The sequence below is a fragment of the Notothenia rossii genome (genome assembly GCF_949606895.1).
Source record: "Notothenia rossii genome assembly, chromosome: 6".
NCBI lineage: Eukaryota > Metazoa > Chordata > Actinopteri > Perciformes > Nototheniidae > Notothenia > Notothenia rossii.
Genome location: NC_136909.1, coordinates 25312481 through 25456659, shown reverse-complemented (window position 1 = coordinate 25456659; position 144179 = coordinate 25312481). Strand labels below are relative to the sequence as shown.

The 144179-nt window shown below is 40.4% G+C and overlaps 6 protein-coding genes across 10 annotated transcripts; 2 read left to right on the top strand and 4 right to left on the bottom strand.

Annotated features, from left to right (window-relative positions):
* Positions 1-34317: 34317 nt before the first annotated feature.
* pi4kab (phosphatidylinositol 4-kinase, catalytic, alpha b) lies at positions 34318-65030 on the bottom strand. 2 transcript variants are annotated; one of them, XM_079686448.1, is made up of 54 exons: positions 64842-65027; positions 61610-61726; positions 60963-61056; positions 60623-60711; positions 60463-60535; positions 60119-60381; positions 59960-60026; positions 59590-59735; positions 59412-59477; positions 59215-59311; positions 58916-59107; positions 58698-58798; positions 58341-58470; positions 57634-57763; positions 57435-57530; positions 57134-57317; positions 56083-56186; positions 55678-55846; positions 54695-54745; positions 50923-51031; positions 50236-50372; positions 49995-50128; positions 49820-49902; positions 49660-49730; positions 49449-49573; positions 49291-49372; positions 48922-49005; positions 48541-48630; positions 48034-48153; positions 47040-47132; positions 46299-46455; positions 46059-46186; positions 45788-45946; positions 45433-45584; positions 45041-45148; positions 44804-44931; positions 44545-44703; positions 44227-44306; positions 43891-44090; positions 43135-43225; positions 42042-42209; positions 39763-39816; positions 39534-39654; positions 39103-39232; positions 37958-38101; positions 37777-37847; positions 37578-37684; positions 37371-37475; positions 37157-37282; positions 36932-37052; positions 35826-35985; positions 35654-35743; positions 35459-35542; positions 34318-35356 (listed from the first exon to the last, which is right to left on the bottom strand). In XM_079686448.1, exons 1-54 carry the CDS (start codon positions 64938-64940, stop codon positions 35305-35307), a joined length of 6291 nt encoding a protein of 2096 aa, XP_079542574.1. In that variant the 5' UTR covers positions 64941-65027; the 3' UTR covers positions 34318-35304. The 2 variants fall into 2 exon arrangements, with proteins under 2 accessions (XP_079542574.1, XP_079542573.1); XM_079686447.1 differs by having other exon boundaries at positions 60119-60535; positions 64842-65030.
* On the top strand, positions 51278-54850 carry serpind1 (serpin peptidase inhibitor, clade D (heparin cofactor), member 1). The gene is made up of 7 exons (XM_079686449.1): positions 51278-51415; positions 51590-51860; positions 52180-52823; positions 52934-53082; positions 53188-53312; positions 53453-53597; positions 53710-54850. Exons 2-7 carry the CDS (start codon positions 51598-51600, stop codon positions 53899-53901), a joined length of 1518 nt encoding a protein of 505 aa, XP_079542575.1. The 5' UTR covers positions 51278-51415; positions 51590-51597; the 3' UTR covers positions 53902-54850.
* A 125-nt stretch (positions 65031-65155) lies between the features above and the next one.
* On the top strand, positions 65156-71518 carry snap29 (synaptosome associated protein 29). The gene is made up of 6 exons (XM_079686450.1): positions 65156-65290; positions 66741-66977; positions 67115-67311; positions 68516-68601; positions 70025-70129; positions 70361-71518. The coding sequence occupies exons 2-6, from the start codon at positions 66741-66743 to the stop codon at positions 70519-70521; spliced, it is 786 nt and encodes a 261-aa protein (XP_079542576.1). The 5' UTR covers positions 65156-65290; the 3' UTR covers positions 70522-71518.
* Positions 71519-74801: 3283 nt separating this feature from the next.
* On the bottom strand, positions 74802-88289 carry LOC307044514 (somatomedin-B and thrombospondin type-1 domain-containing protein). 2 transcript variants are annotated; one of them, XM_079689822.1, is made up of 5 exons: positions 87817-88289; positions 79886-80071; positions 79357-79447; positions 77097-77255; positions 74802-76198 (listed from the first exon to the last, which is right to left on the bottom strand). In XM_079689822.1, the coding sequence occupies exons 1-5, from the start codon at positions 88064-88066 to the stop codon at positions 76093-76095; spliced, it is 792 nt and encodes a 263-aa protein (XP_079545948.1). In that variant the 5' UTR covers positions 88067-88289; the 3' UTR covers positions 74802-76092. The 2 variants fall into 2 exon arrangements, with proteins under 2 accessions (XP_079545948.1, XP_079545949.1); XM_079689823.1 differs by having other exon boundaries at positions 79886-80068.
* A 3549-nt stretch (positions 88290-91838) lies between these two features.
* LOC307044800 (tricarboxylate transport protein B, mitochondrial) lies at positions 91839-112501 on the bottom strand. Its single transcript, XM_079690191.1, has 9 exons — positions 111708-112501; positions 101507-101614; positions 100565-100664; positions 97536-97674; positions 96797-96881; positions 96529-96633; positions 95584-95699; positions 95376-95449; positions 91839-93778 (listed from the first exon to the last, which is right to left on the bottom strand). The coding sequence occupies exons 1-9, from the start codon at positions 111817-111819 to the stop codon at positions 93664-93666; spliced, it is 954 nt and encodes a 317-aa protein (XP_079546317.1). The 5' UTR covers positions 111820-112501; the 3' UTR covers positions 91839-93663.
* A 317-nt stretch (positions 112502-112818) lies between these two features.
* On the bottom strand, positions 112819-140391 carry cltcl1 (clathrin, heavy chain-like 1). 3 transcript variants are annotated; one of them, XM_079690189.1, is made up of 32 exons: positions 140089-140390; positions 133247-133454; positions 130415-130683; positions 128907-129068; positions 128574-128687; positions 128313-128486; positions 127976-128173; positions 127420-127620; positions 127181-127333; positions 126816-126938; positions 126242-126379; positions 125982-126146; positions 125665-125845; positions 125369-125532; positions 125127-125252; positions 124892-125034; positions 123804-124038; positions 123593-123715; positions 123356-123501; positions 123080-123263; positions 122459-122651; positions 122221-122378; positions 121947-122111; positions 121153-121428; positions 120431-120580; positions 120195-120326; positions 119973-120083; positions 119240-119410; positions 118744-118965; positions 118094-118120; positions 115280-115355; positions 112819-114289 (listed from the first exon to the last, which is right to left on the bottom strand). In XM_079690189.1, exons 1-32 carry the CDS (start codon positions 140128-140130, stop codon positions 114165-114167), a joined length of 5055 nt encoding a protein of 1684 aa, XP_079546315.1. In that variant the 5' UTR covers positions 140131-140390; the 3' UTR covers positions 112819-114164. The 3 variants fall into 3 exon arrangements, 2 of the variants coding, with proteins under 2 accessions (XP_079546315.1, XP_079546316.1); XM_079690190.1 differs by lacking the exon at positions 118094-118120 and having other exon boundaries at positions 140089-140389; XR_013809692.1 differs by lacking the exons at positions 112819-114289; positions 118094-118120 and adding an exon at positions 117951-118027 and having other exon boundaries at positions 115298-115355; positions 140089-140391.
* Positions 140392-144179: the final 3788 nt, after the last annotated feature.

Here is a 144179-nt window from a genome sequence, read left to right as displayed (position 1 = left end):
GGTCTCTGCTTTTGTTTTTTGTTGGTCAGAGTGAGGTCCCTTATTTTGTCAGCTGATGCTGTGGTTTTCTTTAAGAGCAATCGGTTTCCTTTGAGAAATTATTTTGTAAGCTTTAAAAAGGTATGCATTTCCAAGGACATGTACAACGACTACTCTCAACACCTATATTGAAAGGTCTATGATATATTCATGTATACTTACTTATGTCTTTATTTCCGAGTGATCATTGAATTTTTAACACATGCATATATATATATATAAAGAAAGTAGTGTTTATGCCACAGTGAATGCTTTTTTCAGCATTTTTTGAGGGCACAATCCAATCTAATCCAACATTATTTATAAAGCACTTTAAAACCTCCAGACCAAAGTGCTGTACAGAGAAATACAGATTCACACAGCGCTGCCAAAATGCAAAATGCTGAGGAAAAGAGGTGGGCTTTAAGACGAGATGTAAAAACGGACAGTGTAGGAGCCTGTCTAATGTGGAGGAGAAGAACGGTCCACAGTTTAGATCTATAATCACAATCGTGATTATAGATCTAAACAGTCAGAATTCGAACACTTAAATAAACTGATGTAAAAGTTTACTACATTCATTAGGGAGTGATGCTGTCACATTGACAAGCTTTCTCAGCAGTTGCAGCATACAGATGTTTAATTATTGTCGATTTATTTTTCCTTGGTTCCGCAGCAGTTTACAAAACAATTTAAAACAAGTACTCAGAAAATACATTTATAACAAGGGTCATTCTCTGCTGATGAGGATCAGTTGTATATAAGCAATACAGAATAGCAGAGCTTAACATAACCTGAGTTGGGATTTTTGTTTTGAATATTGAAAATCTATTAATTATTAAATCAAGGGCGAAATTAATAAACAACAATTCTGCCAAATATGCTCTGGCTCCTGCTTGTAAAATGTGAGAATGTTTTGCTTTTCTCTGTTTTATATAATGCAAAAATTAAAATCTGTGTCGCTCTTATTCAGACTCAACCATTAAATTGAAGTTATGACACGAAGATTTTGAATATTGTGAACTCTATTTTTGCATTTAATCAATTAATTTAAAAAAAGACTTCAAAGCAACTGAAGTCACATTTATGGGAAACATTCAGCCCCTCCACAACACAAAGTCCTGTCCTTTAAATGTGAGGTCATTCCGTTTCTTATTCATGTGTCCTCCATAACGAGCCATGTAGAACAATCAGGTCATAAACAGTGGCAGGATATCATGAGGGGAAAGGTATTTGTCTCGGAGTAATCAGCGTCATGGCGTATGGGTAAACTCATTTGGTCTCTAATCTCCTCCCCTTTGTACTAATTTGTTGATCTCTTTCCCTGTGTGTCTGTGTGTGTGGTTGGTTGTTTTTTTAATTGTAATTCCCTTTGTTGTTGAGTGAATTAAAACTTGCCTAATTTATCATTCACTGGCTGACGTTGTGTTAATCAGTGTGCATATTAACACACACACAGTCACACACAGTCACACACAGATAAGCTTGTGTGGAGACCATAAGAATGCAATTACTGGCTTTTATAACATGCTGCTGAATTTTACCACAAAAATCATTCAAATGCAGATATGTGCATTCACAATAGGGTTTTCTTATAAAAAAAACTAGGATGTATTACTTTATTTCATGTCAGCTTAAAAGCTTTCCTTATTCTCCAATGATCAGTCCTTCCTGACCAAATGTACAAGTCAAAGCAGTGTATGTGAACAACATGTAAAAAAACATGTAATTTCAGAGGAGAATAATTTAAATGGAGTAACGGTGTTGGCATGAAAGAGTCTTTGAATATCTGTCGCTGTTAGAAGATCAGTGAGTGAGTCTGTGAAGCGCCACGTGTTTCAATTTCAGAAGAATTCCTTTTGTTTCCTTTTTGATCCTCATTAAAGGCCCAGATGAGAAGCTTTTATAGGGGCTTTACATGGAAAGATAATAATCATTCTGTTGATTAAAAGGAGACATAACACACTTTGCATGTTGATTTGGAGTTATTACATCATGACTTTTGGTCTTTAAAATCAGCTTTTAGTTGTTGGTTTGTTGCAAGATGGTGTGTGTTCCAGTTTTCACTATAGCCCATCAAAACATCAATATGTTCATATAGTTCAAGTGTTAAGCTTGTGCTTGTAAATGAAGCAACATATTTTTCTCTTTCTTTTAATTTATTTACTTTCTTTACCTATCTTTTTAGTTACACGGAACGTAATAGCACATAATACACTTTCTTTATATATATATATATATATATAAAAAAAAAGAAGCTTATTAATGAATTTACCTGCCTTCTTTTTAGTATTTACGACATTATAGCTTAATTTTTTGTCTCTGGCTTATATTCAGCGTGCAAATACAGGCCAAGTGACACGGCGGTTCTCCCATTGGATCTAATGTTGGATACATTTTAATAATTATTTCTTTATAATTCTGAATAACTCTATGTTCAACACCCTCCTCTCCTCTCCTCTGTCCTGTTACATTAGTTTAGTAGGGGATACTTCCTCCTTCCTTTGACCGTTTCACTTTACGCCTGAGCTCCTTCTGTAATTGGACAGAATTTGAGCTGCTTCACTTTCTTTTCCTTTCTTTTGTCTTTTTTCTTATTTTCCCTTTTTGGTTACTTCTCTGTCTTGCTCTCTTTTCCCATAATTCAGTCTATTCATTTAAAAACCTTTGTTAATTCTCTCTGTTGCTCGCTATTGCCCTTCCCTCTTCCACTCTCTTTTGTGTCTTCACTTTGTGTTCAAAGACAGAGGAAGACCAGGGAAGAGAAGGAGAGTGTAATAGAATAAAGGTAATGGCTATGTTTTAACTGCAGGAGGAAAGCTCCCTTGCGGCACAGAGCTACACCCTTTACCCTGAAGCCACCACAGTGCATTGTGGGAGGCCGGTCAGTGGCAGCCTCACCCCAGGGAGGAACAGTGATTAAGCAGTTTGCACAGCTCCTCACAACAAAATGGCATGAAATCTAAACAGCCATGTATTAGGGACATCAGGCTGTTCTGTGACTGATAATAATCTGCACCATCCCATTTAGGAAAAGTGCATTTAGCCTTTTCATTCAACGCATCCCATCAATGGAATTCAATACCACAATCTATAAGAGAGTCCTCATCCTACTACTCATTCAAGCACAGTGTTAAAAAGTGGCTCATTGATAACCAACAGTGTCAGCACTGATGTGTGAGTGCATATTGTGAATGTTTTCTTTATTATTATGACTTGCTCCTTACCTGTATTCAGTGATGTTGTCTATTGTAAATATATACATTTTTTTGTATAACAATATAGAGGCGTTTTTATTCTTGTTTTGAATATTTTTGATTAATGTACACTGTCCCTTGTTTTAAAGAAATCAATTCAATTCAACTAGTGACTGGAACCAAATGACACAAACGACATGTTGAATATCATATTGCTGGCCTCTATGATGAAGCTCTTGATTTATGGTATACAGGACTGTCTCAGAAAATTAGAATATTGTGATAAAGTTCTTTATTTTCTGTAATGCAATTAAAAAAACAAAAATGTCATACATTCTGGATTCATTACAAATCAACTGAAATATTGCACGCCTTTTATTATTTTAATATTGCTGATTATGGCATACAGCTTAAGAAAACTCAAAAATCCTATCTCAAAAAATTAGAATAGTTCCTCAGACCAAGTAAAAAAACAAGATTTATAACAGCAAAACACAATCAAACATTTGAAAATGTCCATTAATGCACTCAGTACTTGGTTGGGAATCATTTTGCACGGATTACTGCATCAATGCGGCGTGGCATGGAGGCAATCAGCCTGTGGCATTGCTGAGGTGTTATGGATGCCCAGGATGCTTCAATAGCGGCCTTTAGCTCATTAGCATTGTTGGGTCTGGTGTCTTTCAGCTTCTTCTTCACAATACCCCACATATTCTCTATGGGGTTCAGGTCAGGGGAATTTGCAGGCCAATCGAGGACAGTAATGCCATGGTCAGTACACCAGTTACTGGTGGTTTTGGCACTGTGGGCAGGTGCCAGATCATGCTGGAAAATGAATTCCTCATCTCCATAGAGCTTTTCAGCAGACGGAAGCATGTAGTGCTCTAAAATCTCTTGGTACACAACTGCATTTACTCTGGGCTTGATGAAACACAGTGGACCAACACCAGCAGCTGACATGGCTCCCCAAACCATCGCTGACTGTGGGAACTTCACACTGGATTTCAAGCAACTTGGATTTTGCTCCTCTCCAGCCTTTCTCCAGACTCTGGCGCCTTGACTTCCAAATGAAATACAAAACTTGCTTTCGTCTGAAAAGAGGACTTTGGACCACTGTGCAACTGTCCAGTGCTTCTTTTCCTTAGCCCAAGTCAGACGCCTCTTCCGTTGTCTTGAGTTCAGAAGTGGCTTGACCATGGGAATACGGCTATTGTAGCCCATTTCCCGGACACGTCTGTGAACAGTGACTTTTGATACCTGGACTCCAGCTTCAGTCCACTGTCTTTGAAGCTCCCCCAAATTCTGGAAGCGACTCTTCTTCACAATGCTGTTAAGGCTGTGGTCATCTCTCTTGGTTGTGCAGCGTTTCCTGCCACATTTCCCCCTTCCAACAGACTTTTTGTGGATGTGCTTTGAAACTGCACTCTGTGAACAGCTTGCTCTTTGAGAAATTTCTTTTTGTGTCTTACCCTCCTGATGGAGGGTGTCAATGACGGTCCTCTGGACAGCAGTCAGATCAGCAGTCTTCCCCATACTTGTGATTTAGTTTACTGAACCAAGCTGAGTGTTTTTCAAGGCTCAGGAAACCCTTGCAGGTGTTTCGAGTTAATTAGACGATTCAAGTGATTCGTTGAACACCCTACTAGTATACTTTTTCATGATATTCTAATATTTAGAGATAGGATATTTGAGTTTTCTTAAGCTGTATGCCATAATCAGCAATATTAAAATAATAAAAGGCTTGCAATATTTCAGTTGATTTGTAATGAATCCAGAATGTATGACATTTTTGTTTTTTTAATTGCATTACAGAAAATAAAGAACTTTATCACAATATTCTAATTTTCTGAGACAGTCCTGTATATCGACCAATAGGGTTGTACACTAAGGTCTGTTTTAAAGGGGCACTCCAACAATTATATACATGAAGTATAGCCTACTTTAATGTATACAGACCTAACCCTTTTTAAATACACTCCAATGATTTTATAATAAAATACTGATCATGGTAGAAAATATACAACTTTTAGAATGAAAAGGTGTACTGAGGTTTGTGAATGTTCATTCCTTACGTCCTTATTTGCACGTACAGTACATTGTCTTTTAAAATGGATCCCTATGGAAGCTTTTCTGCTTCCTCCACACAGAAATTCAATAAGGTCCGCCTGATGCTGATTCAACCCAGCCTGACCTAAAAATCCTAGCCAATTGTTTTTTTATTTTCTAATGTGCTTTAAGCCATTTGGAAAGTTGGACGGCATTTTACTGTCGCTCACTTCATTTTTTAATGAAGGCAAGGACCCTTATCTGTTCCTGCTAAAAACCTTTGCACATACAAAAATGTGTTGCCACAGTACGCCTGCTTTACGTGCAGTTACATCTATGACATGAATAATATCAGTGAGCCCTTTTAAAAGATGTCCCATAGGATGATCCTGCAGCCACAGTTGAACAGGATAATCTTTTGATTTAAGGCACGAGGAGTGGGTCTAATAACCTAAGAGCTGTTCCTCGCCCTGTATTCAACACACCATTACTATGTTAATGCTTGCACAGCAATTGTGGCAGTATTGTTCAGTGACGGCTTCCTCAAGCATGCTTGTATATGTGCACTAAAGAGGGATAGGCTGAGGGAAGTTGCTATATGTAATGAGTGTACGTGTGTACGTGTCTATGTGTGTGTGCGTGTGTGCGTGTGTGTGTGTGTGTGTGTGTGTGTGTGAGTGTGCACACAATTCAGTTTGTGCCTGCAGTGGAATCAGATACTTCCGTGTGTGATACCTTCCAGGAGATAATGGAGCCCACAGTGAATGAGTGAGTGGCAGCTTCTTGCCGAGCCCAAGGATTCATCAGCTCTTTCTTCACTCCCAAGTTTCTCCGTGCCCTCCCCCAAGCCTCCTCTCCTCATTCTCGGCTTATGCTGATTGGCTGGGTGCATGAGAGGATGTTATGGTGTATGAATAATTGAGGGGAAGGAGAGGAAGAGAGACGGAGAGATGTGTAAACTGACCCTTAGCTGTCCTCCTCACCCATAGCCAGGCTTGCACAGGAATCCACGTTCAACTGTACACAACCCAGGTAACAACCAGCCACCTATTGGAAAGGGTTAAAGAAGACAGATCCAGTTGAATGGCGATGCTGGATTCCCCTTTGAAGCATTGTGCTTGAATCTGTCTTTAGTTGAGTGTGTGCGCGTGTGTGTACATGTGTGTATGTGTGTGTGCACGAATGCATGCACCTTCAATCAACCAAGGGTCAGTTTGAGGTTGCATTGCACTTACCCTCCATTCCGACGAGACCACCACATTCTGCAGCTCTCCATGTGTGTGTGACTGTGTGTGACTGTGTGTGACTGTGTGTGACTGTGTGACTGTGTGTGCGTGTGCGTGTGCGAGAGTGGGTGGGTGAGTGAGGCAGTGAGTTTTATGCCCTCCTGGTTTCTTTTAAGCATCCCAGAGCGCCACAAAGGAAGAAGAGATTGTTGCCATGCAGGCTTGACCCTATTCAGCTCCTGAAAGACATGGAGTTGGTCCAGTGAGGGTCGGTGCAGTTAGTGAAAGTGTGTGAGGCTGATGGGCACTGGAAATCCTTGAAGGCAAATAAACACACCACACACACACACACACTCCCACTATACCTAGGTTGCCATGGTTTCTGGGGAATGTCGTTGGGCAAGTTGAAGCACATCTCTAGTAATTCCACCTTGCCTGGCAGCCATACTGTGTGTGTGTGTGTGTGTGTGTGTGTGTGTGTGTGTGTGTGTGTGTGTGTGTGTGTGTGTGTGTGTGTGTGTGTGTGTGTGTGTGTGTGTGTGTGTGTGTGTGTGTGTGTGTGTGTGTGTGTGTGTGTGTGTGTGTGTGTGTGTGTGTGTGTGTGTGTGTGTGTGTGTGTGTGTGTGTGTGTGAGGCAGGCAGGCAGGCAGGCAGGCAGGCAGGCAGGCAGGCAGGCAGGCAGGCAGGCAGGCAGGCAGTAGGACGGAGGGTAAATATGCTGTGGCTTGCAACATAGGAGTGGATTGCAGATTTCACATGAGCGAAAGATGAGGAGCTTATCTATTTAATGTCCATTTGTGCTTCCGCAGCTATATCAATTTTCTTTAGATGAGCACAAAAGAAGTGTGGATGATCTATGTCTAGAAATGCATTAATACAACGAGTCATAAGAAGGCCTCCGTGAAATCGATTACAGAAAACATTTCAGATTTTCTTTTGTGTGATTGTGTTGTGCTTTGAACATGTTACGTATGTAATTAACATGAAATAGTTACAGTGTTAATGATTATTGATTTGCTGTGGCAGTAAGGCTGTTGATCACAAGGCCGGCCTCCACTGTGGCATTTCTTCATGTCGTGTCTTCATCTGTCTTTTTTATTTGAAGGCCCCTGATGGCTCTCATTCAGGACAACAGATACTTTCCCTGCCATACATTGATCTTTATAAAGCATATTTCCAGTAATCCGATAATGCAGTTTTGCTCAATGATTCCACTTCAAATCATAACATTTGTTTTGCACACTTTAGCCTATTTCCAAAAAATACCATTTATTTTACATTAAAAAGCTAAACCATGCTGTTGTATGTATTTCTAACATCTTATTCAGCTAGTTTCATCAATTTAAAATCTCCATTACTATTGTCAATGTTACAAATCAATTATCCAACCAAATATCCAATCTCACTTAACCTATTGTATCTAGACAAGTACTGTAGATATTTTATTGTATTCTTGTCTTTTTGGCCACCACTTCAATGCGATGAAAATAACTTTTAACTGAACATGAGAGAGGTCGTGCCAAGAACTCACTTTCAATGGTTTTGACATGAACATATTTGTTGTTCATTGTAATTATTGTAACATAAAAGTTTTGTTTGTCTGAGAATTCATGTTTATAAAGACAAATGTGTATGAAAAACAATGGCTTACAGTAAAACTAGAAAATATATAATAAAAACATGTAAAAACCCTTCACATATGAAAAGTAATCATAATAGTTATAGGTAGATTAGACCTATTAGCAAAAACACCTGTGTGGTCCTTTAAGTCAATTGTTTGCCTGCAAGCCTTGTGCCAAATATGAAAGCAGTATCCACAAACACTCACACACACACAAAAACACACACCTATGCATAAAAAGCTGTGTCCTGCAGCTCGGAAGTGGCCTTTTGACTTAGACAGTTAAAACAATAAAAGGCCACTTCATTACGGTCTCACCCACGGCGATTGGACGGTTACACTGTGGCAATAAGTCGACGGGCAATAAAATCATGAACTACCTCAAGGGGACAGAAGAACACACACACAAATGGATTTAATAATCTTCACTCAGGGTCTTCACACACACACACACACACACACACACACACACACACACACACACACACACACACACACACACACACACACACACACACACACACACACACACACACACACACACACACACACACACACACACACACACACACACACACACCATTGGACTAAATGTAAACTCAGCATTTTTTTTGTGCTTTCCGCACTAAAGCACATTTTCTTTTTGTGTTTCCTTTTTGAGTGTCTTCCCCTCAAGACTAGACTTCACAACCCCAAACATACTGACAGCTACTTCCTCCAGGCTTCCTGTTTAGCCTTTTTCTTCGAGTGTTCAAAAGGAATCAAGCTCTGTATCTGTGACTGACACTTTAAACATCAGCTGTGCACGCGCTAAAACTCCCAACCACTGCACCAAATGTTACAGTGACATACAAATTGTCATTTCCTGGTAAGTGTCCTCTATAAGGAGAGTATTCTCATGTGTTTTGCTTTGCAGGAGGAAATGGGGGGAGAATATTTGCCTGTAATGGCTTTTCTTGGCCCACCTCAGCAGATCTCTCTCTTGCTGGGGTCTCAGTGGCCCTGTCCCCTTCTTCGCTTTCCAATCCAAATCACCCACCCTTCCCTTCCCATAGTGACCCAGCCCACCTTGAGCCTATATGGTTTAGCATACTCAGCAAAACTGTGGTAATCAGTAATCAGCCTATGGGTCTAAGCCTCTCCTCACACTAACAGCTCCTCAGTCATCACATCCCAATCAGAGGCATATGAGCGTAGCATCCCTACGCCTTCCTATAGCTCACACAGGAAAAAGCTATTGTCTTTTTTTTTATCAATGGAAAATAACTGCAATGATTGGCTGTGAAGAATTGCAAATAAAATGATCAACTTTTTTAATGGCAGAAAGACTAGTCATAGTATTGCTGCCCGCAGGTAAACTGAGAACTCATAGCGACAGCATAGTGTTTGCAGATTGACACCAGGGCAGACACACAGTGAGACACGTCTGCGTAAACACAGATAATTCAGCTAAATAAAAGTATTTACTCGGCTCATAAGAACGTTTCAGTTTAGAGAAGTTGACCTGACATTAACTGGGTTTCATTCAGACACACTCTGTAAGACTTTTTAAAGATTGGTTATCCAATATAGTGTGCTAATGGTTTTCTCTTTATAGTTGTACACACTCTGCAATCAGACAACGAGAACATGCTCCATTAAAAAATTGACAATTCTATGTGTTTGGCAGTGATCACAAATCTTAACTGTGAGAACACAAGTCTCTTGAAACATCAACCACACATACACACCTGGTTAATGGTTTGCATTACCAACCTATGCAGCAGCAATTACATAGTATCTTGAGGAAAGGACCAGCACACATTGATAGGGGTGGGGGGGTGTCATTAGGGTTACCACAGCAACCTCCATCACCCCCCTCCCTCCAAATTTTATGAATGTCCCCCTCTAATACAGCCCAGATACATGGTAGCGGTAGTAAATGATTTATTAACATGCTGATGGAATTATTTCTGATCATCATTCATGAACATTAATTGTCAAAGTGCTCAATTGTGACATTGTACATACATTAATTTGCAATATAAATAGGCATTTACTGGTTGGCCATTCACAGGGGTCATCATTATCATCTTACCTTGGTTCGCTTTCATTTGACACAGAATATAGAAGCACAACATCTGCAGCGCTATCAGAGTTTATAATCGTGTCATCATTGTTTCACTCAAGGCTGCCTGCAGCGACGTTGAAAGCTTCACCGTTCAGTCTGTGTGCTTCAAGGCTGTTCAGAAGATAGAATAACCCACTCCCATCCTCCATTCACCTGCGGAGTGAAACATTCCTGCAGTTCTTTATTATGACCATGAATCGTTTCATTGTGCACATAGGAAGTACACTACATGTGTTAGAGGAAAGTATGTATAAACAGTAAGTGTTGACGCAGAAAATGAGAAAGTAGCCTAAAGTAGATTGATAGGTTTCATCTTTCATCAACATACACCATAACTCTCCACTCTCAGCAGGTCAACTCATTGGGAACACATAAAGCCTGTTGGTCCTCCAACACACAAATATACATATAAAACACACTTCAGCATGTAGTAGAAAGGTTCATCTTATATGTGCCAAGCTCTTTTCATAATACACTGTAAAATATGCTGAAAAAACATATGTGATGCTTTGAAGCTGCTCTCCCATGTGATTAGAGTTGTAGAAAGAGTGAATCCTCTGTACCAAGGAGAATAGAGAAATGAAACATGATAGAGAATCAATCCACTGTTGTGCCCCAATTCAGTTATTACGGCAAATTGCACTCTATTGTTGAGATGACTAAAAGGATAATTTCATTCGCTCTACAGTTATAGAGTGTCTCCACTCCCACAACACAGACTTACATTTTCAGAGTCAATATTTGTTTACATTATTAGCTTATTTGTGCCCCCCTTATATGCAGGGCAGGCATTGTGAGGCTTTGTTCTCCCTGCTGTCATAATAAAACCTGATCGCTATAAGATCTGATGGCTGACTATGTGAAATTACATCCCCTCTGATCGCCCCCTTCTTTGCTGTCCCCCTTCACTTCATTCCCTTATTAATATCCTTCCTAGTATCTTGCAATCTCTCTCTTATTCCGCCTCTCTCATAACCACCCCCTCTCTCTTACTCAACCCGCTCTTTTCTCTTTCTCTGCTTTCTGGCATGTTCATTAGTCTGACAGGAGAGTGCTGTTAATCGTGGCGAGCAGAGGAGGGAGGTGAGAGAGCCCCGGGTACATAATGGGAACCAGCATGGTGCATATGGTACATAAACACATCAATGCTGCCACCTCAGACGCCCTGCAGAAAGGGAACGGAGTACTGTGTGCACATCGCCTGCAAAACATAATTATCATGACCATTACAGGTATGTGGTACACTAAGAGCTGGTCTGGATATCTGGAGAACAAATAGTGTTCAACGCTTTCCCTAACACTCATTACAACGGTACAGGTCTTTACTTAAAGGGGCTGTTCCTTACATCATTGTCAGCTACACATTACATCCCGCTGGATAATCACCTCAAATACATGCTGTAGCTAGCCATGGTGGTATCAAGGTCCCATCACTCTACAAAGCTCAATATTCACAGACCCTAGAAATCTAAGACCACCCATATGCAATGTAGCAGTCTATTTAGGAAATCATAATGACACAAAATAACTAGTAGCCATTCAAAAAGCCTTTCGAATTGTTATTGGTATTCTTTCTCACAGAGGTGTATTCAGAGTGCAATACTTCTAATTATTGACAAAAACCTGAGTTGTTAGGTGGTATTTGTCCGTGTACATCAAGTGTGTTTATGATTCAGTTTGGACAAAGAATATTTCAATAACTTCCCAAAGGCATTTCTTTGCGTCAATTCACTAGAGTGAATCTGCATCCGCTTGCATAATTACATTGACTTGTGTAATTGTGCAGCCTCTAAACATCCCTTGGCAATCAGTCAATCAAAATACAATGCAAATTAAACACATGCATTCAGAGGGCACATATCTGGCAAAGATGTTCAATTCAGACTTTAAATGCAGAAGGCCCAATCACATGTCATAATCACCTTAACTTTTCACCAAACTCTTTTTTTTAATGTTTTTTTTCAAAAATATTTGCTGACACATTCATTTGGTATAGGTAAAGATGAACTCTTTTGCTCTTGCCAGTCCGTCTCTGGGAATGTTACAATGAGAGCCCAAGGAGAAATCATGAATAACCTTTCTTATGAAACCTTCATTAGGATCTGTCTGGGCTGTTTGATTAACATTAATGGGACCAGCCCCCATTTCTCAAATCGTTCTTACTGCTTGCCCTCTCCCCTGTTGTTCCTCCCTCCTCTTTTCTATTTCTGTCCGATCACTGCATGCTCCGTGGTCCAGGCGCATCTTTTAACCCACTATTCTTTCCTCTCTCACTTTATTTTCTTTTGCTTCACAGACGTCATTCTCTTGTCTGATGATGATGATCTCTTCCATCCTCACCTCCAATGCAGATGGCCTCCCTCCAGTCTAGTCCAACACCTGCACCCTCCCCCATCTGGTTTCTCATGTTATAGTCTCACCTCCCTCTCTCCTTTTTCTCCTCACCCCTACAGTCTCTCCTCTCTCCCTGCATTTTTCTCTCCTCACCTACATGTTCTCCTTCTCTTTCTCTCCTTTTTATGCAGATAACTCCCACCGCGCTCTGATCTCTGGACCCCTCGTTGCTGGAAGCCGTGTGGTCCAGCTCCATTCATCTCTGTCAGCCTTCATTAGTGGCGCACACACACACACACACACACACTCACACACACACACACACTCACACACACACACACACACACACACACACACACACACACACACACACACACACACACACACACACACACACACACACACACACACACACACACACACACACACACACACACACACACACACACACACACACTCACACACACACACACACACACACACACACATACACACACACACACACACACACACACACACACACACACACACACACACACACACACACAAGCCAGGTCCCTGGTCTGGTCGGCCATGGGGGGGTGGGGAGGCCGTGACAGCAGGCCTCTACAAAGCTGGCCAATGAATATAGATCACCTACCTATTCTCAGCCATAGAGGCCCTGAGACCCTCGCTGGCCCTCTGGGACTCTGGGCCTTTAGACCGGGTCAGACCTGCTCCGTGTGCACATGCAGATAGAGCCTCCACCAACACAGCACCAGCACCCTTAATGTGTGATGTATGAACGATTTGAACAGGCAATGTTGCAGTATATACAGTATGCGATGTTATTCAGCACACTCCAATTTGATTTCTTTGAAAGGAAACTGAAGTGTTGTAGCTCTGCTAGGAAACAACAGTCTTGGGAATAATAGAGGGAATCACAGCCAACAGCTCTGTGTTTACTTTTCCCTCAGCAGAGCAGATGGGGGTGGAACACATGAGACATTTTCTGTCACAGTTTAAATGAATACTTGTGCTCATAATATAGACAGAGATGTTGCTACGGCTGCAGGTTTTTGTGAGAGTGTATGGAAATCTTGCATCTAGGAAGTTTACTTTTTATATCTAAAACCTCACACATGGTATGTGTATTTTAAGACTCAATACATTTGAAGTTTACTATTTTACAGCCAGTAAAGATCAATAACAGATTACGTTTTTCCTCACCGGGATTCAAATCACTGTGGAGGAGGCTTTACAAATAATTTAAACTGGTTAGAGGGTAAAGAAAGACATTTGGACCTATGGCTATAAAAATAAACTAATATCACATTAAAATCTCCTATTGCTTCTGTTTTTATGATTTTCTGACACCACATCCTTGTGATGATGTTTTTTTTTATGAGAAGAGATACTATAACAGTCTGAGTAAAGAAACATCAGTTTAAGTAAAGGAGTTCCTGATGTAATAATTGCAGTTATTGCAGACTGGTGTATTTCTTTTTACAAGGTTTATATATTTAATTAAGCCCCACCGGTACATTTGATCTATAAACTAAGACTCAGAGTCTTAGAGGAACACACATATGTATTCACTCAATATGTAAAACATTCTAATATTGTAAAGAAAACACATTTAAACATGTATTCGAAAGTCATATTGAGAAATAATACATGCCAAATGCTCAGGTGCGTACAGACCAGCATGCATTGCAGCCACAGGACTATTTGGTTTGAATGTATGCTGTGCTTCTCCCACTCTAAACTATATATTACTCTTTCTCCTTTATGCCTCTCTACAACCTACAGCTGAATAAATCACCTGAGGATTGCTTACAGGAAATCATAAAAGAGATGTATAGCAGGTTTTAAAAATATGGTCACACAAATATAAAGCAACTTACTGAATGCACCATTCAAACCAAAGTTTCCCTCTTTAAATAAACATTACACACCAGAGGAGATTATCTCTGAGTTTCAATGTGGGCGCTCATGTAATTGTTTTTGTTGATAATACTATGTATTGTTTAGAATGCAATATGACCTCTGTACAAACAGAAGAGATCAGCCCCAGATGATCAGGCTCAAATGCTTGAGTGCATGGTATGTGGACCTGTGTGTTCATGTTGGTGTGTGTACTTGTATGTATGCTTTAGTGTGTTGCAACATGCATGTGCAGCATAGCTGGAAATAGTTGCATCATGTGTGTTTATGAATGCCTGTGTTATATTATATGTAAGAGTATAAGAGGGAGAATATGAACAGTATTAAGTCTTTCCTGTAGCTCTGTTCGGCCGTGTGCCACTGTGGAGGTAATCTGTCTTGCTGTATTGTTGGACCTGTGTGCTTGTGTCCCCAATCCCCTGCAAGCATGCAGTAGGCATCCTAATCTGCTTGGAGAATTACTAAACCAGCTCTAAGCTCAATAATGCTGTTTCTTGAAAAGCAGCGTAAGAAAAAGAAGGGACAAGTGTTTTGGACCTTTTTTAAGACCCAATTGTCTATTTGCAGTCATTTATTTAAAGCAGCAGTATTTTTTTAAGCTATATGGGTTCTTTCATCACATTGTATCATAAGTCTAAAACAAATGTATGATTTAAGATACTAACTACTAAATAGCTCAGGAAATAGTGTTGTATTTATGTGTGGTTGGAGGGATCTCAAGCTCAAAGCATTGGGTCCCCTTCCTTGATCTCATTAGGTGCAAGTGAACCAGTTGGTTTAAGCAGATTGCCGAAGAGTGGACCGCTCTGAGCGCTAAATGGCACCAGTGCCTTATGAGGACAACATATGAGTCAGAATAATGGATAACCACAAAATGATTGCACTTTTGCTCCTTTGTTCAACAATTTGATATTCTATACATGTTTGATCCTCCTGTTTTTAAATTCAACTGAAGGTCATCATTTAAGAAAATCAGGACTATATATCGGAAGTGCATGATGCAACCTGGTTCAAACCTACTCCACTTTGAATCACATCTTACATACGGTGTGCTAAAGACTCAAGCCAAACTGAAAAATGTTTATAAGATGTCAAACTTAAACATTTGGATCAGTTTAAATCCATTCTTTGTTCTGCTCTGTTACACAAGTTTTAACTTTTCATTCACGTAATTTCTGAAATGAAGCCACAAGCTTCCTCTCTCTCCTTCACTAACTGCAGGCTGACTCCTCGCCCACTCCCCCCTCTCTTCAGCTATGTGCAGTCTTCTAGTTGACTATCTTTCTCACACAGGTCTGTGGTGTTTGTCCTTATTTGATTACCATCACATTGTCACTCCCCTGTTCACTGCCATGGCAACTTATGGTTGGAACCTTTCCCCACACACACAACTCTGTATCTCGCCAAGTTTGTGGTATGCACATTTGTTTTCATTCTTCTGATCCACTACACCAATATTGTAAAACATATTGACACCATGTGAAGCTGCAGTGTTTTCCCTGTGCACATGTTGAATCTGTGCTTAGTGGCCCTTCACTTATGTGTGTGTATTTCAGGCCTGTGTGTATGTAATTGGTAAAAAATGATAACAACAATTTAATTTCCCCCACATAAAGGAAGGGTTTCTTTCTTTCGCCCATCATCCTTTGTTTTCAACGTAGATTAAACATTATATACAAATATTAAACATTGTTGAATGTTGCTAATATAACTGTTCTTGCGTCTTTTTCATTATTTGTATTTCTTATCATTTAAAGACTTGTAGAGCAGAAAGGCAACCAGTGAGAAAAACACATTTACTGTAGCCTATGTTGATTATAGAAAACGTTTTATGTTTCTGGTTAAAAGTTACAAAAAGGCATGCAGTTTGAGAAAACACTTGAGTTGCCTCTATGAGTCACATCATGTACTCATCCAGTAAGCCACATGTGTCACAGCAGGAGCTGTCCCCTCACATGTTTGACACTAAATCATAATAAATGTGATTAGTTATGAATACATTATGTTCAATTACATTACAACTAATAAAAACCTCACAGCAGTCTATTGAATATAATTTACAACAACAATTGTGTAACTTGTTTTATGCCTGCACATTTACCTCCAGGGTAGAAAGTCATGCTGGTCAAATTAGAGTAATGGTGCTGTGTGCAGGTGTATGTTTCAATATGTAATTCTATTTTCTTTTTTTAATCCGTATGTGTCTGTCTCACATGTCCAATGTAAATGTCCTTCTCATTTCGGCACATGTTTGCTCACAAACACTTATAGACACATACAAATACCCGTAAAACCTTTTGTATTTTACACACATATATTGAGAGGAACCAGTAGATGAGGGGCCATTGGTCATGCAGCAGTCAATAAAAACACACCAAAGTCAGTTACCACAATCATGAATGATACCTTCTGAATGCTGTAAAGTTGCAATTGTGTTTGGACAGTCCCAAAAGGTAGTCAGTGTCACAGTCGAAGATGTTTTATCATTTCTCCCAAGAAGCAGAATTGCCATCCAGTGATGAGTGTATCCCTGGGCTATTTGAGATTCAAACAGACAGTTCAACTGCTCACACATCCACTCCTATAGTACGCAAATAAAGGCAATGGCCCGCAGGCCCTCGGGGGGAAGTGCAGAGGGTAGCAATTAGAGACCAAGAAAAAAGAATAACAGATTACAGAGAGACAACAGACTGATCGTGACAGAGAACAGGTTACTTTCCTCCATGCCAGGGCAATATTTGCTGCAAAGAAATTAACTTCCTTACAATACCTGTCAATGTGAGCATCGTAAAGCTGTGCATTAAAACCTGTGATACAGGTTGCCCTGCTGAGAGCTGTCAATAACATGCTTCTGCTGACTAAAACAGCCCGAGATTATCTGCACGCTGTAATGCAATCAATATATGTGCACGCAGTGTCATAACTGTTTGTCCATCAGCCTTCAAACAAACAAGGACAGTTAAAAAACATCAAATATATCCACTTTTTTGTTGGCGACACATTCAGGGACAGCCGTTTAGTTCAGGATTCTTCCTACATGTGGCAAATGGGGCAAATATCAGCCGGCTAAGTGAAGCCATGTTCGAGATGGGAGTAAGGGATATATATCGAACAAGGTCTTCAAAAATATGAATACCAAATCGCTCAACACAACAATATTACAAGTCAGCACATTTATCTATAAACTGTAATTACTTTTAGCCATGCAAAAACACATTCTGAGTTAAAAAAAATTACTAGAACAAATGTCATCTCTTTGGAGAAAAACTTTAAGTTATTGCTCCAAATGTTGATAGTGATCCCGTACTTCACCAACTGAGCCGGTAAACTCTGATTGATGTTGGGGTCATCATTTCTACAGTTTGGCTGCCCTGATGCTTTCTGTGAAACCTAAATGATCATGTGCCTGCTTTTGGTTCCTACCCCGTCAGACTTTTTCAGCTTTATCGCCACAATTCTGTGCAGAAAGCTAGACTCTGACGATGGCTAACATCAGAGGTTTTCAAAGTGAAAGACTGGTCTCCCCAGGGGGGCTCCAAAAGGTTTCATGAAAATAATATGGAATATCCTTAATGAGTGTGATTTAGTTAAGGAGATGGTTCAGGTTGCAGTCTAACAAAACAAAAACAATTTGTCTCGATCGTGTGTGTGTGTGTGTTTGTGTGTGTGTGTGTGTGTGTGTGTGTGTGTGTTTGTGTGTGTGTGTGTGTGTGTGTGTGTGTGTGTGTGCATGTGTGTGTGTGCGTGTGTGTGTGTGTGTGTGTGTGTGTGTGTGTGTGTGTTGGAAGTGAAAGAGAGAGAAAGTTGTTGCCTGCTCCCTGACCCCTCTCATGTAAACACGGACACACTCCGGCGAGGTGCTGAATGGCACTGATTATGAGAGAGCTTCAACTCAACACACACACACACACACACACACACACACACACACACACACACACACACACACACACACACACACACACACACACACACACACACACACACACACACACACACACACACACACACACACACACACACACACACACACACACACACACACACACACACACACACACACACTGGGACCGCTGCCAAGGAGGGAAGACCTACAGAGCAAGGCTTCCCCTGGCCCGCTGCCAACACTCCATTAACAAGCAGAGGAGGAGAGGGAGAGCAGGAGGGACAGAGGAGGGAGTGGGAAAAAGAGGAGGAGGAAGGAAGAAAAAGGGAGGGAAAAGCAGAGGCAGAGGGGAAGGGAAGGGAAGCGGAAAGAGTTGACAGTGTGGGGAAATGGAGGAAAGAATAAAGTACTCAGTGACAGTGGATTCCTTTTATAATCTCAGGATTAGAGCTGGGTTGATAGCATAAGAAGGTATAAATGACTCTCACTAGATTAAATTAAATCTAGAAACTTGTCTTCAAACTGTAATTGTATGCAATTATATTTTTTAAGTTGAAAGACAGTGATTTAGAAGCGGAAGTATAATTGTTCTCAATTAAATAAACTGTAGAAAATGTCTGTAGTTTAAACAAAACTTTAATGGATTATGAGAGAAATGTTAACCAAAAGTAAATGAACAAATCCAACAGATTCACTATGTTTTAATGTTCCAGAAAAATTGCTTTCAATAATTTGAATCTGATTGTTGACTGAAGCTTAATGGAGTTTTATTTTATTCACTATGGTCGCTGACTAGTGTTTGTCTTTTATATAAAATATATTTAATAAGAATAATAACAATCCTTACAATAATATTTTTTGTGATTGGACAGATGAAAGAAAAATGAAAAATCATAGTGTCAAGGCAAGTAACAAAGCATTAATAAGGACCAAAACACGTTTAAAATTCATCATAACATCCCGGTTTTAGAAACTCAAGTCTCTTAAGGAAGCAGTGCTCTACAGGTCCCTTCAAATCAATAATTAATCTCTGGAGCATTAGCTTCACTGACAGAGAAGTGCTTGGTTGAAAAAGCTGATTTAGCACACATCTGAGGAGTGTCAGAAAAAGCAAACAATTATAAAAGCAACAAACAAGAACAAATAGACACAGATATCTCTCTAGGTCTTGTGTTGTTTACCGAGTCATGCTTTTCCTGTCCTTTGCCCGTCTGGCCTGTTATCAGAGACTATCTCGGCCCGTCAGCTGACCACAGATGACTATGTGTTGAACTCCAATCAAATCACAGCTCCATTTGCTCCAGAGCTGCATGCTGATCTCCAACAGAAGAGGACTTTATGAATCCTTCAAAAAAAAAAGCTGAGCTCATGTCAAAGCACTTAAGATGAGACCTCTGACTTGGAGGCACTTCGCACTTTACCTCACGCTCTTATCAAGAGACAGTAAATAACTGACAGGAAATGTGAGAGATGATTTGGTTTTACACTCAGCTCTATCCTTTTGTGGCTACTTCGGGGCCAGATAAGTATTTCAAAATATTTCCCTTTAATGTGATGGTATTTAGTTTCACACCAGCAATATCCGATTGACATGAGTCACATTAAGTCTCAAGTCAGCTTCCATTAAGATGACCTGAACAATGTTGATAGTATAGAAAAGTTGGGTTTGACATTATGTACTTGAATTGCTATAACTCAAAAGAGTAATACAGTTGTACACATACAGTCATACTTAAAGATCTTTATCAGCTTTACTTCCTGTTAGTTTTTATGATAGAACTGTATTTCTCTAACCTGACTCTCAAAGCAGAAGGAATGTCCATCTTCCCCGATGAGGCTGTGTCATGAGAAGCGCCTTATTATGAATGAAATAAAAGGTTAGTGCTGTATGAGGGATTGTCGGAACACATTTTATCATGTTAAATTGTAACTCTAGCCTCTTGTACATTTTGATATAAAGTCACTGCAGTCCAGCACTTATCAAAACGATATGTGGTGACTGTGGCTCAGTGAATAGTGTGCTGGACTTCGAATCATGGGGTAGCAAGTTTGAGTCCCACTGCAGTCAGCATGTCGTTCTGCCCTGGGCAAAACACTTGTGTGCTCCTGTGGGGATTGTCCACAGTACGCTTTGGATAAAAGCGTCTAACATGTAATGTAATATGTCTTGTCTGCAGTTTCTTTGGGTGCCTGTTATTTTGGAGATGCTGTGTGCAGCTGTGGGAGTTGCTTGATTTTTTTGATTCATGTTGCACTGGACGGTTTACTAAATCCAACTAGGAATACAAATCAAAATCTAGTGTATTGTCTTGCAGCTGCACTGATCTACCACAACTTAATGGAGTGGCTTGTTGGAGCAGCAAACAAGTGGACATGTATCCCTTTCCTGTCACGATCTGTCTGTGTTGTGTTTTGTCTTGTCTTTTTCTGTCTTTGGTTTCATGTTTTATTTTGAAAAGTCTTCACCCCCTGTCTTGCCTGTCGCTTTCTGTCTGTTTTCCCTCCTACCTGATTACCCGATTGTGTTCACCTGGTGCCCCTGTGTTTTCTCCTCCCTCCTCACCTGTGTCTTCTTTGTGTGATTAGTCTTGTGTGAATTTATGTTCTGGTTTTTCTGTCTGTCATTGTTGGTTCATTGCTTGTCTATGTTCACGGGGTAGTGTTCTGTTTGTTCTAGTTTAGCCTTAAAATAAAGGTATTATCTGTGAAATGTGCATTTGGGTCTTGCCTGCTTCACTCACCCTGACATTTCCTCCATCATCACATCTGATCTAATCTCACATGAGGGTATTCGTGTCACAAGCAAACCGCTACTGATACAGCAAACACTGTACATGACCAAGTCTGCAGGGGGAACGGAGCACATCACTTGCCGGAGGGAAATTAATTTAATGCATGTGTGGGGTTTTATAGTAGAGAGGAACAACACAGGAAATCTCACATATGTAACAAAAGACACAACAGTGCACTACTGCGTCTGGGTCCAGAGTCAACTTTTCTTGACTGATTTTTCAAACATTTCAAACACTGCTGCAATTGCGGAAGATGAAATGTATCCCTCGCTTTTATGACCGGGTTAAGGGGACACCTTAAGCTACTTCTCAGTCCTCACAATCCCATGATCCACCATGTACCGGGGACTATTTGAATAATTTCCTTATGAAGTATGGAACACAAATGGGAAAATAAACATGGACTACAGAATGAGCTATTTTATTTAGGAGCATGATAAATTCCCCCCGAGATGCCACAATAAAAGCTCTGTTATTCTTTTACTGTAATGCATCCTGATAGACCAGCTAACAACGTCACAACACTAGCTGTTCAATGGCGTGTCCAAGCAATCCTCCTAATCCTGTAAAGTTGGTAAACATGACATAACTTAAAGTATTACATGAACTAAGGAAAATGAATCCGTCACATGGCTTTGCATAAGTTATTAGGATATGTTTAGTTTAACCTACACACCATTTGCCATTCATCTCTTGTATGTTTTTAATGCTGTAAAATCTGGCATTGCTGAACTTGCTATATATGTTCCCAAAGTTATTCACACTTTATCAGCCATTTCTTATGTGCTGCTTGTGGTAAAGAAAAGACTGGCTCTTTATTCACTTCCTGATATTAGAAATAATATAGTGCTTTCCTTGGTCCACTGAACACCAGGCCTGCAATACGAGCCTTCCTATGTGTGTGTGTGTGTGTGTGTGTGTGTGTGTGTGTGTGTGTGTGTGTGTGTGTGTGTGTGTGTGTGTGTGTGTGTGTGTGTGTGTGTGCGCGCGTGCATGCGTGCGTGCGTGCGTGCGTGTGTGTGTGTGTGTGTGTGTGTGCGTGTGTGTGTGTGTGTGTGTGTGAATGGATTCAAAGCTCACATTTCTTTGATGCTGCTAAGCTGCCCCGGCAGACTGCAAAATGGAATTTGACCTATGTAATGTCCTTTTTAATCAGAGGTAATTGACACAGATAGACCTTCATCATAACTGCATATGCCCTTGCCCACCATGCCGGAGCCCGGCAGTGCACTGCCTCTATTTTCACTTCCTCCACTTACAGTAGACTGGATAAATACTTTCCCACAATTCAAAAATTAAGAAGCCACCAGGCCTAGTTGAATATGTCACCTTAATGCAATGATATTTTAGAACAAATTCCTCTCTTAAGTATAAACTGTCCAAGTTATGTTCTTTTTTCTAAATTATGGAAATCCAAAGGAACCTCAAAGTCAATGTTTCTATCCTTACTGTTTCTGTATCTACAAATATTTCTCTCCATGCTCCCCTTTTTTGTCAGCCTTGCGCAAAAGTGTTATGTGCAAACTTTGTGCCATTGGATGGTTCAATTAATATACAGTAACCAGTTTCTCCTTTTACCCTCCATTCTCCTCCCGCCCCTGCTGAGGGGAAAAATGTGTCTCATTCCAATTTAATGCATGGCCAATTCCCACCTCGACAGAGCAGTAATTAAAATCCACACGCAAAGCCCCATTCATCAGCCGAGATGACAGAGAAAGAGAGAGAGAAGACGTGGGGGACAAGGGGCTCTGTTGCTGTACCCTTGGATTTAGAAATCCAAACTGGCTTGTGAAGAGTGAAAAACAGGAAGGAGAGTTGAAGCTGATTTCTCCAGACAGACATGTGGTACATGTTGTTTTCCGTCCGTCAGCCCTGCACTTAACCCTTAAACAATCACGTGCCTAAAGTCAGTTTGTGTGTTCACACATTGAAACATAATATATTTATGTGAGCTTGGATAATGCTTTAGTCACTACCTGCAGTGTTACCATTTGATTAACATAGCACCCACCAGTTTAAGCCTACATCTCCCCCCCCACCCATATTACAGATCCCCCACCTTTTGCACCCCATGGCAAATGTTGTGTTTTGACAGCAGTCCTGCTGTGCTCTCTAAGCGTCTCACACACACACACACACACACACACACACACACACACACACACACACACACACACACACACACACACACACACACACACACACACACACACACACACACACACGCACACACACACACATACACACACATACACACATACACACATACACACACATACACACATACACACATACACACACACACACACACACACACACACACACACACACACACACACACACACACACACACACACACAGACGCACTGCATGACCATGACCCTCAGAGGGCCCTGTGTATATTCACAATGTCCTTCGGGGACGTAGGGACTCCAGCGGGGCTCTGGGAGGTTGGCGGGTGCGTGTGTCATTGTTTGCGGTCTGTGATTACGCGTGTTGCCACCCAGCAGCTGTTTGCATGTTTTATCTGCTGTCCAGCTACACAGGGATGGGGCCGTGTCTGGCGCCTTGGTGACATCACATCACTCTGGAGCTCACTTACATCTTTTTTTAAAATGCCCCCAAAACAAAACCAGCTCATATATGTCAGGATATCTTTTCCTGAAATCATACAGTACACATGCAGTGTTTTGAGAGGTGGATCAAAGTTGATATTATGTATGCACACCACCTTTCCATCTGTATCACTTTTATTCTTAACTTGAGATTTTAAAAGAAAGAAAAATGGAACATTGAAGAAATAAAATCAACGTCTTTCTCCCTGCAGCCTCTGCAGTCCCAGTGGTGATGGCATATGTCCAAGGCCTCTTCCACCACCCCGTACCCCCCCCCCCCCCCCCACTCCCAGCCTTCCCTCTGTCTGCTTCCTTTCTCTCGTCCTGCAGCGGACTGCACTTGAGCTTGAATGGCCAGAGCAGGACAGGCAGCTGCCTGGGCCCGGTGCTCACAGAGAGAAGGAGAGGAGGGGAGCGTGGGGGGGTGCACCGAATTTAATGAGATGCACAGTGTCAATGGCCACTCTCTCTGAAGAGGGCAAGAAGAAAAGGGTGCTCTCTCTTTCTCCCCACTCCCCTCTCCTCTGTGCCCCTTCCTCGGCTCCCTCTCTCTCCCTGCCCTCCTCCCCAGCTGGCGAAGGGCTTTGTTCAGCGCCAGATGATACCCCAGATGCCCCAGCCCAGCCGCCCCTTTCAGCTACATTCACCAGCCTCCCCTCAGGTCAGAGGTCACCACCGGGCATCTGAATGGGTCTCCGTGGCAACAGTGGCCATGGCAGTTGAGAGAGTGGCAGAGGCTTTTTGTTGTTGCTTAGTTGCCACGGAAAGAGCTTAATTAAATCTTATTTAGTTCGACTTGAGAACTGAAGTATGAAATGACAGAAATCTTACTTTTTCAGATCGATGTGGTCAAAACACAAAATAAATCTTAAGATGTTATTAAATATGGAATATTCAGATCAAAGCTTTGAAAGAACATTTAGTTGAAGTGAAAGTGGGACTCACAAAAAGACAGGCATTAAGTTTTGCATATATCATACGGAGATCATCTGTCCTGTAGTCATTGAGTCAGTGCTGATGTTCCTGCAGGTGCAGCTTCAGCCCTCTGCTGGGCAAACACTCAACTGCATGTCTTCATCCGCTGTCTGGCAACAGCCAGTAATCTGTGGGTCAACTGAGAAGACCTGTAATGTTTTTTGAAATATTTTGTGATGCTGATTAAGAGAGAGATAAAAACAAAGTGCGAAAAATCTGTCCATACAATCCTTTTTTTTAAGGATTCAGCATGACTGATATAGATCTGGATGTTCCACTTTGGACTGTTACAATAAGTACAATTAGATGTTCAATACGTGTCGGGGTGATGGACAGAAGAGGCAGCAGTGGAAAAGTGTGTCAACAGGACATAAGGGAGGGAGAAACAACAAAGGGTTAAGAGGGCAAAGGCTGACTATGCTATTTTTACTAGACACGCTATCTAAATGCAAACAAGTGGTGCCATGATGTTCCACAGAAAAGGAGATTTAGGTTACAAAAAAAGTGTTGACATCCTAGTTTTCTTTCTAAAATGTGCATCCTGAGATCTCACTGTATATGTTGGGTGCTGGCATTTATGAAGTTGACTTATTTTTGTATGTGAATATAGAGGAAAGACTCAGTAGAGCCCTGAAAGAATGTTACAAACAGTGTGTGTATAACATATTTAATTTAATCCACATAAATATGCACTTGATTCATGTGAAATGTCGATGCTTTTTCCTTTTTTTCACCCATTTAGCACTTTAACGATTGAATTGTGCAGTTCTTCTCCTTGCAGCCTCTGTTGGTCACGCTGTCCAAACAGATCAAAGGTCACACGATAAGGAGAGGGCAAACACTGGGGCCCATTCAGCAGTGCGGACCAAAAGCGTATAACACGTGGGCACAGACAGAAAAAGACAGAGAGAAAGGGAAGAGAACAAAAAGTGTTGGGCCCAGTGTGTCTTGACAAGTCCTTTCAGAGTTTTGGCAAAGTCTTTTCACAAGGGGAGCATTATAAAACATTGATTTGTTATGCTAGTATGGCAAAATGTGTTCAGTACAGTCACATTTATAGTTCTGCTGGATGCAGTCCTACAGTTGAAGAGCAGGACTTGTGCATGTCCTGTGTTTGCTGTTTGATACTATTTACATGTTGAAATGTACAGCGTTGCCGCGTGACTTTAAGCTTGCAGGTAAACAGTATATTTTGTTTAAGCCTGTGGGTCTGACCCCTCCCTTAAGCCATCAAAGTCACACCATCAGATAACAATTGATCAACAGAGATACACTGCAGAGGAGAGGCTGGCCCTAACATCACGCTCCAGTCTCATGCAAACTGTAGCAAACAGACGACTCACAAATATGACACAAGCAAACGACTTCAGTTTGGGCTGGGGCCAATTATAAGACAATGGGCCCCTGAGCACTGACACGTAAAAGTCTCCACCACCCCTCCAACATAGGAGAAAGACACACACTCTTTATAGTTGTATCCTCCTTTTCCTGTAGCTGTGTTTCTCCGTGCTCATTTTATGTGTCTTTGTCATATGAGTTTCTTAGAGTAACATTTTGCTGTTGGAGGATAGCAACACCCTTAGACTTTGGCCCCAGGCCCTTTGCACGAGAGGAAGGTTGCGCAGGTATGAGTTTGGGGGGAATTGAACTGTTCTTTTTACGATCAAACACTTACTATACTATATAATGTTTAGTTTTTATTTGGCATGGTTGGAAGGGTTTGAGGGTCTTGATTCAACCTTGTGATTTTTTTGGAGGATGTATTTCAAGGTGCTGTTAAACTGTATTGTGTTATACTTCGAGGTGTTTCTAATATTTTATCCACCCTATCTTTTCAGTAATGCACATTTATCCATCTTGTGTGCTGAGACTGTTAACGCATGCGATCAGAAAGTGGATTGTAAGTAGTATATGAGCTTGTTCCTTGTTAAAGGGAAACTAGTGATTTAATATATATGTAAATTGTAATTTGTGTTTTCATTAGACCAGACATCCATCTTTGTTGAAATCTTGAAGTGACTTTTAAACAAGCTACTTGATCTAAACATTTGTGCTAAGATATGCAAACCATATCGTTAATCACACCCATGAGTTTGTCTGACAGGAGCAGGAATACAAGTAAAGGTCTTAACATTCTCTTTAAAACAAAAGCAACATTATTCAAAGTCTTTGTCATGGCCATTACAAATAGCAGCCCTTTTATGATGCAGGTAATCTCTTAAAGCTGAGCCAAAGATTAGACACTGGGGTCTAGTTTTATTGGATGCACTGATGATGAAGATGAAAAGAAAAGCTATGGCAGTGGTATCAAGGGGTACAGCCTGACTTTTGTGTCGCTGGTTTCCCTTCTCCAACAAAATAACACACATCAACGCTGCTATTGAGGGCACTGCAGCCACTATTCCTGATTAGCTCCAGTGTCTCATCAATAGGCCTGACTGTCTGCTCTGGCCTTTGGACAAATAGCCCTTTCTACTCAGCCTCACTCCTTACAGTTTTAATGGCTGGAACTGCTCAGAGAAGAGTTAATTATTGCAAAGCACATGGCTGGCATACAGCACTGTGGCTGCACCAGAATAAGAAGCATGGATGTGTCACAAGATGCCCGCAGTGAAATGCATGTGATGAGTGAGGATGTATGGAGCTATAGCATGTGTTTGCATGGAGGGAGAGAGAGAGCGGAGAGAGATTTCAGTTCATAGATTAGGTGGTTTTACCCAACTATGAATTCATGCATGAGGTAATACAAACAGGAACACCTCAGTATGCACATGCTGGATGATCAGTCACATGTGCTGACAAATCAAATATCACTCCCTCCAACACCGCCACCAACATATAGCATGTACTGTACCACCCAAACACACACCCACACACACGCACGCACGCACGCACGCACGCACGCACGCACGCACACACACACACACACACACACACACACACACACACACACACACACACACACACACACACACACACACACACACACACACACACACACACACACACACACACACACACACACACACACAGCACTTTACACTGTCAGCAACAATATGTCTTTGTGTGTGGTGTGAAATCCAGCACAATAATTACATATCTTTGAAGCTCTTCTCATCATTCTCTCATGGTTCGATTATATACTTCAGTCAGGTTCAGCTCATGCAAGACATAAAAGAAATGTGTCGGTCTGTTATTTATAATTTCTCTTTTTGATGATGATCCGTATGGTCCTTGGTCTTGGAATGACCTTCAATCAAACCTAAAACTGAGGGCACTTGTCCCTATAGCATGTTTTAAATTGAAGTTGTCTGAGGTCCTTACCACTAGCTGCTCTTGCAGGAATAAGTAGTGTACCTTTCTTACTGTCCTAATGTGCACAATGTAGTGACTGCTTTTTTGTCTTTTGTTTTCTTAGTTATGTTCTCTGTATTTTATATGTTTGTGTTATGTGTTATGTGTAACGTTGCTGCCTTCTTGGCCAGGTCAGCATTGAAAATGAGATTGTATCTCAATGCTTGTATCTGGTTAAATAAAGGTTAAATAAAATAAATAAAAAATTATCCATATCAAGCAGATGTTCACATATGAAGATGTGTACGTGCTTGTTAAAAATAATTGAAAAGGCAGAACATCCCAGATTTGAAGTGAAATGTAGGTGTTATGTCCATCTTGACTATAAGAAACCTGGATGTGCTACCTTTTCACATGCTCATTAGGTTTTGACTGTAGCACTTCATGTAGGAGATTGCGTCGAGATCGGAACGTTTTTCTCTGTCTCTCTAGAGATGTAGAGTTGTGTGGTCTACTCTATTGTTGCTGTTCTTTTCAGGCACTTCTCCACATCAAATCAAATCAAATCAGGTTTTATTTATAAAACACATTTTAAAACAATTTTTGGTCGAGACCAAAGTGCTGTACATGCAAATAATAAATAACACATTACTACATTCGCAAAAAACAGAAGACAATAAATTACCACAAAAAAATATAAAAATCCAACACAGGGAATTGTCCGTAGTCATACTCTGCTCGGACTAGAATGCCAGGGAGAAGAAGTGAGTCTTTAGTTTTGTTTTAAAAACCCCTAGAGTCTGGGCCGACCTCATATGGAGGAGCAGAGTGTTCCAGAGCCTGGGAACAGCTGCTGCGAAGGCTCGGTGCCCTCGGGATTTGAGCCTGGTCTGGGGCACTATCAGCAGTAGCTGGTCAGCAGACCTAAAGGCTCTGGCTGGGGTGTAGCGCTGGAGGAGTTCAGCTTTATAGGCCGGAGTCAGCCCATTTAGTGCTTTAAAAACAAATAAAAGGAGTTTAAAATCAATTCGGAACCGAATTGGAAGCCAGTGCAGTGAGGCCAGAATTGGGGTGATGTGGTCACGCTTTTTTGTGGCCAGTAAGAAGACGTGCAGCGGCGTTCTGCACTAGCTGCAGGCGTCTAATTGAGGCCTGGTCCATACCCACATACAGACCGTTGCAGTAATCCAACCTTGTGGTTACAAAGGCGTTGATAACCCTTTCCAAATCTTTAAAAGATAAAAACGACTTGGTCTTAGCCAATAGTCGTATTTAAAAAAAGCAGGTTTTAACTACGCTGCTGACCTGTTTATCAAATTTAAAAGTGCTATCGAAGGTCACTCCAAGGTTCTTGACAGAGGGGAGGATGTTTTTTTTTAGGGAGCCCAGAGTATTAACTGGGGAGGCTGGAGGTTGGGGTCCAAAAAAGATGACCTCAGTCTTACTCTCGTTTAGGTTGAGGACATTTTGGCTCAGCCAGGATTTGACCTCTGTCAAGCAGTCCATCAATAACTGTAAAGAGTTTGCATTGGAATTGAGAGGCAGATATATTTGTACATCATCCGCATAACAATGGAAGGGGACATTGTGTTTTGTAAGGATTGAACCCAGGGGCAGTATGTAAAGTAGAAAAAGGATGGGGCCCAGAATCGAGCCTTGGAGAACCCCACAGGTAAGAGGGGCTTTAGCAGAGGAGAAGGCACCTAGCTGCACTGAAAAGCTACGGTCTGTCGGGTAGGACCTGAACCAAGCAAGGGCAGAGCCTGTGATGCCAGCGTACTGTTCAAGCCGTGAAAACAGGATGCTATGGTCCACAGTGTCAAAGGCAGCTGTCAGGTCTAACAGCACCAGGACAGCTGGGCTACCTGAGTCGGCAGCTAGGAGCAGATCATTAAAAACTCTTAAAAGGGCTGTTTCAGTGTTGTGCATAGGTAGAAAGCCATGACTGAAACTTTTCATGGATTCCATGCGTGGTTAAAAAAGACTGCAGCTGGGCATAGACTACTCGCTCCAGAACTTTGGATAAAAAAGGTAGCTGGGAGATGGGCCTAAAATTTGCGAGAATGGAAGGGTCGAGATTTTTCTTTTTAAGTAGTGGCTTTACCACAGCATGTTTAAAGGCAGCTGGGACACATCCTGAGCCAAGAGCAGTGGCGTAGCCAGGAATTATTGTGTGGGTGGGCCTGGAGAAATGTAGGTGGGCCAGGGGAGACTTATTAAGGGTGGGGTCTGAGCTGAAACTTCATTAATGATTTTAATGATTTTTTAATGCAGTAATAGAACATAAGCATAAATTAGCATTGAAAATAAAAACATAGGCACGGCGGCCTCAGAATGTGTGTAAAACTGACAGGGATGGGTATCGTTAAGGTTTTAACTTTTATCGATAGCACTTATTGATCCGGTCCTTAACGGTACTTTTATCGGTTCTTTTGGAGAAAAAAAATAAGGTAAACTTACTAGACAAATTGTGAACAAAACTAACATTGCTTTTTATTTAAATTAAATACATAATATTTCACATCAAAAGAAACAACAATGTTTTAACAAATCGTATTAAATAATCTGATGACAGAACTGTAAACAGAATAGCTGAAACTTTAACAAAATAAATAACTCAGTTACCTCTAATCATTAACCCATGTTTGTATAATGTAGTTAACTCCGTGTGTTGCTGCTAGCATACATAACACCTGACGTGGAAACGTTACTCGTGGATGGGGCTACAGAGCTGCTAGAAACACAGTCGAACCCGGTGCATTCCTCCGTCTGAATGTGGTGCACTTTTGCAAGATGTTTTGACAAATTGCTTGTGTTACCGCCCTTACATGCTAAACTCTTATTGCACTTTGGTAACGAGCATTGTCCACATCGACACGGCTATAGTTTAACCACACCTCGGAGCGCGTTCTCTCCGCCATCTCCTCCGTGTGTGTGTGTGTGTGTGTGTGTGTGTGTGTGTGTGTGTGTGTGTGTGTGTGTGTGTGTGTGTGTGTGTGTGTGTGTGTGTGTGTGTGTGTGTGTGTGTGTGTTGCATGCATGTAGCACAGCATGTGTGTAAACTGCCCCGCCCCCTCGCACACAGACGGGGGATAGAGATCTCTCGTCTGGAAAGATCTAAAAGACGCATGTTGCTTACTTTTTGCATATTAGAAACGGAGTTGGCGACACTACAACTGCAATGTAATGTTTGTGTAGCAAACATTAAGTAATCGGCGGCCACAGGTTGTTTATCCTTGACAGTTGCACATGGGCACACACTGAGTGTTTTCATATTCAGCAAATACACGCTAAACTGCAGACTTCAAGAAGAAATAATACTTTCAGTCACTCACGGCAAAAAAGTTACTTTACTTACTATAAAAACTCACGGTAAAAAAATGCACTCCCTGTTCCATTGTCATGAAGGTGGAATCTAACTATATCCATAATACGTTTAATTGGATCCAGGCTAGAAACATGTTTATTTCTGCTGTAAAGTTGGGCATTTTAACATGGGGGTCTATGGGAATTGCTCCTTTCTGCATCCATCCCCTGTCGGCCACTAGATGAACTGCAGTTTGTGGCACTTCCTTCTGGGCTTCCCGGCTCTGCGCTATGAAGCGCTGATTGGCTGTGGGTGGGCCAGACGTGCATGTGGTTGGGCCCAGGCCCACCCGGGCCCACCCACAGCTACGCCACTGGCCAAGAGAGGTATTTAATAGTAATAAAATACTTGCTCCAACTGAATTAAAAACATCTCTGAGAAGGCGAGAGGGAATGCAATCTGAGCTGCAGTTTGTCGGCCGCAGGTGCTTGACCACATCTGAGAGAGAAGAGAGGGATACAGGCTCAAAGTGGTCGAGGACAGCAGGGCACAGGAAAGGAGCAGGATCTGGGGTAGCACTAGTGTGGGATAGCCTAAGAGCAGATACTTTTTCTATAAAAAAAATGTAAGGAATTTATCACAGAGAGTAGTCGATGGCAAGATTGGAAAAGCATCACAGGGATTAATGATCGAGTTGAGGACATTAAAAATAACCTGAGGTTTATGGCTGTTTTTTTAGATTAACAGAGAAATGTTCTCTGTTTTGGCTGCTTTGACTGCCGTCTGGTAGTCGGGAAGACAAGCACGAAGGATTTCTATGAAATAAGCCTGTAACCCAGGAGAATTTCTTCAAGTAATGACACAATATGAAGAACATAATAAAGATATCCTGGCAATATTATACAACAGTAGTGATAACCATAATTAGACAACTTTACGTTGGTTGTCATTCATAGTTGATGAGCCAGTGTAACTTTTAAGTTGAATGTGTCACTCTTTTGCTATAGAAAAGCAAGTGTGACTGTCCATACTGCTTTGAACACACACACACACACACACACACACACACACACACACACACACACACACACACACACACACACACACACACACACACACACACACACACACACACACACACACACACACACACACACACACACACACACACACACACACACACACACACACACACACACACACACACACACACACCTGCAGGGCCACAGGGATTAGCCATGGCAGTCAGTGATCTGATCTCATCAAAAATACATCAAGGTGTTTTCCCTCTGGACATCTGTATGCAATGACATATTAACCAAATATAGCATAAAGAATCCACAAGTAAACAACCATCACCACGTTTTCTCTTTTTTTCAATTAAATGTGTAGGCTTTTCATTAGCTGCTGCTATATGTGCTGTTGGAACTGAAAGCCAGACCAACTCAGGGAGCTGTCATGGGATCTCTTGCTTTCTTTCTTTCTTTCTATCCGGCATTCTTGTTTTCACTCTCCAACTCGTTGTTTGGCCTCCAGCACATTGACCTGAGCTGAGGGTCTTTCCTCCAGGCTCTCACTCTACTCTCCTGACACACCCAACATCACACACACACACACACACACACACACACACACACACACACACACACACACACACACACACACACACACACACACACACACACACACACACACACACACACACACACACACACACACACACACTGTACTAACTATATGAATGCCAGATCAACTTTCCTCTTTTCAAATGTAGCTGAATAAATAATTGTACATATGCTGGAAAGAGAGTAAAACAAACCAACACTTTTAAAGCGCTGAACAGGAAACAAATGATGCAATAGTAGATTGTAAACCACACAATGTCAGCCATATTACATCAAAAATGGTCAGGCTTTTTAATCCCAATCTTTTTCCAGCATCAATGTGTTTAACTTAACCTGCTTTGCAGTAATATATAGAGTATTTCACACACGGCTGTTTCAAGGCCGTGTTTCACAGCAGCAGAATAAGGTAAGCACATGTTAGCCTCCATTTGCACTCTGCTGTCAGAGGCCACGATCTTCTTCAAAAGCATCAAAGCTTCAAGACCCATTCAAGGCCACTCTCTATATGTGAGAGGGAAACAGTTTGACAGCTCTTAAGCCGGAGCTCTGATTGTTGTTTCCTGATGTTACTTTAGTATTTCATGTGTCCAACAGAGAGCCTTCCTAAAAACAGTACTGTGTGCTTTGGTGGCTGGTTTTGTCTCACACTGGTTATGATTGAGTGGTATCTTCTTAGAAGAGGCACCCACCATTACTTGAAAACAAATGAAATCTGTAATCATTTGCTGCCCTCTGGTGGATGTACATTTAAAATACTGCATGAAGGTGCTGATGAGAAACAAAATAACACATTGAAGATGCTCACAGATATTATTTAAAACTAATGTGCGACTTTTTGAGATTAGAGAAAAACACCAGTCTTATTTTTTTAAATAAGATTAATAATAAGATAATAATAGGATCAAGTTGTGAGTTGAAGAGAATCAATATAATGAAATAAACCTGTTATACTTATTACAATTATTTCAAAGGCAGCTTTAAGTTTGGATAATTTTCACAGTCAGCTTCATAATAATATGGCCCTCTAGGTTTGATTTATAGTCTATCTTAAATAGAGAAGACAAATTAATGGAATCCTTATTGCATACAAAGAGTCAGTAAAACACACCTTGTGATGTATAAAATAAAATAAATCAATGTGATCTCTGAAGTATTTTAGACATTACAATTTGTTGAACAATGAAGCATTTAAATATATATATATATATATTCTAATAATCTTATTGAATTCATCTGAAAACTTCTCGTGGCACGGACCCTATGTTGAGAATCAGTGCTTTAAGCTAACATGTGTAAAAGTGTCTTCAATATAGATGTGTTTCATAATTGATAAAACACCACCAGCTTAAAGTTAATAGATCTTTAATTTATTTCATATCTTATGCAGTATCATTCAAAAAGGCATGAAGATAGAAAAGGAGACATAAAATGGGCCATGAATATAAATATACAAAGAGGCAAAATCTTTACAGTCAGTAACATCACAGAGAGGCTTAAGCGTTCATATGGACTTGGGGCACAGCACTTTGGATTACTAAGGAAACTTTCACCAGAGCCACATTGGACACAGGCTACATGGTCGTTGACGCTTAACTTCATGCAACTGCCCAACATTCAAGCTGTATTTTACCTTAAATAAAATAAAAAATGCTTTATGTGCATTATATTCTCTCCCCCTTTGGCAAGGCTAAATATACAAAACTCAGCCGGAGCATTTCGTCCCAACTCTTGAGCATAATTTCTCCTGAACTGCAAATACGGATCCCTAAAAATAAAGACATGTGTAACTCCATATATACAGTCGTCACTGGTAAATACAAGACAAGTACCATGCTACAGATCAAAGAACTGGGACTGGTCCATTAAAAAGAGAAGCACAGTAGTAGTCAGTACGAGATGAAAGAATAGGCCACATTGGTCGGAACTGAAACCGGTCTACTTCAGCTACTTCAAGTATCCAATTACATTTCAAACCCCATCTAAAATCAACAGCTTTAAGAATCCACATTCACAACATTTAAAGTGATTTAGAATTGGCACAAACTCTGGTTAAGTATTTACTGAATGTGCAGAACAGCAACAGTACAGAAGTCAAGATGCTAGTTCAATAATATAATAAAAATGAATAACAACATTTCAACGTAACATAATAAATAGAACCTATATAAAGAAAAATATGGTTTTGAGAAGAAACAAGAATTAAACACAAAGGAGAACATCTCCCAAACAGCAGAAACAATGAGCCACAACAGAAAACATTAACAAAGGCACATACGCAAACGCACGCACACCATGTACCAGCCAGTATATGCACATGCTGAGGCACAGACGCTTAGTATGGGATCTGGTTTTGGTAATACTGGAGCATATCGTACGTTCTACTCCTGTAAGACATAGAAAAAGAGAAATCGGACAAAAGTTAATAATGCATATTAAAATTAAATAAAAATGATAAAACAAGAATCTGTTTTAGGTTGTGCGCGGACCTGTTGCTAAGGAAGCAATTCTGTATGACTTTGATGATGAAGGAAGCTGCGTCTTTCTCACTCATGCCAGGGTTGAATCGCTGCCTATATGTTGGGAAAAGAGAGTTTTAGTTACCCACAGCAAATTACAATAAAAATGCTTAGCCATTATCCCATTAACACACACATGCCGACACATCCACACGCCTGACTCACTTGAGCAATTTGATGGTCTGTCCTCTGAAGCAGGGAAGGCCGGTGTCCAGCATTAGTGTTACTAAGGAGACCACTCCATCCATGTAGGGCCTGATTCAACAGAGAAACGTCTCTTAATGGTACATGTCAGCCGTCTCTATGGTGCAGTGGACACTTACTAAGCAACACTCACCTAACGGCCAAATATCCCCTCACACACATCTCCATGAACCATTTGAATGGTGTCGCCTCCATTTTCCCTCCCATGATCATCACCATCTCATCGGTCAGTTTGATATCTGGCTCCCATCCGAGGTTCCCACCAGGAGAGCTCTCAAAAATAAACCCAAAGTCTGAAAACACACAAACACAGGAATAAACACACTGACCTGATGGCTTAGGACTCGTCTTTACTGCTTTAGTATCATATTGTGGCATCAAGACGATGTCTGGCACTTTGAAATCAAATACAAACACTTCAAATGGTTCACTTCACTTCAAAGGCTGCAGTCAGAACGATGCAAAATAAAAGCTTGGGTTACAAGAATTATAATCCCATTATTGTCTCGGGTAGAGACTGACATTTTTAAAGTTGAAATTCACTTTGACAACCTTAATACAGCCAGTGGTACAAGTCATTCTCCAAAAAGTACTAAGAGTTTTTAAAAGTGTTTAGGCATTGTCCTCCCTTCGATACAGCCACAGATTTCTAAGAGAGAAAGTACATTTTTAAAGTCAACTTGCTACATCTAGTGGAGACATTTTATATTGCAACTGAGTACCCCTACACTCACCCCTTCCTTAACAAGCTCTGTGGAGAATTAAGGTGGTCTTTAGGTTATGTATAAACGTAAAGGGCCCTCTATAGGGTTGTCCATCGTGGCTACTGTGAAAATATGGCGGTGCAACATGGCCAACTCTGTGCAAGAGGACTAGCTCCCAATGTATATAGGGAAGGCTTATTGTAAGGTAACAAAATCAAAGCCATTCTTATTTTTGGGTGATTATATAAAAACAAAAACATAGTTATCATTATTTTATAACATTTCTGTAAATAGATTTCCTAAAATCCTACACACTGGTCACTAAATGTATTTTCAAGGTTGATAATTCATGTAATTCAGTGATAGGGATTTATATAGATGTTTACGTAACTAATTAATAAGCTGCTTTGAAGAGAAGATACACTGATACTGAACCATTTGTCTGACTTGGATTGGACAATATTGAGTATGGTACAGCTCAAAGTTCACATCAGATCCACACATGCTAATCAACTTCAAGGGCACACAAACGTACCGATGTGGATCAGGTGGCCCTGGCTGTCCAGCATGATGTTGCCGTTGTGTCTGTCTTTTATCTGCAGCAGGAAGAGCAGCAAGCTGTAAGCTGCCATGCTGCGGATGAAGTTATACCGTGCCTGAGAAGAGGGAGCGAGCGTTAGTTTATACTATTAATACATACAATTTAAAGTTGTAGAAATCTGACTTATGACTGTAAAAGGTTGGGAGATGTGCCCTTTACCTTCTGGAACGCCAGTGTGGATTCGTCTCCATACTGGTTCCTGAAGTAGTCGTACATGCCAAAGTCTGTCTGTCGGCCCAGCTGGTCACGTGACTTGCAGTCCGGGATGCACTCGATCACTCCGCACTGCGGTGGAACATCAGAAACAGGAATGAGGTCACTGCTGTCAGGAAGTAATATTGAGGAATATAGGAAAGGTTTTATATGAACCTACTCCAGGGGCTGTGGCCACGACCCTATAAGGAAACACATAGAGATCCAGGCCCACCAGCTGGAAGATGTTCTTGAACAGGCTGATGATCTGAAGAGCCAGCATGTCCTGTTAACACAGAAAGGACCACATGTTGAAGAAATCAAGATTATAAAATGGATGTGACACAGCACTGTGGTAAGGGAAAGGAGAGAAGTGTCAAACTGAGACCTGTCTGCAGTCGTCTCCCACTTTAAAGATGGCCGCCTGCCAGCTTATTCTCTTGGCCTCCTCTTCACTCTTCGCCTCATCTACTGAATCTGAGCGACACTGCATACCTGAGGGGGAAATGTCAAGACACGCTGTTTGTCTGCGCACAACATTCAAGAAATAAAATATAATCTTTATGTTGGTTAAACATCGTGAGTACCTTCTTTTTCCAGCTCACTGACTCCACACCTCCTAACTTTGAACTTGGCCAGGTAAGGAGCTTTGGCAGCACTAAAGAAAGAGTAAAGCAAGAAGACAAGAAGAGGTTAGTGAAGCTTTCATATTTATTTGTGATTTGTGGTTATTGTTTGACCATTATAAACGATGGTTTTGAAGCCCACCTCTGCATGGGGGTCCCAGAATTGTAGTCTATATCCAGAACGATGGCCTCTGGGTTACTGGGAAGATAACAGCCAGGTTGGACTTGGATCTGGGCCATGGATTCCAGGCAGGCCTTCTTCCTCTCCTCGCCTTTGGGGAAAGGTCTGATGAAGACAAACAAATCAACTTGAACACCTTCAGGACTCACTTCACGGAGAGTAGCATGCATGGGTATCTCAGTGAATGACTTCAGACCACAAGTGACAGCCGGGCTCTGCTGTTATTCACAGAGGGGAGTCACTGGGGTGGAGAGAGTAGAGAGTGTTAGCAAAGGGACAACGTAAGTTTCTCCCCAGGGTGACAGCAATTAGTGCTGTAATGAGGGCTGATGGGAGGTTTGTCTGCCTCAAGTGGGTGAGCAAAACACTCTCTGTCAGAGCCAGCAATAATGGGACCTGCCAGAAAACTTCCCGACCGGTGCATAATCGAAGAGACGTTACAGCCAAATAAATGAACAACAAAGGCATTTAGAGAGCAGAACACAGGTGGAACAAAGTGGAGAAATGAACAACACTATGGGCTCAGGGGATCACTTGTTATCACTTCATAAACACCTTGCAGATCGCCTCGAGGGTTCAGTCTAAAAGAAAAGATAAACTTTGGTTCTACTTTGAGGCCTTTAGCAAATAACAGCGTCCTAGTGGCTTCAAATAGTTTCTATTTTCTCCCAGTCAGATTATAAAATGGATTATAAATCTGATCATACTGTATTGTTGCTTGACATGGCATGGAATCAATTGAAGATAAAAAGTTAGATATAGCGAGGTAGAGCTAAAACACATCTATAATGAGATCAAGCAACCTTTTGGCAAAGCAGAGAGAAGATGAATAAATCAAGGTTATGATGGGGAAAACCTTATTAATTCACAATAGACAGTAACGTAAAAAAAAATTCACCAATACACTCAAGTATTCAATCCATTAAGAAACAATCAAATAAATACGGTTGGATTAAATATAGAAAAATAATCGCGAAGAATAGCTGAATTGTAACCAACCAGTTTGCTTCTATGGAAAGTGCTATGCTGATGTGATAAAATGACCTAAAACAGGATTATAAAGCCCAATATGCTCTATTTAGCCAAACAAAAAGATGTGTTCATACTTGATAATGGCTGACACATTGATGATCTTGTTGAAGAAGTCAAACTCTCTCTGGTAGAAGTCTTTGGCTGGGCCAGACAGAGAGCCTGTGATCTCTTCCACCATCTGCTCCAGGAGCTCGCCTATGTCAGCTGCAGGGAGAGAAAGGCCAATGTTATTTACATTTATACATTCACCTGTTACATATAGCAGGGAAGTTAGTTTAAGGTCGCATATTAGAAAGATAGTCCTTCAGCAGCATCTTCTTCCTCAGTTTCATTGACTATCTATAGTCAGAGGACATTTAGCTCACATCCGATTCTCGCTCTTAACCACAGGAATTTAACCTGAGGACCATCAATAAATGACCGTTCGAATGACATAAAACCAATATTATGTGTTGGAGTCACATGATATGCACATCCAAATAAATAGTATAGGTCAATATCTCACGGTCTTTCTGGTTTCCTTCATCGTCCAGGAATATGTTGGTCTTCATATTCCAGATGAACTGGTGGGCGAGAAGCTGAGACTTCTGAGCGGCCCACAGGATGTACTCTCGCACATAACCCATCTACATGATGGTGTAACAGGGGAGAAAGACAGGGAAAGATCTGATCATTTGGAGATGTGAAGATAACCCACATTCAAGAGCACTTGCTTAGTCAGGAAATATATTTACCTTGTCGTAACGAAGAGCTTGGACAATTTGAGGAATGTAAAACAATATGGCATCCTAAAAAAATGGTGGAGAAAAAATGTTACCAACGGGTGAAAAAAAGGGCTACCATAAACATTTCATGGTTGTTAGTGAAACACTATGTCTCCAAGAAATAATAGGGGCATCCCTGGAGCTTATAATAAGTTATAATGTCAAGGACAGTGTAGCAATACTCTGTTAAATGTGGGGTATGTACTTTTGGAGAAACCAGCTCTGCCTCTTCCTTACAGAGCCCCTCCTTCAACACACACGAACGCGCACATGACCAATGAGGTAAGTTTGTGCACAGATGGAAGCAGAGGCGCGGGAAGGTATTTTGAGTGGGGGTGCTGAGGTGCTGGACTCCAGTGAACACTATTACGGGCACTATAGAGCACGCACAAAAAAACTCCCCACACGCAAACACACAGTAAACCCGCGACTGTTACAATGAAGGCTCGATAATCAGCTCACGGCATATAGGCAGGGGTAAAGTGCTATTTTTTACGAGTGGGGAGCGGACCTCACCTCCTCTAGGGGGGTCCGGGGGGATGCTCCCCCGGGAAGATTTTTTTTAAATATTGAAGTTAAAAGCATCAATCTGCTGCACTTTGAGAGCAACATTAAGAGATCTATGGATACATCTCTCAACACCCAGATGAAACACAACTATAAGCAGATGTTCTTTTTCTTTATGGATATTTTACAAATCACTCCCCTTTCAAACTGTATTCTTGTTTTACTTCCATATAGTATTTCATAACTGTTTTTCCTTTATTCTCTTATGTTTTTTATAACTATAATGATCATATGAAGGTGTGCCGCGGAAATAATCTTTTGAATAATTTTTGACCAAACCGTTTGAGACCCACTGAGATAACTTAGACTAAAGTTAACTATCGAAACACTCAGAGAGTCCTTTAGCTCACCCGAGCCTCTCAGTCTGAGAGGAGAGCTCTCCTCCAGCTTGTTGTGGAACAAACAGCTCCGTATGTCCGTTAGTGCAGCTAGCTAACCAGATGCTAACAACACGGTCCCTGCTGCTGGCACCGGTCCCTCTCTCTCTCCCCCTCTCTCACACACACTAAATGCGCTATTTCCGCACACACACAGAGCCGCGAGCTTGAATGACACAAGCACACTTTTATTTCCATGCAACTCTCTGATTGGTGTGGTGTCTTGCCTCTGTTGCATTCACTGAACACGGGAAATTACAGTCCTGCCGTCCTTTCTAGTGTCTTGATGAGGTTCACGTAAAGCAAGGTTAATGTATTATATTATTGAGGTAGAATTGTCCGGGGCTACAGAAAAAACATTCGGGGCAGGCCAAAATATTATTTTACCAACAATGTGGAATTTATTGGCTACATATTACACAGATTATGTACAGCGGGAGCAGCAATAACCGTCAAATAATAATTCAGACAGGGGAGCTCCGCACCCCCTGCCTGCCGCTAGGGGGTGCTGCAGCGCCCTCAGCACCCCCCTTCCCGCGCCCATGGATGGAAGGCTGATAGGCAGGTAGGCCATCCAGTTATTTTAGCCGGGCCGGCTAAAACGATTGGTCGTGCTTTTTACACTACTACGGCTTCCACGGATGACATTTTTTAATGGATTTTTTGTCAAAACACTTAAGATATTCATTGCTATCGGGATGTTAAGAGCATTCCATGGAATATAACAAAAAGTGTATCTCGAGCCGGTTTCTCAAACTTACCTACCCCACCCTTTACATTTTACTGAAAAGTTATCAGCATCAAAATGTACCTAAAATATCAGAAGTGAACTACTCATCATGGAAAATGTATCATATCAGAAATATATATTATATAATTATCATGGATTTATGTGTACATTACTTTAATATTGCAGCTAATGAAAGAAAAGCTTATTTTAATAACTCTGCATACAGCGTGGTTACTTGTGCAGTGACTCTTTACCTAACCTATATTAATACATCATCATTTATATTTGACTATACATTTCATCATTAATCTGGGTCTACAATATAACCAGTAACTAAGGTTGTAAAAAATATTGTAAAAAGAAATTCACTTGAAATGTGGAGGAAGTAGCTAAAGAAAGTACTTAAGTACACGTTACTTTCCAACACTGCCATAAGTTATATTCATTACAATAATAGACACCTGAAAACTTAGGTCATGGGTGTGTTTAATAGTTTATGCTACTTCAGAAAAGAATTGGTAGGTTTGTTGCAACAGAGATGATAATATCTGTATGTGAATGTGAGCCGTACTTACAGGAGGAAAGGAGCGGAGAACTTTGACCCCGTACTGGGCGGTCAGAGGGTGAGGAGGGTACATGGAGGAGAAATAGGACAGTCCAGTTGGGGGGTCTGCGGGGGCCCAGCACAGGATATGACTCAGCTCTGGGGAATCAGCATCAATCGTGTGCCACGTCACCAGGAACTTAAGAGGGGGGGAAAAAGACAACAAGGTTCAACTATTATGGTCGGCATGCATTACAGGATCCATATCAACATATCAGATTTGACAGCAATCAGATGCGAGGTTATGACCCTGAGCCTGCCGGTGTGCTAACAAGCCTCCAGAGGAAACTGTGTTTATTAGTCACGTAAATGACTGAAACTAACAACTGTGAGATGTCAAGGAGGATCATCTGTTAAATGATGGTGGCCTTTGGGGAAGGACATGCTCGGCCTCCCTTTCTCCTTCCTCTCACAGGTACGAGGCTCATTAAGAGTTCAGTCGGCTAGAAGTAAATAAAGAGGACTATAGGAAGCTGAAGGGAGAAGATGACTTCAACAACACCGACCTCTCAAGTGACTCAATATGGTAACTTGAAGGCAACTACTTTTTTCTTCCATTTAACTTTTGTTTTAACTTTCAACTTCAAAAGTCAATGACCAAATAACCTAAAAAGTCACATGAGATCATAAAGCATCTTTAAAGTCAAAGAGATTCAACAGCAGTCAATAACACCACCCTTACAATTCCTGTCTATTTGGATAATGGTGTTTGAGTCTATGGCTATGGTAGGAATGAATTATGATTGTAATTGCTCAATAAAATGAGGCCCAAAAGAGCACTTTAACCAAGACATAAACAATTTGAAGGAATGGTCAGTACAGAAAACATATTGAACAAATATATAAGAACAGACCAGAACCAGATTAAGAACTTCATGGTGGTGTGACATATTTTGTATCTTTTCAAGGTACTTGAACGTCGATGGTCGAAACCCATTGTCGGTTACAGAACTTAGACAAACTCTGTGTCTGTTTGTTGTTGTCTAACTCATTTTTTTGTGATTTGCACAAAACTACTTCAGAATAAAAGCACTGTGTTTGTGTTGGCGAGCGGAGGAACTCACCTTGACTGCTTCAGGAACATCACACACAGCAGCCGGATCCATTCGCACAAGGCGAGTCACCTCAGAGACAATCGCCTCTGTGTTTTTAAACCTGAAAAACAAATACAAAACATTATAGCTGCATGCCAAATGAAGGATTTTATGGGTTTGGATCAATTGCATTGGTGTGTCATTTACTTTTATGTTTGACTAAGCCATATCCTTCTCATAGACTAGCCAAATTCATATTTTTCATTTTCAGCCTTCTATTGGTGAAAATAATTATTCATATTAGATGCAGAATAAGAAGAACTATTTTTGTTAGTTAAACGGTACAAACACAACTCTTAAAATGTTAACTCAACAACAGATTCACTCTTGTTTTGGAACGCGCTGTGCCGCTTGGGGTTTCGCCTCTTTATATTAGCATTTTTGCCGTTGGGTTTGCCATTTTCCATATTTAGGATATTTTCATATAGCTAAGACTGGGCTAAATTAATGGTGAATGAGATTATATCACAGTTGTGAATTCTTTGTTACCTTTGTCATGTTGAAGTTTGTTATTAAAATAATTCTCACTGCAATAGTAAGCAACAATGTGGATAAAGGTATACAGTTTCACTTTTAAAGCTTTTCAAACTTTCAACATTGTTAATGCTCAAATTATGAATTATTGAATCTTTTCAGATGTTCAAATGTGTCAGACAAACTCTAGGGAACCTTCAGTTTGACATTAATGAACATTGGGTATACATTGCATTTCCGTTTTCTGTGTACCTGGCAGGCAGCTGCAGGGCGAGGTACGGGGCTATGCTCCAGGCCAGGTTAATGTTGTCCTTCCACTGTTTCTCCGTCAGACTGATGTATTTGGACCTCCAATTATTAATGCTGGTCTCCACCGACTGTTCAGTGGCAATGGCAAGCTCCGGAGTGGATAACGGGTTGTACCATATTGTCAGGCGTTCAATCTCGCTGGCCTGAAAAGAGACATACAGGGAATGGGACTCAAAATCATAATCAGTAAATAAAGATTAAGTGCAGAGACAGGATAGTTTTATTTTCTCAAATACCACATACTTATAGAATATATAATGATTTTGAACATGTAAATACCAGTAAAGCCAATAACAGGGTCCGGCGTTTCATGTAGTACTTATGCAGCTGGATTCCTCTGCTGCTTTTTTTGGACAGTCCTGAAACAGTACAGAAACAATTCATCAGTAATACATTCTGACAGTGGGGATATTTTATAAATAAAGACCTATTTGTATATAAAAAGAAGCATATGGAGGTTGAGTTTCCATGTGACCATGTTAGCTTTATGAACCTCTCAATATATTGCATTGGAAAAAAAAGAGTGAGTAAAAAGTAAATGGAGCATTGAAGTCACGTTGGATTCAGAGGGTTAGGTTTAACATCCAGATGTTTTACCGGATTTCTTGGATATGGTGGACATCCCGGAGGACAGAGGGTAGGTATTGATCCATCCCTGAGCCACCTGCTGCCTCTGGCCCATAGCTGCATCCAGATTGCTCCGGCTGTCGGCCCCTGCCACCACCGACAGGCTGTTCACAGACATGTCTTGGGGATCTACACAAAGGAAAAGGAAATCCACATATAAAGTGAGAATTCTGGGGTTGTGTAGAAATTCCAATTTAGGTCTGATTACTGAAAGACTAGTCTTCTGAACCTTGGGGAACCAGCTGGTTGGCCGCTAGATATTTCTTGTCAGACTGCATGCTGGCGTAGAACTTGATCATTATACTGATGTCTTCTCTCAGCCTCTTATCCGTCTGGGTGGGAAATTTGGGAGTGACGCTACACAAAGACAAAGTTGGCAAACACGAGAGAGATAAAGGTTTAAATCATACTGAAATTGAGTTTTCTGTTTTACTAAAAAAACAAATAAGAAAGAAAGAAATTCCACCTGAAGTAGTCAAAAGCCGTAGAATAGATCTTCTCTCGAAGAACATTTCTGATGGTGGCATTTGTCACAACATCAGCATGCAGAAGAGTCAGACCCAGAGTCAGCAGTCTAAAAAAGCAAAAGGTATGACACAATATTATAGGATTTGTTATTTTTGCCCCTGAACATCATACTGTTATTTATGCTGTAGGGTCAGTTTTGATGGCAGGATAAACATACTGGTATCATTCAAAACTAGAAAAACCTAATGAATCAAGTGGTGCCATGTAATGCCTTATTGGTGAGAAAGAGGCCAAATAACCCTACAAAGTAGGGCGAAATGTTAGAAAGGGTAAAACTGTTGCCTCCAAGGGATTTAATGAATTTGCTGAAGTAATAATGGGCCAAGGTACCTGAATCTTGGTCCAATGGCAGCAACATGTCGGTTCAGACTGCTTTTGGGTCCTCCGACGCTCAGACTCAGAGATCTCTGCAAAATGGCGGTGAAAATCTCCACTTGGTCAGCACTGCTGTACTTGGCTATCTCAAACCTCTGCACCAGAAACTGGAGGGAGAGCAGAGAGAAGAAATAAAGAGGTGGACGATTCCAACACTAAAAAGAATTAGCTCAACTGATAGAAAAATACATCAAATGATAGAACCTTTTGCATCACCTGTGCATTTTTTCATTTACCGGTACATGAAATAACATTATCTCAAAAATAGAAAACATACAAAAGGCATAGTTTATGTCTGCCTGTCACTGACCTCAATCCAGAGGAAGTGAGGGATGATGTCAGGTTCACAGGGGGCAGGTTGACTCTCCTCTGATACAGCCAGAGGGCCGGCCTCTACCTTAGCCACCGAAAACAAACCCATCTTCAACTCTACGGACATTTGCCAAGCTCCGGCCATCTCACGCATGAACTAGATAAAAAAGTAGATAGGAATAGAAGAACATTCATTGAATCCATCTAAAACAAAAATACATATCTATTAGAAGAAATGCTGACTTTTAAAAAGTGGAAAATATACATACTGGCACTTCCACCCCATTGTGTGCAGCCAGGAGCCATTCCCAGCAGGCGATAGCAGTTTCCATGCCGTGCTCGGTAAACATCTTCAGAGGGGACCAACACAGATGGTGCAGGAGCTGAGGGTTGCAGTCTGAAAGAGAAAATATAGAAACTGAACATGATGAATTGTAACAAAGAAAAGCAGTACTTTTGCTGAAAAGCGTTATTATATAAGCAAAATGAAATGCGGCAGAGCTGCTCACTCTTGGTAGTAATAAGAAGAGCGGCCATCTTGAACATGGACTGGGTGAAGGCCTCTGGGTCTTTCCTGTCCAGAGCGCTGGTCATCTGAAGGATTATCAGCTTGTTGAGGTCTGACTGGCTGTGAGTCGCCTCTGAGAACTGGATCATACCAGCCACCTACACAGATCATAAAACAGACCGGTTTGAATCATACTACATGCCAAGGAAAGTCTTAATTTTGAAATATTAAAAAGGGTAATTTCCCCCCAAAATCAAAAATACATTTGTTTCCTCTTATCTGTAGTGCTATTTATCATTCTAGTTGTTTGGTTTTGGTATGACGAGTGTTGGAGATGGAGATTTATAGCTTGTAAAGATGTCTCAAATAAAATCTAGATGGCACTCCGCTTACTGAGCCTAAAGGGCCAAATAAATACATTTGACCAAATTAGTAGGTGCACGCTTCCCTCTGAGTAGAAATACAGTTGCCGGTTTGTAGTTCAGTACAACAAAAATTGTTCTTACATGAGTAACTGGTTCATGATGAAGAAAATTCTGTAGAATTGTTGTGTATTTTTTTGCAATTTGATCCACACAAGCTGAGTGCCATCTAGCTCTAGTATATTGGAAAGAGTGCAGACATCTCTACGGATGATATTTACTCACACAAAACAATCTTTCTATTGAAAGATAGCAGTAAAGATCAGAGGAAAAATATGTATTTTCCAATTTTGGAGTGAACTGTCCCTTTAGAACTTCACCTCTCCTGTGTAGCGGTTGCGCAGGTTGAGGGACGCCATGAAGTTGGAGTAGTCCTTCTTCACACATGCTGGTCTCTCTGTCAGCTGGGTGGTCTGATGACAAACACAGTTAGGGGCCACATAGGGCCACACAGTCCCAAGCTAGCAAAGTAGAAACGTAGCTGTACCCTAACACTTGCTATACTGAAGGTATCGTGCCTGAGCCCTGACTCTCTGCATTTAGAGTTCAGACCAACCTGAGGGAAAGCAGCCTATGGTTGGCCACATGGTGGAGGACAGCACCAGCATAACCAGTTAGCCAAATGGGCCACCAGCCAACCAACCCACCAGTCCATTGCAGGTGAGTAACCAGGCAACCAGCAAATCCGCAAACCAGCCAAGCAACCAGGTAGGTAGTTCGGAGCAGTTTAATAAAGACAAAATAAAACAAATGAAGCAAATGAAAAGACACATATAGCAGAATTCAAGCCCAAGAACATAAAGGCAATGTATAGCAAGCAAAAATTATGTCATACAGACTAGTAAGCATGCACACATGGACAAACGATGCTGAAAGCAAGCAACTAAACAATTAGACTCACAATGTTTAAAAGGCTATGCAATATAGAAAACACATATATGTGTAAAACAGATACAAGGCGTTTCTGTTCAGTATTAACAAAACGGCAAAGGCTTTGACTATTTTGAAGTAAATAAATAGCAAATATTTTAACTGAAAAAGCCATGTTGGATAATGTTAGTAAGCAACAAATTAAAAAGCCTGTAGGGCCAAAGGTAGGAACCTGAAGCATCCTCAATGCTCTGAACAATGTTTGACTGTACTTCAAAATCTTTGGTACGGCTGTAAAATCAGAAATTGTGCTTGTGTTGTTGTGTTTATTTATGTTAACGTTATTTGATTATCACCATTAATGTTGTTGGAATAACACCCCCTTTAAGTAAGGAAAGGGATTGAGTGTAAGCTACAAGATGCCTTAATGTGTGTGAGACTCACGCCCAGTGTGGTACTCTGTCTGTTGTAGCCTGCGAAGTGAAGGATGCTCTCCGTGGCCATGGCCAGGCCGGTGTGCTGGGACAGTCCTGACACCCAGTTCTGATGCTTGTTCAAGTATTCCTGCACAGCAGAAAAGGGGAGTTAACAGAAAATACTTAGAGATGCAGAATATTAGGGACATTGATACAAAATCCATTAAAGATATACAATGAACTGTTTCCTTCAAAAAACTAATTCAAGTTATTTTAGGTATTCTGTATTACTTCTATAAGTAATTAAACTGATTGCTTAAATTACAAACAAAACCAAAGTCAGAAGTGAAGTTAAGACTTATGGTATCTTAACTTTCATTAAGATCATCACTGACTTTTTTAGATTTACTTACTGTATAGACACTTCTGTTTTGTTTGACTAAATTAAAAATAGCTACAATTCCCATATCTGCAGATTTTTCTGACCTCAAAGACAAGATCTCCACTCTGAGGTAATAAAGGAGAAGGAACTCACCTGTAGGTGGGACTTGGTGACTGAAGGGGCCCATTTCATGGCCTCTTTCAGGATCTCACCACAGCGGGCAGCAAAGTCCTTCACTATGCTCTGCAAGGAGAAAAAGAAACCATAATTGGGTTCATAAATTCAGAGAGGGGTTTTTGGAGAATCAAATTTCAAATAAATCTTAATTAGGCAGACTCTTCTTTCATAATTATAATAAGCTCAGTTAGTCATGTAAATGATGTAACATGGACACAACACATTTAATTAAACGCAAATGAAGTTGATGAACATATGAAACAATCCAGAGTGAGAAGTAAGAGAACACTAATGTCTTTAAAACTGATACTCTGCTGTCCTCTAATGGTCATCAGTGTAATACCAGTCTAAACTCACCTCTCGGGCCTCGTAGGTGTCAGGAACAGTGATCCTGTACGGAGTGTCTGGGATGTCATAGTAAGGCGGATCCTTGTGGATATCCTAAATAAACAGAAAAGAGGAAAATATTCACCAAAGTAGATGAAGTTCTTATCAAAAAGTAGCAATAGTTCAGTGTAGAAATACTCTGTTGCAATTAAAAGTCATGCTTTCAAAAACGTATATATACACTCATAAAAGTACAAACTATAAGGATCCTAAAACATACTTAAATGTACAAAAAGTAAAAGTAGTCATTCTGCAAAACAAGACATTTCAGAATAATTTTTATTGTATTATAAATGATGAGTTACTGGCCACCACTAAATATTCCACACCAGTACTCACAGCACTTAGTGACAGCGAGAGAGTCTGCAAGATGTCCAACATGGTCTTCAACACACGACCACTCCAAAGCAGATGGGGGAATCTGGTAGAGATAAAGCACATAATAAATATGAAACTGTATAAACCATGATGGAGGCCAAACTTTCATCAACACTTACGTCTCAGCCAAACCAGAAAGGTATTTGTCCGCGACTCTGCGGATCCTCTTGTGGGTGTGGTTGAAGTTGATCAATAAGAATTGGGCATGTCGCTCTAATTCCTCCTCATGCCCTTTGGTCTTGGGCTAATAACATGATAAGAATGCATTAATTGTAATTCAATGATACCAACAAATTAAACATAAGGATCGATGACATTCAATTTAACTACCTTCTCAGCCATCATCAGGAGAAAGACATCAAACACCTTATCGCCAACACAAATGATGCACTGCATCATGCCTGAGAAGAGAAAAAAGGCATTGGAGAAAATGACTTAGACGACAAGAGGGGAAAGAACAGCCGGAGATGGACGGTTGTTAAGCGCTTACCAGATTTGTCTTTCTGGATGGCCTTGTCTTCAAAGTATCGAAACATGACCTGGAACCTGTCAGGATCATTGGATCGCAACATCCTGAAAAATAAATATTACAAAGTTTCATGATTTGACTTAAATGATTAAAACACTTAAATGTTTACCAGACACATGAGTGTAAAGGAGCTGACCTCATGTATTCTAGTCTGTAGACTGACAACAGGTATGTGGACATGGCAAAGTCTAGCTTGTTAATGAGGGCAGAGACTTCAGGAGACGGGTCGAGAAGATTGCTGATGGTCGATCGCAGTTCGCTCAACTCAGCCTGGTGGACAGAGATGGAGATTTAAACAATATTCCTGTTGTAACTGGATTCCAAAGTATTTTTTAAATACCTCACTACAAAAAAAGTCTGGATTTTAAACCCTGTACCGGCGTGACTGTATCATTCTTCAGGGCAGAGTTGTATTGCAGTTCGGAGCGAAGAGGTTCTCCACTGGGGAAGGTGAGAAGAGGAGACGTGGTGGCAATCTCACACACACCTTCATACCACTCCTCTGGCCAAAGCCCTGAAAAAACAAGTATATATAATAATAATAATAATAATAATAATAATATAAGGCCCAAGGGCATTGGGTCAAGTGTGCAGGTGGAGTTGCTGATGGTGGAGAACAGACGCTTGGGGTTGCTGGAGCCAGACTGAATGAGTTGTGAGTAGTAATTAGACCGGGCTGCTTTGAGTGCGTTACTGCACTGCTGGAGATAGTCTTTGTAGATTTGAAGATGGACTGTTAGTGTGTCCAGTCATACATCCACATACAGTACATCCACATCCAGAAATACAGGGAGTCAGTGGACTGCAGTAACTGATAATACACTCTTCAGTATGTTTTTGGTTGTATTTGGGTTTTTGGTTGTACTTAGGTAGATACATCTGTCAACATCTGTCCAAATCTACCCATTTGGCATGATATACATTTCCGAAATGTTATTTAAGGTGTTTCATCACATCTGCACAGCTGAGTTACAAAACATCCACATTAAACAGGGAAGGATTTGGGAAGCTATGGACTCAGTGAACAAACTCAGGGTACTTCTGGAAGTGTTCCTCTTGCTCACCTGATCCTTCCACAGCAAAACCCATGACCACCGAGTACAACCAGAAGTCCCTGAAGAGCTTCTGGAGCCTGGGCTTGGCCTCTTTGATTGGTGGAAGTCGTCTGGTCAACTGTGAGTACGAATATAATGTAGATTAAAAAATGCATTACTCGAACTAACGCACTTTGTTAAAGAAGTCCTTCAAATACATACATCAGATTACATTTTTTTCGATATGCTGCTCATTGTATTAAATAAAGATATACAAATAACAGTTACATTAACAACTGCATACAACTCCTACCAGACAACTAGCCCTTCACCAGTGAATGAGTATTGATTGTATTTGCTGAATTGTGAAGAGTTTTAGTCAGTCACAGCACTTTTTGCTCTGTTTGATTTGGTCTATTTGTTCAGGAGAAGCCCACATCAAAGTTCAGTTCTGTATTCAATTCGTTGCTCTTAGTCCCACAAACAGAAGCAACAGAGCACTTCCCAGCAGTACACAGTAAAGGTAAGAGATTTACAGAAATGAACTGCTTTTATGATAGTTTTATCCTAAAACCTTCAATACATCTTTGATAACTTTGATCCTACAGAGTTATTTAAACGGATATTTATCGAATCTTCTAAATGTTGATCACATTATTAATTAGGCCAAACTAAATGTCTATTCCTTCTCTTTCAGACTTCAGCATGTGGGTCATCTCAGTCCTCTCTGTGGCCTGCCTGCTGGTCAGTCCGTCCCATGCTGAGATCAAAGAGCTCAGCTCTCACTTCGCTGACCCTGAAGAGGTCCCCAGAGGCTTTGAGTCTGGGGGGGCAGTGGATATTGAGGACATCCCCTTGGAGTTCCACAAAGAAAACACTGTCACTAATGACCTAGTTTTTGATGATTTTGAGGATGAAGATTATATTGATTTTGATAAGATCCTGGCAGCGGGTGATGACGATTATACGTGAGTACTAACACTTGAGGTGTAAAGAAATGAAGTAAAAAAAATGCTTTTTGTAGGCCTGACAGAGACAACTCTTATTATTTACTTGTAAATTGTCTGTTTTATACTTGATTATATTTTTCTGTCGTCATTGCTGTAAATATGTATATGTATGAAAGTGTATATAAACTTTTGAATTGTGTAGAATAAAATGTTCAACCATAACAAAATGATCAGTGACCTTTAAAGCAGCTACTGTATAATTCAAAGGTCTTTTAAAACAAATATAGAGTCATTCTATCATTGAATTTATGGATTACGAGTTTCTTTTATGTTTCAGTGAAGGGGATGAGATAGATGAGATCGCCACCCCCGCCCCGGACATCGACATCTTTGCCGAACCCTCCGACCCAAAGATCCGCCGGGCTAGACTCCTGCGGCTGTTCCACGCTCGCTCTCGCCTCCAACGCCTCAACATTGTTAACGCACATTTCGGTTTCAACCTCTATAGAAGTCTTCGTAATGACGTCAACCAGACCGACAACATCCTGCTCGCCCCTGTTGGTATATCTGTTGCCATGGGGATGATGTCTTTAGGAGCAGGACCGGGAACCCAGGATCAGATCTACAAAGCTTTGGGATTCGCAGAGTTTGTCAATGCTAGCCATCACTACGACAACACAACAGTGCACAAGCTGTTCAGGAAGCTGACGCACAGGCTCTTCAGGAGGAACTTTGGCTACACGCTACGCTCCGTGAACGATGTCTACGTAAAGAAGGATGTCGTGGTGAAAGATAGTTTCCGCACAGAGACAAAGGCTTATTATTTTGCAGAGCCGCAGTCAGTGGATTTCAGGGACCAGGCCTTCCTGAAGAAGGCCAATCACCGCATCCAAAAGCTGACCAAAGGGCTGATCAAGGAAGGGCTCAAGAGTGTGGACCCAAACATGGTGCTGATGCTGCTCAACTACCTGTACTTCAAAGGTGAGTCAACTGTCCATTCACTTCTTTAAGAGGCAAACATAACATTTGTCTGGCTTCTTTGGATATTCGTATCGCAAAGTAAACGTATGACTATTTGTTTGTATGATCAGGTACATGGGAACAGAAATTCCCCAAAGAAATGACTCACTATCGCAACTTCCGAGTTAACGAAAAGACAAATGTTCGCGTGCCAATGATGACCAACAAGGGGAACTATCTTGCTGCTTCCGACCATGAACTAGAGTGCGACATCCTACAGGTGGGTGGCCTCACACTAAAAAAAATGTTTTACTTGGCGTTCGAATAGTGGACATAAAAACGCTACTGTGCAGCATAACAATGACGTAAACGTTCTTCTTCTCAGCTCCCCTACACAGGACAAATCAGCATGCTCATTGCCTTGCCTACGAAGATCACTGGCATGAGGACTTTGGAGCAGGAGATCTCTCCCACAGTTGTCGAAAAGTGGATCAAAAACATGACAAACAGGTCAGCAGCATTCTCCTGAACCGGATAGCTAAGAAAGCACACAGTTCTTCTTTTTAGTTTAACGCTCTGGTGAAAATGTTTAGAACTAGCGGACATTTAAAAACTAAACCATGAGGAAACTTGTTTATGCCTTCCTCCAGGACTCGAGAGGTGGTGTTACCTCGTTTTAAACTGGAGCAGAACTATGACTTGATTCCCAATTTGAAGGAGATGGGCCTCACTGACTTGTTCCAGGAGAGTGGAGATTTCTCTGGAATGACCTCTGAAAATATTTCCATGAACTGGGTGAGTAAGAGTTAATCTTTCATGAGGCACATATCAAAATAAAGTGTTGATGTTGTTGTGGGCAATGCAAAGTCTTTCTAAAATAATGGAAGTTTCCTGGTCTCCCCCACAGCTGAAGCACCAGGGAACCATCACTGTGAACGAGGAGGGGACTGAGGCTGCTGCTCTGACCCAGGTGGGCTTCATGCCCCTCTCCTCTCAGATCCGCTTCATTGTGGACCGTCCCTTCCTCTTCCTGATCTACGAACATCGCACAGACTGCCTTGTGTTCATGGGTCGGGTCGTCAACCCTTCACAAAACTAAACTTTACCCAAAAGTATAATATATAAATGGCTAAAATATACCAGACAGGCACATTTTTGGTCAGAACACCCATCCTAAACACTATGATATAATACAACCCTATAATAGCTGGGGTGTTGTTTTGTTTCATAATTACTTTTATTAGTTTGTTACATGTAACATCAAGTCATTATTTTTTAAATTCTGTGTTGTGACCATATATACAGTTTATGGTTGTGACCCTGTTGGAGTGACTCAACGGGTATTTGTTTTCTCTCTGTTAATGTTTTATCTTTTCCAATGAGGCAAGAGGAGAAATGTGCTAAAAAGAGATGACATTGTATGACTGTCATTACCCTAATGCCGAACTGTAATAATTGCAGAAAGACAAAATAAAAAACAATAAAGGGGTATTAAACTAATATATAAATGTACTAGATAGGTATGTCTATGAAAATAAGAGTGTTAACGAAAAAAGGAGTATTTTTTTCTATACACATAAACATATATATTTAATACAAAACCAATTTCATATAGCTTACCTCATGTAATGACAGGTTAATAGTAAGAAAGCATAGTTCTAATAACCTCCGGCAGTGAACTCGTGACACAGATATTTGTACAGGAGCTAACAGGGTAAATATTTGTAGATAGAGGTAATTGCTCACTAAACAATTGGATTCGCTTGAAGCTCTCGCATGCTGTAGATGATTTAACTGTGCACTGGGTGGGTATTGCAACACAAATTCTTGTTTTAGATTAATGGAAATTATCTCCAAAGGTGCAGCAGTTTTTATAGAAATCACACACTCACCACAGCAATTACTGGAATGAGGACTCCCAGATTTCCAGCACTACTTGATGCCTGAGGGAGACAAAGAGGGATTAGCAATCTACCAACATTGCTGCTATCAACTTCCTGTTGTGTTTAGACGTTAGATGTACACTGAATAAAAATAGAAATGCAACACTTTTGTTGTTGCTCCCATTTTTCATGAGATGAACTCAAAGATCTAAACAATTTCTATATACACAAAATAACCATTTCTCTCAAATATTGTTTACAAATCTGAAAAGATCTGTGATAGTGAGCATAGTGAGATAATCCATCCCACCTCACAGGTGTGGCATATCAAGATGCTGATTAGACAGCATGATTATTGCACAGGTGTGCCTTAGGCTGGCCACAATAAAAGGCCACTCTGAAACGTGCAGTTTTGCTTTATTGGGGGGGGTCCGAAAACCAGTCAGTTTAACCCTAACCCTAACCCTAACATGTCACCCATTGAGCATGTTTGGGATGCTCTGGATCGGCGTATACGACAGCGTGTTCCAGTTCCTGCCAATATCCAGCAACTTCGCACAGCCATTGAAGAGGAGTGGACCAACATTCCACAGGCCACAATCAACAACCTGATCAACTCTATGCCAAGGAGATGGGTAACATGTTAAGGTTAGGGTTTAACCCTAGGGTTTTCGGACCCCCCCAATAAAGCAAAACTGCACGTTTCAGAGTGGCCTTTTATTGTGGCCAGCCTAAGGCACACCTGTGCAATAATCATGCTGTCTAATCAGCATCTTGATATGCCACACCTGTGAGGTGGGATGGATTATCTCGGCAAAGGAGAAGTGCTCACTATCACAGATTTGTTCAGATTTGTGAACCGTATTTGAGAGAAATGGTTATTTTTTGGTATATAGAAAATGTTTTAGATCTTTGAGTTCATCTCATGAAAAATGGGAGCAAAAACAAAAGTGTTGCATTTATATTTTTGTTCAGTGTATATAGGCACTTACTTTCAGCGCTGGCCCCTTGTCTGAGGCCCTCTCACTGGCTCTCTTTCCTTCCAGGCCTAGTTGAACAAACAGCTCTAAAAGGTTCACCATCAGCTCATCCACCAGCTGCTCCCCCTGCAGGTTGGCTGCGATGTTCGCCAGAGCATTTATCACTGCCAGAGAGCAGTGCCTTGGGGGCAAAACACAGGATAGATGAGTGGACAGTTTAACAAAGTAAATGTGGACACAAACGAAATGATATTGTTCTATATCGAATGTGCTCTAAAGATTATAGCAGAACACATGATGTAACAGAAATGTAGGAGAATATGCTCTTATAATCTACTTCAATTAAGTAGCAGTGGCAAAGATGAACAAAGCTGGGAAAGCTGGTAGATCTGTGAACAGGGTAAAGCAGATGCTGACCTGTAGCCATGGTCTCTGTAGTCTTTGGTAGAGGAGTAGACCACTGAGCTGGCCTTCACACTGATCTGCTGGAACAGGTTCCACCCCTCCTGGTAGATGTATTGCTACAGGACAGACCAACAGACGTTAGAGTTAAACTGTGAAGGCAAGAAATTGAAAGAAAATGTGTGTGTTAGCTTATAAAAACATTTTTAAATCCAATAATTTTAGGGATCCTCCAAAACTGACTCAAATAACTGGATTGGAATCGATGACAATGGGGCTGATTTAAAACTATGTTCTTATTTTACAAGTAGTATATGATATACTGACATTTGTATGTCTTGCTTTGAAGACTCTTACCAGGTAGCTGGTGTACAATTGAACATTTGAAAAATAAATAAAAACTATATATAAATGTATATCAATGTATTTGTTACATTATAATAATACAAAGTAAGGAAAGCAATGTTTAAGTCAAGCCATGTTGTTTGACACAAAAAATAACGATCCCAGTCAAGTTCAAACAGTGAGGCATACAGCTTAACAATGAAACACTGTATACATTATATACATATACACTATATGTATTGGCTGATTCCCAGAGCCCAGATATAAATATCACGACTGAAGAGGTTGGATCGGTCTATTGGCTACCAAATTATTAGCAAGTGTCTGCTGCATGAAGTCAGCCCCTTTTCCAGTCCTTTGTTAACTGTTGTCTATTGCACTTTGGGTACTCCGCCGTCAACCCCCCCCATAGCGGAACACTGGAACCTATTATTAATGCACAATGCACTGAGCAAGGAAATAGCAGCCGTCAGATTCCTAGTAATTGTGGCATGCCAGCCTCTCTGGGTTAAGAAACAAGGGTAGCATTGCTTCTTTTAGGCAACTGTAATTAAAATGTCAATCTCACGCAAATAACTGCATTTCCCCTCCAACTATAACAGGGGTTTACACATTTAAATATTTCCATGTTGGTTACATTTTGCCCTTTTTAGCCAAAACACATTCAATAATGGAGGCAAAATTCTCAAAAAATGTGTCATTATTGTATCTTTGAACTCACATTTCCTGTAATGACCATGCAGCCCAGCTGGTCGATGATGAGTACATCCAGCTGGGATGGAGGCTGGCATAACTTCTGTTGAAGGATTTGTAGGATGTGCTCCATGACTTTAGGAGTGTCTCTCAGAGCCACTGCAATGTGACCCAGTGCTCGAATAGTGTGATCTGGGATCAAATGGGCATCCCTGGCAGAAAGACAAGTTTTATATTTACAGCAGCTGTGGTGTCAAGGATTTCAAAATCTCCACTGATATAAAAGGCACAATGGAGCTATTTTTATTTCAACCAATGGTGTTGCTCACTTGTCGTTCTCCTGTGAGATGTACAGTCGGTTAGACAAACTAGCCAGAAAAGCCTCCACTATCACATTATCCATGGTCAGGCCAGCTTTCAGACATCTTAGAGAAGAAATTGAACAGGGATCAAAAAGACGAGCAATTTGTGTGAATAAACACACCATAAGATCATATTTTATTATCATAGCGAGTGTTTGTGTCTGACCTGCATATGTTGTCAATGGAAATGTCTCTGAGCTGCTCGTACATTGACGGCTGATCTTTCCTGTTTGACAGCAGGTTGAAGGTAGACTGAAAGTGCTCATTGGTCACGTTTATCCTGATATCTCCAGTGGCTTAAAAAGTAAGAACACAAAGCGAGAAACATCAACAAAAAGAGCATTAAAACAAGCTATTTGGAACCTTTTACGATTTTAAACATTGCATAAAACAGGAACCTGCACAGAAAATAAAAAGGCTAATTGTAGTAACAAACTGGGCATGACATATTTAATAATCTAACAAATGAGCAACTACTGAAAATCCTGGAATGCATCTCCGGTTGTCTGTAATTATAGCAGCTCATCAATGAACTCTCTGTTAAGATCAATAGTAGATGAGGGCTGAATGTACAATGACGCTGTTATTGACATAACAGTATTGTCATCAGCTACAGCACTTTACTCCTGTTCACTTTTGGCTCTGATCATGTGTGCTGTATTAAGGATTAAGAGGTTTATGCTGGATATATCTTCGATACATTCACTTTTTTAAGAAGGTAAATGTTATTCAAATGGTGAAATCTACATGCTGTTGAAAGGTAATTATCAAATTCCAAAACTACAGCCGCTGTGTAGCCAGTTATAGGCTTACTCCTTTGAGTTTCAAACAGGAGTGACTGGTTTACCCCAAATAGTAAATAAATATCTGTACCTGTGTTGTACTGACTGTGATACTTATAGAGCTTTATAAGAACAGGGGATGGAACCACCAGGAAATCCCTGAGAGTGGTTGTGGCAGAGTGAGCAACTACTGGAAACCTCTCACACAGACGACCCAGACCCTAAAACAGAGGGAGAGGCAAGCGGAAAAAATAAAAATGGAATACTCAAAAAAGAAAAGAAAACATACGATATGCAAGTTTTTCAGTTTCATACCAGGCAATCGTGTGATTTAGCCCATTTATTCACCAGGATAACCGATATTAAATATTTTCTTTTCTTTTAGTCAAGTAACTTTCGAAACAAAAAAGATGAACTAGTATCTGTAATAGTTAACGTATTCTTATACCTGTAGGCAACAGATGAGCAGTGGCATGTGAGCAATGATGACTTTACTGGATGTTTTCGACTGCAGCTTCTCTGATAGTTTGGTGCAAAGATTCTCAGCGCCTTGATAAAAAAAGGAACCAGGAAAGACAATGGATATAACCAGGATAAATAAACACAATCCAGTATCTGATCATGACATCTGAACACAATGCTAGGCTCAGGCTCTGCTACAATTACCTTGCTCATCTTTGACTGCCCACACCATGAGGTCTACGCAGGCAGCGTTGGCTTGGCAACGGAGCTTGAGGGGGCTCTGTTCCACCGTCACGCCGACCGCGTCATGGAGCACCCGCTGCAGCTCCGACTGACTGCTGCTGAACTGTTCCAGTACAAAGTCATGCACCTGCCGTACGAATGCTGGCTGCAGGTCTGAGAAACATGAAGAGAAATGTAGGTCCCCATTTGATAAGCCACAGTAAACCGCCTGATCCTGACTGTGTGTCTTGAGAACAAATAAGCTATTTATGATGCTTTACCTTTCATGTAGTATAGTGTGTCCCGCAGCATTTTGAACACACACACATAGAGAGTGTCACTGAAGGTTTTGTAATAGAGGTTGATTCCAGGATTAGACTTAACAACAAACAGAAAAGAAAATTACATATAAGATTATTTAACTGGCAGCAATTTAACTTTAAAAATCAGCATTTACAATGTTTGTTAAAATAGTTACCTCTGTAACTTCAGTCATAGTGTCGTTGAGCGCATTCAAAAACGAGTCAGAAACAAACTTCTTCACCTGTAAATCGACAACATACACAACAACAGATAAAGATGCGATATTCTGTATGTATACCAGATGAGAGACAACATCTGCAGTATCTTGGTAAACGGGGAGTGGGCTACTGTACCATTGCCAGGAGCTGTCGGAGCAGTTCAATGGGCACCTCCACCTCACTTTCAGCTCCCATGTAGAGAGGAGACACTGAGAAACTGGAGCTTACTGTTGAGAAATAGACGTCAGGATCTACTGTGCTGCTTTCTGGGAGGTAAGCACCTGAAATGGAAGAGCCCACAGTCAAAACAATCCTGAAGGCATAATATGTCTTAGCAAGGAATTCAAATTAGGGTATACACAAGTACAGATAAGCAATTTGCAAGTACCTCATTGTTACATAGTGTGTATTGCTCACAATAATAAGCCACGCTTAGTTGACAAAATCTAGGTTTACATTGGCAAACACATTCTTAAAAAAGAAGCTCTTGTTTTTTGGCTTGTACCTTCAAAGTAATGGGGGCCAGGGGTTGTAGGAGAGCAGGGTGAGTGGCCTCCTGAATCTTTACAGCCCTATGAGACAGCACATAATAGGACATTTCTTTAAACACTAAATGACAATCACAAAGTCATCAAAAGTGCATTTTTGTCATTCAAACACACACCAGTGCTGACGGGTCGAGGGTGGTCCCTGTGCATCTGCGCAAAGTGTCATTCTGGTACACCGTAAGCAGTGAGGATGGCATGATAGAGCGAAAATCATTGAAGGATCTGCGCCGCACTCCCTCAGTTTCCTCTGCGACGCAGGGGGCCTGAGGCGAATCTTTGGGGAACAGCTTGGACAACAAGGATTCCTCTGTGTAGCTGTAGCGGCCAAATGCCCGAGTCATGCCGAGCAGGCCTGGGACAATATATCTGCACAAATAGACTGGAGACAAAAAGAGAGCATTATGTTTTGAAGGACATTTGTAATGGCATTGTGTGTAAGTGTGTGTGTGTGCGTGTGTACCTTTGTCGTGGTTATCAGGTGTTTGGCACATGTCCTGCAATGACTGCATGACCTCCATTAAAGTGTTCAGGATCTGAAGGGGAAACAATAACTTAGCACTTCACTGCAATGCGGCCTAACCTTAGAATGAGTTATTATTATCAGCAATTTTTAGGCTGACCTCTTGTCGAGACTCTGGGTCCCTCTGAGCCACATCTGCCAAAAGAGTCACTAGACAGAAGCTGAAGTTTTCTGCAACCGGCAGAAATTCTGAAGAGCAGAGAACAACAGAAACACAAATCATTCTGTTAGATGTCACCTACTGTATGTTTGCAGCAAGATATTGCAATTTATAAAGACATTGGATGTAAATACTATCTAATGATGTCTTTAGCTAGTACTGGACATTTGTCAGAATAATTAGACATATTATATTACGATACATTATAGGTTCAATGATGGATTAAGTTTATAGAAGCTATGTAAAACAAAAGGTCCCACTATAAGAGGATTGTACTCACCCTTTCCTTTCTTTCCCGAGCTCTCTTCGATCCATTGGACCCGTGGTAGCCCTCTCAGTAGGCTCAGCAAGTAGGAAACAAGTATGTCTTTGTGCTGCCAGAGTGAAGCAGAACATTACACACCACAAACCACTGCACTTGTTGGCACAGAGCAGCACTTTAGTTTGCCTTAATTGCACTGATAAATCAAAGATACTGTATATGGAGCCTTGTTAAGTCCGACTACAACCAGATCTGAGTGAAAGAAAATGTCAAATAACACTCTAATGTCAAAAAGTGAACTTACCATCTCTATCTAATGAGATGGCAGTAAAGTCTGATGAGGTTAGAGGCTTACATGGGCAGCGCATGTCTAATCACCATTTTAATCGGATTATGGAAATAAGCTTATTATGGTGATATAGGTGTAGTCCTGCTGAGGGGCTGAAAAAGCAGAGTCATACAACTAAAATTAAACTAATTATTTCTAGATATAACAGGTTATGGTATCGATATGTAATAAACTATGGATACATTTTGGACTTTAAACCATAAGATCGATTTGTTGTCATGAGTCTAACGATGACATTTTAGGAGATGTTGATATCCACGCTCTGTGTTAAAAAAAGCTCAACAACATCACAATCTTTTCGCTGATCACCACCCACCTGTAAGCCAGATTCCACCAGAAACACAGCCAACGCAATAACAGCATCTCTGCGCCGCACATCTAGAGTGAACACACCATGGACTTCCACAGGACACATGCATTGTAGCTTCTGGATCTGAAAGAGCAAAACAAATTATAATCTTGATAAGACAAATCAATATAGATAAAGATAAATCAAAAGTAATTGTCAGGTAGAGCAGTGTTGAATTTGAGGATATGTTTGAGAGTAACTGCATGTTCTAAAATAAAGTTTGGATTTTTTCAAAAAGATATACCGTAACAGGAATATCAGGAAACTGCACCACTGATTTTGCACCTTAAAAAAACATTTACGTACACTGGTCTTGGCTTACATAGAGAACATACCATTCTTTCTTTATTATTTGTATATTATTTTTTAGTGTCTGTTTTGCTTCTACCTTATCAGTCTACATTCCTCCAGGGGATAAAGTTTAAAGTTGAGGCTACACTAAATAACGTTTAGACTACTGTATGTTACTATCATTCATTACTAACATTTTTTTTTAATTTGTATTCTGTCTAATTTTCTGCCCTAATACATTTACATTAATAATTGAATAAAAGTAAACACCCTTTCAGGGCTCTGCATTATAAATGGCCCGCTGGCCCGGAAGCACTATTTAGACACCCCGGGCCAGCATAACGTACTTTCCACTTGACCGCTCGGGCCACTAAAAATATTGCTTTAAAAAAAAAATGTGTCCTGTGGTATTGGTATTTTGACTAGCAATTTAGTTAAATTGTTTCGTTTATTAACGCTACAACATAGCGTTTCGTGAGGCGGTTGTCGTTGTTGGGTGAAAAGCAAACAGCTGTTTGCTGCGGAGCAGCGCGAGCAGGTTCCCGTGAGCGGGAGCGCGCTCCTTCACTACAGACTATTCACCTAAATGTTTTTAATACAAGCGGTAACCGGCCAAGCGCCGGGCAAAAAACAATCTTCAAATAAAAGAAAGTCACCGGAGGAGTTAAAGGAGAGTGACAGGGAGTATGAGAAGAAGAGGGAGAGAAGGTTACACTGTAACGCGTCCTAAAACACTTTTATAATCTATCGATTAGATTTATGATTCGAAAATTATAAAAGTAGGGTAACAAAACGTGGAGATTATCCGGCTGAACAAAACGTGCATTTATCAAACAGGTTTGTTTTCCACAGACCTTATTTCCAGCTATTTTCCAAAACCCTGTGGAGAAATCCCATTGCTTTTTGTCGAGGGAACCAGCGGCTTACTTCCTGGTTTTATGAAGCGTCACTGCACCTCTCAATATGATGCCAATATAAACAAGGTCTTCTGTCGGCTCTCTACATCAATGCCGACCTATGCTGACAAGTAAGTGAAGAGTAGAAAATATAAAGGTATTGGCTATAGGGAAATTTCCCAGCAGTTTAGGATAATGAAGGTTGTAATCTAATCTATTACATAGCCATTACATTTCCAACTCCTAATGACAGGAAGGCAGAAAGCGCATTATACAAATAATAATACTCATAATAATAGCAGACATTTTTTAACAATGACCACAATATCATTATTTTAATAAACCAAATATGAACAATTGAGGAAAATGAGGAAGAACTGATGATTCAAATGTTTTAGTACAAGTAATAATGTAGTTAGTGCATAAATTACTATTGCAACAAATGTGTTAATTTTTTTCATTATAAGTCGATTTTCTTTTGGACGAATGCTCCGGGCCAGTGGTTACAATGGTGGGGCCAGTGATAATACAATTCCACCGGCCCGGAGGGCCGGTGGCATTTTACCCTTAATGTCTACCCCTGCCCTTTGCACCCCGGGCCAGCAACATTTTGCATTTGCCCTGTACGATGGGCGCTGTAAGGGATGAAAGTGGGGGATGTTGACTTATCAGGCGCCCGCAGCTCACAGCCAAAGTGAGAGAGAGCCTCCGAGCGAGCAAGAGAGAGAGAGAGACAGGGCGCGCATCGGTACCGCGGATTGTTGTTGGATTGAGGCTGATAACTACAGCTCAGTGAGTTAAAGGACTCTGAGTGTTTAGATAGTTCACTTTAGTCTAAGTTATCTCAGTGGGTCTCAAACGGTTTGGTCACAATTTATGTAATCAAATATTTCCAAGGCACTCCTTTATAATTATTGGGATAAATAACAACAGGTTTGAAATCATTCCAATGTATACTATAGGACAGTAACCAAAAATATCGTTTAAAACTGGAGATATTAAAAATAAATGCATGAATAAATAAATGTTAACTAGGTAAAATAAGATATGAATGAACAACAAAAATAAAATATGTTACATGTATTTGTTATTGGCTATGGTAGGTTATTGGTTATGTAAACCGACCTTTTTCATATGGGTGTTTTAGAGTTGTACCCCCTAGTCTCTAGTAATTCTGTTCAAAGTGCACCAGATTGAAGCATCTTTCTTTCAAATGTTAAAACAAATCTCTCCGGGGGGGCATACCTACAGGATGTGACGTCCATCCCCCAATTAAAGCATGTTCATACAATAATGAATACATTTGAAACCTTCTTTATGTATACAACCAGCATGTCAATACGTTTCAGTTGTTGTAGTGTATTGGTCTTTTGTAGAGATTTTTCATTTAGTGTTTATATATTCTATTGTGTATTGCTTGGAGGGCAGGGGGGGGGGGGGCACCAAATCATAATCTCGTCTAGGGCATCAAAATGTCTAGGGCAGGCCCTGGCTGTTCATATTTTACATAGATGGAATTTTAAAAATGTAATTTAGTGCAAGAGAGTCACTTCACTATGTCTAAATACTGGCCATTGTCAAACACAGCTCTTTTTCACAAATATTTCTGTATTGAAATAAAACCGTTCGATATTGACCTGACCATCCCTGCAACAGGTTGGCATCTATGGTATGGTATGTCGTGTTAACAGGCGCCCTGCGAGCTTTCTTTAGCAACCTGTTTGACTGCATTGCTGATCCAGCCTGACTGCTCTGTCTGATGCAGCAGCCGCCGCACAAGCAGCGACGCCACTTTCTTCTGCCTTCATTTTTTCTTCTTTTTATATGGAAAATTCAGAACTACATGAGTACAAACCTGTCAAATAAGCTTGACTGTCACGACTATGATCAAAATAAACCGCCGCCTGTGCGGAAGCTGAGCTGCACCCAAAACACACTGTTGCTCAACGCCTCTCTCTAACGTTCATTTTAACAAATGTTTTTTTGGCTAACTGGATTTTCTCCTTCCTCACCTTTTCAACCGGTGCAGGACGTTGGGCAGCCAAAGAACGGGCAAGCGACAGGACTGTGTTGAAGTAAAACCCTCTTGTACCGCCTCCCATTACAGACATGTTTACCCATACATCCAGCGAGGGAGATCCAGCGATGAGGAAACGGGCGAACAGCGGCAGCTACAGAGCCGCAGTACGGCAACTCAGCACGGACAATCTAAACGAGAGCATTCAGATACCATTTATTTCACAAAACAAATACTATATTCATAGGATGAAAGTCAAACTTAATTTTTTTTTCATATAGGGTCATAATTAAAGGTTTTTCGGTAAAAAAAAAAAAAAAAAGTACTTCGGTGTCACTGCGTTTTTGTTGCGCATGATAGTAGTTGGACATTACGTCGGTACACGTGACCGGAAATATTCTGCTGTTAACAGTCAGCTGATAAGGAAACAACAACGTCTACAGGGTTTGTCTCTTAATAACTCCATCCTATAAATACATAAACTTTTCTATGTTTATATAAGCCATAATTTATTCTACGACAAGAAAACCTTAATGTCGGTTTGTGTATTTAGCCTGCAATCTTTGTTAATTAACATTAGCAGTTAGCTATCAGTTGGCTAGCAACCTTACACCCCTTAGCCAAGGTTAGCATTATAACTTGTATTATTACTATCTGTAGTATTATGTCTTATTAGGTGTTTAGCAGGTGACTGTGGGAAACATCTTGAGATATTCCTAAAAATGTGTTTTATCATCTTGAACGTATGCCTAACTGAAGCGAAAAAAAGGTTTTAATTAATTTATCCTAAAGTTGGGATAGCATTTTTCAAAGCAACATGTATACCGATCCGCAAAACAAATGTTAATCAGTAAAACGAAGCAAGCATATCAAAACATTATTGTCGGAATTGCATTGCTCTATATTCTATATATCAATATATTCATTGATTAACGTTAGCTGAACATATTATACTAATCGTCAAAGGCAAAAGGAATCCAAGCTATCAGAGCCTAGAATTATAGTAAATGGTATCATGTATTGTCCTACTTCATTGATTAGTGTCCCCACTGCCATTTGAATATAGATGAGCAACAATTGAAATGTGTGACGTAGTATTCAGTGTTACTGTTTTTATCAACATAGTTAATTTAATGTATTATTCAAACGGAAACCTGTTGATTTAATGTTACAATAATAATCATAATCGTAACTAATAACTGTTATTTTAAATATAGCACCTTTCATGCTTGACGCAGCCCAAAGTGCTTTACGGAGTATGACAGGAAATGACACAGGGAACAAGGTTTAAACAAACAGAAAGAGTTATATAACTGAACCATAAAACAATAAAACATGAACAGTTATACTACTAAAAATTACAATTGCCCCAAATTAAAAGCCAAATTAAAAAGATGGGTCTTTAATTGACTTTCAAATGGAGGTTGCTGTTCTAAGATCCAATGGAAGGCTGTATATAAATTATTACTGAAAACTCATCTCTTTCGACTCCACTTCGAGCGATAGAATTACAGTACTAACAAAGCACTTATATACTAATGAAGGACTGGCTTATCTAAAGTTGAGTAGCACTTGAAATGTTTTGGCTCTATGAAACCTGATGTACTTATATGATTCTGTTTTCTTCAAGTTTGTATCTTCTTGGTCGAATGCACTTATTGTAAGTCGCTTTGGATAAAAGTGTCAGCTAAATGCAATGTAATAAAATATTCACTGTTCTCACTTTAAATGGTTTCCACAATATTGGGATTTCACAGAAAATAATCTGTTGGGTGTGAAAGTGAATTATTGACCTCAATAATGGTTTTAAATGGTTTGTGGTGAGATATAAAGCTCTGTAAATGTCCAATAGACCTTGAATTAATGTATCAAACACTCTGTATCTGCTCCACAGATGGCCTACCCTAAAACCCACAACCCGTTTGCAGATGATGACGATGAGGCTGACTTTAGGCCTAAAAGAAAGGAGTTTGATGACGAGCCCAGTGACAGTGAATTGACTGATGCAGAGAGGAGACAGAGGTACCTCCAGCAGGAAGTGATGCATACAGCTCAGTCTGCCGTGGACAGCAGTCACCGTTCCATTAGCCTCATCTATGAATCGGAGAAGATGGGTGTGGAAACTGCTGAAGTATGTTAAACTAATCAAACTTACAATGACAGACGATGGCAACATATATTGTACAATATCTTTCTCTTTCTTTCTCTCTTTCTCTCTTTCTGTCTCTATCTCTCTTTTGCTCTACCTCTCTGTCTTTGTCTCTGTAGGAGCTGATGCGACAGGGGGAAGTTCTGAAGAGGGCCGACAAGGCGATGGACAACATGGATCAGGACCTTAAGACCAGCCAGAAGCACATCAACGGTATAAAAAGTGTGTGGGGCGGCCTTGTTAATTACTTCAAGGGCAAGCCAGAGACAAAGCCACCACCACCTGAAGAACCAAAGGCCTACCTGGCCCACGACAGGTAGCATTCAGTCCTATATTATAACAAAATTGTTGACATATCAATGTGGTGATATCATTTTAAAACAGATGTAAAAAGAGTTGAGAAACGCAGTGATAATATCATAAGGCAGAATACAAGACAAGATGTTGTCTGGTATTTCATCTTCTGAACTTGTTTGGCCTTCTCTAAATGAATGGAATACTTCATCTATCAACACATCTCTCTTATCACCAACCCACAGTCCGTTTGGTTAGTTAGCTTACTGACTTAAATATACTAATTTTTAAAAAAAACTCAACCTTCAAACATTATTCCATATTCAATATAGTTATGTGAATAAATAATCAAGAATGCTTAACTTTAAATATATTACATTTCAGGGTAATTTGCTACATAAATAAGAATCTTAGGTTTCTAAAAACAGCAAAGTAAGATCCTTTATTTATGGCCAAAATTGACTCGCATGTCATGACTCTTAGGACTTAAAAGTGAGTGTCCTTTATTCCGTACACCAGTGCAACATATGTTCAGTTACTGTACAATCCAATCTTCCTAATGCAATACAATATAGATTTGAATAATGTGTGATGACAGGTGGAACCTCAAATGCAAACCAATGTATGGTCGGCAATTTGTATACCATGGATAAAGAGTCCTCATTTTAATTGTCCTGTCTTAATCCGCTACTGAACTTGGCATGTATCCTTTTTATTCATCTTCCAAGTCAATTCTGATATAATCTGTCATTTTCATTACTTCAAGGTGAGAGATACATTTAATAGGGCTTCAATATAGAGCAGTCCTGAGGCTTACTGCTCAAATATACTTTGTTTTGTCCTTTGCTCTCTCCTAAATCAGTACGTTTAATCCAATCTAAATTTAAAAGGAAAGAGCAGTATCTTCTGATCCAAACCTTTTTATTTTAACCACAACCCAGAGTCTAAAACAAAGTCTGATAAACCAGACACTTTTAGATATGTATTTTTAATAGGTATTTGTAGATCCACTAACACAACAGCAGGTACATGTATTCACTGCACAGTAAAAATCACTTCTATGTATTTAGGATTTATTGAGCAAATTGGAGAGCATTATTTAACAACAAAACCTTCATAACAACGACCCAGAATTAGTGTTTTTGTAATGCTACCATACATATGTGCAAAGCCATTCGCAGCTTCTTGTCATTGACATTGCTGAACCATGTTTCTCTGACTGTCAGATTGCAGAATGCCCTGTCGAGCAGCAGAGAAACTGAAGAGAAGTACCAAGCCAGCCACCCTAATCTGAGAAAGCTGGAAACAGGAGGTAAGAGTTGGCCCAAGACAATCAGAATGGCGTAGCTTTATCACAAACTGCAGTGATGCAAAGTAGTCGCTTTTCGGCGCCTCCCGCTTTATTAACGCTGATTTGGGGTGACTTGTGTTATTCGTGGAGAACCGAAGAGTTTTCGTTTTTTTGGGGGGGGGGGGGGGGGGGTCCGTCAGTCAGTCCGTCCAACTGACGGACAGCTTCTCACTTCAAAAAAGAAGAAGAAATCTAGATCGCAAAATAATTAAACAAGTGAGTACCTGTTTTTCCTGGCCAAGGACAGGTTCCTTGAACACAACACGAGTGTAACGTGTCTTCACGTGGTATATGTCTCGTCTGAAAGGAGTGCTGACGGAAAGCACCGGAACGCCGCTCCAGCTCTTCAAATATTGCAGTACCCATAAGGAGCAGTACACATGCCGCAGTGTTTGCGTGGCTGTGTCTTTAGTTGTAAACACAGTGGCGATCTGTTGTTATTAGCATCTGGTTAGCTAGCTATGCTAACGAATTGAAAGAGCTTTTCTACAACCAGGTGGAAGAGAGCTCTCTCCTGAGAGGCTCAAATAACCTCTGTGCCTTAATAAGGTTAAGGCACACCTTGATATGATCATTATAGTTATTAATGAGACATTAGAGACTAAATGAAAAACAGGTATAAAATACTATATGACTGTAACAAAAAAGTTGTTAAAGATAACAAGAATAGAGTTTAAAAGGAGAGTGATTTGTAAAATATACAAAAAGAAAAATCTGCTTACAGTTCTGTTTCATATGGGTGTTGAAAGATGTACCCATAGATCTCCTCATGTTGCTCTCAAAGTGCACCAGATTGATGCTTTTAACTTCAATATTTAAAAAAAAATCTTCCCGGGGGAACATGCCCCCGGACCCCCCTAGAGGAGGTTAGGTCCACCCCCACTTAAATAATGTTCACATGGATACTAAATACATTTGCACACATCTTGTGTCCATATCTTTCGGTTTTGGTGGTCATGCCACAACCGTGCACATGCATGCATTCGCGAGTCATGGTGAGATATCTGGATTAAGAGGTTGCTTTTTCTTTGCAGAGCATTAAAGAAAGGCCAAATGAATTTGCTGTGTTTTTTTTAGCAGAGGTTGAGTTCAATAATTTGTACGACCCTCGGAGGATTTTGTAAAAATGTAAAGGAAAAAGGTTCCCCACCCCTGCTGTAAATAATAATAAAACCCTTGATTTATAACTTAACATCTCTGTCTCCTATTGATCTGAGTATATTATAAAGAATAGCCAGTTAATTGAAGCATTATAGCACAGGCCATTGTCAGATGGTATATAACGCTGTTTTTTTTCTGTTTCGAATAGTTCTCCCTTTTTTCACCATACCTGTGTTTGCATCACTGAAACTGGCTTCCACCGTCTCTCATTTCTATGTTCCAGCATTTGGAGCTTCTGCATCAACAGGTGACAGCTCATCAAGGCAGAATGGATACTCTCAGAACCAACACCTCAAACAGGCTCACCTGACCCTCGACAATAATTTAGGTAAAACTTGTTGGTTTTGTTCCCTTGTATTTATTCCTAGATAATGATGTACAGTTGAGAGTATTTTGATAATGCAAAACCTTACAAGTGACCATTACAATGAAACGTGTTATTCTTAAGTATAACCATCAATTATTATTCAGTGTCCTGTATAATCAAAGTTAGGTGTGAAAGTATTTCCTGCTAAACCACATTTTATCTAATGTCCGCTGTCCTTTCTGAATGACCTAGATGAGATGTGCAGTGGCTTGAGTAGACTGAAGAGCCTTGGACTTGGGCTCCAGGCTGAGATTAATGACCAGGACGACTCCATTGATTCTCTGATGAATAAAGTGGACAAGATGGATCTAAAAATCCAAAACACGAACCAACAGATTAAAAACCTCAAATAAAGCAAACATTTTGAATCAGTTTACAGAAACAAAAGAAGGCAACAGTTCATCCTCTCACCTGGCTCTCCATCCTCGCCTATGTTCAGTACACTAAAGTGTGCTTTTAATGCTGGTTTAAGACATTTTAATTTTGTTCTTGAATGACTGAATTGTCATTTCTGAATATTCAGTTCAATGTCAGATTTGTCTATGAATTCCTTATTTTCAGTTTTTTACCGACATGATGATATAGTCAAATATTTCACTCAGAAATGTGATTTGTTAACTTGTTTGCTTTTCCTTCCCCTGCTTTATCAAGCTCCCGGGTGGTCAGAGTTGGATTAGATTTTCTATATCGCCATTTGCCAAAGACTTATAATTGGCTACTTGTTTTCTTATCAACAGATGGTTTGACAAATAATGATAGATTGTTTTTATATTCATTATATCTTATACATCATATGTCTATAAATGGAATGTTCTGTATGTAAGGTTAAAATGTCAGCGCTAACTTCCTGGAGTTGCCTCCACCAAACACTTTGAACGGTCAGATCACTTTTGCCTTAAGCACAAAATGTACGTACAGTATGTACTGACTTTTGTTTGCCACATGCCTTCGTCTCCATTGTTACAGCTTACTGTCTGACACTTTGTTTGATTATTAGAAGATTTAGTTTGAATTTCTTTCATGTTCTTCCCTGCTTCGCCTAGCTTTATATAAGTTGTTTATATTGCTAAATTGTATTGAATTCTACACAATGTGATTGAGTGAGTTTTGAACAGCGTAAACAATATGAAGCTGTGAATATAAAAACTCAAAACTATAGGAATTAATAATCACTATGTTACCGGATACATGATTTATAAAGTACACTAATCAATTATTTCACAAGGTAATTCTGTTACAACGATGGAACAACAAATTATCATTTGTGGTCAAAATGTTTGAACTTTTCATTTAATATCATGTATTCAAACTGAAACCATATACCCAATAAAACATTTCTAAGCACATTAACACAGTAACATTTCCTGTGTTTTATAAATTGTGTTTCTGGTAAAGTAGAGCAGTAAGTCAATAGCAACACAAGGTGGTGCCATATTTCCAGGGTGGAATTTATGAGCTCCTGCAGAAAGATACCACTGATGACTGCTTGAACATTTTCATGCATTGTAATGTAAGGTGTTTTTAAATGACGGGGGTTCATAGCTGACATTTTATAGTACACGTATAACTACGGAAGAGGATCAGGGCCACATAAAAACAATTCTTTGGGGATTTTTTTTCCCTCAGAATTCTCCCAAAAGAAAAAAATGTCACTTCTAAAAAATATGTTTCATGTGGCCCTAATCCTCTTCCGTATATAACAGCTAAACATCACTCAAATATGTCCCAAAAACTATATCCCCAAAGTTCCCTTCAAAACACAAAAACTATCAAGTAAATAAGATAAGATGGAACATTATTAATCCCCGTGGAGAAATTCAGGAGTTTAAGCAGCAACAGAGTGAGAGCGAAAGTACAGTACAGATGCACTGTAGATTAATACAATTAAAGATAAAGTTAACATTACAATTATATAAAGGTAAGTAGCTGTCAAAACAAGAATTAATGTAATGAACATACATTTGAGTCCGGATTGTTAAATATATTTACATGGATGTGTGCAGGTCAATGTTTTTGTGTGTGTCACATTGTTAACCCCTTGTTGTGCAGCCTGATGGCTACAGACACAAAGGACTGTCCCAGGCGCTTGGTGCTGTGCCGAGGAGGGATGAGTCTGTGGCTGTACGTACTCCTCATCCTCACTAGCTCTGCATGGAGGGGGTGGGAGGAGTTCTCCAGGATACTGTCCAGCTTCCTCCTCCTCCCCTCTGCCACCTCCTCAAGATTGTCCAGTTGTACTCCAGCTACAGAGCTAGGCTTCCTTACGAGCTTGTTAAATAATGTTTAGCCTTTAAGCAAAGAAGCTCATATTTTACTGCAAATACAATACACCAATCTTTAAAAACAAGACATTGTTAATATAATACAATATAACATAATTGTTTTATTAGTATGATCATCATGGGATGTGTGTGTGTGTGTGTGTGTGTGTGTGTGTGTGTGTGTGTGTGTGTGTGTGTGTGTGTGTGTGTGTGTGTGTGTGTGTGTGTGTGTGTGTGTGTGTGTTTTTACTATAGTGGCTCTGTTGGGTAGCAGCTGTGTGTAGCTCTGGTCCTGTCCAGGCGTCCATTCATTATCATTCCTGTGTTGGACCAGCTGCTCTTACACTGGCAACAAGCCTTCATTAGGATGACTCTCTAATTACAGTACACACTTCAAAAAATCGCATACATGCACAACAGGGCGACACAGCGGGGAAAATGGGGGTACCAACCAGGGCCCCATGCTGAAGGAGGCCCCTGCACGTCTGAACTTGAAGGTTGTTCTATTGGGAGTTCCCAAACATTTCAAGCATGTATTTCATATTTGCTTTATTTTTGAAGCAACATTTGGTTGAATGATGCCGTATCACCAACAAATATGCAAAGCTCACCTCTGAAGATTAAGGCAACAAACAAACAAGGTAGATCAGGACCCAGGAATCTCAGCTAGGCCTACATTTACACATTAGAATGGGAGGAAAGCTGTCAAGGATGGTCCAGTAGACAAAATGCAATAATACAGACAACCCAATTTCACCTTGTTTAAGCAACTACCATTTTAGTTTCGGTCAAGAAAAAAGATGCACCTAGTTGGAGAGATATTTTTTAGCTACAGGGTATAACATTTCAAAAAAATTCTGTGTCACTTTTACTTGCATTTATCACTCAATTGTAATTATGTAAAACAATTTGTGTGAGATGCACAGACAGATGTATATACTGCTGAAGCGTCTTCAGGTGAGGTGATACCACACATCCCACAACATCACCAATAAACGGATGTCACCTCTTGGTTCTTTCCCTTAACGCCAGTCGTGGGGGCCAGGAGGGCTTTGAACAGCTGTCTTGTCAAAAGCAAACAGTGGCCGTGCTGTGACAAAGGCTGCTGGTGCTGGAATGCCCCCCTTTTCAGCGGGCATAATCCCAGAACACACTGCTGTCGGAGCCCATCAGGCACTGGGCCAGAGACGGGCCTTCCTGCCCTTTGGAAAGCGGGTTAGCAGCAGAGGCAGGGCAGCCAGGGGGGTAAAGCCTGCTTCAGAGGGGATGGACTGTCAGGCTGACAGCACTCTATTGCCACTGTTGTAGTAAAGGAAAATAAAGAGTTGTGCTGACGAAGGGGACTCTGGTAGGGATCTGGGGACAGGGAGGAGAGAGGTGTGCAGAGAAAAGGGGGGAGGATGGCTGGAGAGATAAATTGAAGAGGTTATTTAAATTGCCTCTGAGATGGAAGACATGAAATAAGCCAAGATTATGAATATTTTTCAATGGATTAATGTGGGATCCTGGGGTTGTGATGTTTTTATCAAAGCCCAAGTACTGCTAATTTTCAATTCTTTAGACAAAACTGCTCTGCTTTTGTGAAAAAAATTGAAACTTTTAATATCGTTCCTATGCTGTTATAACTTTTCTTCAGCTGGGACTCCTCCTTACATACCTGCCAGAATGTACAGTGCATCCTGACAAAATGAGCAATACAATTGATGCATTAGGAAGTTACAAGACAACAAAATATGGTAAAGTATAATGTTCTAATAATGTGGTTTATTTGGTGTTTATAAACAACAATCAGGGTCACAGTCAAGGTTTACACATCCACTCCTCCATGTTCAGTTAACTTGCCCATACATCACGCTAGGCAGGAGGAAAACTGGCTTACAAATTGGACATCTTGGTATTCTCTCTCTAGAGCTTCTGTAAAAACAAAAACGTGCAGGTAGCAGATGTACTACCAGATTGTTTAAGTTGTGCAGTGTTTAGCCTGTCCACACATCATCTCTGACACTCACATCACATAAACAAACCAAAATTGTAGGAGAATGTGCCACAAATACATGATTATATACATTAGCTGTCATTTTGCTTTTCGTCATACCGCTTACACCACAGGGAAAGAAATGCCAGGAATTCAACCAAGTATGTTGATGGCTAAATGTTTGCATTAGGTTATGTATTTTCAAAAGCGCTCTTCTTTTAACTGTTAACGTCTGCATGTAAACACTGGTCAACGTGAGGGATATACTTAGCGGGGCCAGGCTCATAATAGTAATTGCAGAGTAGAGAGGTCAGAAATGCTAATTGGGGTCTGTGTAACTTCTGAATGCAATGATGCAATGAAATACCAACATTTGAAATGATGACAAGGGAGAAAATGAAGGTATAGTTGTTTATTTTCACTAATGGACAGTGTACAGAGTATGTTGTGCTGCACTATAACATCATCGCTTGTTTTACAATAAATAAACACACAAACACAGACACAGAAAAACCTTTACTGGGACTAAATGTGTCCTCTTCTCAAAGCAGAAGTGCAAGATAAGGTGTACTGAGCCAGCTGACTGACCCTGAGTCAGTAAAGGGCAGGGAGAGAAAAGAAGTGCAGATCAGATTTGTGGGGAGCGCCGGGAGGAGATCCTGCTAATGAATAAAATGGGAGTAACATGGCTATATGCGGTAATGTGGTTTACTGGATGACACGTTGCTAATAAAAAAAACTCCCTTGTGATGTAAGATGACTGAGCAGGGCAGGGAGCGAGAGAAAACAGAGTTAAGAAGCAATTTGTTTCTGTCTTGGACACAGAGGACAGAGAGAACCACAGTGAAATTCTCTTAAATGGCTCTTTTCCCTCTCCAAAAACATTAGGTATAAACAGATGGAAATTGTTTCCGCCATTAGTTTTTCAAACTAAACCTAAAAACATCTTTAAGGCTACTAACACATTTGACCATCAGATGGAGGCGGATGGGAAAAAGGGACTTAATGGGAGACAAAGACATACATCTCAGCACCTGAGAATCAATACCTGATATTCAACTGACTTGCTGGTATAAATGTTTTTTTTTGTTTAAAGGAAATAATAACAGGGAAAAAACTGTAAGACACAGATATATTGACTTAAGGATTCTAGCATAGGATACAATTTGGATGAGCCAGTTTTCCGCATCTCCAGCCTGCAGGTGATTATCCTGGCTAGGGCTAAACTGGGTGCAGCAACTGCTGTTTAAGGTTTTAACTGTTTAACTAATAAGTTTAGCTATATAGACGCATATACATAACACATAAACAATCAAAAGTAGAAAATGTATAAAGCAAAATTATATATTTATATATTTATACATTATGCATTAACAAATGCACTTGCATTGATGGAGGTAGATAGCAAAGATTTAGAGGTAAAAAGGCATAGATGTTGTGATTTGAAGGAAACAATGTGGCTGTAATATCTGCAGATGGATGCAAGAATTTCTGTGTGCTTAGTAAATACAGTACAGAGTGTGTGTGTGTGTGTGTATACAGTAGTTATGAGGTGAAAGGAAAAAGTGGCAGGATGCTGCTGATCTCCTAGAGTTACCCATCCAGTAATCTGGATCGGAGGGTCTGGCCTTGGGCTGCGGAGGGAAGTCTGGTCCCTGCGTACGGATATCTGGTAACTGCATGTGGGCTCACACGAAGAGCACAGAGTAGGGAGGACAGCGACATCCCTCAGAGGACGACTCCCGCACCCAGGAACCATGACAGCCCGGGACTGAAGCTGCCGCCCAGAACGTTCTAGGAAGAAAATGAACATATATCAAGCATGGAACAAAATACAATTGAATTGTTTTTTTCATTATAGGTTCAAGGGTGAACATGTATGCATGGGTTAACCCAGCCTACAATTCTACACATAATGACTGTAATGTTGGCAGAGTATAGATATTAATTAAAAAAGATGTCAAAAGTTGCATTGCATTAAAGACGCAAATAAATGCAAATAAAACAACTTTAAAACAAGATGAGGCCAATATGATTTTGGAGCAACAATTTTCCAAATGATCCAATGTCAAACGAACAAATCGATGCTTTTCATGGCGCTGCAGACTTAAAATGTGTGTTGAACAGAGGGCTTACAACTGCCCATATATAGCTGCATTTATGAGCTCAGATTTAACATTCTGGATACTCTTCACAGATTAAAGCCTGCCAAACTAATTGTTGCTAATTGCACAAGTAATGAAAGTATTTATTTAATATATAATATATAAACATATATGAACATATTTCATTCTAGTTGCGGTTTACACAGCAAATGATTACACCTACGATGATAGCTAACAAGTACAAAGTATTATACCATCTGTGATGAGGAGGGTGTTTCCCTTCTTTTAGATGCAGCTGCTACCTGATCCACCAGACATCCATTAAGCTACACTCAACATACTGTACGTTTAAATGCATGCTAAGTCATAACACATATTTTAATTAGTCTCTCAGTGCCTTGTTTATCTGGCTTTTCACTTGCTGACAAGGGAAAAAACATTGTTCTATTTTTAGTTTTCTTAAGCCAAGTTCCCCAAATGACAAAAGCAACTTTATAGATGTTGAGGCCCACATCCATAAACTGTAAAACTGTCAGTGGTGTAATGCATCAACATGTCTTTTTATTTATTTTCATTGCTTGGTTTACCGGGTACTTTCTAAGCCGTCTCCTCCGCAGCGGTTTGACTTTGACATGGCATCACTCTGACACTCGGCACAGACCAGCCTCTCTCTCACCAGCTGAGCGCTCCACAGTTTGAGTTTACACGCTGCACTGGCCTGCTTCACCCGCAGGTACACACAGTAACTGCAAGCACAGAGTAAAGAGAGGGAGGGAAAGTGTCAACAATAATTGATACCATTTCACAAACAATTGATTCTAATATTTGGGAAAGAACATGGGTCATAAGGTCAAATCACACATTTCTGGGTCTAAAGCGAGAACTATTTCACAACTCTTTATCCGAGTGCTCCACATCTAATGTTGTTGTTTCTTGGATTAGGCTTTGGATTGTTATCACTACGTCACATAAACCTCTGCGCCATCAACATCAAAACAGGAAAATGGAAAACAGATGAAGGCACAGAGACACAAGCCAGGTTTAAACACTCACATCACAAATCACAAACAGCCACATGTCACGGTCACCTGCAGTATCCTAATATAAACACACCTCAGTCTGTACTGGGAATAATAATAAAGTCTTGTTTTTCTGTTCACTATGTTCTCTGGCGAGCACTTTGAACATCTGCACCATTTATTTTGTCTCTGATTCAGTCATCTGTGACAAAACACCATCCCCAGTGGGAAGGTTTGTCAAAGAAAACATAACGCTGCAGTTTTTATCAGTGATTCTTCCAGACTTTTTCCAACTATAACATTTTCTTTTCATCAATATTTTTAAAATGTTCTTCTCATGTCGAATGTCCATGCTTGCATGTCAAGGTTAAATGAGAAAATGTAAATAAAAAGGAGTGAATATAAGGTGCAGAAAGTAGAGAAAAGTGACAACTCAAATTCAAAAATAATTTATGCTTGATGGATTTAGATCAGACCTTTTCAATCAAATATAGCTTGGGATTGTTTAAGAATGACGCAGAAAAGAATATATAATACATATAACAAGGACATACCACATTCAGTTCATGTGCACATGCATTTACTTGAGGGTACCCCCTACCCCCCATAATTAGGTTTGAATTGCAAAAAAATTAAATAATGAAAACCTCAAACCACTCTACAACAAAAAAGATAAAATATTATTATGTCTTAATTCCTAAAAGATATTAGCTCTGCTCTGTGTTGAGCCTTTAAGAGTTTAAAGTCAGATCTGCATAACAGAATCCTGACCATTTCTTACCTCACCATCAGCATGAAATATTACTCATTCAGCTAATCTCCCATCTATAACTGGAGTCCCAAAGACAAATACAGACCATCATTTCATATCATTTTAACTCCTCGTCCCTTTGGGTCAATTTCAATGACAACACCAGGGACCCACGGGAACCAGATGTCTGTGGGAAATCCCTTTAACTCAGTGTCATCCATGCTGGATGGATCACGTTTGAGTAATGTGCTACCAATCCCCTGATGCTCTGTATTTCAGTCAAAACACAAGTATCCAATGTCCATCTTAATCAGTATGAAAGGTTTGCAGGCAATCAGGGAACAAGCAGTCATTTTATTCCCTGATTTCTGATGTTTCTGCTCTGACAACATCTGCAATCAGCTCAGATCAAAGATGACATCCATGCAGGGAGAGTTTGCCTCTTACATGGATTATGGTTGCCTTATCAGAGAAGGTTAGCTCGTGAGTCAAATAGTCATGATTGTAGTAATGTTACACAGTCAAAGCAATTTCAAAGCTCTGCTATCGCAACCTTGGACTTGGTCTTTATTCTCTAATCTTTGGGAGCACAAGTTGATTTCAGAGTGACCTTTGGAACTAAGTCAAAACTGAGAAAAAACTGATATGGAGCTGAAATATAATTCCAGCTGCGTCAGAAAGGTTAAGAGTCAGCCTTGAGGCTTGGAACTCAAACAAAAGTGGCTCTAACTAAAACACTTTTCTTATATAAAATGATTACTGGCACAAAAGCATTGTATATTAATGTTTAAATGTAGTCATTAGTTAAAGCTATGCTTTTAAAGATATGCTATCAACATATTGAGCTGGTAAATTCTAAATGAAAAGCGTAAATGTTTTAGAAATGGAACACTGTAAATCTTATGTTACTGTAAGAAGTCAATGTCTCTATAGAAATATATATATTAAGCAATGCCCCATGCAATGGGCTGTAATAACCCACTCTTTGCACATGAAAGCCAGCACTACAGACAAAACAGCGCGGGTCAGTCGTGAGCAGTCTGTGTGTTTGTTGCAGTCTGATCATAGAGGCCCTACCTGGCCTTCTCCTCCTTTATCAGCATGTGTGGTCGTCTCCAAGGGTCCTTGAAGTTCCTCTTGAAAGAATCAGGCAGGATCTTTGCCACCTCTGCAGGTCAGGTGTGGGGACAAAAAGGTAGAAATGCAAAAGAAGAGTGAAAATCTTACTTACACTGAAGAGAATCTTTTAAAAATAAATTACAGAAAAGTATAAACACATCTTACATTTTATCTGTTAGAGCTCATACCATGACTCAAAATGAATATAGCAAATGACTCAAAGTGGTGTTCTTGGAAATCTACTTGAAAAAGTGTTTATCTGTGTTCTGGTGTTTAAGAAGGTGATTCAATAGTGTGCGCATAACTGAGGCAGATGAAATAGTGCAGCTGGAGATAAGGCCTGTTATTTACAGTAAAAGTGTTAACAGCATTTACCCCAGAGAATATCGGAACACCAGATAAATATGTACCAGAGGTCAGAGCTGAAGTGCGTGCATCATAATATAAACACAAGCATTGGGGCATGTAGAAAATCTCACAAACGTACCTTTGGCCGTGCTGCATATGGCGTTGTTTCCAAAGCATCCTCGACGCTGTTTGAGGTCAGGACAGGGCGTGCCTCCGTTTCTCGGGGGAACAGACACTAGGCGACTCCTCTCTGTGCTGCCCACTCCACACGGAGCTGTGCATGATGACCATGAACCCCAAGATCCCACCACACAGTCAATGGCTGCTAGGGAAACAGAGAGACAGAGAGAAGGAAAGTCACTAAATAAGAATAAGTAATACAAAGAAGGAGCATAGAGTCCAAGCATATCAGTTTTAAATAATATGAAACAGACAAAATCAGGAAACACCATATAAGAGAGGTTAAAAGCAGCCTTTAATGTAATTTGTAACGTAGATTATCAAATTGCTATCAAAACAGTTTCTTTTTTAAGGTCTCTCCAGCTGTCAACTATTCTGAAAAATGGTTTGGATCTTAACCCCAGAGGTAGATGCAAACTTTCCCCTAATCGTTGCTGTCATGCCTAACTGCATGGCTGAAAGTATGAGTTGCAAACACACCCAGATATGGAGCTGCATTATATTGTACTGAGCATTTACTCAGGTAGGTCATGGTAGGCGGCAAGCGAGTGAAGGGGTCATTACCATCTACTAATGTCAGATCAGCTGAACCCCAGACACAGGAAGTCTGTGACCCGGTATCATGTGTGGTGCCATTTAAATAAGGGGCTAATTATGCATCCTGTTCTCTCTGGTTTCCCTCTTCTACACACTTAAACACACACACGCGCACACACACACAAACTGCAGACCACATAAACACAGCAGTAGCAGCAATCAGGCTTCCTGTTCAGTAGGCTGATTTAGCCAATTACATTAGGCTAAGAGGAAGCTGTATCAGTTAGATGGCTGCTCTGATCAAAGCAAGTAATCAAGCTTTGTTCAACACAGAGATTTAAAAGCGGCAGACATTCAACAGCCTTGTTAAGAAGGAAGTGCCCACTCCATAAACACAAAGACAAATAAGCAAAGGGACACTCCAACAAACACACAAATTAATTAATGCAAAAATATAAGTACACACCATTTTATTCACAAAGTATGATGTTGATGTGTGTTTTTTTAATACTTTATTGCAAGTAAGATAAATTCATCCTGCCAAATTCACATACATTTTTTGTAATAATTAAACCAAAGGAATAAAATAAAATAAATGTACATGTGTGAAAACATTCAATAATGATGTTAGTATTCCTTCTATTGCCGGCATTAAAGGTTTAATGAAAGCAGGTGCACAGCTTGAAGCTCTCAGATGTTCTTGATGAAATTATAGGGAGGGAGAGGATAAATACACCATCACTGAATCTAATCTTCCCTCGCCATCTAATCTACCTCACTCTGTCTTTATAATACACACTCACACCACAGTACAATGCTGCAAGTGGATAAGTATGTGTGTGTGTGTGTGTGTGTGTGTGTGTGTGTGTGTGTGTGTGTGTGTGTGTGTGTGTGTGTGTGTGTGTGTGTGTGTGTGTGTGTGTGTGTGTGTGTGTGTGTGTGTGTGTGTGTGTGTGTGTGTGTGTGTGTGTGTGTGTGTGTGTGTGTGTGTGTGTGTGTGTGTGTGTGTGTGTTTGTGAGTGTGTGAGTGAGTGAACAGTAGAAAGAGAGAGAGAGAGCTTTCAAGGTGCCGCCTGTGCGGTTTATTCCCATGGTCCTGTTGGGGTTTCGGAGGGGGGGCAGCTGTCTCAGTGACACAGTCGATCCACAAAGCCACTGTGGAATCTCTGCATTCCTGCACATTAGTGCTGCCCACCTGACACTCGCCTTTCCCAGATCATCACACACACCCACATCAAAAAAACAATTTCTGTCAGATAAACCCACCCACTTGGGTCTGTTCCAACGTCAATCATCACCCTAAAACACACAGACATACACATTACACCGTGTAGACTTGTACAGGGAACTTTCTTGAAAGAACACTAAAGGGCGTGATCGAATCACACCAACACCGTATCAGCTTCCTACTCTTGCTCCCTCCACCTCTTCTTATCCTTACTCCTCGCCTTTCCTTTCCTCTTCTACATCCTCAGACGCTCCCAGGGGAAGTTTACATGTTGCTGTTTTTTGTTTCTTATGTTGGGAAAAGCACGAGCAAGCAGGGCAGTTGAGGTCTTTACTGCCGAGGGTGTCCAATGAAACCGATAGAGTCAGCGAGTTCCCGCCACCTGAGGGGAAAAGGGGCTACCCCACTGATGGACACTGACACACACTCACCAACACACTCACAGGAATAAGGCCCTGTCTGGAAGTCTCTGCCTGTTGGCCCCAAGCCACGAGAGGTCAGAAGGCAATTACCAAACTGTGGTGGTCCCCCACTCTGTTTCGAGTACCAACAGAGTGACAGTCCCACCACCCACATGATAACCCTGCTGACAGCCTGACACAGCCTGACCCACAGAGCTTACAGCTACCGCTGTCCTCTGTCCCCATTGTTGACGAGAAAGTCCCCAGTTAGAAAGCATGCCAGCACCTCTGACCTCTGACCCCAATACAGGAAACAAATGGCACTCGTTGTCAGCATGTTCCGCTTTTGTCTTTTCCATCAGCTGGTATTTTTACAAAGTGGTTTCAAGCACTCTTAAGTTTTTGTTTCCGCTCAGAGAGGCTTCTATTATTAAACAGAGACAGTGTTTTATGGGCTACTTAGGTCTGTATTGTCCAATAGTTAGGAGGCACACAGTAAATGTTAAAGTTACTTTTAAAACACTGACAAACTGACACAAGCTATTTAAACTGAAGGCCAAAATAAAATGTATGTTTTTGTTATTTAACCTCATAGATCCTGAATGTTAGTTTTTACTAGTTGGGGCTCAATAATGTGTACCAATTACCAAGGATTTAATATCAAATGACATTTAAATCAAATTACTGTCAATTAAATGATTCAACAGATAACCTGACTTTGAATCTTAATAACGTATAACTTAAAGGGTAACCACCACTTCTACACATCCAAGTATGTTTACAGGTTTGAGGGATTGCATATGAGAAGGAAGTGTATAAACCTTTTGTGGCTTCATCTGGAGCTGCACAAAGTTTCCTCAAGTGATCGGTAAGGACATGGAAGCTTCAGTTACAGCTACAATTTAAAAAAATGCTGAGATTAATGTAAAATGGGTTTGTTTGGAATTTGGAATTTTTTCAGCATTTTTTCCTGGTTGTTGTCAGAGCTGCAGACACATGCTTTTAAATGAATCGAACCACTGAATGTGTATCCAACCTCAGCAAATGTTATCTTCTTACTTGTCAACTAATCTCCAGTCACACTTGATACAGTGAGATAATGGCATATTGGCATTCTTTCGCTCTCACTTTCGCTCTCCCTAAATGCTGCTTCCCTTTTAGGGTTTCATAACAAAAGACTTATCAGCACTGCCCGCCCAATTTGCTTTATCTTCCTCTCCCTTTATCACTTTGTCCCACACTCTCCCTTGTTCTTTCTCCCCATCTGTCCCCTTGTTTTGGTCCTCTTCTTCACTCTCCCACCCCCTCTTTTCTTTCTCCATCAACTCTCTGATGAGACCCAGATGTCCAGCTGCTCCAAAGGACCACTGCACCTCCAACCCTCCACAGCCAACCCCCCTCCCATGTAGAGAGCTGGGCTGTGGTCCCATCAGACAAGACTTATAATGTTCAGCAACACAAAAGGAGAGGCCTGATAAAAGGGGTGAAAGACACGGGACTGAGGCCTAATAACAGGTTACATGACTGCTTCCTGTAGACACCTCGAGAAGAGGAGCCAAGCAAAGTGACTAATTAAAAGGGTTCATATCAAACACAGCCGATAATAGTTTGCATTTCATGGCCTTCCAACACTTTATGATAGCTGAAATTGTAATAACTGAAGACATGGTAAAACATAGAAGAAATAATCATTCCTAATCATGACTCCCTTGCAATAAAAGAACAATGACGCAAAACATGAGATGCAACTAAAAATGTTCTCTTGTCAGTGAAAGGTTTGTCTGTTTATTTTCAAAGACTAAGTGCACTTTACCTCACAGTTGCGGCAACATGTGTAGAATTAAAAGCACAGCAGCTGGTTCACTAAACGTACACATCTGCCTCAGGTTCAAGGGAAGCTTTTGAAAATAGTATACTAAGAGGATAAAGTCATTCTAGTGTCCCTGTGAGGTTTGACATTAGCACAAGTTGAATGCTAATGCCAGTATGTTAACTTGCTCATTATAACAATGTTAACATACTAATGCTAATCCATTGTGAAACAAATGTCATGCTAATCCATAGTCGGCCACAACTTTCGTCCTCATCGTGGTACTAGAAGGACAATCAGGGGATCCCAAATGTCAGTAGGATTCATCGACTGGGGACCATCATCATTAGTCTGGATCAAAGTGGTGGACAGACTGACAGACCAACTTTGTTTTACATAGAACCATGCGGCTAGCATGGCTCAAAATGTATTTGTATGTAAATAAGGCATTTGTCCTTTAAAGGTTGGATCACTGAGGTTTAAATATAAAGCGTTTTCTTATTATTACCACCAGCACTATTTTGCCATGAACAACAGTTTGGTCTAATTTGATCAACTTTTGAGGCAGTTGTCTTTTTGCCACAGAATGGAAGAATTGTAAAATATCAATCAAATGTAAAAACATTTTGTTGAAGAAACAGTTCCTGTGAAAACTGTTGACACACTTGATGATGGAAATAGAATAAGATATTTGCATTTTCTTGTCATGAAGAGGCCAGACGAGGCGCATCAGAATAACAACATTGAAGATCTATCGTGGTGCATGCCGTATGGGAGAAACTGGGCGGTACACTGTTTGTCGCAAAAACTACAACAGCTGGCTCTTTTCAGCCAACCTGGAAACAAACATTCACTACTAATAGAGGCTGAAGAGAGAATGTAGTGGGAGCAAGGAAGAAAAGGAGGGAGTGAACGTAGGTGGGAAGAAGCAAACATCATGGCATGACAGCATACCGTTCCCCGTAGGAGAGACGAATGAATAATGAGCAAACCTCCGGTGTATCTGAGGCAGAGTCTTCCTGCTGAAGTGAGAACTACCAGACACCACAGACAGAGGAGATGAGCTTCGATCCTCCTGTGGGACAGTTTCATCTCTAGAGACTGTGATGAGGAATGAGCAATTACAGACTTACTATAGTACTGCAAGGAAATAACCAGAAATACTCCAACCACAGAAGACAACTCCCCCGTTGGTTTTTCAATGCAAATGTGTCTTATTAAGTTTAAGTTGCCTCCTCCTTTTATGCTTTATATGCTATGTTCCTCTATGTTAGTGAACCAGCTTTCAGTTCTCTGTATGAATTATCTATCAAGGTGAAGAAAGTGAAATATCCAAGAAAATATATCTCTTAAAAGCCTCCCTGAAGGAGCACCAATTAAAGTGCATGTTCCAAGCCTCTTTTTACCAGTACAGTATGTTTAGAAAAAGATGGATGCTTTATTATGCTTAAGAGAAGTAACCCTTTTTACTTTTGTTAGTGTATTTGTGAGAAGGATAACTTGCACAAAGGCTAGCTTTATCAAGATAATGAAGAATACTTCTAGAAACAAATCTAGAAACCTAGATAGAAACCAGATTATGCAGAGTTGTGTAGATTACAAATGGTTTCATTTACTTATGCAAATACACGCCACAAAATCTTTCAAGTTCTACAACTCCCAAGAACACACCGGTAATTGGCCAGCATACCCGTCTGATGCAGAAAGACCTTATAGTTGCGAGACAACAGTGTTTAAATGAAAACAGGCCAAGAAATGCATGGCCCATCCTTCTAAGATGCGTTACTTTGTGTGTTGTAGGGAGAATTGGTTTTCCACCACACTCTTGTTTTAAGTTCATACCTCCCAGTTCACAGGAACATTCTCTTGATTCTAAATAAGTATTTCATTCGAACAACATCTCTAGAGCAAAGCGTTTCAACTCTAAAGAGTTGTAAGTGTTTTTGTCCAAGTGGTGCAAGTAGTCTGCCAGTTTTTTCTGTCACCCACTCAAAGCTCTTTGCACAGCTCCAGCTGACACGACTAAATTACAGACTGTGACAGACAGTACACAGACAGACTCCTTGATGCGTTGCAGATCTGCAGGATCAGGATCAGATAAGGTCTGAGTATAAAGTGGGTAAGGGCGCTCTGATGGACGTGAGCCAAGCCACATGATGCATGTTGTGTTTATACTGGTGAGATGCTCAGGTTGCAGGTGGAGGAAGTCGAGGTGATTTTCACAGCACCACTCACTGATCCATTCAGCATTTGTAGGTCATGTCCATGTCATGTTGACATTATGTTCATGTTCAGATTAAAACAATAGACCATAAAGCCTTAAACAACACACTATACACATTTTTATAATTTACAGTTGTGTGAATAAATGTTACCAATTTGTAGATGATTTCTTCTTTTCAGTTGATTTACAGATATTCACATTCATCTTGGAAACCTGTAACACCTGCATCACACTGCTGTGTCATTTTCTTCTGTACTGTGTCACATTTTCATTGACCTGTCAGAGCAACACATGAGCCTCCACTGTGATGAATACATCCTCCTTGAACCGATGTGCATGGCGGCCGTTAGCTGACCTGCGGAGGACCAGCTGCTGTTAAACAGTGCAGTGATGAGTCAAAGCTGACCTGAGGTGCTCTCCTGAGCTCATTCTGCTAAATTTCAGCTTGGCAGACAGATGGGAAAGATCAAGTGCTGCATGGACTCCCCTCAGCTGGCTGCTCTCTGTTTATTCAACTTTGACTGTTTGGTGGATAAAAAACTCAATTTGTGATCTGAGCATGTAATATCTCTTCCTATGTGTAGTAAGTAGCTGTTGCCAGTTGACACACCTCTGCCGTTTCGCAAACCTTGAAGTGGAAAAAGGTATTAAAAGTAAAATAAAGCTTGAGGGTTCTTCCAATTGTAAACATGCATTTAAGCACCAATTAACTATTGTTAAAGTGTTGAAAATAAATCATATAGTATGTCACTTTTGAAAGTAAGTGCAGTAGTATACCATTCTGCTGTTAAAGAGTGACTCAAAGAGGGTTCAGCTATCCTGGCAGTAAACCATAAACAGTGTGGTCTAATACATAAATTACAGCTTCCATAAAAGTACTTTTGTACACACTTTTAAGTGATTGTTTCAAGTTTGGACGCGGCAGGCTGTTCCCTTCAAAGCACAGATACATCACTCAAAAAAGGTTCACCATGTACACAATGAATGTGCCTAAATAGAGGGATCCCTGCAGCATTAAAGTACTCTTTGACTAGTAAGCTTGGCCCAGCAGGTGCTTGTTTTTGTGCACTTAAGATGACATACTGTAAGAGCTCAGTTAGTTTGAGTGTTTTTCTCTCTGTCACATCTCAGAGACAGCTCTACTGTAATCCTGACCTTCTTTGGCAGTCTGTTCCACTAGTGTTTCCTTATTTGTCCATATATTGCAGCAGCCATGATGATGGAAGAAGTTAAATACACTCACATTTGAAAGATTCGGTCAATAATCAAACTTGATTTGGTGATTCATATTGCACAGTACTCTTATTTTTGTTAAGGTGGAATTGGTGGTGATGATTTGGGACTTTGTTATGATCAAACTCACCTAACTTTGCAACCACTTAATGGACTGGATTGTTAGTTCAAAGGTCAACCCTACAAACTTAAAAACCAATACTCACAACCAGCTGTTGAAAAATGCTCTATAAAGCACAACCAGACATCTATGTGTAGTATGTCTCACTGTCTCCATGTCACCTCAATGCCAGCCATATCTGGCTCAAACGGGACAACAATGCACAACAGGCGTCACTGAGGACTCAATCTGAACAGGATAGGTGTTCCTTTATCAATAACGTTGAGCTACGATCCCTCCAAGCATAAATGCATTTTATGTCAAATGTCGTTGTGCAGGATAAAATAAGCAACTCACCAGATATTTGGCACACGCGCTGATAGTCCTCGCAGCAGTCCCCGGTTTTCTGACAGTAGGTATCACAGTAGCACACTGTTTTTCTCTTGCTGTATTCAAAACATTCGTTGTTCCGGCCGGTGCAGCAGTTTGGGCTCTCCCTCCCCCTGCAGCCCGCCTCAGCCCGCGGAACAAGTTCCCCGAAGAAAAACGCTAAATATCCACAGACGACAAACACAAGACGCGCTGATCTCCATCCATGCGCTCCCATGACGGAAACTTTTCTGGCTCCACACTCACACACACACACTCCGCTGGTGTATGCTTCACTTTGGATGGAGCTTAAAACCGAGTTACGATGTAAAGACCCTTGTCGTAATTTCTGTCTAAAATCCAAATCCAAGGTAAACTCAGCATTGACACCTCGACACAAACAACTGATGCGTAAAAGTGGAGGCTGTGTGGCAGCAGCTCCTCTATCAGTCTGTCAGACACCGCCCCTTGCAGCTTCTGTTGGTTATTAGGGAAGGCGTACAGTACCAGCCTCTCTCTCTCTAACAAACACTCGCGCGCGCGCGCGCACACACACACACACACACACACACACACACACACACACACACACACACACACACACACACACACACACACACTCTCTCTCTATCTCTCTTTCTCTCTCTTTTATCTCACTTGGTTGCGTAATTTTTAGCTCTACAAAATAACAACAGCTATAAGAACACGTTATTTTTAATTATATTAAAGCACATTGTAATTATGTATGTTGCTAAAAGCTGAGATGTAAATCAAGAAGTTGCTTATTTGTTGTAAAGGCTGCCAAACCAATCAAAATATAGATTTTTTTTTAATGTTTTGAAAGGAACTCCAAATATAACACACAAGTGGAAACACACACTATCTGTAAGAGGAGCTAAGCAACGTTTACATCAACTTGGTTCAAAGCCCATTCAGCACCACGGACAGCAGCGCAGCTACTTTATATTAATATCATAACATAACATAAACGTTAAGATAAACAATACGATTCAGCCAACAGGTGCTGCGGAAAGTGACAGGTCCCTTTGAGCAGTTCGGTAAAGTTAGAAGGTTATTGACAGATTCGAACTTGACAGATGAATAACTCATAAATACATCTTTGTTAAAACACAAACACAATCTTATATAATCCGTAGGAAGGTAAACAACAAGCTGCAACCTAGTTTTCATTCAAACAAGCCCGTCCTCCGAGCTGGACAACATTCATCGGTCTCTTTCTGCAGCCGTAGGAGAGACAAGCTCCAGGGATCGTCTGCAAAGTGCAACGCCAAAAAGCAAAAACAAACATAATATTCTAGCATGATTAATAGGTGACCACAATGTGTTATGAGATGTTATTGGCACTTTACTGTATGACAGGGAAGTTATTTAACATCGTGTAGCTTCTTCTGTTAACTCACTCGGCATCAGGGCCATTAGCTGTTGTTTGAGGTCACAAAGGGGCACTACTAAAAATAGATTATCAATGTTTCAATCTAAAAAACGCAGTGCCACACAAGTAAGAACTACTTGATTTGTGAATGTTATCTGAGTATTTCTATTCTACCGTACATTTTGCAAAATAAAGGTAGGAGAGTTATGAAGCCACACCTCTCAGAAAAAGAGCTACACAGGAAATATTGGTGAGTATTTTTTCCAGAGTAATTACTATTTTGCTCTGAAATAGTGATATTTAATCATTTTGGAGTGTATTTATTACTCATAGCTTCTAGAGTGCGATCAAAAATGCAGAGTCAACTATTATATTGGAGTTAAACCATGACCACGCTGTAACGGAGGTGATCTCTGGGGCCATAGATCTCGGTCTCCGTTACGGATTATATAGCTTCATTATTGGCGAAGTATATTACTTTGTTCCACGCTAAAACATTGCACAGGAAGCATGTGATTATATATAATGTATGCATATATTTGTCACGATCTGTCTATGTTTTAGTTTGTCTGTCTCTGTTTCCTGTTTTAGTTTGAAAAGTGTTCCCCCTCCCGTCTTGTCTGTTGCTGGTGATTGCGTTCACCTGGTGCCCTGTGTTTCTCCTCCCTCCTGACCTGTGTCTTGTTGGTTTGATTAGCCCTGTGTGTATTTAGGTTCTGTTTTCCTGTGTGTGTGTGTGTGTGTGTGTGTGTGTGTGTGTGTGTGTGTGTGTGTGTGTGTGTGTGTGTGTGTGTGTGTGTGTGTGTGTGTGTGTGTGTGTGTGTGTGTGTGTGTGTGTGTGTGTGTGTGTGTGAGAGAGAGAGAGAGTGTGAGTGAGATCCTTGTTGCTGGTGATGGTGCTCACGTGAGACAGTCATATTGAGGCTGTGTATCCTGTACCACAAAGAGGAATAAATGCCCGCACCGGGTTGTATTTTAACTCTCTGCCTCTGCCTCCTTGCTTGGTCGGGCTACTCAATGGTCAGCTTTACACACGCCCATGTTCCTTAAGCACATTGGTTTATTGACCTTTTTTATTGTAAAGATCATTATGGTTCATTTATTCTATTCTGAGTAAAATTGCCTTCTAGTTGGAGTGAAATGACATTCGATTGGGAGTAAAATGACCTTCTGATATGAGTAAAATGGCAGTAGAGTTGTTTTTAATATACACTACATCGAGTAAATAACCATTAAGCAGAGTCAAATCTAAGCACATAATAGAGTAAAATGAACTCTAAAAATACAACTCTGAACAAAGAGTACATTTTACTCTATATAGGCTGGGACCAAATGTAATATTTTTAGAGTAAAATGTTCTTCAATTTGAGTCAATTTTACTCAGAGAAATTTACTAGGGATCTTAACTTTTCATCTCTGGAGTTCAAAGATGGCTAATGTCTGCGAAGATGATGAGAGATTTTAGGCAATTTTGGCCCAATCCACTTTCTGGCAGCAGAGAGGAGGAGGGGCTGATGATGTTAGGATGAAGGGATGTTGGTTCTTTCTTCTTTGACCCCTCTCATAAAGCCCTATTGTACAGATATGAAGGGAGAGGAGGCCTCTCTCATCACTGTGTGTGTGTGTGTGTGTGTGTGTGTGTGTGTGTGTGTGTGTGTGTGTGTGTGTGTGTGTGTGTGTGTGTGTGTGTGTGTGTGTGTGTGTGTGTGTGTGTGTGTGTGTGTGTGTGTGTGTGTGTCAGAACAGCATGGAGGGCAAGATCCACACATACTCTGGCAACAGCTCCACCTACTGTTCAAGAAGAACTACTAACTTGTTATAGTCCCATAAACTGAGCTGCACACACAGACTGCCCACTGTCCTGCGCCTTTAAGACAGTAATTCAGTACTGTACTTTTACAAATGTAATCAACAAATACATTATTTTGCTTGATTACAGTTTGAACTATGCTGTTTATGAAGTAGTTCAAATTAGACACACCTTCACATGCTGCAAAAAATACAATGATGTTGTGCATTAACACATAAATAACATCAATACAATGAAGTTTACTTTTTCTCTTAAATGGAGCCAATCTGCCTGAATGCTATTACTTTGTAATTTAGTTTTAGAAAATATTGACTCCTTCGCTTTCTCTTAAGTATAAGATATGAGTACGTTTTCACCACTGACAAATATTTATAATATTTCAGTACACTTTCCTCACTTCCAAAAATGTGCACTACATGCTGTCCTCACTCCCATCTTCTGCACCAAGCTGTGCATTCCTTCACTGGGGCACCACGGATTTAATGTGTGTGTGTGTGTGTGTGTGTGTGTGTGTGTGTGTGTGTGTGTGTGTGTGTGTGTGTGTGTGTGTGTGTGTGTGTGTGTGTGTGTGTGTGAGAGAGAGAGAGAGAGAGAGAGAGAGAGAGAGAGAGGGAGTGAGAGAGAGAGAGAGAGAGAGATAGTTGCATTACTCTACATGAGCATCAGCCAAAACTGGGACAATGAGTCCCCTGTTGCATTCCTCCCTACCTGCCCCCCATGGTTTGTCCCAACGTGATCTGTTGTAACCAAAAGGGTAGAACAACAAACGAACAAGGGATGGAGAAGCTAAAGAAAACAGTCTCATGCTTTTAAGATTTCAGATGCTTGTTTTAATTAGTTTTGAAACCCCCCCTACTAAACAAAGAAACTGAACATTAAGCACAGACAAATAGAGGGGACAGTGTTTATGCTCAAGCTTCATCATTAAGAACCACATAGCCTCTGAATACATTGACTTGCAATAATAATTACATTTTCTCTTGGATATTTGGCAGTTAGGATCACAAGCATAGTTCGGTCAAAACTGAAAAATACTATTAAAAATGAAGAATAATATTACAGAAATAGTGAAACACAACCCATCCGTATTTAAATTCAATTATTACATGAATACATATAGATCATGACTGTTTTCATTATCATTCAGTTGTTGTGTCGGTAAGATGAGATAAGAGATGAATATTCTATTGATAATAAATTAGGAATTACCTCAAGTACCATTCACAGTGTAACAGAAAAACAAAAGGCACAAGAGTGATAAAGAAAAATGAACCCTGAATGAAATACTGAATCAGAGAACCAATGGTAATCTTAATATAAATATATTACATTTAAATATAAAATATATTATTTTGTATGTGTTTAGCAGAACAATATGTCTCTTTCTTCCTTTTCAATAATTATTGTGTGACCCGCTGACAGGGTCCACATATCTGGGAATAATTTATTTAGGGAAAATGTGAAACCTGCTTCTAACATAAGCAGAACACAATCAAGCATCAAGTTACCTGATGAACAGTAGTGCTTCCATTAAAGAAAACAGGTCAGAGGTGATTGTCATTGGGATATTTAGACTCACAGTGAAATACAGCAATATCATATTTTCCTAACATCTTAAAAAAACTTCACACCGAGATCTGATCACAGAAACAACAAGTGGCCCACGATAACAACAAGTCATTTCTCACCCATAAAGATATTGAACATTCAATTAATACATTTATAAAGAAGGTCACAATATAAGTCATAATACTCTTCTCTATTTAAGCACGTTATGCTACATTAGCATGTTCTTATTCTGAACATATATTCCTAGTATAACAGGTTTGGCCTTTGGCACAATAACAATATATATATATATATATATATATATATCATACTTTGCAACAAAACTATAATGCTGGTTATAAATTAAATAAGAATCTATCATTTATAAAAATAATTGGCATATTATAATAGTAAAATCATTCTATTAAAGGCTTAGTTATGGAAATAACTGCAGTATATGTGACTGTAAACTGCAGCCAGCTGGAGTCTGGCTCCTCTGAACCACAAACAGGCAAGTAGAGGCAGAGAGCACATCTGACTTAAGAAAACTAAGTATGACACATGCATTACTCACAGTAATGAGTAAATCAGCTATGAATGATGAGAAAAATAAAGTTCTCTACTGAAGGAGGGTATTTTAAAAAGCAGGATTTAAAGAAATGTAACCAGATAACTTGGAAAAAAGCTTACATTCATTCAGGAAATGTTTAAGCTAATCATAATGTGGACCCTCATATTGACACTTCGTTTAACTTGGAGAAATGATGACTTTCTAGAATATGCTTTTCCACATTATTTGGATCATTTTATGATCCCACTTTTGATATAAGATGTCTTGTTTTAATGCAGCAAAGCTCTGCATACACACAGCTGTCCAGATGTGGGCGGCACTACTGTATGTTCAGGCTTTGCCCCTTATCTAAATGAGCTCTTTAACTTCCTGTTAGCATTTGACACTCATCTCAGTTCAGCTCTCTGTCTCACCCCCTCTGACTTTGTGATGCGGAGGAGGTCGGACAAACTGGGATCTGTGTCTGATGCCTGGAGAGTAGGAAGCCGCGGGCCTCTCTGCACATCCAGAGGCTCAGTCCGTCTTCCAGACAACATTCAGGACCTTCACCACCTCCTCATAGATGATGAAGACTATGGCCACGTCCAGACACACACGGCCCAGCCGAGGAACCGTCCCTTTGTAGAAACTGCAGGTGGACATAGAGAGGCAGAGAGAGGTCATTATAAAACATCATTTTGTTAGGTAGACACATTTATTGATGACTTTTACATGTGTGAATGAAATATGAATCAAAAATTGTATTCGATCCTGGTTTATAAGATGTAATTGTTTAATTTAATGTTAAATGTGTTATTACTGTCTTTACCGTATTAAAAATATTTTGTGACTTAAACAAATGTTTTAGACAAATATTTCTTATTTAAAGATCCTCCCTCAATAGGTTTCTGGGCTGAGTACTTGTGTTCTACATATTTTATAATAATAATAATACATTTTATTTTTAGGCGCCCTTTCATGACACCCAAGGACACCGTACAATTTGTTAAAAAAGGAAAGAAAGAAAACGCTAATAGGCAACAGAACATGATAAAAACACAAACTGGAAATCATGGAGGAGACAGTCAAGTGGACACAAATGAAACATATAATGGGGAGCACTACAGTGAGTAGGCAGATTTGAACAGGTGGGCTTTTGAATATGGTGATTGTGTCTGGCTGTCGGATGTGCGGGGGGAGGGAGTTCCAGAGTCTGGGAGCAGTGCAGCTAAAAGCCCGAGCACCCATGGTGACGAGGCGTGGGGTGGGGACGGTCAGCAGACCAGCAGAGGAGGAGCGGAGGGAGCGAGAGGGGGTGTACTCTTGAAGAAGGTCAGCCAGATAGGGGGGAGGGGGGGCAGGTTATGTAGGGCTTTGTAAGTGAGCAGTAGGTTTTTGAAGTTGATACGGGATTGAACAGGGAGCCAGTGGAGTTGGATGAGGATGGGGGTGATGTGTTCTGAGGCCTTGGCGCCGGTGATGATCTGGGCTGCAGAGTTCTGTATGATTTGTAGTTTATTGATGAGCTTGGTGGGTATGCCCGAGAGGATGGCGTTACAGTAATCGATGCGGGACGTGAAAAATGCATTGACCAGGACTTCAGTGTTTGATTGAGAAAGGGATGGGCGGAGTCTGGAGATGTTACGTATGTGGAAGAAGGCAGTCCGGGTGATGTTGTTGTGAGGTGAAAATGAGAGGGAACTTTCCAGGATGACACCAAGGCTCTTAACTTGGCCAGAGAAAGGGATGGAGTAGCCATCAATGATGAGGTTTGAGGCAGGGGAGGATGGGGTTTTGGAGAGGATGGTTTTGGTGCCAACCAGCAGGGCTTCGGTTTTGCTGCCGTTGAGTTTTAGGAAGTTCCTGCTCATCCAGCTCCTGATGTCCTGGAGGCAGTTGGTGAGAGAGGTTGTGGGGAGGGCAGTGTTGGGTTTGCTGGAAATGTAGACCTGGGTATCATCGGCGTAACAGTGGAAATGGACATTATGATGACGGAGGATAGTGCCAAGGGGGAGTAGGTAGATAATAAACAGGAGTGGATATATATATATATATGGAATATGATATTGTGTTATATAAACTGTATATAAATAATTGGGTTGAACTAGAGTCAATCATTTGTGTTTCCATTTACAACAGCAAGCTTTAAAAGCAGTAGAGCAGCAGGGATAAGAGGAGATAAAGCCTGCTGTGCACCTAACTCTATAAACCAAAGCAAAAACAAAACAAAGTGAAGGCGTACTCACGCTGCCAAGCCCTCGTGTCTCATGATCTTTAATGCACAGTCCAATGTGCTTTTATATTTGTGTGCTTCCAGACCCTTTGGAAAGAAAAGAAAGGTATTGTTATTTCTAATCAATGACAACAGGTGGTAACAACTCAAAACAATTTTAACCAAAATGCCAGCAAAGAACACAAAAACCTGTGTTTAATCTCAGCCATCGAGTAATGTACCTGCATCCTTGTCTTGATGACATCTAGTGGTGTGTTTCCAAAGACACTGGCGGCTCCAGCTACAGCTCCAAACGTTCCCGTCACCAAGGGGTTCATGGCTTTATTGGGGTTGTCACCTGGTGAAAGGACATAGCATGAGTCAGTAACAGTGAATGCTTTGATGCAATTTCAGTCCTGGTACATCTCAGCTGAGTGCGTACTGTAGTTACTATCAGCAGGTCAGACGGCTGTGTCCCAATTCCATACACTATGCAGCATTAGAGTAACATTCATAGCATACTATTGCTGGGTCAGGACATTTTGAAGGAAGTCCATTTTTGTAATCAAATTACATGGCAGTTACATAATCCATTGGAAAACATAGAAATCTAATCTAACATGAATATATTTGAAATGATTTGTTTTATTTTTTATAAATTGTAAAAAAAAGTATTTGTTATATTAACTTCAAAATCAATTATTAAAGATATTGCACATATATACTTATATAAATCAAATAATCAAATGATCCTTATCCTAACAGTACTGGCAAAACATGCTGCAACAAACTTTTATTGAAAGTAATAGCACCAGTTTTCATGAAACAAAGTCTCATATTTTATAAAGTTGCAATAAAAAATGTTATTAATTAATCCTTGTCAATATAACTTCAATACAGTTTTACGTGCTTACTTTTTAAAATCTGATTTCAAAATAAATGGTGATAATTTATAATCCATTATGACCAAACCCCAAATGTTCCCAGTCTGTATGCTTGCATTTCTTTGCAGGCAGACTTCTGCTTCTCAAAGGATCATGAAGTGTTTAGGCTAAACCATTACAGAGGAGCTAATTTAACAAATACCTCAACTCATTTACCAGCCCATCAGCAGTATTGGTCTTTTTAAATATCTCTCACACTTATAAACAGATAAACACATACAGTAAATATTGATGCACACTGACCTTTGTACCAGTTCTTGAGAGAGGTCATCACATAGAACCGAATGGCTTGGTTGGAGCCTTGCTTAAGGACTGTGGCAGTGAGACCCTGGTATGTCCCTCTTATTCCTGTAAGGCATGATAAGTAGGTACATTTATTATGCTCTTATATTTAATAAAAAATCATCATGTCTGGGTGCAACATGTTTTAATAACATTATGTTTGCAGCTGCATTACCCAGTCTGACCACGAGATGGCAGGTGAGCTACATGCATTGAAGCTGGTGTTTACCTTGGGCATTGATGATCTCCCTGACTCCATGGTAGAAGCCCTTGTATTTTGGGTTGGCTGATGTCTGGTCATGAATGAATTTAACCTTCAGAGATTCAAAAAAACAAAAAACAAGGTCAACCAAAACATGAAATATTGCTTTGCTTTTTTTCACACACACAAGGTGATAAAAAAGGCACAAATGTTTAGTCTGGTCTTCTTTCAAAGTCACTTTTAAATGATACTGTCAATGTGCACGGACAGACACAATGCTTATCAAACAATTCTACTGAGATTATAATAAACTGAGAAGAGTGTTATCACATGTGTCTGCTGCTGAGATTTGTTATAGTAATGTAGCAGATGTTATATTTAGGAAAGTCTAAGAAAAACAGCCTGCTTATTCTGCGGATCATAAATATCTCAGATGCTAAATGAGAGTGATCATCCCATATACCAAAACAATACATTACTTCCATCTGGTCAGAGATACAGAACAATTCAATGGAGAAAAGCTTTCCGCCGGATTTTTGTTCCTTCTGAAATAGCAGATTAGCCTTGCTGACACTGTTGTCAACAGAAACATTGAATTAATGTACACAATAAGATAATGCATACTGTCTTTATCTGCATGATGCCACGTCTATAACCATCTGTTGCTATCTGTCTGTTGTTAAACATACTGTATATCTGTGTGTTTCTGTGTAGTGGCTGTGGAATCAAGTATCCCTCTGGGACAATAAATCAGGTGGTAACATACCTTAACAGTTTCCATGGGACACACCACGAAAACAGCCTCCAAGATGCCGGCTCCGAGCCCACACAGCAGGCCCTTGGTGCTATCCAGGCGACCGTTCTCATCCCTCGCACGGTTGCTGAGGAACTCAAACACCCCGAACCTGAAGGGACAGAACAGAGACAGCAGGGAATTATGGGACACGTTAACACAGGATTGATGTAAGGCAAGAAACATATATATATATATATATATATTTGGGATTATTGCCGCTTTAAAAACCCAAGATCACAGTGTATGTAAAGATGATCAAGTAAAAGGCTTGAGTACATTTGTAAAAGAAAACATACAGATGAGAGTATTGCAAAATAGCAGAATATACTTGTGATACTATAGCATGTGAAAAAGGACACAGTAGATAATTATCCTGCACAACGTCAGCAGGACAATTATCTTTTTTCTGGAAGTACATGAGGATGTTTCCACTCATACATTTATTAATACATTATAACCAAAGGGCAACAAACACCTCAGATTTTAAGTCAAATCAAACAAAAAAACTGCTCTCATTTCAGAATATGATGTCAGCTTTTAGTTTATTGTCCTTAGTTTACTGGGCACTAATTAATGATGCACCAATAAAATGGTGTCTCAGTAACCGGAGAGTGACCAGCAACAGCTGCCATGGAGTCCAGCCCAGAGAGAGCGACAGAGACACAGGTGTGTTTTATGTATCTCTGCAATCAGAAAATGTTGTGCTAGTAAGTCCTGTGCAAGAAATGCTATTTATAGAAGGAATTCAATTGTAGAGAAAGATGGATGCTGCCCGGTACATTTAGCAAAAGGGCGGGGGAGGACAGATACTTGGCCTTGATGAATGCTTTGTTTTCCCCTCTGACGTTTCTTAGTCTGCTTTAACCATATACCTGCCGCCATCACAGGACTCATCTCCTCTACCCGTCTCAGTGCCTTTCTTCCCATCTGCTTTTTTAGTTGAACATTTTCCTCTGCTCATTAACTTTCCACATCTGTTCCTCTGTCTCACTCCTTGCACACATTCAGTCCTGAAAGACTACACAATTAACTGACTCCTACTGTTGAACCGAAACAAACAACACAAGAAAATAAATCCATCCTCCGCTCCCTTATGCACACCGCTTGCTCATTACAAATAGTGTTTTGGCTTTGGAGAGAATAAAAAATGAAAGATTGTACTTAGGCTGCACCGAGGTGGCGGGGCACTTAATGCCTAACCTTGTGAAACAAATGCTATTGGTTAAAAGCGGCTGGAGAGAAATATGCCACTGTCAGGCCTGGTCCTGTGCCAATTTACTCCCTGAATACTCCTCTCCCCATTTAACAAGTGGATTAAACTTCAGCGTTCAAATGTGACACATTGCGTTTTGGCCGACATTCACAGTTGGAGATGAGTCATTCTGGACAGTGCTGCCAAATCTTCATTAGTGGGTCTTTCTACAAGGTCAGTTGTGCTGATTACAAGAGGAGGTGAATAAGAGAGAGAAAAGGGCCATCTGGAGACTGTAAAGGAAAGAAAGAAAGGAAGCTGGGCAGACAAGGGCGAGATGTAAATATGGATGAAGGGTTAAGGGGAGGAAAAGGTCAAAGGCTCTCTTGTCTGGCCCTCTGATAGCTCAAGCAGGCGGTGTGACGCATGATGGTGCACAGGCAATCAGTTAATGGGATAGGGGAGAAAGAGGGTTGAGGAGGAAAGGAGCGATATACAGGGGGAGGGGAAGGACGCTAGAGGAAGTAAGAAGAGAACAGATCGACCAAGCGACTCAGGAGAAGTGATGTTCAATGAAAGTGCCACGGCATTCTCAATAAATCTAAATCGAACTGCTTCCAACGGCTTTAAATCTCCCCGTCATGTTTCATGTTTTTAATCAGTTTTTCATGTTTTGCTGTAAATAAACTAAAGGGAAGGCAAATGTATTTATATAGCACCTAATCGTACACAAGTGCTCTACAGGCACAGGATAGTAAATATAGAAGTATAAAATATTGTAAACCATTCAAAAGGAAGCTGATGCCAGCAGTAGGCAGCATAATGGAAATCGGTACACTCAAAGTAATTGCATAAGATAATTAACACAATAGTAAAACTGAAAAAGAACTTGCAAACAACAGGTTATATATTTTATATATCTCATATGCAAAACCAGGAAATATTCTAAATCTCTCTGCTACTCGATGCCCAACACACACACACACACACACACACACACACACACACACACACACACACACACACACACACACACACACACACACACACACACACACACACACACACACACACACACACACACACACACACACACACACACACACACACACACACACACACACACACACACACACACACACACACACACACACAAGTCTCTATCTCAGTTCCCCTATTGAGACCCAGCCTGTTTTTGAGTGGCATCATCGCTCCGCCTGGCTGGACCTGTCTGCTTGATGGACAGGCAGGTCCAGCAGGGCTACTCCCATGACACATACACACACATGCACACACACAAACAATCACAAGAAAGAAAGAAAGACAGAGAAGGAGCGAAAGAATGAAACGGGGGAAAAAGACTCAGACACAGCGTTGTGCACCTTTGTCTGGAGATAAATGTCATTGCTGTAAAAGAATAATGTAATTATACTGAAGGCTAGTGTGGCATTTATGCCTTGCATTGTGGGTAATGGAGCAGAATAATTGGAACGTGTGAGTAGGCCTACTGTAAGTGTTACCAGGTAAAAGATCACAACAGCTCAGCTAAACGTTTTCCTTTTATTCCAGCCTTTACTGCACACATTTATTATAACATATATACTATATATGATATTTTTAAAAACTCAGAAAATGTAAAGTGCTGTAATATCACATGTAACAGTGTTCAATTATTATTTGTATATGGATTTTACATTTTGAGCTACTTTACATACTGTAGGTAGAAATGTATGTTGCAAATTTAATTTAGCGAATATATATTTCTTGTGAATGTTCTTACAGTAAACATTTCAGTTATTTGACTCACCTGACAGCAGATTTGGGTATGGATCCATACACCAGTGAGCTGAGTCCTCTGTACAGCCCTTTAACTCCGTGACCCTGTACCGTCTGTTTCACACAGTCCCCTGCAGGAAGAAAAGGTTTATTTTGATGTTTTTAATTAAATAGTTTATTATCTTGTTTTTAATTGATTGTGTCTTTGGTATGGAACGAGCCTTACACCAAAAGAGGAACATCTGTCCTAGCTAATCCAGAGGCTGTTTTCCCCAAATCTTTTTTTTTTTTTTTTTTTAATCTATGGCTTACTCTTGGAGATGTCTCCAAGTCCAGTTATCAAAGTTCTGTTAGTTAGCCAAGTGCACGACTGAGCAGAGACGCAACAGCTGTCTCGAGCACTCATTAGCATGGTCTCCTATCCTCAGCGCGTCAGCCAATATAACACTTCCTGTGTGTGTGTGTGTGTGTGTGTGTGTGTGTGTGTGTGTGTGTGTGTGTGTGTGTGTGTGTGTGTGTGTGTGTGTGTGTGTGTGTGTGTGTGTGTGTGTGTGTGTGTGTGTGTGTGTGTGTGTGTGTGTGTGTGTGTGTGTGTGTGTGTTAATGGTGGGTGTGCAACGGTCTGTTCTAAGTCATATAAACAAGCGACAGCCTGCCAGAATCCCTAATGTACCTGGGGATGGTGGGTAATTATATAATGAGCTCCTGAGAGAACCACAGAGACACGATGAAGTACAGAATATACTGTAGATAGATAGATAGATAGATATAGATAGATAGATAGATAGATAGATAGATAGATAGATAGATAGATAGATAGATAGATAGATAGATAGATAGATAGATAGATAGATAGATAGATAGATAGATAGATAGATAGATAGATAGATGATTTTTGGTTTCTCTTAAAATTCATGTAAAATGTCAGAACCGAAACTGGAGAAACATTGTCATTAACATACAAAAAGCTCACCTATTCCTCTGTATTTGGGTGGATTGGCCCTCTCATCCAGCTGTAACTGGGTCTTGACATACTCTGTTGGGAAGGTGATGCAGATCTCTATTCCACCTGCAAGGCCCCCTGAAAAACACAGAGAATCATTGTTTGTTAATATATGGAGCACAAAGAATTGGTATAAATTAACTTTAATGTGAACAAAAAACCAATGCCCAAGCAGGAAAAGGAAGCTTTGTTGACATATTGCCTAAACCTATCATACCATGCCTGCCTGGCTGCAGCCTAAGAAAGCCTGATTCAGTTCCCCATCCCCTTTATGAATTGCAGGGATGTGCCATTACGTTATGGATCATTACAGAGAGTCCACAAATGGCTTTCCCTCCATAAACATTAAAAGCGCCTCAGCTGATGGAGGAAGAGTAACGAGTAGAGCAAAGATAAATCAACTGTTCCTACCACGGCTAAACTACACAGCGCCTGTGCTGTTTGAGAGGAGAGGAAAGGGTTGTGTGAGACAATTTATCTGCCTCTCAAATTATCGTATGTCTAGATTGAAAATACACTAAAAGAAAGAAATCAGAAGTGAATGAATAAGCGTGTGTAAGAGTTCAGCCTGAAACCAGCACAGAGGATGAGTTGAGTGGATGAGGACAAGTGTCCAAACGCGAGGCCGAATCACAACACGATGAGTCACGAGGCCGGGAGGGAGGATGGAAAGAGGGCTGACATTAATTTAATTATCTGCTCAGGCTGCAGGGAGGGGCTCCATTACCCAGGCCAAGACCCTCCATTGACTCAATGACACATGCAACCAAGCACTGGGCAAGGGATACACACAGACGTCAGGTGGTTACACACAGACATAAAGACAGGCCCCCCCAAAAAATAAACAAACATTATGAGGAAAATGTTACTCTAGATAATGTGTATTTGTGTTATTCAGAACACGAGACATTCAAAAACCCATGAATGGTCACAAACTGAAATGCCTTTTCTGTCCCATGGACAGTCTAAATCTGGCACAAAGAGAAATGGCTTCAACAGGAAGTGGTTGTCTATCTGTTTTTGGGAAATACCAGTTGAGATGTTTTATGAAGAAAAGAATAGTAGCTCAGATGCTTTTAAAAAACTTCCCAGTCAAGAGTTCCCATTCGATTACAAACAATACCCTAAAAAAAGCCTCTTCATGAAGAATATTAAAGTGATTATAGCGTCCTTCCAACTATTTTCATGGCATATGTTTTTGTTTGGAAAATCCAGATACACTGGGGCATTCATATGCTGCTTTCCTCCAACTCTCTTTGGGGAATTTAATGTCTCTTGTGTTACTACAGTATGACTCAGAGCTTGAACCAGTCGTTTTGTCAATAATTGAGTCCTAAAATCCTATTTCTTTAAACAGGAGAATAACATAAATTCACGTAAAATCAACAAGTTTCAAAACATTTTTTAAATGTAATTATCCATCTTATCTTGTTTCTTGTTTGGAGTTATGAGATCACTCAAACGTTTCTCATACTAAGACTACTGGCAGAAATGTTCTTTGTTTTAAGAAAATTAAGTCTTACAAATCTGTTAGTGAGGCAGTGTTCTTTCTTTCAGTTTAAACATGCATGTGAGCGATTTAGCTCTGCAGTTTTGCACTCGTCACTGTTGTCAACACAACCTTTATCCCTGTGACACCTCAAAGCCAAGTCTCCACTTAAGATAAAAACATATATTTAACCCAGGACACACACTAAAGGACTATAAGTAGATGGCAGTGTAATTCAAATGAAATACCCAAAGTTTCTATGCACACTAAATGAACATAACAGTGTTCCTGATATTAGTCGTGGCCTTTTGCATAAGCGACGTCTCAGTTTGCTCAAGCCTTAAAAGCATCTGACTCACCGTGTTCTCTTTGTCTGCACCCCCCTTTTCTGTGGGAACGACTGATTTAATAAAGGAAATCAATAAGGAAAATGGCTTTTACTTAAGGCTGCACACTTATCTAACATAACCATTAAGCGTAATTTATCTCACTGTGATCTTATTCCGGACAAATTCTAAAGGGCCAAATTCTAATATTGAAATTGTGTGATTCAACTATTAGTTAAAATCCACACCAAAATGTTTTAAAGCATGACATCCCTAAATGATACAAAACTGAGCACCACTAAGCAGAATCATGACACACACACACACACACACACACACACACACACACACACACACACACACACACACACACACACACACACACACACACACACACACACACACACACACACACACACTTTAATCAACAGGCCAGTGAGCTGTAATTATTTTAATCCTAACAGAGTTGTAAGTATAAATGTTAGGGGGCTAAGATGTAAAATATATCCCACGAGCTTTGCAATGCTCCATTCCAGACCCGGATCCTGGATCAGTGGTTAGAGAGGAGGAAACAATAAACCTCATTCAACTGTGTTCAGCTAGACGCTGCACGTGAAAACCAAGCAGCAATCACTCAGAGGCGGCGACTGCGCAACACACACACAATCAATCCTCATCAGAATCACAGCCCCCGTGGTGAAGAAGCAGTTTGTTTGTCTTCTAGTTCATTTTGCTACCTGCATCCATTTTGCTACAGACACCCAAAATGACTCCTGTGCAGCCGCCAAACGTGGGTTACAGGAGAAAAATTGTCATTAATCCTCATCTTCACAAATAGACTCTCCTTCCCGTTCTATGAGCAGCACCTTCTTTCCTCTCTCCTTAATCTCACAGCAACACCTCTCCACACTGTGTCATAAAATCAATACATCCACATAATATCCTTGACACTCACTATTACACGACAAGAAATAGAAAATGGCTTGAATGATATTCAGAGCCCAGAGGAGGCGGAAACAGGTACTGTAGAGCCTGCGTCTACAGACTCTGAGGAGACTTGAAAATACCTCAAGCTAAGCAGCAGTTTGACAAATCGGAAACTATATGTTGATGTATGGTATAGAACAGTGGTTCTCAACTGCTCGCGACCCAAAAGTGGGTCGCGGACCCGTTTCGAGTGGGTCGCAGATGTGTGAGTGAAAAAAAAAAAATAGGAGAAAAAGTCAACCTTTTATTTTGAAGGCCCGATTTTCTAACGCTGTGCATGCAGCAGGCGTTGGACTGAAAGTACCGGAGACCATAAACAGTTTTGAAAACTTCTGTCACGTAGTGATCATCTTCTCAATAAAACATAGAAGATGATCACTACGTGACAGAATGTTTTTCGAGTCTTCTGGCCAATCAGAATCAAGATTGTTGCCGGAAGTCCCCACGGAGTATAACTTTGCGGTAGAACTATTCTTTATACACCCATGGGTACAACTTCATATAAAAATGAACACATAATGAAATATGACTCCCGGTTTGATGATTGACAGGCCACAGAACAATGGGGGCTATCTACCCTTACCCACAAAGTAAAGTAGGCTATTTCCCACAGACTCTCTCCTCTTTGCTCGTCTCACTGTGTGGAGCAGCAAGTTCAGCTGTCAGAACAAAAGTAAAAAACAAACAATGGCATAAAATATTATTAATATGTCGTAATACATCTATGTATTTTTATTTTCAGAGTGTACCAGAATGGGTAGTTTATATGTTAGTATTTTAAAAAATCTCCTGGGGGACAATTCCCCCAGACCCCCCTTCTGGGGTTAGGTTTTCAGCACGTGTGCCTTTTTATGTTATACAGTTCAGCTTTGATTCCATCATCTCATTAAACCTTATTTAAAAGAATTGTTTTGTTCTGTGAAGGGATATAAGGGATATATGAACTGAACTTCACTTTAATTAATATTGTATACTGCAAAGCGTATATATTACTGCAGGATCTTTTGTTGAATAGATTTGAGTGGTTCAACATTTCGGGTCGCGATCTATTGACTAAGGAAAAAGTGGGTCCTGAGGCCTGACCAGTTGAGAACCACTGGTATAGAAGGTAACACTGTGCATGGACAAAGTGATTTTATAGTTCTACCAACACTACAGATGTGAAAATTACGCCTGTATTTGAAAATTACACATACTATTTACATACACAATATTAAAAATCTGCTATAAAATCTTCTTTCTAATGGATGACAACATGAATATAAGTGAGCTACTGATGTTGGGTGAGAAGGCTCCCTGTGAGCGTTCACGTTTCACCCAAAGATGTGTGAAGGTGTTAAGGTTGGGGTTCTAATGAAGTTCTTCCATACCAAATTTGAAAATCCATTGCATTATGGACCTGGCATTTTGCACTAGAGTCACGTTAAAAACAGGATGGACGAAAAGTCAGGGGATCGTCAAAGTCATTGAGGTTTATCCTCTGGTCACTATGGACATTTTTAACTACTTTTAGAGCAATCCATCTAATGATTGTTGAGAAATTTCAATAAAAAATAAAGAAAACGTCAACCTGCTAGCGACACTTGAGGTTTACAAGACCATCCTCTGGGGACCACAAATCTCTATATCACTACAATCCATCCAACAACTTATACTTCGTTATATATGTGTAGGTGTAAACACATTTCCACAAATCTACTGATGCATGCTGCACACACAGACACAACTGCAGAGCCACTTTTCTCACCGTAAAGAGAGACACAGAGGCCGCCAGCTGACAGGGAAGAACTGTCTCTGAAATCTTGTCCCATCCTGCTGTGGTGACTCTAATGAGCATCCAACACATCTGGTCCACAAAAAAAAAAACATTCATTTTTGGATCAGCTGACTATCTAGCATGGTGTCTGGATGTGGCAGGTTCTAAAATGTGTATTTTATTTTCCTTAAGATAAATATTTTTAAAGCAGTGTTGCAAAAAACTGAAATGTCAGATGTATTGGTACCACTTTACAATAAGACTACCCTTATAAAGGATTCATAAAGGATTTATAATTAGGTTATGAATTAGGTTGTAAACACTTTATTAATCATTAAGAACCATTTATAAACCAGTTCTAACATAGTTTTCATCAACACATGCTCACTATTTGGCAAGATGACTAAGCCTTATATTGGCTACTTAGCGAGAATCAAATCAGTGAGCAACAGATACCAAGGATGCTGGCTGATGAAGAAGACAAAGTAAGCTAAGTAGCCAATATAATACTTAGCAGTGCAGATAAATGTGGGCTCACTATTTGGCAAGCAACCGGTCACAGTTGCCCTGTTTATCTCATGTCTTATAAAAGCACATTACATTACATGACACTTGTCAGACGTTTTTATCCAAAGCGACTTACATACATTCAGTTCAGTGGACAATCCCCACAGGAGCAATTTGAGGTGAATTCTCTTGCCCAGGGACGCAACGACATGCTGACTGCAGTGGGACTCGAATTTGCTACCCCCTAATTCGAAGTCCAGCACACTATCCACTGAGCCACAGCCTCCCTATCCTTATGAATGACTTATAAAGTGTTCATAACCTAATTGATAAATGAATTACAAACTATTCGTAAACCTTTTATAAGGGTAGTCTTATTATAAAGTGGTACCGATTTTTTTTTAAGTGACTCCATGTTCGGCTCATAAAACTCACAAACTCATTCCAACAGTCAAGTGTGTAACTACTGTACGTGTGTTTTTTGGTGTATGTACCAGCAGATTCATAAGCAGTTTTCCAGCATAATCAATTTATTATTCATCCAGATGTTCCTTATTTAGATTCCTTTAAATTCTCTGGAGTCAGGGGGAAGATGTTATTAAGTCTATATCTCCAGTCCAAACAGAGAACATAGCCAGAGGACTGATGTACTTCAAACATGAGGTGTCCTAATAAGAGAGCCGTCATATTCCTGTTTGCCCAGAGAAAAACATGAAAAGAATTATTCATCTGACGCCTGGCCTTTAAGCCTTCCTCTGTCCCGCTCAACACTCCCTAATGCTTCACTGATGTTTAATTACTGGGAGGATGCTGATTAATTTTACATAGGAACTATTTTAACTGCAGCATGCAGATTGTTTGCTGATTTACATGAACGGGACAACTGCCCATAGGTTGATTTGACACTGTGTACAGTAGTAGACAAAGCTGCAAGGCTCTTACCAGATAAAGAGTAAAAACGTTTGGCTTTCCATGCTTTACATCACTGATTCATAACTGTTTTTTTGTCAAAACTCTCTAAAAATCTTTAATATAACTCAGTAGGAAGCAGATAGAGAACAACACTTTGAGGCCTTTAAAAGATTGTTGTTGGGCGACCATCTTTCAACTCTACGACGTGTTTCACTAAGGTAATTACTTTAAAATGAATGACCCTGCTGTGATTATATAACTTTGACAAATTATAGCAAATACCTGACAACCCTGATTAATTATATCAAACAAGCCCAGTTTCTCTACACAATAGTGACATCAATTAAAACCAGTGGCTAATTGAAAGAGAAAATATATATAGAAACCATCAGTCTGTTGGTGAAAATGATAAGGCAAGCATCTAAAAGCATATGTGTAGTGCGGAAATGAAGCAAGCAATTAAGAAACTAATAATGTATTATTAAGTCGGCAGTCATATGGGTCTAATATATTTAAAATTACTGTGCTGATATCTGCACAGCTATTTTTTTGTGTGGATGCATAACACCAATATGTAGCTGACAGGCGGGGGGAGGTGTTAAAGGGGTGCACTGTAATTTATCATCTAGCAGCTCCTGGTACTCAGGGTGTGCAGGCATCAGCACAGGGGAGGGGAGGAGACTGTGTACGTCACCGAGGCAACATGGAGTAAGCGCACAATTTGACAAGCCCTCTGAGCCTGAGAGGAGACAGCCACTCAGAGAATTTAACAGGCTGCCCTGAGGCCAGAGAGAGAGAAGGAAAGAGAGCAGGAAAAGTGACATAAAAACACACTTATCTCAGTGGAGAATCAATCCTGTTATCAAGATAATAATGAAAATACTTTCCCTCTCCGTCTATCCCTCTGCTTTCTAGGCTCTTCTCAGAGGGGTAATAAATGAATGCCACAATAGAACAGTGTATGAATGCACAGCAGACAGTGAATCAGGACCAGGGACCCATTTAGAGCGCTCTCTCTCCCTAAGGCTTCACACAGATAAAGCTCTCACTACTTCCGTGTCTGATCTTCAGTCATCACCACTGACTGTTGAGGGAAGACTTGAACTAGCCGAGAGCTCACAGACCTCTAAAAGCTTTGGAAATGTGCACCCATCCTCCCCAACCACTGTCTATGTGGGATCTTTAATCCATTAGGCTTTGACCTTCTACTTCTTGCTTCGTCTACACAGAACCTTTGGGCATGTGCGTAAGGCTGGCTATCAGCACACAGCCATACTGCTAAACATGACAGATACATTTTAAGTAGCATTAGCATGTCACAACACTGTGAGACATGTCAATTGGATTTATGCACTGCTATAGATAGGTGAGGAGATTTGGTATCGAGACAATGTAAACAATCAGCTGAGCTTTTTGATAGACGACATCTCAGGGCAGATTCCAAAAGAGAGTTAATCTACTGCTGAGTCATGCCAATAATGTACTATCATTAAACTACTACTGACACACACTGTCATTTCCAAAATCTTTGGAAGACAGTGATAAATCAATGCTTTCTTGATCAGGAGGAGTCAGAGGGTGCACAGTGTTGAGACAGAGTGAATTAAGTCATGCTGCTGTTGCAAAACTGGACAGACAGGCTGAAGAAGAGCTGAACGACACCGGGAGCAACACTGGGCCATTTCCAGTCAATCAGGCTCCACGGGGCTGAGGGGGGAGGGGAAAGGTCTCTCCACGGCCACATTTCCATTCCTCGGTGGCTGACAGGACGAAACGAGTAGGGACTGTAGAGGGACTTTTTTCTCTTCGTCTCTACCATGTAACACATAACTAATGTATGCAACAGTTGTTTTTATATGTTTTAATCCTCTTTGAATCTCTTTGGATACACCTTGTTGACAGGGCAGATTGGTGCTTACAGTAACGAGTTCCAAAATACATTAGAGCATAATCTTTATTTTTGAATTAAAGTACCATATCAATAGGAAGGTATAAAGCATATGTGGATATAGGGTTTGATGGTAATGTAGACGGTCTGTAATGTCAAATGTATTTGTTATTCTTTATTTGTTGTCATTGTGTATGATGTGTATATGTTTCTTGTGTGTCCCATTGTGTTAACATGAATCTAAATCTATATTGAATCGGGCATTGCAAATGTTTCCCATTTACAGCAGCTGACAGAGCAGCGTGTATGTTACTGTTAACATATGACTACACTGAGCATGTATGCAAACACTTTAGAGTTTAAAGGAATAATTGATGATTGATCAATCAATTATTAGTATTTTCAAGCAAATAATACTAAACATTGGCTGGTTTAGACTTCTCAATTATAAGATGTGATGCTTTTGTTTCTCATATATATTATGTTGAATTGTTTGTACACTTGGCCAGGTGAAACAAGTAATTTAAAGATGTCCCTTTGGGGTCAGAGGACTCGTGCAGGCATTTTGACTTTTTTCTGACTTTTGGTTCCAACATTTCAATTGATGAAAAAACCAGTAACAGCAGAAAACTAAAATAACTGTAAGTTGCAGCTTTAAATTGTTTTTTCAATCTTCAATCAAAAGTAATTAATTCAAAAACAATAAAATATTCAGGATGTATGTGGTGCCAGAAAACAAGACTGAAATCAACAGAGTGCAGCCAAATATCAGCATGTGGCCTTAATACAGCAGCATCTCTGTGAAGCGCTTCATCAACGGATCTGCTGCACCCGATCATCAACACAAGGGGGAGGGGGGGGTAGAGCAGCAGGAGAGGAGAGTCTGAATCTCAGCGGGGATAAACTGATGAATCACAGGTATGGCTAAAACAAGCATCAGCTGAAGTGGTGCTAAACCAAAAAGTCAATTCATAGATTTGTTAAAATTTTTTTACTTAATATTAGTTGAATGTGCAGCTTCCCTTCATAGATTGTTTTAATATTCTGTTTCATATTATATACAATAATAAATTTTGTGTTTTTTTTTTTTAAGCTGTCAAGCCAAGAAAGTCTGGTCACTCTCTGGGTACGTCATATCAATATTTTTGGACATTTTATTGACTCTAGAGTTAACCCATTATATTCTGTTTAAATGATTGTTGTGAGGAAAATATTGTTTTTCCAGTTGCAGAATTGTCTGGTACTGACCATAGACTGTATAGAGACTACAGCCCATCATTTATATTTGAGAAAGTAATCCAACTACGTCTATTCATTAGCTGCTCAGGGACTTTTAGATCTTATATAACATTATGTACACCAGAAAAATGGATTGCGATCAGTTATGGTAAAGATTAATTTGGTTGATGTCTCTAAGAAAAGGTATATTTTAATGTACAATTCCAGGAAAATTCTGAAAATCATATGATCAAGAGAAATGCTTAACATTAAAGGTCTGTCCTCTCGCTCACCTTCATACATGAGACATTGTTTAAATGGCTAGTGCTTGTCTCAGGAGAAAGTGTCCCCTACACTGCTGCGTGCATCAAACCACTCTAATACCATTACGTAAAGTGCACTGGAGGTGATCTGTAGATTAGATGGATACAATCACATCAGTGCTGCAGGTAAGATCTGCCTCTGGCACTGTCAGTAAGAAAACTCTTGTTTTTCTTGGGGAAATAAACTCTTACAAATATTTGTTTCTTTTACAACTGCTTCAAGGGTCAGGGGGTCAGAATCAGAAATTGGTGGAAGATCTATAACACTGTTAAAATACCTCGTTTTACAGCTCATCGTTTGTCTTGAGAAACATGTTTTGCAGCTCTCACATACTTCCTCTGTGCAGCTCCACTAACTAAAGTGAAACGTGTCATTAAGGAAGAGAAACGCCCTGGATGTGATCCGTGCAGCCAAACAGACTCGAGATAAAACGAAATGGAAAAAAAACGTCTGCACAGTCGTAACAAATAACTAACATCTCGTTTATAATTTAGAAATGAAAACCTGTTTGTGCAAAATAACAAAAACATGGTTGACCTTACATGACTTTCTTTGGGTGTGACTACATGAAGTTAAATCAGTGTTTGAATGGTTACCTGTTTTGCCTTCATAGATATTTCCAGTATGCATTATTGTTGCAACATAATTTCACAGATTATGACTATATTCAACAATAATTACAATAAAGTTATAATCACCCAGCATTCTAACCAGTGACATTTTGTCAAACTCTGACTTTTCCGCTTGACAATTAATTAACTTACCTGCCAGGATGGCTTTCCCCGGGTGGGTCAGTTTAGCTTTCCCCGCCGGAGCCGCGGCCGCCAGACACCGGGGTCTGGGGAAAGGGCTGATAAATGTGCCTCTACCCTGCATGATGACGGTAAAATGAACAGTAATATCTAGAAATCTAGTCTTGTGATGTTTTCTTCTATTAGGTAGCTTGCAGTTTGTTTTCCCAAGTAGGCTGGAGCGCGCAACACATGGACGGATGCTGTCTGATGCGCTTCTGATGCCGGTGACGCGCGGAGCTTCCAGCTGATCTGCTGACAGTGGGCGGAACCCGGGACTATCAAGGAAGTTGGGATCTTCTATAGCCAATATCTGCGATGTGTGGCCATGGTAACTAACGCTGTATCACGACTGAAGCGCGTAGGGGAGAGCAAAGCAACCCGGAAGCAAGGAGGCGCGGCCGGAGCAGTTTCTCCGTATCTGCCGCGTGTACAAAAGTGAATTTCAACAAGCCTGTAGTGCGACTGACAGGGGTCAGGGGGTGAGAGGAAACTGGCCACCTTTATTTCACAACAGAAAAAGGGTGGGGCGCAGCCTCTCAGGGTTTGCATTACCATTTAAATGCAGCTCAGAGAGGGAGAATAAAATCGGTTTCCCCTGTTATTACATATTTTACTACCAAAACCTTCTGTGTTTTCCCAACAGCAGCCAGTGATAGGTCGAAACAGCCCGGCTACACCCCCTCCGAACAAAGAGACACAGAAACAATCAATCGGGTCTTGGCAGCTTGGTAACCAAAATGTCAGTGTAGCAAGGGATGGAAAAAGGGTGCAGCAAAAGAAACCATGGCATAAATGTTCCAAGCTGTTCACACCTCCAGAAACACAAAGCATAGACATTGAAACCAACAGAGAGCTTGTTAATATTTCCTAAGATGTGAAGGAATTTAAAAAGAAATGCACCAACACTACTGTGTGTAAACTTTATTCCTCTTTCTGTATGCTCGACTTGTGCAGATAAAGGGAGTCAGTCGTGTGCAGCTTTTGCTTTGACAAATCCAAAGTTTTCACCACGGAGGGACAGACCTCAGTGTATCATAAGGAACTGTCGGAAAGCAGTCGAAGTAAACAATCAACTAAACTGTTACTTTGAACAGCCTTGCCTCAAGACTTTGCCATTTATTAACCTGCTGTTTTTGCATTTTGTCATTTTCTTACAAAAATCATTATACTTTTTGAGACTACAACAACACACTATAGACAATACATACGGTATTCCATAATATCTGACTTCTTTGATTAGTTAGGTATTTCAATATAGCTTAAATTATACAGTTTTCAGTACAATAATGATTATTTTTGTGAACCAACTGGCACCAGGATGTGAGCTAATGATCCAGCGTTTTCATTTACTCGAGTCTGTAGGAGCTTCATCACCGTTTTCTGTTAGTCGGGTGAGAAAGTTTCATATAACGTCACACACAACATTAGTAATACTTGATATATGCAACATGAAAATTGTGCTCCTGGTTGCAGCAATATAGTTTGGCAGCACATGCACAGACTACAGCATAAAGCATTTTTTTATTATTATTTCACCTTCTTTCTTTCTTTCCTCTTTCTTATTGTCACAAGCATACTGGAAGTCCAGATGTCCGCAGTCCAAAAAGTCGATGGACGCAATCAACAGCTCTGAAAGGTTTGCAGGTGATGGACATTTCATTGAGTGTCTCTTGGTTTGTTGACGTATCCCTCAAAAGCTTTAGAGGCTACATACACACTCACACACACACATCCACAGACAGTACCATAACCTCATAAACAAGTGTTCTCAGTCCATATACAGCAAACACTTGTGTAACTGTTGTGAGAAGACAAACAAAACTATTGCACAGTAACCATCTGTCTAACCAGAGCATGAGACAGTTTTGAAATTTAACATGAACAAATGAGCCAGTTTTTTTGCCGCCTCCTCAAAGTAAATAAGGCCGTAGCAGTGCTTTAGAAGGGACCAGGGAGACACACCCAAGCCCCCTCCTCTCCTCGGTAACAAGTCTCTTCCTCATCAGTGCTGAATCTTTTTGAAAATAAAGTAGCTCTATTGTTAATAAAGTCTATATGGAACAGCAAAAGGTCAGGGTGGTTTAGTGTGACTCGTATTTTCTTCGGTGTGTTAATTCCTCTAGAAGCTGAGAGGTGACTTCATGCTGTGTAGATCAGGGATGCAATTATACTGTCCATGTGGAAAAAAGAAAGGGGGGGAGGGTACAGCAATCTTGTAAGAGCGGGTCGTTCTGCAGTATGTGTGGAGAAGTAGAGATGATGGATTTATATTGCAGTTTCAGTCTCATTGGGAATGAAGGACCAGGTCAGTTTCAGGGGTCTCCGTGCCGCCAATTGAGACCCAGAGCAGCACGGTTCAGTGTGTTTTAGGTCCAAGGTGTGTAAGTATGTGCAGGTGAGAGGGGTGGACGAGGCGGGGTCAAGCCTCTACATGTTGTAGCCGTAGGCAGGCTGAGCAGGGAAGCCCGCCGTGGCAGCTGGGTAACCGTAGCCTGGGTACGGCGGCTGGGCAGCCACCGGAGCAGGAGAGGCAGGCAACATCAGCTGCTGGCCTGATCACACACACACACACACACACACACACACACACACACACACACACACACACACACACACACACACACACACACACACACACACACACACACACACACACACACACACACACACACACACACACACACACACACACACACACACACACACACACACACACACACACACACACACACACACACACACACACACACACACACACACACACACACACACACACACACACACACACACACACACACACACACACACACACACACACACACACACACACACACACACACAGTTACATGCTAATAGACAAGATCTCAACTTTTGGACAAGTGTATGCATGTTGCTTTAGATGTCATTTGTCAAAGAGTTTTTTAGTAATTTTGTTACCAATACTGATGTCTTTGTCATTAGGTTTTTCTTTGTTTGTAACATGGCCATTATGTGGAAAATAATCCCAAAAATTATGATTTACTAACAAATCTTTTTTTGGGCACAAGTCATGCCCTTGTCCTGATTTTCCCAGATGATGTGCTTGAATTGTTTTCATGAAGAAAAATATCATTGGATAAAAGCCCATACTGAATTTGCTCATGGTTTAAATACAAACAGGTGTCTTTGTTTGTTATCAGTAAACTTGCCTAGGGAACATTTCAAATGAAATAATTTGAATAATTTTGTTTTCTTTTGGGAGTAAACTAATTTAGCAAAAGATTGTTTAGTTAAATGACAGATCTCCTCTGTCTGTCTAGTTTTAATTAAATGTGCACAAAACGGTCAAAGTTTGACAACAACAACGATAACGTTTTTGGCTATGTGCTTAAAGTTTCAGTTCCTTCACCTTCATCCAATCAGTATATGTTTGGGTAGTGTTACATTTCAAATCCAACTTCCATTTTCCACCAAGTCTTTTACAGACAGTTGGGCTTATTCCAAAAAAAAAACTGCAGGCCATTTTCTCCTATTTAGAAATCTCAACCCTCTGGTTAACTTACCGAACACTATGGGCTGAGGCTCTGTCACCTCCTCTTCAGTTTTCCTTTGGCTGTCTGCCTCCTGCAGTTCGTCCACCTGGCAAAAAAAGAGGATAGCTCAGACGAGTATAACTCATAAGACAGTCTGATTTAATATATTAAAAGGTATCCTACAGAAACCTTGTGACCCCATGTACTTTGCTTTGGAGTCTGTAAACTAAATACAAATGTCAGATTATATCCCCTGTCCTATTGGTAGCATGAGAGAAAACAATGCCAGCTTTCAATAAAAAAAAGAATATTTATAATAATGTACGATGTATGATCACAGTGTGCCTGTTGTTTTTACAAGAATATATTTAATGTTCCGCAATATACCCTAAACTCTAAATGCTTCAGCAGTAAGACTAAAGTTCTCTTTCATTTAAAAAAACAAATAGTGATGAATATGTTTGTTAACAATGTAGATGTATCATATCAACGTCTAGACAAACTACACACAGAAACTCCACAGTGCAGGTTACCTGAGAGAAGATGCCATGCAGGTTTGGTGAGACATTTTAAAACAGCTTCCAGTAGAAATGTTAATTCAACAATTAAAGGGCCCGTTCACCCCAGTCACAAAAAACAAATAACTACTTAACCCCTAGTGGTATCATACCAGGCAGATAGTGACTGCTGAGACTTAATTACTACGATCACCCTAATTCAATCAAGTGGAATAAAATGTTACTTGAAGCACTGAAAAATGTGAACTCCAAAGCAATCTCTTTTTCCAGATAGGATGTCCGTTTTTATCATAAAAAATTCACAGACTTCATTATCAACAGTCATCACTATTTTATACACTCAATTGAAAATAGTCGTTAATGAAAACAGTTTACAAGGTATGTGGGATATTATAAATAACAAGATAGATAGCAAGGACATTATATCTGGTCATTCAATGCTTTTTATTTTCCTAATCTAATTCTTTTTTTGAGCAACAAAAATTAAGCATCGGCATGTACCTTTAAAACTCAGCAAATAAAACCAAATCTACATCATGGCTTCATGGCTAGATACCCCTGGGGGAGATAGTTTTGTTTTTGTGTGTAAACTGACCCTTTAAAAGTAAAACAATAGTGGTGGGACTCAAGGTTAAAGAGATATTACATTTTGTATTAAGTAAAGGAGAAGCTATACATGCCTACAGTATGTGCTGCTGCTACATTTCAGACATTCCCAGTTAACAATCCCAGCTTCCACATGCATCCTGTGCGCAGGCTCTCCTGACAGAGCTACATTTAGAATATGTCATTCTGCCGGATTGCTAGCTACGTGTGAGAAGCTTACAGGTTAGGCTGATCTGTGCCAGGCATCAGTGTTTGGGCAGTGACATTGTTGTAGTGCCAATAGTCCTACCCACTAAGTGCAAATCAATTATCAGGCATTTTGCTTCAACTGCTGAGGCAGCTGAATAGAACAAATATCTGTTGCAAGTTCATTTCTGTTTAGTCATCATTTCGAAAGATGAGGGAAAAAAACAAAAAGGACTGAACTGGTAAAACAGCACTTGCACTGTGAATCACTTTTCTATACATTATAACAAATTATTATAAGGAGTGATAATAAATAATAATGTTTAAAACGCAGAGTTGAAATACAGTAATCAACCAATCGAAATTGATATGATTGTATCATAAAACAAAATATTATTTTGCTACAGTATGCTGCTTGTTGATTTCCAACAGTGAGACTAACAACAAAATGTTGGTACAACTTAAACTCTGTCTCCTAGTATATGATTGAAAACTTTAATTTACAAGAAGTTGGTATTTCACTTCCTGAATGGCCAATACTTAGCAAAGAAATACGTATTCTTTTCCCAGAGACAGAAAGAGGAAAGGGCACTCCATAAACGTTAGTTAGTGTTTGAAGCCTTGCATTTAAATAACAGGTACATACTTTAAACCAACAATTGTTAACCAGGAGTTAGAAACATGGGGATGCATCTAACAAGTTAACAGTGGCACGCTCTCCTGATATTTCTAAAGCATTAGCCAGGAGGGGAAATCACTGTGTTCCTTGTATTACTCTATATTGTACCATATCATCAATCTTTTGCATCAGCACAACTGAAGTTGTCAGGATTTAATGAATGCTACTTAACACTAGATGCAGCCCCAAGAGAGAGGAGTTAGAGGGTGAGAGAGGTTTCTGTTAGGCCAGGACCGACTAATCCTGAAGAACAAGATGGTGCACAGGCTTTGGCTCCAGCCATCAACACAGCAGCTCTTAGACGTTTCCTTAAACCACATTAAACCTCCTGGATACTACGAAAATCTGGAGAGGTCTGTTCGTCCATTGATGATAAAATGAAGGCCAGTTAGGAGCTCAAAGGGAACCGTTTAAAACGTACCAAACTAGTGCAATTATTTCTAGTGCTTCTTTAAACCTTATAGTCTATCAATTCATATATCCAATCTGAGTCAGAAACTGCTCTAATCCAACTGTTGACTCTGTTATTCATATTTTCATTAGTTTGTTTCTGCCTCACTAATTAAAGCCTTTGTTTTAACATTCATTAGCAATACAACTGAGATAATGACGTACCCCAGATGGATCATTTAGAAACTGCCTCTATACAGATATACTCAAAATGTAAAACGTATTGTGTTGGTGCTGAAGTGGAACAAAAGCCTGCACAAACCACTACAGCTCTCCAAGACCAGAGCTAGTGAGGCCGTACTCAGTCTACAGTCCATGCTAGGTTCCTACATCAGAAACCTAAGAGATAAGTTACAACAAAAACAGACAGAACACAAAGGAGAAATAAAAAAGAGGGCCAGAGACCGTCACCTTCGCTGCAAACTCATCAACCTGGAAGAGAACCCAAAGAGATGATCTCAAGTGACCTCTCATGTCTACAGGTCAGCATTTTAGAAATTCATCGGGACCAGAGGGAGTTCACTGGCAAATATACTTCACTACTATTAAAGGCAGATGGAGAAGGATTTGTCATTTGCGTAGTTTGCAGACACGACATTCAACGTTGGCTCCTCATGCCTAAGATATCTAATGTTTGTTTTTTGTTTTTTCAGCAGTATCTTCCATTTCCTAGGTTCCTGTTGGATGTGTGCTCACAACCTGGTAACGGTAACTAACCTATTCAAAAGGTGAAATACAGGAAGATGGCAGCAGGGTCTTTGTTTTGTTTCTGTTTTTTAGGAAAATCCCACTCATCCTGCCTTTAAGAAAGCTACATCTGTTTAGATTAAACTCATACAGTAATATAACCTGGTTCTTAATACCTGCAGGGAATGTTATAGACTATTGTCCATCTAAGAAATATAAATACATTTTAGTACAGTCAAAATGCAGAATTTAAAACTTGTTTCCTCTAAAAAAAAAAAATACACTAAGTAAACTTGATTTTATGACAAAGAAGACACAAAATATGAAAAACAACAACTCTGTTGACGGTTTTTCCGTTGATTACTAACCTTTGTCATGTACTCTCTCATGACTTGGATGAAGTACGGCATGGCAAAGTCCATGATGTTGTTCCTCCAGGCCAGCTCCAGCACCACGTCCGGGTGCAGCAGGTCGTAGGAGGCGAACAGGCAGGCTGCGAAGCACTCCTTCCTGTCTTCCTCAAGGAACCACTGGAGCAGGGTCTCTGCCAGCTCTGCGTCCTTAGACTCTGCGGCGTACAGCATGGCATCCTGGGAAAAACAGAAATACAGTTTAATCATTTTTATTATTAAAGCCTTAATGAAAGTTTTAGAAGTAGTTTGAGCCATCATTTCTGTGAAGAGGGGGCTTCTGGAGAGGTAATGATTTGCTTTTCCTGTCTTTACTTGATGTTTTAGTCCATGTACAGTAGATCTATGGTTTGTACAGACACTGTATATCTTTCTAAGGAATACACAAACAAACAGTGCCATCTACAGGAAAATGGAAGTACATGAAAATGCTTTTCTCCAACATGTTCATTACCTTGTAGAGTTTGTCCTGCTTGCAGAGCTCCACACTCTGTCTCCAGCGGTTGTTGCCTTTGTATAGGTACGCTGCGATGCGCCTGAACTCAATCAGCTCATGTTTCTCTAACCTCAGAGCCAGGTCAATGGTGTCAAAGTGATCATAGGCATCAATGGATGCTCTCAGGCCCTGTGAATTACACACAGAACAAAAAGAATATTACACCACGGATTAAAAACAAAGTGATGCCAGTCAGTGCCACCTAGTGACCAAAGGAGCTTTAGTTTCTGCAGTACTGTATACATTTAATCATTTCGAAAGGCATGTACAACAGTGGGTTCCAGCCTTTTTCTTTAAGTGACCACTTTTGAGTAAACTGACACATTCATGACTGTGTGCCTGAATGTATGGATTTTCCATGTTATGTTCGATGCATCTAATAAAAGGAAGGAACACTGAAGAACTGTGCAATTAACCCAGATAGTGAACACAATCATTTCAGGAAGTTGGATGAATCCTTAACAGATCGTTTTATGTGGGTAATGCATCAAGGATAAGTTTTCCTTTTATTTTTTAGGAACTTTTAATAACATTTTCTGTCATTATTAAGTGTTTTTGAAACGTTTAACAATTATAGATGTTTATTAGGTTTTGTTTTCTTCTTCCTGAGGTTTGGTCATGTTCTAATATCTCTATTTGATTTAAGGATATTTTCTATTTCAAGTGTCAATAAAAAGAAAAGCTGAGAGACCTGGAAGTCTTCCTCGTCTGTCAGCAGGTTGTTGAGGGCTTCGTTGACGGACTTGTTGTTGTGACTCTGGACAGACCTCAGGTAAGGCTTGACCAACTTCAGCTGGTTCATCTAGTCGAGCAGAATTAACCCAAATCATGTCAACCTTGTTACGTACAGCGCACAAAAGGTAAACCAATACAGAAGATTTAGCTGACAGAGGTTGACCTCGTCGCTGGTTACCTTGCTGAAAAAGGTGACAGCTCGGCTGTGGTCCAGCCGCGGAGACAGGATGGTCAGCAGGTCATTAATTAGGAGGGGTTTATATTCCAGGTAAAAGGAAAGAGATTTATAGTACAGCTCAACATTGGCAACCTGACAAGAAAAAAGATATATTATTAGAGAACATAATAAAGATGATAAGATGTAAAGATAATGAAAAAGGGAAATGAAATGTTCAGTCACAACACATTTTTTACCTTAGCAATAATGTCCTTGAACGGCCCTTCTTTCCACGCATCTGTGGCATGAGACATCATTGTGATTGCGGCATTGTCAAACTCCTCATATTTATCGTAAAGGAACACCAGCTCTGCCCATAGATGAGCCTGCTCTGCTGCACGAAGGACCTGACAAACACAGAAACAATCACTTCAAAGCTCTTGAGGTAATTGAAGCACTCATTCATTACTGTCAAGCAATACATTTGTGTTTTTTTGCTTAAATTCATGCACTAAAATTGGACATTTCTTGAAATAAATAACATTATATATATACACTATTTTCAAAAAATCTTTAAATACTTTGGAAAAGGAAAACACCGAACTAGATCTGACGAATTAGACAGCATTTATCTATTTATTTTAACTCATTACTTATCACAACAAGAAACCGTGTGAGTATGATTTTGTAATAGGCAAATTTGATTTAAAAACTTGTCTGTAAGCTTTCAAAAGGTTCTTGAAAATAAGAAAAACGGTACACAGACTTTTGACCACCTGAATGATAATTTTAGCATCTTAAAAGAATGTTCCAATATATCTCTAGATAAATGTCTAAAAAATGCAGAAAAAAGCCACTCAAAGTGTCTTAGTGCTCACTATTACTTTCTTTCTAGGGTGCAGGGAAGAAGCAAATAGTTCACGACTCACAAGCAGCCTCCACTTATTTTAAAACACATAGACACTCAAACAAAATCTACCTTTGGGATGTTGACTCTGGACCAGAAGAGCTCGAGGTGCTCCCTCATCTTCTGAGGTTTGAACTTTGAGTAGAGGATGGCGAGCTCGGTGAACATGCCCATGTGGGCGCGCTCCAGGCCCAGTGCAGCCTCCAGCAGAGCGATGAGCTCCTCGAAGTATGCGCGGTCCTGATAGTAGCTGATCAGGTCCTCCAGCTCGTCAGCGTGGATCACTATGTGGAGGCCACAGATTTGTGCCAACCGGAACTCCTCGCCATCCACACACGCAAAACACACCTGTAAATCGAAGAGAGGAGGTTCTTGAAGTATTTTGTCTATATTCTTATAAATAAGTATCTTAGACCGTAAAGCAGGGGTTTCAAAACTCATTTTATGTGGCCCGCAAGTGCTTGTAAAGGATATAATACGTTTATTATACGGTTACATGCCGCTTTACAGTTGCCCATAAACTACATGCCCCACAATGCATCTCACTTTGTGACATGCGCACTGAAGAGACTGGCAATTAGTTATTACCCTATCCGATAATAATCCAATGCAGAGGCAATAATGTAATATAATACATTATTTTATATATATATATATTACATATTTATGTACATTTATATAGTCTTAAAGTTACAACCGGCCCTTTGAGTGCAACCATAATGCTAAAGTGGCCTGCGATGAAATTGAGTTTGACAGCCCTGCCATAAAGTAACAACTGAATATATCTTAATGTTAAGAAAAAAAAAACTGATCAAAAGAAGAGCAGCTTATTGAACAGAGGTTAAAGGTGTTTGTGTGCCAGGTACCTCCTTCCATGTCCGTGTGCTGTTGGCCTTCCTGCCGCTGTCCACAGCCGCCTGGTACTCCCCGAGGTGGACGAGCGTCGATGCGAGGCGAGCGAAGTTGGAAACATTGTTGTACAGGAGCTTGGCTGCGTCGTACATGCCCTCATCATAACATCTATCACCCACCTGTAGAAAGAGAGGGAGACATTTTCAGATATATGATGTTACAAGCTAGAGTACGGGAAAGAACAGCATGCATTTCTCTTTCCTCTCAACACTGTGAACTGTTTCTTACCTGCTGTATGTGAGCATTGTTGGGCCCACTGACAAACTCCTCCAGCTCTGCCAGACGGTTTGTTTTAGCTAAAGCAAAGATCAGCTCCGTCTCTACATACGACTCTCTCGCTTTCTTTCGAGCCATCTGGAGGAATTTGACCAAGTCTTCCCAGTTATCTGTAAAACACAACACCTCAGAAATCAACTCGCACAGGAGAGACGACCAGAGGTAACTGTGCTGCAGAGCGAAGGCTTACTGTTCTTGCTGGCTGCATTGACCACCTCCATGTAAGCTGAAGGGTCAACGGCTTTGATATACGAGTCGATGGCCTCCTTCACCAGATCCCTCTGCAGCTGAGCTCTGGCTAACTGGCTCCACACCGCGGGCTCATCACAGCGCTCAGCAAACTCATAGGCACGATCCAAGTTCCCTATGTGCTCTATCAATACCTGGAGACAGGAGATAAAACACATTTGATTTGTTTGAACATTTATATGTTCAGATTGATTTACAGCAATAAGAGTTGATGCCACTAAACAGTAGTTAAGAGATACACTGATACAATCTGCAGCATCAACTCCTAAAACTGATTCTAAATATTAAACATTTTCAAATGAATTTAACTGTTTTACAAAAAAGATCAATACAATAATGGCCTTAACTGCCAAAAAGGAAAGTAAGACAGGAAAATCCTTACAGAATAACAGAAAATGTGATCAAAATACATTCAAACCTTAAACATAACACACACATAATGTTTTTTAATAGTATTGAATGTCAAATAAAAGAAAAACTCTGATTAAATCTCAACTTTACCAAATACAATTACTGTTTTTGGAACTTTACTAATACTATTTGTGTATACATTCTTTTGTACCTGTATGGCTGATGTGTTAACGTCAAATTTCTTGAAAATGGCAAACGCTTCTTCAAAGAGCTCATTGCTAATGGCAATATTAGCAATGTCTGGAGCGTCGTAGTTGTCTAGCTTGTTGATGTACTCCATCACACGAGTGCGATCGGCTTTGATGGCCGTCAAAATGAGCAGGTTCTGGAGATTTCTGAAAAAATACCACAGATGCAGAGAGGATTTTTAAAAAGAGGAAAGTATTGGGGTTACATTTGTATGCTGCGAGCTGCATGTCTGCTGTACCTGTGCTCACTGAAGACAGAGTTATCTAGAACAATCTTCTCCAGAAGTTCTATCAGCTCGTTCGGCAGGTCTGCCGTCATGAAGGCCTTGACTGTGACCGAGACCTCCTCTGGGTCCTGGGTCTCAGACAGCGCTGTCTGCACCACCTGAGAGGATTAGGAGTTCAAAAATAAACTTTGGAATATCACTCATTTACATCTTGCATCACTTCAGGATTACAGCTGGACGATATCTAACCTGGTCGATTAGCTGTCTTCTGAAGGGGTTGTCTTCCTCCAAAACATTCGCCCATAGCTCGGGATCTTTCCTTCGCACCAGATATCGAGCCTCACTCTTGAATAAGGAGTTCTCGTTGCACACCTGAGAAAAAAAACATGTACATGTGTGGAAAATGGATCTATATTAGAATGATGCATTATCTAAATGATACATAACGTGATCCACACACTTTGATGAGATCCAGGTCACACTCTCCTCTCTCATACGCCACACAGGCCAGGTGGGGGTCTCTCTTCTCGCAGTATTTCCCGACCACGGCGCTGTCGTAGAACGTGTTCTCCTTCAGGAAGCGCTCAGGTGTGTTGTTGCTGTCGATGTAGATCTTGGCCAGGGCATTGTGGGTAGCCGGCTCCTCGCATCCATCATGAATACGAGACTCCAGCCATGGCAATAGAAGTTTTAACCTAAGAAGATAGCATAGTTTTTAAATATCATCTACATATAATACACAGCATTTATACAAATATATGAACTAACATGCAGTAATATTGGATATCCCTTCTTCCTGGTGGTATAAAGCCTGAGTAATATCTCTGGGGTGATGTCAGACGGTTACTGTTTCTGGAATGTATTTGCTCTGACACAGAACTAGATGGCAGTGTTCAGTAATGCTGTATTCATGTTCACAATCTCCTGTATTCACGTTCTAGTACAGAGTCATATATTACAATGAAAGTAGTTTCACTGGATAAGGAAGGTATCATTTTCTTAGCATTATTAGAGGTGTCTGCTTTAAACACAGGCCACTAAATGCCTGTAAAGATTTGGAAGTACCTTTTGTGCTTTAAAAAAATATACGTTACATCTTCTGTAGTACAGAAACTGCTGAGTGATAAGGAGCAAAATAAAAAGCCTGTATTTTGCCTCATATTTACGTATTCACATATTTCAGTCACCTCTGTCTTTTCTTTGAGTGTAGATGCATTTGGTGATTTATAAATGTATATCAGCTATTACATATTTCAATTTCTGCTAGCATGGTCTCTAACGTAATTTCTTCTGATTATCTCAATATTTATTTTAAGTCATTATTAACATGTTCTTTCTGCTGTGACTTGCAGATCATTAATCTCTCTTATGCTGTTTCTGGAGCTGGTCTTTTTAAAGAGGTTTGGTTAAACATCTATCAGGTACCTACAGGTACCTACAGAGACAAATACATATGCAACACAAAGTCACAAGTAGTAATCAGTTGTTGCATCCAATGAAACAAAAATGAACAAAAAATAGAGGAAGCCATTCATATTTTGCTCCTACCGGTTCCTCTTCTCTACTTCCTCCACCAGCTCATCAGTGGAAAATTGCCCTCTGACCACCATGATCAGGTTCTTAATGACGTCCTCGGCACAGTCCACATCCAACAGGCCGCCTATCACCACCGGTAAACGACTGGGGTTCACCTGAAAACAAGTGCAACACATTCTAAATACAGACAGCCCAAATAAAGCTTAGATTGAGTGGAAACCAGATAGGTATAAAGTAGTGATCTTACCTTCTGTACGTAGATTTCAATGTATTTCTGCAGATTGTTGCGGTAGAGGTAGAGCACCAGGTCATGGACGAAGTCAAAGCGATCACACACAATGATGAGAGGAAGCTGGTCTGTTAGCTTGGCCTCCTACGAAGAGAAGAAAGAAGGTTAATTTGTGGTTAAAGAAATATTAAAAAAAACTGATTTTTTGAATTTCTGCTGAAACATCAAATCAATCATAAACATTTTTGACATCTTTGTACCTTGAGGAAGTTTTTAACCCTCTCCGGGTCGTAGCAGTTGCTCTCTCTACAGATTCTCTCCACTTCTTTGATCTGGCCTGTTTTGCAGGCAGCCTGGATGTACTTAAAATGAACATCAGGCTCCTGGCTGAAATTCACAATCGACCCAAGGAAGTAAAACAAGCCTTGAATAGAGATGGCAGAGGAGAAACAGCAGAAAAGTCAGCTCAATCTACAATGGAGTTAAACCTGAATTCAACACATTCAACATGACCGAGAGCTGCCCCCCCCAACCCTCACCCACATGTGACACCTACCCTCATAACTCTTGAAGGATTCAAAGAGCTCCACTAAGGACTGGGTCCCAAGCTGCTCATGATACTTAGATGCTACCTGGACACTCAGCTGCAGGTTCTGCCTGATGTTAGCCGACAACATGGCCCTTAAACACTCCAGCGAGTCTTCCACTGATAAAGATCCAAAGAAGTTTACCAGCCACTAAGGAGAAAGGGAAACAGCAGGGCAAGAAGGGAGGATCGAGGTCATTTTCACACATCATCTAAAAAACAAATGAAAAGTCGCTGCTCCAGAGAGAGTGATATTCACAGGTGTGACCCAACAGCCACAGGCATACCTCAGGGTTGAGCAGATGTGTGTGCACCACGGCCCGTTTGATATCATACAGGTCTGTGAAGTGTTCAAGAGCCCTCTGCAGCAGTCCTGCCTTCTCACACAGCTGAGCAACGTGGGCACGGTCATAGTGGGTAAACATCTGGTTCCCCAGGATTGCATCTGCTACCTGAAAAAGGTGTTTACACGCATGAAAATACTCATTGTGTTTTATATTACCAAAGGTGAAGTTGTTTTCTTCAATCAGGGCAGAGATTTTGGTACCTGGGGAGCATGTATGAGGTTCATCTCAAGCAGGCGTGTCTGTAAGTGTCCTTCGGCCGGGCGGTTGTTCTTTAGTGCATCCAACAGGAAGGAGGTGCACTGCTGGATCAGGTTTCCCTCCATGAACACATCTACGATCTGGCAATAGGCAAGAGGTAGAAGAGAAAATGAAATAAACAACAAAGTAAGGGAAAATATGAGATTTTTGAATTCCTCCCATCTGTGAACAATGATTTGAGTTAGCATGCATGGTGAGTTTAGAGTCACACACTATTAGGAACCACAGGCCCGGTAGCCAGATGTTTCAGCTTTCCTTATTTAAGGAAATCTGTGGAGCTTAAAGGAGCATCAAGTTCTCTAGTCCAGATTAAGAGGCAGAGCAATGATGTGGCTTTAAAGGGAGGAGGGGGTCACTGACTCAGGGAATTCCTGGCATTGTTGGCACATCTGGAAAAAACACAGATGGAAGCTCCCACACTGGACGTTGTGTTTGAGTGTGATTGTAGACATGCTATAAAAAGGTGGAAGTGACTCAGTATGTCTGAGTGAGACCATCAGCTGTTCTGTGTGTTACCTGGTTGATGTTGGCCAGCGGCTCCTCGTCCTGCACCAGCATCTGGGCGAACTGCAGTCCCTGGTCTGGGTTGACACGCATCACATTTCTCAGCAAAAAAACCCAGTCTGGGGTGTAGGCCACCTACAAAAGTACCATTGATAAAGCAGATAATAAATGAATTTCTCTTTTTAAGGTTATATAGAAATCATACTAAGACACCGAATATTATATTCTGTACTAATGATACAAACTTTTTTAATTAGACTACTAACATTCTACCGCAATGTTTTCCGCAAAATATTATCATGTAGTGTTTCTTTCACATGCAGAAATAAACATGTTTTGATGCATAATTAAATGAAGGACTTTGAGTCCTTGACTACCTTTTTAGCGTACAACACTATCTTCTGGAACTGTCCCGTCTCAGCGAAGCACTGGATGACCTTGTTGGGGACGTTGGCTCTGAGGTACACACTGAGAGCGAGGGTGGCGTCAGAGGCCTTCACCAGGTCTCCCAGCTCCTCTGAGCACTCAAGCTACAACACATATGAAAGCACATTTAATACAACGTGGAGAACAAGCCAGATTTACAGGTGAGGGTGTTCTATTCTTCTGTTCCTACCTTGTCCTCCTTTAACCATTTCTCTAGCAGCTGTTTGCGGCCCTGCTGCAGGACGGGCCTGCACAGCTCCAGAGACTCAAACTTGTTGAGCTGGCCTTGGTCCAGCAGAATACCAAAGTACTGCAACAGTGGAGACGCCTGCCCGGGCTGGGCAGGGACACTCTGAAACTTACGGATGGTCTCTGCTGTCCTCAGGATACCCTGAGGGGAGGAAGGGTGGTAAACAATGGAGGAATTATGGGTAGAAAAAACTAAGAGAGTAGGAATATAAATGTTGTTACATTTTTTGCAGAATATCCACAAACCAATATACAATGCGTATGGAAAATATTAGTACACCCTTTATATTTGTTTATGTTTTATATTTTACAATACTGAACTACAGTGAGTATAACTAAATCATCACCAGATAAGTTAAAAAATATATCTACTTAAAGTACAAATGTAGAAATGTGTGCAAGCACCGTTTCGTACAGTTGTTCCTGACTTTTTGCCAAAGCATCTGGTATGTATAAGAAGTGCAAACACTACAATTCAGCAGCAAATACAGACGTACCTTGGGTGCTGATGCAGCAACCTTTGCAGACTCTGAATAACTTCCCTGTGCAAACAGAGTGTTGAACTTCCTGTCAAAAATCTCCTCGGCCCCAGCGAGGTTTGACCTCACAGCAATTCTCAAGGCTAGATCAGGATTCTGCAGGACGTTGGTGGCATAGTTGACAATGTTTTCCTCCTCAACACACACTGACAACACCTGGAGACAGAACAATAAACATATAGTGCCCAATACATTGGTTCTTTGAGGCCAGAATAACATTTAAACATAACATCAAAGCAGGTCTATTATTAATGTTGTATAAAGCCGGTAAATAAAATGCCCTCTTGTTTCTCACCTGTCCCTTCTTGTTGACCCCAATAATTCCTGAGGTGGCTTCATGAGGGGCGGTAACAAAGATTGTCTCTGCACTGATTCGGTTCATGTAGATGCAGACTCCAGACTCCAGGTCATACAGGTGAATGTAACCGTACTTTGTGATCAAATATATTACACCATGCTTGTTGCCAATCTGAAAACAATAATCAGAGAGAGAGATTTGATAAGCATTCACCCGTAGTTTACTCCAAACCAATACATAGCAGGGGTCCTTCCCTACCTGCATAGCAACAGGGAAGTCTGTCTGGGCCTCTGGAGGGAAGAAAACGTCCACTGCTTTCTTTGCAAATGGCTGGTTTCCTGCAGCTGGCTGACCAACTTCAATGATGTGCAACTGGAGAAAAGAAATGATAACATTAGGCAGACATCCAAAGTACAGCTCCAACATCAACAAAAGGAGCTATTCTGGCTAAAAAGCACAAAGTATAAACATTGTTTTCCTATAATCCTAACAAAAATAACAACTTTTGTCTGCAAATCAGATATCTTTGTTCAGAAAAATACAGCGTGATAGCATGGTGAGTGAAATTCCTGCGTGTCTCGGGGCCCTCACCTTTCCCCCAGCCTGTGAGCGCACAGCAAAGCAGAAGAGGGTGGATGCTTTGGCATTTCCCTCCACCTTGAACTCCCCGAAAGCCGCAGCGTGGCCCTCGATGGGCTGGGACACTTTCCTGTCAACAGAGTAAAGCTGCATCGCCCCTACCACACGGTTTTGCTGCATGACAAAGAGACACAGAGTTAAATAAATCATTGATGCAGTGAGTAAAGTCATTAACATTCAAAGGCAAAGTTTTACATTAGGGGAAATGCGCTGAATCGATTGCTTGTCAAGAGTTAGACAAGAAAATCAATACTCTAGCCTGAAGTCTCTGCTCGTTTCTGGCAAACTCACGATGATGAGAGAAAAATAGTCCAGCATATAAATCAACTTTAAAAGCACAACTTGTCGTTTTTGTACTTTTTGTAAAACAAATGAGACATACCATGTTTATTTGTCAATGTAAAGGTACCCAGAGGCTTACTTTTTGTACCCCTTGAACAAAGCCATGCTAGCCTTTTTCCTCCATTTCCATGACTTATGATAAGCTGAGCTAAGCGCCTTATGGATCCAACTTCATATTTTCCATAGGTGTATTTTTAAAATGTCAAACTATTTCTATGAGATCCAAACAATCATCTTCCTCTTTAAAGTATCAACTAATACAATATTTTTTTCAGTTTTTGCCCAATAAAACAAATCACTTTAAACGTGGGGTAAGTTTGAGAAAACCGTCTCGAGATACACTTTTTGTTATATTCCATGGAATGCTCTTAACATCCCGATAGCAATGAATATCTTAAGTGCTTTGACAAAAAACCCATAAATAATTGTCATCTGTGGAAGCCGTAGCGCTGTAAAAAGCACGACCAATCATTTTAGCCGGTCCGGCTAAAATAACTGGATGGCCTACCTGCCGGTCAGCCTTCCATCTGTGTACAAACTTATCTCGTGCCCTCATTGTTCATGTGCGCGTTCGTGTGTGTTGGAGGAGGGGCTCTGTAAGGAAGTGGCAGATTTTCTGTGGTTGTGTATTTTCAAATTCTAGCGCACTCGAGCTGGTTTCTCCGAAACTACCTACCCCACCTTTAAATGTTCACAAAGAACACATCATTTATAATTTTCCACGAAACTAAAACTAAAAAATTGAGAGTTATCTATATGGTGTGAAAAACCAGGGTTACTGTGGACAGAGGGACAAAGCTTTTTGTTCCTTGATGCTATACATCATTGATCAGTGAGGGAAAATCATGCTGTTGTTTTGTCAAATGCACTTTTACATTACATTACATGTTACTTGTTAGACGCTTTTATCCAAAGTGACTTACATACTCAATACTGAGGACAATCCCCACAGGAGCAATTTAGGGTGAAGTGTCTTGCCCAGGGACACAACGACATGCTTACTGTAGTGGGGTTTGAACCCGTGCTCCCCTGATCCGAACACCAACGTACTATTCCACTACGCCATAGCCTCCCTACTTCTACTGTGTGAGTAAGCATGTTACTCTGTGTATTCATACCTGTGCAGAAATCCCGATCAGCAGGAGCCATTTCTGTTGTTCGTCAGTTCTGTAGTTAATGATCTGACATCCGGCCAGACTGGCATGCCGATCGAATACTTTGGTGGGCTGGGAATCCCCCTCCATGCTCCAGTGATAGACGGCCGTATCTGTGACCAATGCAACCGTGTTTACCGATATCCACTTCCAGAACATGACCTCCTCCGTCATGGTGTGAGCCTTCACCTTACTCTTCATCTCGATGTTGAAGATCTGCAGCGTCTTGGCAGCTGAGGGAAGTAAAGAAACAGAGAGGAAGTGAGACAGAGTTTAGCCCAGAGGGTAGTTAAAAAGGCATCATGTATTAATGATATATTAATTAATTCTGGTTACAAAGTATCAATGTAATTACTGGCTTTATGGGCTTTTATAAGAACTACTAGTACTCAAAATCATTATATGTTTTTTTTTTACTGAAATAGGTTTCTTCTGTGCCCTTAGCTATTTATTATGGGCTATCTTTCTTAGTACAGTAAAAGCAGATTCAACCCACTTTATTGTGTATCGTGTATTAAAAGAATTACAGAAAAAAACGAATAACTTTTTTAATCAACATTTATGAATGAATTTGTGGGTGAACACACTACCCATGAGCACACATTAACCTTGATTTTAGTAAAACATGTATAAAAATAAAACAAATCTGCATAGCTAGGTACAACTAGAGCAGTGGTTCCCAACCTGGGGGGCGCCAAAGATCGCAGGAGGGGCGCCAGGCCTCAGATGATTTGAGACCAAATACCATATTTAGACTTTTTTTTTTAACTTTTTTTTTTTAATATAATTGTAACGCAATATATGAATGTCACTAAAAGCCTTGTCTCTACATTACAATAACATATAAAAAATAATTGATTAATTAATTTCAATAAAAATTCAAGTTAGTAGCTATTAAAGGCATAAAAAGACAGCAATGTATAATTCTTTCTTTAATAGAAATGTTTCTTCTGCCCGTAAAGTGTCCAAACCAGGCTTGTCTGGATAAGCGCATAGTCATTGTCCATGCCGGTTTCAGTTGGATTATTTGTCACAGTTGCTCCGATCAGATTGGTCTCCTCCATTTTGTAGATTATTTACGACTTTTGAATCCACATAAACACATCGGCAAAATCCGGCTTACTTTGAGCAGTTGTTTTAAACAGTTTAATCCCTTTGTGAATTGTTTCCACTTGCGTCGTCCAAATGAATGAATCCTGAGTCCAATAACCATCAAAGTCACTCCAATAGTGCTCCTTAATTACGCTTTCATCCTCCTTTAACAAAATACTTCACATTCATCCAGTTTGTGACAGTAGTTGTAGCATTTTTGAGACTTTGGAACTTTAATTACCGCTGTTGAGCCCCCCCCCCCCCCTTGTGTGTGTGTGTGTGTGTGTGTGTGTGTGTGTGTGTGTGTGTGTGTGTGTGTGTGTGGGGGGGGGGGGGGGGGGTGGGGGGCGCAGCTTCCAACAGGAGTCATTTGGGGAGGCTCTTGGGAAAAAAGGTTGGGAACCACTGAACTAGAGGACAGAGAAAGTCTGTTTTTTGTTATTCTGGTTATGGGTGTTTGTTGGGCTAATGTTGCATCCCTCTGTACACACCAGCCTGGGTGCAGCTGTCCTCTGGCTACAGAAAGGAGATAGCACCTCTAAGGTAATTACAGCTACATTTGTAGTTATGGCGCCTTCGGCTAAACCATAACAATTATACGCTATATAATATTGTTGCTAGTCCTTCATATGAATACTACAAACCTCAATTTACAAAGAAACAGAAAAGTGAATGGTAATGTATAAAGTAATGTATGATTGAGGTGACTGTTGTACAACCTGCCATCAGCACACACAGCTATGATGACTGTACATTAACGGCATCCCTTATATGCACTAGGGAAGGATCTGATATGGCTGCTGGCACACGCTCAAACCGACGTGCAAAGACACAAAGGGTGCCTCAACTCTTTTCAGTGAAGAACATCTGATGATGCATACCACACACACTCACACTCCAGCAGAATACAACAAGCCATGCTAACACATGTATTCTTATCATAGGAGTAGAAGGATATGTGCCAGCAGATAAGGTTGGTACAGGGACTTGATACTTAAAATGTACTAGCAATAGGAGTCATTTCTAAACTGTTGGTTGTCCTTTAAAAGTGTTCAAATTAGATCTGTGTACTTGAGAGGCGTATGGGGCAAGATATTATGAGGGACATGGCTACTGTATCAACATTACAAAGTGCCAGACAGACAAAAAGCAACTCACCGTCTGAGAAAGGGCAGCAAGCAAGGGAGAAAAAGCAAAAGTGTCAATCAGGTAAGAAAGACAAGACAAAGATAGACTAGAGGGAAAGGGCAAATGGGGGAATGTAATCCTCAGAGGGAGGGGGAAGGGGAGGGGGGAGACAGAGAAGCATTATAGGCAAATCATCCTGATCAGCGCTTGTGTTTGTGCTCAAAATGCAAGCTAGATCAAACGCAGAAAATCAATTTGCACAACCAACTTAGTACATTCAGGCAATAGCTCTGAGTGCACTCTACATATTCACAGCGTCATCAAAGCATTAGTCATTGCAAGACCATGGCATTCCCTCAGTAATACTAAAAGATGGCTAATTATGTAAGAACTAGACACACACTTCACCCTGGGAATTTGAACAACAATTCAAAACTCAGCACTTGGTATAAAGCCATAAATTATACCAGCTCACGGTTTTTTCTCACAACAACACAGTATTTCTCATTTACTGTAATAGTGAGTGGTGGGGCTGTCTGGGTGTGTTGCTCTAGGTCTCACAATACATGCTCTCACCTTTCAAGGCGATGACCTTGCTGGCGGGGTTCATGATGGCGCTGTCAGCAGAGATGGGTCTCCTGATGGGGTTGGTGGGGTCGGACATGTCCACGATCACGACCTGGTTCTGATCGCCCACCTTCTCTCTGATGCAGATGAACTTGTCTGACTCCATGGTCAGATAGCTAAACCCAATGTTGGCCGGGTTCACGCCCATGTTCTGCAGCTGGAAATATTAAACACAGTAACAATGACAATGATTACTTTAGTGGGGTAAAGTCACTGCTAAACTATGTATCATTCAAAAGCGGTATAACTGTGTATTTCCCACTATAATGTAGCTGTAGATAGGGATGTTCATAACGACTCATTAGAACAGTCAAACAGTCTTAAAGTAAAACAAAAAATATATATATTGTTCGTATATGTAAAAGGTGTTTTATTGGTGTGCCATTTGCGGCTTTTTTAAAAGCAACATTTGACTAGAACAACATGACATTTGATTATTTTAAATGTGTACATCAATAAAGTATTTATAATTTTGCTAAAAAGTTTGACCAACTAGTGATGGTGTATGCTAGCACAGGTAGCAAGGTTTAATCGAACAATCAACTAAACCTCCCTAGTTCAACTAATACTTTGAGAACTTATTCTTGTTTCTTTTGTCATCTATAACCTATTGACAAATATAAAACATATGAGCATAACATGTATCTATATATGCCTAAAACTACATTCTACATACTATATACATTCAATTCTGAAAAAGGGAGAGAGTTACCAAATAATTGCTGTAATGGATGAGCTGGTGCTGAACTCATAGTTGTAATGGTCCACTAATATGTTGAATTATTAAAAAAAAGGCAAGAAGAAACGACTTCCATTAAAGTGTGTGAACAGTTGTTTTACATTTTGACTTAGCAAGAAGTAATATTCCAACTGTATATAGAGTTTTAAGGCCTTTGAAGGAGGTATGTCTCCATCACAGCAAGAAAAAAAATGCACTGGGAAAACATACTTGGCAGCAGCTGACATTTCCCTTGCAGTGGGAAAAAGCAGCAAGCAAGTAGTGGACCAAAACAGTGTTTAGATTCAAATAAGAGCAGGTTTGCTCCAGTTTCCAGGGATATTCTTAAAGGTTGTTTCCAGACAGAAGGTCTAGTGGTACAAGGAACAAGTGTGGGCACACACACTCTTAATATAGCTGCTAATAATCTCCTACATTTATTAAAATATTTTGAAAACCAAGTTTGAAGATGGAAGGTTTTTCTTTTACTTTCACAGCTATTATGTATCCCATCATGACATCTCAATTATAAAAAAAAGTAAAGAGTTACTCTATTTCAATGAAGACTGTGATTAAAAGCTGACTCGTCTGAGCAGTCTGCTGAAAAAAGGTTTAATCACCACTAGATTATTCAGCAGAAACCAGTCTGAGACAACATTAAAGAAAGTCCTAAATAGATATCCACTAAAGTCAAGAATACATTTGAATATTTTTACTAAATCACCGTCAGCAAATCCAATCCATTATTCAGCATATTTACTTTTCTAAAGAGAAATAAGTAGCTTAGCATAACTAACCAACATGAAACTCTCCACCTGGGTAAACGGCTGCTGAACCGAGGGAATTATTGTGCACATTGTCAAACTAACTGTGAACTGAGAGTTTAGACCAAAACAAGCTCTCGCTCCCTCTGATGACTGAACACTGTGCATTATGCAGTCTGAGGCAAGCAGAAAGGAATCCTGACGCTCATCACAAGGACTGTACTATCTCACAGTTGGCTGCTGAAGCAGGACAACAGATCATGACCGCTGAGCCCTTTAAATCATTCACATAAGAGGCAGGATGAAACATCATCATCATCATCAGTGGGGGGGAGGGGGGTCACAATGAAAGAAGCTGTTCTCTGGCAAAAATAATTATTAAATAATTACATTTAATTTATATCCAAAATAAAATATACATCCTTAGATGTTCTGTCACACTAGGATAAAGCCGTGGTAATCCATGTTTTGTTACTTTAGAAATCCCTTTAGAATCAGAGGGGGTTTTCAATGGTACCTCTGCAGTTCCTTTAAGCTCTATTATTGGAAAAATACTGAATGTACTCTTCCAATATCAGAGTAGCACATGATAACAAAGGCCCTACGTAACTGTGTACGTAACAGGATGTATGATTACCTATAGAGCGTCAGGACACACTGTTTTAGGCATATGACAGCTATGTGACAACGATTATAGAGATAGACATATGACAAGCATGATCATTTCTGACGTGGGTCTTAGCTAATCTAAACTAAACATTGTATACTGCTTTGAACTGGTATTCCTGCATCTTGTGATGGTGTAACACCCTCTCTATATAAGCATGTGAAGGACACTGTTCTGGGAACGAGTTTTCCTAAATGCTCTGTATGTGATGACTACTTCCATTCTTGCAAGGATAATAAATACATATATCCTGATATTTGAAGCTCAAGCCGGTGACGAGTGATGTTTTTCTAACATCTATAAAGCTTTTTAAACTCTAACAGCTAACTGTTTTGGTTTTATGACCTACAAATAGCTATTATCAATTCTCAACTTTACCTAAAGCATATACTGCAATGGTAAGATCTTTTGATTTTAATGTTCAAAATCTGCTCTCTATGCAAGCTGAGAACAAAACAATAACAATAATGTATTGGATTTGTATTGGCTGAAACCATAAATCAGTAGATAGAAAGCTAAAGCAATAAAGAGTTTGTTTTGATAATAAATTATTATCTTAAAGTAATCAAACAAAAATATTCTTGAAAAAAAGAGAAGAGAATTCTTGATAACTTGAAGCAAATGCTAGCTGTGTACAACACAACCTCCATTCAAAAACTCTCACACAACTTGTAATGTAAAATGCTAGAATTGTTCATCTAATAGTACGCTCATTGCTTCCTCAATAGTGCATTTTGCAGTCCCACACTTGCTCAGATAATAAATGCAATAATTGGAGACTCCATGAGGTGAGCGAGTGATGCTTTACGATGACAAAAAGAAAAAAAACAGTTCCTGCTTCTGGCTTCTTAAGAATTTAAGAAGTTAAGATTTGCTGTTCTCCTCTCAGTTTTAATATAACCAAAATATATGTTTTTGACTTATTGGTCTAACAAAATCAACAATTTTAAGATTTTGTCTTGTGCTCTGGGAAACTGTGGTGAGCCATTTTCACTTCTTTTTGACTTATAATATAAATAATTGAATAATGTACGGTTGGTTTCTGTGAAGTTAAGTGGACGTACAAGATAAAGGCCAAAGAGAAAACCTGAGGGTAGATTGGAGCCCTATGTTGCTTAATATCCTCAAGACCCAAAACTATCTCTGGGAGGAGAGGGGAGGAAAACCACAATAAAGATAGAGACATGAAGATAAGGATGGGAGTAAATGGAGGAGCTCAAGTTATTGTGCTGAAAACAAGGGGAGGGTGGGAGTTAGGAGAGAACCCGTGTGAAGGAGAGAAGCTACAGTGATTAATGTACCTTTCATGAGAAATAAAGAAGGAGGGATGAGAGTTATGTATGTACAGAGCACTTCCAGTAACACAGGCCTTTGGCAATCTACAACGCAGGGTGGGGCAACTGACAGGAAGTAAACCCCCCCACACTCCTTTGTGGTAGAACATTCCAGACTAAAATCACACTTCAACTACAACCTACTGTCTCCAGTGTCCAACTACCTCTAGTAATATATACACACACACACACACACACCTAATAGTCTTCTTTCCTCAACAGCTGGGATCAACAGACACACACATATCACAATAACAAAGGCAGCAGAAGTTCACGGATGATATAGTGTTGACGGTATTTGGTGAGTCATAGGCTGGTTGGACGCACTGCTGAGGCACTGACACGTCGCATCAGCAGCTGAGGCTTTGGGTTCATCAGGAGATTACACAAGCACAATTAAAACTGAGGCAAGCAGAAAAAAGATGTGCAAGTTTTTGCTACTTCACACTGTCTTCCACAGGTAGCAGGTACAGGTTAGGTATGCAGCCTGTAGATTATGAGGTATATAATATAGCCGAAAATGAAAGCCTTACAGCTGCTCTAACAAATATGCTCTGCTATTAATAGATCAAAGGAGTATGTGCAGGTCATCAGTAGTGATAAACACACAGAAAACTGGAACTGGAACATTTCCCCTCAGCTGTACAGAGTTTATAGCATCTGTTTTGGTTTTCGGGCCTTCAACTTTTTCTGTTTAGGTAGACTCTCTAAGAATAAACAGTAGATGTGTGGCACAATTTAGCTTGTGAGTTGGTGTTGACCAAAAAAAAGAGAGCTAATGTTGAACTAACATTCATCAGTGGTTACAAACTGGACTCTAAATGAATGCTAATGTTGCTCTGTATCATCGTTAAACTAATCAATGGGTCAACTGACAGAAGTTATCATAAAAAGTCATTTGTTATGCACAAATGGCCAAAAATGCAGCATTCAGCCTTGGTTAGATTTTACATTAGGCTGTGAGTAATTGATAGACAGCTTTCAGTATTTTCTGACACTTACAGACAAAACAGTTAATCAAATCTAGAATATAATCTGCAACTGGATTGTTATGGAAAATAAAAATCAGTTACAGTCCAGTTAATGCAGGTTTAATGTGTGTGACTTGTATGACAGTACATAAGAACACAATGTACTTATTGTATGTGTGAATGACTGCTCTTTTAACGCATTCATGATTCAGTTTTGGTGACTGAACACAGACGCTGATCCCCACCAGCCACGGTTGCGGTCACAGATGTGTCCTGTTACACTGTCATGCTGCATCCTATCCTGATGTGATTTGCCGGGCTTAAGTAGGGCCTGCTTACCTCATCTGCCTGTCACATCTGTTGACGTGATGGCATCATTTCATAAGCACAGAAACAGCAGCACACACCATGATGTTGTAAACAGCCGCAGAGAAGCAGGTTGGACTCTCCTAACTCGACTAGATAGGACAATGAGCTGCAGGACATTTTTGCACTTACACAAGCTGCTACAGTATGGAGGATGCAGAGCCACATAAGCTACAAATGAATCTCACTTTAGCATTTTGATATCTCACTACACAATTTTTACGTCCAGATTTAACAAAAACAGAAGTATTAAAGAACAGTTTTGAGTGGAATAATGAAGATATTAGGAGCTTTTGATTTGCTCTTTCTCTAATGCAACCTCTACCTCTGAAGGCTGGTACCTCATCATGAAGATGGGCCCACGTTACACCCCTGACTCCCGTCTCTAACTGCAGACACAGATCTGCAAATACCAATCCAAGGAGAAAAAAAGGAAAAGGCTAAACATCTTGAGGCCCAAAGTCCTGGGTTTGCAAATTCCAAGCATTTTTCACTCGGCTGGAGCCACCTAGATTCACAGAGGAGCAGAGCTGGGATTTCACGGTAGAGGTCTGCTGCTTATCAGTCTCAAGGCGAGGGTTTCTTAGGAGATGTTTAAGGGAAAGGTATGTGCTGTTGAGAGCAATCTGAAATAATAACCCTGACATTGCCAGGCTGTGCACTGCCCTCCATCAGCAAGCACCAGGCCTGTCAGTGAGGAGAGGAGCTTGGTTAGCTGCAAGCTCTCTTGGCCAGCACAGTTTTTTGGAGGATAAAGGCTCTTTGGCTGACGAAAGTGGGGCTACTGGCCAGAGGAAGGGAGCAGAGAGGGGGGTGGGGGCTCTGTGCCTCTTTTTTTTTTCTAGTGAAAGGCCATTTCACTGCCTGCTGTTACCATAACAACAGGCTACAGACGAGGGGAGGTGGAGGGGTGCGTCACAAACTTTCTCTTTTGACTGCAAGGCACCAAACACTGGGGCTGCTATGGGACAATGATTAATAAAGTGCAAACCAGAGACGGAAAGGGGCCATAGTAGGAACATTTTCTTCCACAGATTACCAAATAACTGGTTGTCTTTTTAGGTTTTTTGTCACATATAGTAAAACGGGCATTTTGTGTGTGTTTTTCTTCCCCAACAGACTTCCAACCAAAGACAGAACCTTTCCTACTAGCATTTTCATGCTGGTCATTTTAAAGCTGCACAGATGGGCCTTTGGCATGAAAATACCAACAAGAAGAGCAGATGGTTACATCAAATCACTATTGTATTGATGCTGTGATATGAAACTAGATCCCATGTGGGTTTGGATTATTGCAATATCAAGACATTGCTCCAATAATGTGTTGATGTTTTGTGAACATTATAACGTTAACTGGTTTAGAGCTAACTAAATGCTTCAATGCACTCTTACCTTTCTTTACACACTTCCAAAAATAAATACACCTTATAATTACCTAACAAATATAAAATGGTGTCAGTTATGCAAAGCATTTGAAGAGACGCACTGCCGGTGTTGTTAAAGGTTAAAAAGTAGGCAAATGTTGCTGCAGGGGAATGACAACAACATGGTAGCCACAAAGCTGGAGTGCAAGTGCCATTCAGGTATCAGTTACAATGTTATCTCCAACAGCTGAGCTCAGTTGACTGCAGCATGAAGTGTAAGGACACCGCAGTTTGCATCGACGCTGATCGAAAATGACAGCGGCGTTTTTCCACTTGGAGGAGAAAACTGCGGCGTATCCACACACACACCGGTCCGCAGTGGAGCTGTAGGCTATGAGATCTCACTGGTCAATTTGTACAAGTCATCATCTGTCCGGCAGGAGAAAACTAGGCCTGTAGCTATATTGAGCACCACCCTGCAGCACTATTTCAGATTATATTTAAATGCGACATGTGCCGTGTGTGCGCGGACCTACACGGGTAAAAGGAGTTGCGCAAAAACAAACGAGCAAAAATGTATTTGTAGGGCTTTTCTGTGTCTGCTTACCTGCAGATGTTCCTGAAATCGTATCGGCAGTATTTGAGCCATGACTGCAGGATTTCTCTTTCAGAACAATCCGTGAGAAAGGAAAGGGGAAGGGGACAACCGGAGAAATAGAGGTGATCTTGTTCTGTTTGTGCCCTAAACGTCCCAAAAAGTCAAATCCGATGGGCAGTGGTAGGTAGTCTGGTGTGTTGCGTTGGTATCACACGAATCCAGTGACTGCTCCCATTCAGTAGCCCCCCTACAGCAGTCCTGAATCAAAAACTCCGCACCTCCGCCAAGAAAACTAGTCCTCTTCAACTAGTGTGTGATCCAAGAGAATTGTAGAAGGATAGAGGGGCGTGCTAAAAAAATCCACGCTGACTCATTGTAAGTGATGAGATCTCGTGAGTTCCCTGTGTCGTAAATTCCTTTATTTTCTATAAGCTGTCAATGCAGGATGTCGGATGTGCAGTGTGTACCCCTCCGCCGCAGCCCCTTCCCCCTTCCTGCCCACCAACTTCGAAATCAGGGCTCGTGACAAATCGCCCCACCTTTGCATGATTTTTTTAAAATTATACTCTAAGTAAATATCTGGTTTTGTTAAGGATGACGCAGCCTTTTCCCCCCCAAAGAGCTGAAACTGCATCTTGTTGAGGTATACAGACACTATCATCATCAGGTTGTGCACAGTTATAAAAATGCTATGTGGTCTCAAACATCACCTAATGCCCTTCAGATGCTATTTTGACAAACGTATGTTCTTACAAAATGTTGAATGCATAATAATAATAACAATAATTCATTACATTTTTAGTAGAGCGCTTTTCAAGGCCCTCAAAGTGCTCAATTACACATTACACATATTAGACATGTAACAGTTATTACTGTGGACAATACCCACAAGAGCAAATTAGGGTGAAGTGTCTTGCCCAAAGACACAACGTATAAGAGGACTTTGCATATAGGAAATGCAAAACAGAAAAATAATTTAGTGTTTTAAACTAATGTTATCATTTAGACCTGTCAGCTGTTTGCGGTTGGTCTGAAAAAGACATCCTTTTAAAATCCACAAATGCCTTTAGACCACTAATGTGAGTCAGTATTACACACAGGATGTGGACAGGATCTGACCAACACTACCGTTTTAACTTCCTCAGTTATTAAATGTCAGACTTTCTGCCCTATACAAAACGTTTAGTATGGCACAGCAGGATTAAATCACCTGGTATAGTATATAGATAGTTGATCCTATCAATACACAGAACGTTGTAAGATCTAAAGAAAAAATATGCATATTCCCAGTGTCTTTTTTAAATCTAATAAAGCAGTAAAATGATTGCAGTTATAATTCTATATGTTTTAATAAATGTTCTAACTCGGGGCTACCCGGTGGATTTAGCATGCTCGCTGTGTAATTGAAATGTCCTTTCAGGGATCTTTTACTGCATGCCATCCTGTCTCCTTTTCCCCATTCATTTCCTGTCACCCCTCTACTTGCATTACCTCATAATGGCTAAAATGCCTGAAAACTATGAAAATAAACCTAAGCTTGTGGGGAACTGAGTCTGAGTGAACAAATAAAAAAGATCCTTCTTACTTTAAAGAGTTTTTAGTCTAAATGTATGGTGAGATGCTACATAAATTATATTGCAAATCACACACATTTGTCTGGGTTTGGAATCCTGAGGATACATTTGTTTTTCATCCGAGCAGTAATCCTGTAACAGAGCTTCAACATGGCTTACACCAGGGCTATTCAATTACACATTCAGTTGGGCCAGATTTTATAACTACAAAATTCAGTTGGGCCAGACATTCAGCGGCCTGTAAAAAGCGGGTAGTGACACATTTTAAACCAACACATATCACTGCGATGAAAAACATGCAATTTTTATTCATTGTTCATCTAACAAAGGTAGGTCAAAAAGTGCATAAAAACACAACAAATTAGCATTAATTTAACAGAATCTGAAAAAAAGTGCACAGTTATAGCATTACATTTGTTTGCTTTAGAAGTCAAATATTCAGGTTATTTTTTTTTAACCAGGCACATCACAAAGTGCATTTACTGAATACAATAATAGCAGTCTTAATAAATGTCCTCACATACAAAAAAAACAGCTAAAGAGCTCCAATGCAACACAAAGAGGTAGTACTGTGGCAATACTATTTTTTCACTTTTCAAGTAATAACAAAAAAATCATACGTTTTGGTCACATTTGACCCAGACACATTACAAAGTGCATTTAAATGAATACAGAAAGAACTGTCAAACCCTTCAGTGCACAAACCCATAACCATGGATACGGGTAACTAACATATTAATGAATACTACACTACACGTCTACTATAGTAAACTAGGTGCTTACTATCACCTCATTTGGGATTTGTCATCGCTGACTTTCTCAATGGGAGAAGGGACATTTTTTGTTTTGAACAAGAGTAGTGATTTTTGGCTCATAGGATGTCCATGCAATCCTAAGACATTGGTGAAGAGTGCTGTCAGTCAGGGAGCAGCGAGTGCTACTTTTGATTGAGTTCATGTGTGAAAAGCTTGATTCACATGTGTATGTTGATCCAAACATACTGAGCACACAGATCGCTACTTTCTGAACGTTAGGGAACTGCTGTTTTTTGACATCACTCCAAAACTTCGCTGGCCCGTTAGTGCGCTTCATGTCAATAAGTTCCAGTGTATATTTCTCCTTGTCGATGCAGGGGACCACTTCCTTTGCTCAGGTGGATACGTCCCCCTCTATTGCAACAGTGAAGGGGTCTCTGGCAAAGCCCATCACCTCTGTGGGCAGAGCAAGTCCATCCAATCGACCGGCAAAGTTCTCTTTCAACCTCGCAATTAAATCTGTCATCACATCCGTGATTTGTGCCGGAGATGTGATATGTTTGGGGAGCGTCGGAAAATGCAGCATCCGACCCGTGCTCAAGTCGGTCGCGAAAAGGTCCAGCTTGACTTGGATCTGCTCCACAAGATCAATGACCGTTTTGTCTCTGTTTACGCTTCAGAGTTGAGAGAGACATGTTTTAGAGTTGCTATCGTAGGACCACCGTTACTAGCACCACTTGATGCACTTTCAAAAAACGTGCTGCGTTGTGGTTTGGTGGTTTCTATGCAACGCGGAGTGTTGCGTTCATGGTCTGTACTAGTGTAGGAATTTAGCTACGGGAGGCTGGGCCACTCGAGAGTTGGTTCTGGGCTGCATCTGGCCCGCGGGCCGCCAGTTGAATAGGCCTGGCTTACACCCACGTGCCAAATTACCCTGGCTCCAGGAAGTTATTTCGTACTCATTTACACACAGTGGCCTATGTAAATACAGCCAAATGCCGAACTCCCTCTACACTTTCAGCCTGTATTCAAATCTACCAGCTAATGTGATAAAAAAAAAAAACATAATATGCCCCTTCCTGTAAGTAATACCATGACTTCAGGCACATTACAGCCATCGTTTTTCCCTTACTTAGTTTTCCCAGTTAATGAGCCGATATCACTCTAAAACATATTTAAGATTTAACTCTGATATGTTTATAACGTTGCTGTTTACACTCTTTTAGTCAAATCATGCACACAGGACTCTGTTATCTGCTGGCAGGCCCTGGATTTATGTTCTGGCCACAGAGACGGTGGTTTCACCCTGACAGGAAGCAGGTGTTACCAACAATGTCTGGTCAGTGCCACTGGAAGGAAGAACACACACACATCACACCACACACACACACACACACACACGCACGCACGCAAGCACACACACACACACACACACACACACACACACACACACACACACACACACACACACACACAGCTCCTTGATTTTTTTGTTAAACCCACAAACCCTGCGCTCACCACACTGACCTTCAGTGACGCAGATTGACAGCAGTGGAGGTTTGAGTTTACTGAAAAGATTTCATCAAACATCAACCTTTTATTAAACACTAAATCTGTTATTTTATATAGCGTATTATTTGTGATATATTTCTCTATCTATCCATCTATCTATCTATCTATCTAATCCTGTACATGAGCCACACACATAACACAATCATCAGATAAAGACAATGTCTGGTCGGTGCCACTGGAAGGAAGAACACACACACAT

Excerpts from the sequence above, each read along its gene's own strand:
- serpind1 (XM_079686449.1), top strand. The coding sequence starts at position 51,598 with ATGTGGGTCATCTCAGTCCTCTCTGTGGCCTGCCTGCTGGTCAGTCCG. Across the intron at positions 53,313-53,452 it reads ATCAAAAACATGACAAACAG|GACTCGAGAGGTGGTGTTAC; the intron begins GTCAGCAGCATT and ends GCCTTCCTCCAG. Across the intron at positions 53,598-53,709 it reads AAAATATTTCCATGAACTGG|CTGAAGCACCAGGGAACCAT; the intron begins GTGAGTAAGAGT and ends TCTCCCCCACAG.
- pi4kab (XM_079686447.1), bottom strand. The coding sequence starts at position 64,940 with ATGTCTGTAATGGGAGGCGGTACAAGAGGGTTTTACTTCAACACAGTC. Across the intron at positions 60,712-60,962 it reads CTCGGGAAAGAAAGGAAAGG|AATTTCTGCCGGTTGCAGAA; the intron begins GTGAGTACAATC and ends TCTGCTCTTCAG. Across the intron at positions 50,373-50,922 it reads TTTTGCTGTGGAAGGATCAG|GGCTTTGGCCAGAGGAGTGG; the intron begins GTGAGCAAGAGG and ends TTGTTTTTTCAG.
- snap29 (XM_079686450.1), top strand. The coding sequence starts at position 66,741 with ATGGCCTACCCTAAAACCCACAACCCGTTTGCAGATGATGACGATGAG. Across the intron at positions 67,312-68,515 it reads GCCTACCTGGCCCACGACAG|ATTGCAGAATGCCCTGTCGA; the intron begins GTAGCATTCAGT and ends TCTGACTGTCAG. Across the intron at positions 70,130-70,360 it reads GACCCTCGACAATAATTTAG|ATGAGATGTGCAGTGGCTTG; the intron begins GTAAAACTTGTT and ends TGAATGACCTAG.
- LOC307044514 (XM_079689822.1), bottom strand. The coding sequence starts at position 88,066 with ATGGGAGCGCATGGATGGAGATCAGCGCGTCTTGTGTTTGTCGTCTGT. Across the intron at positions 80,072-87,816 it reads GCGCGTGTGCCAAATATCTG|CAGCCATTGACTGTGTGGTG; the intron begins GTGAGTTGCTTA and ends CTGTTTCCCTAG. Across the intron at positions 77,256-79,356 it reads ATAAAGGAGGAGAAGGCCAG|TTACTGTGTGTACCTGCGGG; the intron begins GTAGGGCCTCTA and ends CTGTGCTTGCAG.
- LOC307044800 (XM_079690191.1), bottom strand. The coding sequence starts at position 111,819 with ATGCAGGGTAGAGGCACATTTATCAGCCCTTTCCCCAGACCCCGGTGT. Across the intron at positions 96,882-97,535 it reads GTCCCATGGAAACTGTTAAG|GTTAAATTCATTCATGACCA; the intron begins GTATGTTACCAC and ends GAATCTCTGAAG. Across the intron at positions 95,450-95,583 it reads TCATCAAGACAAGGATGCAG|GGTCTGGAAGCACACAAATA; the intron begins GTACATTACTCG and ends TTCTTTCCAAAG.
- cltcl1 (XM_079690189.1), bottom strand. The coding sequence starts at position 140,130 with ATGGCTCAAATACTGCCGATACGATTTCAGGAACATCTGCAG. Across the intron at positions 126,380-126,815 it reads CGCTGGCCAACATCAACCAG|ATCGTAGATGTGTTCATGGA; the intron begins GTAACACACAGA and ends GCCTATTGCCAG. Across the intron at positions 120,581-121,152 it reads CCAGAGTCAACATCCCAAAG|GTCCTTCGTGCAGCAGAGCA; the intron begins GTAGATTTTGTT and ends TGTGTTTGTCAG.